Raw genomic sequence first — 143,761 nt, 5'->3', positions numbered from 1 at the left:
CACAAAGAGACAGGCCTCCTGGAGGATAGGCCCGTGCTGCACAGCTCAGGGTAAGGGAGTCGGGGGTCGCCCTGGAGTTCTGAGACGTGGAGGTTCTAAGCAAGAAACTGTTTTCTTGGAGAAGACTTCGCTAACTCACAGTGAAAACAGAAAAGAGGCACAGAGGGAATGCAGACTTGTAATCAGCCCAGGGAGATAAGACTGGACATTGGACAGAGGCCTCTAGAATTGGAAGTTCTCCAAAACGCCCACTCCCACCCCCAACTGAACTGACGTGAGCTCTCTCCAGTCCCATAAACTGGGGAGTTCCCTTCGTGGCTGCCACAGTGAGGACTTTTTGCACTCAGAGAATGGGAGCAGGAACGTATAGTTAACTACAGGTGCTCCGTCTGGGGGGGACGGAGAGACAGGAGGGAGGGCAGAAAGATCAGAGCCCCCCTCAAGCACGCAGCATCCGTGTTCCAATAAGTGACCAGCCAGGGGTTCAATCACTGAACTGCTCCGGTGAGGAGCTGTGCTCATGGTCCGCGGTGGGACAAACCTCTGTGCCACTGAATGAACGAGGGCCGTCTGTACTTGAAGGCTGAGTAGAAACTCCCAGCCTCTCCTCCTGCTCCTCTGGGCCAGGTCCCCAAGCCCTCAGGCCTGCGTGTGCTTCCAGCCAGCCCCACAGGCCCAGAGCTGCCCAACCTGCCTGCGGCAGCACAATGGTAGGGTGACAGTGGGTCACAGGCGGGTGAGACATTGATGCTTGAAGCTCTCTTGGCGCCTGGACAAGGGCTGGCCTCTGGCTGCAAGGGCTGCCCCCATTATTCCAGGGTGCCTAGCGATGTTAGCATTGCCTGTGCACCGTGATGCTAGAAGGAAGCGGGGAAGGAAAAGGTGAGGACACTCTGGAACTCTGGTTGACTCTCCTCCTTCTTCACCCACCACCAGAGGCCCCCGCCCTCCATTCATTCATTCATTATTCATTCATTCAACTAAAATACATTGGGTACCTACCACGTGACAGGCACATGCCAGGATGTCAGCTGTAAACTCTTCTGCCGGGAGAGGGGCACCCTCTTCACTAAGTAGCTATGTAACTGTGGGCCTTGCGTCTCTATCCATAAATGAGGGGGCTGAACAGAGCTGTCCAAGGTCCCTGCTGCCTCTGCCATTCTCCGTGGCAGTGGGACCTTTTATGGAGCAGCAGTACTCTTTTCCCTTCACCCCATGCTCTCCTCCCCTTTCCCTGAGCATTACCCCAGGGCAAGGACACACAAACCACGCTGGAGCCTCTCCCTGCCTGTGGAGTGTCACAGGCTTGTGTCCTTGAAGTGCTGGGAGGACCTCAGATTTGCCTACTAAATGACTGAGGGTTCAAGGACACCTCCCTCCTCTCTAAATATTTGCCAGGCTGAGAGGAAAGAAGAGGGACACCTCGGAAAGGGCTGATGGTGGGTGCAGGGGTGCCCTGGCAACAACTTAATAGATGCGTGCCTAGGGACAGTGGGATGACAACAGCTCAATGGATACCTGCCTGGGCAGTTGTGTTGGGACTAGATGGGTTGTGCCTCCCCAGACACGCACCCCTTAGCTCTACAGAACATATCAGGAGCCCAGGATGCCTAACATGAAGGGGTTACTCAAGCCCCAGGCACCTGGGAGGGGGTGGCTGGCACATCTACATTGTTCCCGCCTCAGGTGGGACTGGCTCAGAGCCTAGGGCTGTGGGTGGGATGAGGGTCCATAAGACCTTCCTAAAACGAGCTCGGGGGCGCACCGTGCCAGAAAATGCCTCCCAGGGGGAGGCTCACCGGCCAGCCAGCTGCCTGGAGAGTTCCCTCAGAGGCAGCCGAAGCCTGGAGGGACTTTGGCCTGGGTTCTATGTACAGGCCCCTCTCAACCACCCCCCAATATTCCTCACCGTAGGCCTCCCCACCCTCACCAGGCCTCACTCCTCTGGGCTCAACCCCATTTTGGCAGCCCCAATGCCAACCTCTCTACCAGCAACAGCCACGCCTGCCAACAGCCTGTCAACCCACCAGCGCAGGGTTCCCACCAGTGCCACGGCCCAGCGACCCTACCTCATCCCAGGGATGAGCCTCGTTTTCCAGATGCCCCCACTCTTGCCCTGGCTGCTCTTCCTTTCACCAACATCCCCTGCCCCTCACCACCCCAGCCCTACTTTTTTGTCCAGAGGATATCGGGGAAACCGTGTCCTGTCCGTGGAGCCGCGCCGAGCCACCCAGGGCTGCCCCATCCGTCTGTTGACCTCACTGTGTAGTTCTAACTACCTAACAACTGCCGTGTAATTACATCCCCTCTAAGCACCCGCCCTGCAGCTCCTAAGGAATTATGCACCACTTAGGGGAAAGTGTTGGTAATAGAAAACATAGATGAACAAGGGCTGTTGCAGGCACCTCGCTTCTTTCCCTTAATTTACAACAAATCTCTATTTATTGAGCCAGTAACATATTTGAACACTGACTCATAAGAGACCCTTCTTGCAGACACCATATATCTGGCAAATAACTCCCCTTCCACTGAGGTGTGTATGGAATTCAGCCCAGGCAGTTTCCAGGGCTGTGTGGGTAGGGGAGTGCAGGGAGTGCACAGAGGCGGGGGTGACCTGTCCTGTGCAGGACCCGCCCCTGCAGCATAGACGCTAAACCCCACCCCCTAGGAAGATCCACTGTCCTCCCCTTGTGCAGGAAGGCGGAGGTGCCGAGGGAGCACCCGACCTTTTTATGAGGCCATCTCCCTGCTGATACTTGGGTCCCTGCTCTCTAGTTCATTCCTCAGCTCCACGAAGAAAGCCAGGCAGGTGTGATCATGTCCGTTTTGCAGATGGGGAAACAGGCCCAGGAAGCAGAAAGAGAGAGTGGCTCAAGGTCACATCGCATTTTGTTCATCATCGTTGCAGGTCCCGGGAGGACCTACGCATCTCCTTTACTTTGACAGGGCAGAGACAAGAGAAGGGAACAGCTGTCCCCCTCCCTGTCCCTGCAGCTGGCAGGAGACTTAGCAGTGTGTGACGGCCAGTTGAGAGTGAGAACTCACTATTAACAGTGAAGGTGGGGAGACAAAAGACATCCGGTTGGCGTGAGAGTGGGTTATGACAGGCACACTCAGAAACCAGCTTCTCTCCCCAGCCTACTGCCGTCAAAGCTCTAGAAAGGCAGCTGGTAATTAAACTTCATTCCTAGGGTAGGAAGACACTCTCCTCCCCAGCCCCACCCTCTACACACATACACATACACACACGCACACATGCATACACATATAGCCACGCACACCAACGCGGGCATGCATATACACGCACATACATCCACACAGACATAAATACATTGCTCTCCAGAGGAGAAACAAAAGGCTCCCAAGGTGGCCCCATGTTTAAGTACATGACTGTGGGGGGCTGCACTCAGGACCAAGGAGATGCCTTGCTCCCAGGTATCCCCCAAAGCCAACCCCAGGCACCCAAAACCACAGCACACCAAGGAGGCAACAGAATGAAACTAGAAAGCGTGGGAGACCTGAATGCAAGTGTCACTTGCTAACTTCATTACCTGGGTGAGTTATTTAAACTCTCTGAGCTCCAGTTTCCTCAACTATTAATATAAAATGGAAATTACACCACTCATACAGATTGCTTTTTGAGGATCAGGTGAAATATTCAACATTTAGCACAGTGCCTGGCATACTGCTGGTGCTTAATAATTGTTCAGCAGTTTCTCCTTCCTCTTCCCTCTCCCTTCCTTGATAAAACAAAATAGCTCAATATCTCATTATCTCCAGAAAGTTTTCCCCCAAGGCCAAGCTCTGCAGACACAGACCCTGATATTCTGAGCCAGGATGCAGGTAGGAGTGACTTCCTAAGGAAGAGCTCCCAGGCGGACCCTGTAAGGAAGAGGGAGCTGGGGGAGGGAGGGGGGTTCCCTGGCACTTCAGAAAACAGCTCCTGGACCCCCAGGGCTATCCTCCCCAAGGGCAAAAGCTTACCTGAGCCAGGAAGGGACTCACAGAAGCATTCACAGAAAAGCGATCCAAGAGCACCCCAGTTCCTAGTCAGAATGGTGGGAGACCTGTGTTATGGAGCACACCAGGATATGCCAGAGTGATCCCTCCTAGTATTCAGAGGGGACCTTGTCAAATGCTGGTAACACACAGACACAGATTCTCTAATCCTCTCCCAGTGGCTTTTACATGACGCAGACGGGACAGTTAGCATTACTTTCCTTTACAAAGAAATTGAGGTCCGCAGAGGTAGGACGCGTCACTGCAGGTCACCAAGCTAATTAACCGCCATCCACATCCACATTCCTGGACTCCCAGGGCCGGCCGCCTTCCAAAAATAGTGTAGTGTTCACATGCACACACGCATACACACCATATGTTGATCCTCTAGATAAGATGTTGGTCGCTTTTCAGATGTGAGGTACGGGTTCATACTATGAAGGGCAGAAACCAGAATAGTCAAGGGTCCTTCTCTCCAGGACGTGCATTGGGATAACAAGCTCCCTTGTGAGATGGAAGTCATCCCGGGGAGAACTAACGTGTACCTGGGAGTTCACGTCAGTGTGAATTTTTCCATGTCTTTGCTCTCCTGTAAACGGGGGGCCTCTGTGGGAAGGGGCGGTGGGGAGTCTGCTGAGCGCCGTGGACTGTGTGCAGACGGTGCGGCCTGCATCGCTCAGCCATCACCCCTGTGGCCCTCAGCCCCTCACGGGCAGAGCTGGCTGCTCGCTCCCTGCTCTGCCCCCAGAGTGCCTTGGCACATACAGGCACTGCACCAACAACGTTCACTGAAAGAATAAACAAGCACGTGAAACTTGGGAGAGGGACTCTGTGGTGGGAACATCGGGAAACAGCGGGGCTTGTGTCTGCAAGCGTGAGAGGTACATATGGGGTCAAAGAGAGAGAAGAAACCCTAAGAGGTTGGGAGAGGGGCACAAAGCAAAACAGGAATGTTCCAAAGACATCCTGGGCTGCCTCCAAATTGTCCCTGTGGGCACCATTCTCCTCCAAATACCGTCCACCACCTTCCTGTCCACTTGTTTATCTCAGAGCCCTCTGGGCCCAGGGAAATATGAAGACTTTCCTAACAGCTCTGGTCTCTGTGGAGGTTTTCCAGACATCTCTCCCTGACCACTCCCACCTTCCTGCGCTGAATGGGTGAACATAACCAACGCCCCTCCACCACAGGGGGGGCGGGGGGGCCTGGAGAGCCAACACCAGGGCTCTGTCAGCCTGGATCTCCCCACAACCCCTAATGCTTTGGCTCTGGCATCTTGGAGAACAGGCTGTTCCTTATCCAGCCAAGAGAGAGTGAGGGAGTGGCAGGAAATGGGGCCTGAACGCCTGCAACATCTAAAGAAAAACAGTGGAGGGGGGAACAAATGTCTTTTTCCAGATGAAGTTGAAGGTTTGACACATTGTTTATTCTCTCTGGGTGCTGAGGGAACAAAGCCATACTGAGAAAAGACCTGTGAGAGGTGGTGGCTGGGGGTCAGCCCGCCTCCCTGCGTACATTCCACTGTTATTTCTGGGGACTGCAGGCCCATTGGGAGTCTCCTCTTTTGGTCTCCCTGTCACCCATTATTTGCTCTGACAAAGCAAACTAAACTGCCTGGCACTGACATGGTAGAAAGTCCAGCAAAAGCTGCTCTGTCCTTTAGGGCATGAAGTCAACAGATGCTCCCTCAGGGGGGCTTCCCTGAACCCCAAACATTTGTGGCAGAGAGGTCCCAGTACAGGGCGGGTGTCAGGCAGGAATACTACTTCCATCTAGGAAGGCCTCTGGAAACGGCCTGGAGCAGGCACCCATCCACCCATTTCACTGGGGTGTAAACTGAGGCTACAAAGAAGAAGGGGCAGCCCCCTTCTTACAACTCCTTCTCCTCCCTCCTACAGGAAGCCCAGCTGACTGCCAGGTCACCGGCAGGTGGAAAGCAGGCAAGGCAGGGTGCTGGGGAGATACGGGCACTACTCCTGTCAACACCTCCCCCCAAAACCTACCACAGCCAGGGTTGGCAGGTCTCATCTCTGGCTCACAGTTCCTCGTTATCAGTAGCCAATCAAAACCCTCAAGCTTTCCCAAGGCACGCTGTCATTAGTCCTTGGGGACCTCAGGGAGAAACAGGAAAGAAATGGACTTTTTCCTCCCAATTCCAGGAGGGGTGGGAAGGCGGAAATGAGCGGCCAGGAGATAGTGAGGCAGAAGGCCAGGGAGGACCACTGCTGTCCTCGTGGATAGCTGGCCTCCGCACTCAAAGCACAGTTCTCAGTGTCTTGTCCCTTTGTCTGTGGGCCCACAAAGAGCCCTAGCTCGGAAGCCAGAGCCCCCTGGGTCAGCCTGGCAGCACTCTCAGCAGGAGAGGGATGGAAGGGGCCAATGTTTGGCATGGGTTCTCCACAAATGTCTCCCTAACTTCTAGATAACATCTCAGAGACGGCCTCAAAACTGTCACCTGAAAACCAAGACCATGCCCATTTCCCCAGTCTCTGTACCTCCCGCATTGTCGTTATTTGGCTTCCTCCTTGCTGCTCCCCCATAAAGATTAGCAGTAAAACCCTTAAAAAGAAAAGGGCTTATGTGCCTAGCTCCAGGGTGAGCAAGGAAGGGAGGAAGCAAAGATGACCTTTCTATGGGACACACAGCCTGTGGGACACACAGCCCATGGGACAGGGAGGAGAGCTCCAGAAGGAGAGAAAGGGGAGATGGCCTGGGGCCAAGAAACACCCTAGGGTGACCCTAAGCCCACCTCTCAAGACTAGGGTCTCCTGCATTATCTCCTCTACATAAGTGGAGTGAGTGTTTCCTGGAGAAAGAGGCCAGACCAGAGGGAATCTCTTTTAAGCATCTTCCATCAGTTTTCCTTCGTGAACAAAGTTTGAGGGTGGGAGAGGGGTATCTCTGGGTGGGCGGACAGAGAATTCCATCAGCTCTCAGAATTCCCTGGGGAGCAGGGCAGGGCAATGGGTAGTTAGAAAAAAGGTATATTCAAGAGTATAACAGAGAGAGACCCAAGACGGCGCAGTACATAAACACTGTGCCTGCGTCCCTCCATGAGCACATGAAAATTACAACTGAATTATAGAACAATCAACCTGGAGAACCACCTGAAGTCTGGCTGAACAGAAGCTTTATAACTAAGGATATAAAGAAGTCACGTTGAGACTGGTCGGAGGGGTGGAGATGCAGAACGGGCTGTCCCTAAACCTCCGTGCGGTGGTTGAAACTTGGGAAGGCTATCTCAGCCATGGAGGTTCCCCCCAAAGGAGTGAGATACCCCAGCCCCACACCAGCCTCCCACAGCATCTAGCTGTGAAAAACAGTGGGGATTCCAATTATCCTGATGGGAAGAAGGCGGCAGCAAACCCAGACATCCTCTTAAACGGCCCACGCACAGACTCTCTCACTCACAGGCACTCACCTTGGGCTCCGGTGGAGGGACAGCAACTCGAGGAGCATCATAGGCTTGGAGAGAAGGGGGTGGACCCACTGAGGTGTGTAGCTCTGAAGCAAGGGCTGGAGGACGGCTGCCATTTTCCCTGGGTGGAATAATCCTCCCGTGAGGACGCAGACAGGCGCCCTCTTTCCTGTGTTGAACCCGCCCCCACAGGCCAAATCTGAATCTGATTGGTCTGGTGAACTCTGCTGCTCTGCCCTGCTGACTCACTGGGACCCCACCCCACCCAACTTGCCCAACCCCAGAGGCACTTTCGCCTGAGCAGCCAGCCTCACCCATATTGCACTCTTTCTTGAAAAGCTGTTGGAGTCCATGGACCCAGGCGCAGGTGGCAACTGGCCTCAGTGTGCTCTGAGACTTGTTGAGTAGCTCCAGGCTTGGCACCAAACCAGAGTCTACATTAACCTGGTGACAACTGTTCCCACTCTAATTACTCCCTCAGACCCTGCTTCACCCAACTCATGTACTACACAAGGCTTTATCGGGGCTCAACCTTAAGGGAACCAGCAGGTGGCAGCAGGCCTCGGGGTGTCCTGGCTTTCTGCAGAGCTACCCCAGGCCCAGTATTGGTGGCAGCCGTCCTCTCCCACGCACCTCCAGGATTAGCACAGGCAGCGAACAACCATGGATCACTTTGTAGCCCTTACCAGGTACTCTCTGGCCTGTCACAGGCAGTGGGTGAGCTGGGCCTGCACTGGAGCCCCGCACAAGAGGCCCCAGAACCAACATACTTGGAAGTTGACTTCAGACCACAGCAGAGCACCACCCATTTAGCCCCATAAGTGACACCCAAAGGGTAGTCTCAACAGGAACCAGAGCCCACTGGGGGGAATCCTGCTCCGTGTAGTAAGCACCCCACACAGCAGCCATAAACTGGGGACATGGCCAAAACCCACAGCAAATTAGCCTATGGGTCAATCCCACCTACTGATGTACCAATAGCAATCAAGACTCAACTATAACAGGAGGGCACATACAACCCCACACAAGGGACACTCCAGGTGACCAGGGAGACTGTGCCAGGTCCCCACAGTGTACCTACTACATAAGGTCACCCAGCCAAGACTAGGAGACATAGCAGATTTACCTAATACATAGAAACAAACAGAGAGGGTAGCCAAAATGAGAAAATAAAGAAACATGTCCCAAATGAAAGAACAGGAGAAAATTTCAGAAATAGAACTAATCAAAAGGGAGGCAAGCAACCTACCAGATACAGAGTTCAAAACAAAAGTTTTAAAAATGCTCAAGGAACTTAGTGAGAACTTCAACAAAGACGTAACAAGCATTAAGAAAGGACATAGAAACCATAAGAAAGAACCATTCAGAAGTGAAGAATACAATAACTGAAATGAAGAATGCACTGGAAGGAATCACCAGCATACTAAATGAAGCAGAGGTTCAAATCATGGATTTGGAAGGCAAGGTAGCAGACAACACCCAATCAGAACAGCAAAAAGAATCAAAAAAAAAAAAGAGGCTAATTTAAGAGACCTCTGGGACAACATCAAGTGTAACAACATTCACATCAAAGGGGTACCAGAAGGAGAAGAGAGAGTGCAAGGTTTTTGCAAGAAATAATTACTGAAACCTATCCTAACCTGGCAAAGGAAATAAACATACAAGTCCAGCCAGGACACGCAGAGAGTCCCAAACAAGATGAACCCAAACAGGCCCACACCAAGACACATTATAAGTAAAATGGCAAAGGTTAAAAACAAAGAGAGAATCCTAAAAGCAGCAAGAGAAAGGCAACTAGTAACTTATAAGTAAGTTCCCACAAAATTGTCAGTTGATTTCTCAACAGAAACTTTGCAGGCCAGGAGGGATTGGCACAAAATGTTCAATGTGATGAAAAGCACGGATCTACAACCAAGATTACTCTACCCAGCAAAGCTGTCATTTAGAATTGAAGGACTGATAAAGAGCTTCTCAGACAAGAAAAAGTTAAAGGAGTTCATCACCAGAAAACCAGTATTACAAGGAATATTGGAGGGACTTCTTTAAGATGAAAAAAAATATTTTTAATGAATAATAAAATGACTACATATCTATCAACAATTACTTTCTTTCTTTTTTTTTCTGCATGCATCTCTTCAGTTTTTTGGGGGGTTTTTTGTTTGTTTTTTTAATTTATTGGGGTGACAATTGTTAGTGAAATTACATAGATTTCAGGTGTACAATTCTGCATTACATCATCTATAAATCCCATTGTGTGTTCATCACCCGGAGTGTAAATGGATTAAATGCTCCAATCAAAAGACATAGGGGACTGAATGAATAAGAAAACAAAACCCTTACATATGCTGCCTACAAGAGACTCACTTCAGACTGAAAGACACACATAGACAAGAAGTAAAAGGATGGAAAAAGTTATTTCATGAAAATGGAAACAAAAACAAAAAAGCTGCGATGGCAATACTAATACCAGACAAAATAGACTTTAAAAAAAGGCTATAACAAGAGACAAAGAAGGACCTGGTAATCCCACTTCAGGGTATTTATTCAAAGAAACACAAAACACTACTTTGAGGGGACCTGTGCCTCCATATGTTCATTGCAGCATTATTTACATTGGCCAAGACATGGAGGCAGCCTGTGTGTCCATCGATGGAAGAACAGAAAAAGAGGAGGTTGTACACACATACACTGGAATATTGCTCGGCCATGGAGGAGAATGGGTTCTTGCCATCTGTGGCAGCCTGGATGGACCTGGAGGACATAGGGCTGAGTGAAGTATGTCAGACAAAGACAGATGCAGTGTGATTTTGCTTATATGTGGAATCTAAAGAAAAAAATGAACAAACAAACAAAACAGAAACAGCCTCATAGATACAGAGAACATTATAACGGTTGCCAGATAGGAGGGGGGTTGGGGATGTGGTTGAAAAAGCGGAAGGGATTAAGAAGTACAAATTGGTTGTTAAAAATAGGTATGGAGATGTAGGGTATAGCATAAGGAATATAGTCAATAATACTGTAATAACTACGTATGGTATCAGATGCATACTAGATTAGTTGGGGTGATAGATGGGAGGGGGTTGGGAGGCAGGGTGAAAACGGTAAAGGGATTAAGAAGTACAAATTGGAAGTTACAAAATAGTCATGGGGATTAAAGTAAAACATAGGTAATATAGTCAATGGTATGGTAATAAGTGTAGAGTGCCAGGTGAGTACTAGACTAGTCAGGGGGATTACGTCTTAAATTATATAATGTCCAACCACTATGCTGAACAAATGAAATTAATACACGGTAATACTGAATGTCAAAAAAATAAAATAAAAATAGTATGACACAAGGCAGCCGGTTGGCTCAGTTGGCTAGAGCGCAGTGCTCGTAACACCAAAGATCCCCACACAGGCCAGGAACCTGCACCCTCCACAACTAGATTGAAAACAATGACTTGACTTGGAGCTGATGGATCCTGGAAAAATACTCTCTTCCCCAATATTCTCCAATTAAACAAATTATTTTCTCTTTAAAAAAAAAGAGTATAACACTTTCATTCTTTAAAACAAAAATAAGTTTGTTGTTTTCATAATGCATATTGTGGAAAATAAAATCCAACATGCTTCTGGTGGCTGGAGACAGGCATTAAACCATGCAGTGATTCTATGGGGATGGGACGACAGCCCCGTGGGGGAGCAGAGTAGGAGCCCCTGGAAGGAGTGAGATTTCCATGCCCATCATTTGCACCTGGGTTTTCAGGACCTGGGTAGTGACCCCGCTTCAGGACCCAATGGGGATGGTCTCCCACAATTGGCTCCTTGTGGCCAAGGACGGGCTTCAGCCTTTTCCCACACATTCCCTTCACCAGATAATCTAGCCCGTGGAAAGACACTCATTCCTGGGGTCCAGCTCAGATAAGCGCCTGGGGTCTGCATTAATTTTAACAAGTAGCCCAAGTGATTCTTGTGATCAGGCTGGATTAGGACATACAGACTTCCCGACAAGTCAGTAAATACATTTGTATTCATCAAAAGGTAAATAAAAAAGATACACCCAGAGAAGCCTGGCTCAGGGCCTCCCCTACTCTCCACCACACATAACACTTTGATCCATAACACTTTGTTGTCTGTCTTTCCAATGTGTCTTTATGCGAATACAAGCACCAATGAATATATATCTTCTTATTTTTTCTCATCCTTTCACAAAAGACATGACATTATTTACATGATCTGTACCCAGCTTTCTTCTCTTAACAGAAGTATCCTGGAGATCTCTCTATATCTGTACATGTGGATTTTCCTCTTTCTGTCTCACCACACAAAGTTTCAGGGAGAGGTACCTGATTGATTCATCTGGCCCCCTGTTCCAGACAGCGGGTTGTGTGCCGTCTTTTGCTATCACAAACAATGCCATAATGACTAACTGTGCATGTGTGATTTCACACTTGTGCGGGTGTGTCGGTAGAACTGATTTCCAGAAGTGGACTTGCTGGTGGAAGGTAAGCGCCCTTTGATGTCGGCTTCCATAGAATTATTCCACCTCACACTCCGCCAGCAATTGCAGAGACTGCGTGCTTCCCCACAACTCTGCCAGCACTGCATTTTGTCAAGAGTATGGATTTTTGCCAAATCTGAGCAGGGAGAAATGGCTTCTCTCAGTGTTCGCATCTCTCACTGCAAACAGGTTGCTGGTCGATTCAAAAGGTGAAACAATTTGCATTTCTTTTTTGTGAACTCAATGTTCGTGTCCCTTGCGCATTTTTCTACTGGGTTATGGATCTTCTTGATTTCGAATTCTTTTTTATATTAGAGGGATCAGCTCTTTGTGACATGTGTTGCAGATCTTTTATCCCCCAGTTTCTCATTTGCCTTTTGATTCTGCTTGTGCAGAAACTTCTTTTATTTTTATATAGTCAAATTTATCTATCTTTTCTTCGACTCTTAGAATTTGAATCATAGGTAGAAAGGCCACCCCCATCCAAGGTGATCCTCGTGTTTCCTTATAGCACTTTTATGTTTGTGTTTCATATTTAAGTCTTTGCTCCACTTGGAGATTTTCCCAAATGAAATACAGAGCCAAATGTATCTTTTCCCAAAAAATGGCTGTTCTGTTGTCCCAATATCTTTTATTTAAAATTCATCTTTACCATATTGATTTGAGATGCCACCTGTACCATTCACTTCGTTACATGTGTTCTGGGCCTACATTGGGACAGTTCTGTTCCATTGGTCCATTTCCCTATTCCAGTGACACACCGTTTTAATTACTGAGGCTCTATGTATAGCGTTGTCAAATTGTCTTGTAGTCTCCCCTCAATGCTTTTTTTATTGTTGTTGCTATTTCTCAGGGGTTTTTTTGTTTTTGTTTTTGGCTTGCTTAGTTTTCCATATAAACTTTAAAATATGGGCCTAGTTCCAGGGGCAGAACAATATCCATTGGTATACGATTGGGATTGTATTAAATGTATAAATTAACCTAGGGAGAATCGACCTTTTGGTGGTATCGAATCCAAGAACCTGGGTGGGGTTGGGCGGTGGGGAGAGAGTGAGCTCCCGCTGCAGGGTCTTGAGGCAGGAACATGGGGAGACAGCATGGTGAGAATTAAGTCTGACTTCACCATGTTCCCGCAGCCATTCCTGCTACCATAGTATTTGTGGCCAACGTTCACCTCAGTTGTTCCTAGTTTCAGTCCTATTATTTGAGATTTTATGAGAGGACATGAGGGGCGTGGAGGAAGTTTATGTAACAAGACACACTCAACATGTGATCTCATTTCATAATCTCCTGAACATCCAGTTTAAGATTAGGATTGCTCAGTGTCACTGTGAGGGAGAGAAAAGAGCAGAGGAAGACAAGTATAGTGAGTGCTTCCTTTGCGCTAAGACTGGGGAAGGGGTTTCACAGGGAGGTATAGATTCCCAAATGCCCCAGAGCTTGTAGGCGGGTTCAACAGCTTGCATTGAGCTATTGAGGTAGAATCCTATGACACTGACCCACAGTGGGCATGCAAAAGTGGCTTTAAATTTTCAAGGTTAGTGAGAAAGCCATTCGTGACTAGCAGAGATGGGCCTCCGCAAGACGTTGAGATCCATGAAATGTCCCCTTATCTTTCCATTTAGGGATGTCCTTCCCTCCATCCAGATGAGTCTTCCTTCAGACATAGGAGCTTCCTATTGGCATTGGGCCCATCGTAGTCCAGCCACACCAAATATCTCACCACGCTCAGAGGTGGCCATGGCTCCCCTCTCTTTGTGTACTGGCACGTGCTGTTCCTCCCGCTAGGATGCCCTGATCCCCTTGGCTGCCTGGCAGCTCTTGCCCATTCTTCTAGACACAGCTCAAGCACCCACCACGGCCAGGAATCCCCCTGACCCTTTTCCGTGCGCCAACAGTCGCTGACACTTCAGTGCCCTCCTGGGGGCGCTCAAGTGCTGCGTGTTCTGTGCGTCCTCTGGGTGAGCACTTCCGCAGGCCACACCCACAGCGCATGCTGCAAAGGCCTCTGCATTAGATTCTGAGCTTCTCCAGGGCAAGGATTTCATCTGAATTCCAGGGCTGGATATGTAGAAAACATCCAGTATGTGTCTGTAAAAAACGGAGGAGCTAACAAAGCAATAAGCAGGAGGCCAAGGGTTCGGATCCAGCCCTCCACCACCACCACTTACTACCGTGACCATGGACACAGTCCTCAACCTCCATTAGCCTCCGTGTCAATACTTACAAAGTGGAGAGAGTAATAACGCCTCCTCACAGGATTGTTAATAGGATTAAATAAGATACCACAGGTAATATGCCTACAAGGCACTCAATTATTGTTAGTTACTCTCATGGCCACTAATGAGATTTTAGTTAATGAGGTTTGAAGCTTGAGCTATACATTTAACGAGAGGGTCCAGGACTGGGCTAAGGCTCGCGTTTCCTGCACGAGAGCTCTTCTACCACGCTCTGCCCTTTCCAACAGACGTTTCTGCCCCAGCCAAGGCCAGAGCTGGGTGTGCCTGCCAATGGACTCACAGAGTATCCCGGATTAAGGGTCCTTCTGAGCAGCTGCGTCGGTGACGGACAGCACACCCCAAAGGCTCCACAGTGGGGGTTAGCGCCCTGATGACACGTGCAACTCAGCAGGGCGGAAGCCCAGTTACAGCCCAGGGTGCTTTCTGGAGAATCCATCAGAAATGCTTCCTGCACAGCACACTCCAACTTCACATAAGGTCCCATCGGAAAAGTGCTGGCAAAGGCCTGGTTATGTAACTAAGACAGCAAATAATTAGCACAAGTGCTCCTCAACAGCAGTGGAGGAGACACCCCATAAGGCCCGAATCATTCTCTGGAAGGAGACCGCAGAGAGCTGCTTGCATTAGCCCAAGTATCAGAGAAAGGTTTTCCTCCCTAGAACAGACTTCAGTGAAAACCTTTGGAGAAGAGCCTGCTGACGCCACGGAGTTAGGCCAAGGCATGGGGATCTTCAGGGCAGATGGGGGGTCTTTTTTCACTCCATGAGAAGGTGTAGGGAAAGGGCTGAGGGGCAAGAGTTAATGGGTACCAGTCACCCCCACACAAGGAGGGAAGCCCATCATGCTGGCTGGCCAGTCCAGACGTTGTAAGGCAGTTCCTTGTTGAGATCCCCCATGGTTAAAAGCATACTGGACGCTGAATACATGGTGTTGAACGAATACATTGGTCCTGCATCTCAGGCTCTGAGCCCACAGGGATTTCCAGAGGACCAGGAGAAGTAGGTCATCAGGGCAGGGGGTGGGGGGTGGCAGGCACATCACCTTCCCCACCAGGTGCCCACCTACCTTGAGTCAGCAGCACCCCCAGGTCTCCTTTGTCTCATGGGCCCAGGAAGCTGAGCCCAGCTCCGTCCAGCGAGAGATGTGTTTTTTCTAGCTAAGGGTTAACACCCAGCTCTCAGCAAGTGGACTGAGTTACCACATAGATTATAAATCAGTGAGGGCTTCGTAAAGAGCTGCTGAATAAACAGGCTATGCGTTAAAAGCCTTTACATGTGAAATTAATTTTATATTGCGATTCACATTTGGGAAGTTGCTAAATGCCAATCGTGCGTGTGTCCAGTGGCCACTCTGAATGGAGACGTGTGAATGTACATGATACAGGTCCAGAGGCAAACTTCACAGCCCTGACTCTCCACACGAGGTCCTCCCTGTTATTCTTACTGTCTTTGGCAGTGCTGCCCGTCAGAGCTTTTCACTTTGAGCTCAGCCCCGGAGACAAGTCAGGACCCCTAGTCTCCCCCTGATGCCATCACCCTATGGAAGGACAGGCAAAGGTGACCTCACCAAAAAGCCAGGCCCTCTCAGCTCCCACAGACCAGACTGAGTGAGATTCAGGCTCTGACCTTCTTCAGAGCAAACTCAAGAGATGGTGCCAACTTGTAGACACAGCCCCTGGCAATATTCCCACCAGCACTTCCCTAGACCCCTAGAGCACTGGACCAGGGTCTCAGGCTGCAAGTTTAAACCCCTCTGGGCCACAGACCGGCTGAGAGATCCCCTCCCGTCACTAAATCTCTCTGGCCCTCAAGCTTCTCACCAAGAGTCAAGATGAAAACACCTGCAGCCTGCTCCAGGTACAAGGACGCAATGAGACTCTGGTTGTGAAATAGCACTTTGGAAACATTACACTCCATAGCTAATTACTGCGGCTTCTGGATGGTGCCCAAAGCCATGTGCTCAGAGGGCTGACGTCCTGGGCCAGGTTCTCTGTCCCCTCAAGTGTCTGTGCTAATAGCTAAGGAACAGCAATGTGACAGAGAGCCCGGGGTCCGGGCCAGCCTGGCCACTCAGCACTTCCCTACACCCCAGTTTCTCTCACTGTAAATTGGGGGTCAGACCACCTGACCTCGGGGCCCCTCTCACATCGATGTGGAGTCCATGAACCAGATTGGTATTTGCCTGGACACTCCCTCCACTGACGTTCAGAAGTTTATGCAGAGATTTGCAGAGCCAGTGTGCCCAGCATTGAGCCAGGTGTCAAGTTTAAACAAGAGGAGCATCAGGCAAGGAGCCTGGCCTCAGGGAGCTTAAAGTTGAGTTAGAACGGCAGGACATACATGGCACATCACATCACTCTGCCGGAGACTTTCTTTCACTCATCATAAACATTCTCTGAGCTCTGACTATGGGCCACGTGCCCTGTTACACACTGTACTTATGTGGTCTTGTTTGATCTTCCACTATTCTATGAGGGAAGTTTCATTACCTCCGTTTTTATAAATAAGGTAACAGAAGGTCATGGAGGCAAAGCAACATGCCCAAGTTCACACAGATGTTAAGTGACAGAGCCAGGAAGACACGTGTCCTGCTTTGTACCCAAGTCTATGTTTGTGAGCACAAAGGCACTCGCTGGCGTTGGCAAAGAAGGCCTTGGGGACGAGATATTTCGTTATTCCTTGGTTCATTTATTTATGTTTCTACCCCACATAATTCCAAAAAGCTTTCAAGTTGTGTTTATAATAAAAGGTGTGCAATAATGGTAGAAGATCAAAATATAAAAGATCAAAACTCATAGAGGAGCAAGGGAAGATGGTTATAGCTGACACCTGAACTAATATGCTTCATTTAACCATTTGTTCATTCAGTCCTCTCTCCATCCAACCAGCATTTAGTGAGTATCTTGCAAGTTCTAGACTCCAGGTATAGCGAGCGCAATACACTCCCTGGCCTCAAGAAACTTAAAGTGTGTGTGTGTGTGTGTGTGTGTGTGTGTGTGTGTGTGTACACACGTGCGTGCGTGTACACATGCCGAAAGAAAGAGAATGAGACAGTGTTCTGTGGAAGGAAAGCATGACTGCCTCTTTCCCAGACTTCGAGAGTCCGAGAAGCTTTCCTTGCAGGACGTGTAACGGAGGTGGGATAGTGTAAGTATTTCAGTCATGATAGCTCCTAAGCACAAAATATAATTGAGTTTTCTGGCAACTCAAGGCAAAACAGGGAAAGGTGATCTGTTCCATAGTGGTCTAACCTCAAGAAGACTTCATTTTTCCTGTACTAAACATCAAAGATTATCTATCTCAATATTTTCAAGGACATTGTCTGTCATGGACAGTGTCTCCAACAATGGGTTTTCAGACAGGACAAACCTCCATCAAGTGGCTGTGACTTACAGCAATCCCCCAAGAGAGCCTAAAGAAGATGCTAGAATGTCCCCAGTGCACACATGTATACAGGGAATCAAACTAATGCAGCCTCCTGGGTGGCTTTCCAATTCTCAAACGTGGTGCGGCAATGGAACGAGAAGGTTGTAGGCGTGGACAGTGCGAAAATAAGGAAATGAGAAGGGGACGTATTTTACCACGAGCCCACTATGTCCCAGGTCCTGCCCCAGGCACTTGATGCACATTAGCTCATTTAGTACTCCTAACTCTTCAAAGCAAGTGTCACTTAACTCCCTAACGGGTGACAGATTGAGACTTACAGAGGTTAAGTGGCTTCTCAAGGTCACATAACCAGAGCTTATTCTTGAAGGACCTAGAAATTGAGAGGGCCCACCCTGAGGCAGCCCATCCACTCGCGGTGAGCACCCACCGCTCTCAGCTAGTCCACTCATTGCAGATTGCCTGATCAGCTGGTCCCAACCACACATTTGACAAAAGAAGAAACTGAGTCAGACATGAGGCAAGTGACCTAGACCAAAACAGGAACCACAGCCTTGCTTTCCTGACTCCCATGCAGACAGATACTTTGTCCCTCGTGCTTTTTCCTCCAGACCCAGGAAAAGGCCTTGTGCATTCTGGTGGAGCAGCCAGCCGAGAGCTTCCACGAGCTCCTACCTATCAGTGGTGAGGAGCTTGTTAGGACCACTCTGCCCTCTGCCTGCCTTCCCTCTCAAGGACACGGCCACTTCAGTACAGCCCTGAGGGCCACGCACAGATTTCCCCAAAGGGGGAAAACATCCTGGACCCCATCCAAGGGGATGCCGTGTTCAAAGTCCCATCCATCTTTTATTATGAGTCCATGTCCACCGTGCACAGGGAAGCCAAGAAAAGTGAGAAGGGTACTCTTTCCTCCAGACCTCTCTGTGGATGCCTCTTTCTCTCTGTCCACTCTGTCTTTGATTTCTCTCTGAGTTCATGTGCAAAGAGTTAATGACATTTCCCAAAAGCCAAATGAGGGGCTTAGCGAAATTCTTCACTCGTTGCAAATTATCACTGGAAAAAATGCCATCACGGGGGCCATTGAGGGAAATGGCCCCTGGACTGACGGGCTTTCAATCAGAGTCTGAGCCAGGAAGGCAGGGAGACAGGCAGCAGGACCCACCTGCAGAGTGGGCTTCCCCCCACCCACTGCCAGGCCCAACTGTGGCCCTGTGGTCACCTGCGGTCACCTGAGACCACAAGCAGCTGGGTCAATGCAGGGCCAGACCAACGAGGCCATTTCTATGGTCATTTCTCAGTCCACTTCCCTTTGATTTGTTAGTCAGTCAGCTTCCCGCAAAGGAAGTCAGGGTTTGGTTCAGAGAATTGTGTAAGAGTAAACAATTCCACCCCCTATACGTTCTGCCAACCAGAAACTTCGTGTGTGCGTGTGCATGTGTGTGTGTGTGTGTGTACACCCACGGGTATGCACACACCCCTTAACCCCTCACTGCAGAGCAGGGCACAGGGACGAGAAATGCGTGTGGCCCTCAGCCCGGACACGGGCTGATCTGATTGATCTGTCACACTCCTGCAGGCAGCGCCATGTCCCCGGCCTCTGAGGCTGGCCCTTCCCCAGAGAGGAGATCTCAGTGACCTCACACACTACGCATTTTTTGAAATCGAAGATGGTCAGTAAACTTAGGACACCTAAGACCCAGGGCTTGTCGTTCCTGGCCCCTCCCTCCTCCCTTGTCTTTTTAAGTCCGCAGCTTTGGGGCCCGACCAGTGCCCCTCACTCTCCATCACCAATGGCAGGGGGCGATTGTCATAAGGACACTGCTCCCTCCAATGGACTTTCCATGAAGCTTGTCTGTGCACCGGGGCACAATGGAATCTCTCGATTTGATCATCCTCCTGAGATTGTATCTATTTCCTCTCCATTTCAAGAGGCAGCTGTTGCTCTTGGTTATAATGGCCTGGTGATTTCTAACAAGCTCCTCGTCCCTCTGCTGATGGCCTTTCTCAATCACATACCTGAACAAGCAAGATTTGATTTCCCCCTTTCATTATCGGCCGCTCAGCTCAGTAAATACGCCCCCCACTCCTCTTTTCCTCCCTCTCTAGCCGAGGCTCCTCTGTAACCCTTCCAAGCTCAGGCTCATGCACCGGGTAGATTTTTCCTCACGTCCCAGTTTATTGACCAGACACTTGGCCGCATTGCACAGCAAGGATGTACCACTCTTGATGCAAATTCAGAAAGACACTTGTGGATGCTTGGCTTTTCGCGCTGGAACGTCATTTTTCTCAACTAGGAGGGTGAGGCTGGGTAAACTGGGACATGCAGTTATTTGGAGGGACAGGATGGAGAAATCCAGATGACTGTCAGCTTGATTATAAGATAAGCTTCCTGCAGAGGAACTCAACTGAACTCACTCGAACAGATGTCCAAGTCTCCAGATGCTCTCCCCACAGGCTTCTCTTCAAATCCGACCAGGTCTGAATCCACCAAAAGCTCCCTTTGTTCTACCCACCAGAAGAGAGTTCGCTAAGCAAATTAATTCTTTTAAATGAGACTGCCGGGTATGTATGTAGCCACCTAGGAGAAGAAGCCATCTTCCAGGGTAGAAGAAGGAGGACTGGACTAGAGTTTTAGTCTCAGCCCTGATGGTCAGGACTGGCCATACCCAGAGCTCCACACTTGTCGCCAAAGCCCAGCACAGGCCTGCCTGAGGTGTAGTCTCGGGTTGGCATCAGCAATGAGGACGGTGTCTGCGAACACAGCCCAGGTCTGATAACAGAGTGGAGTGAGGAGAAGAGAAGGGGAGAAGCAGCTCCAGAAGAGGACATTGGAGGTCTTGCAGAGGACGAACTCCACCTGAGGAGATCCCCCTGGGAACACCCACCTTCCACTGGAAGGTGGACTTCCAATCACTCAACCAGCCAGTTATTCAGAGGCGGCAGCACCCTAAGTCCTCCCACTCTTCGGCTGTTGTCACCTTTCATGCTGAGGCCATGGCCTCCCCAGTCTACATGGAGCTGCCCAGGCTGAGCTGTCCCTGCTACGCACAGGGAAGGTGGCCCCAGGCCTGCCGTCTGAATGCATCTTTTGCCAGCGCAGACTGGGGGCAGTTGGTTGGGTTGTGTGAGGAAATCCTGCCAGCAATGCCCAAATAGGAATGTGGCCCCATAGCACCAGCTCAGCCCCGTTCCTACCCTACCCGACCCCCCATACCTCCTGCAGGGACCCAGCAGTGTGGCTGCTCACACAAACACTTGTCAGACTACCTGGGCTCTCTCTAGGCTTGTCCTCTGCACAGCTGCCCTGGGCCAGACAGTGAGACACAGGGGTGTGGGCAAGTCTGCAGGGCTGCCAGAGGGCCACCGCCATCACCTGGGGCGACAGCATCCCTGGATCATTTCCACTCACCAAGACGGTCAAGTCTCCTCCATTCAGGAGAGAAAGTTATGTCAGCAGGCCCCCAGTAGAAATGCTATAAACACCTCCCTGGAGGCCTGCATTTTAGTACAATACAGGTCCTTCCGGTCACTGGGGCCTCACAGTCACCCAGCTTTCCAACACAGTGAGAATTAAAAGTGATTTCAGGTTACCGGGGCCCCTGAAAAACAGGCCTTTCATCTTCCACTGAGGATAAAAATGAAGGATGGCCTGGGCCAGAAGTGTCATCCCACAAGGATCTGTTTGGCCAGCCAGGCTGGACTTCGGTTTTTAAATGGAGTAGGGTGAGTGCTGCGGCATTTATTTTAAATTGTCAAACTCCTGCCTATGGGTGGGCAGAGGAGAGGAGGGGCGGGCTGCTGTGCAGGCCCAGGAAAAGTCAAGGGGGAGGTTTTCCTGGAAGCCTGGATCATGCTGGCCATGCTGGTTGTACAAACTCTTCCCGGAGAGATGTTAGACAAGAATTAGTCACTCTGGGCCTGGGTGGTCTGAATGTAGGAGGCACCGTGACCTCCAGCTGCAGAGCAGCATTCAGGTCAAGGCGGTGACTCAAGACTGCCCTTCCCCAGGGAGGGAGGCCAGGACTGAGTGGGGAAGTCATTGCTCCACGTGGCCTGGCAGGTGTAGACTTTCCAGGAAACGCTGTCTTGGGAGGGAATGGTACAGAGGGTGCGGGCCACCACCGTCAGCCATACCCAGAATGAGTTCATCATACGCAGAATGAGCTCTGCAGTCCTTAACTCTGTGCAAGACTCTTGGTGAAAAATCAGAGCAACCAAGCGGGGTGGCAGTGTTTATCGAGAGAGAGAGAGAGAGAGAGAGAGAGAGAGAGAGAGAGAGGGAGAGATGAATTCCGTCTCTTTCCAAGTCAGTCTGTGCTGGGCTGGTGAGCTCAGAAATAGCCGGCAGTCATAGAAATCACAGAATCCCACTGTGGAAAGGCACCTTGGAGGGCGGCCTCTCTGACCCTCCCTTTTTCGATGAGGAGAGTGGGGCCCAGCCAGGTTACGTGACTTGCTGACAGCCACGCAGGGGCTCTCGGGGACCCCACTGACACATCCTGGGCTTCTGTGTGCATACAGCCGCCCTTCTCCCCTGCCCCCGCTTGCTCTCAGCCACAGGTCCTGCTCCAGCACATGCAAGTGTATTCATGCAGACCAGGGAGCCGAGGCCAGGGTGGGCATAGCTGAACTGCAGCCCCATTCGCCCTCCTGGCCTGAAGCCTCTATGCAGAGCACAACTTCCCCACCATACATGCAGCCTCCATACTCCAGACCATACTTATGTGTCTATGGCCCACAGGCTGCCTGGTTTCTCTCTGCACGCATCGCTGGCCCAGTGTAGGGCCTTTCCTCCCAGCTTTCTCTTTCACCAACTCATCTGCAAGTTCACCTCGCTCATCAGAATGGCGACCTGCCCTCTCTCTTCCTCCAACCTAAGGACGACTTCAGCTCCATCACCCACTGTCACTCCCAGCCACCAAAGCTCTGTATTCAGAGTGCCTGGGATTGACAGCTTGGTCTCAGAGATCATCTAGAGCAGGGGTGGCAAACTGCAAATCCAGCCTGGGCCTGTTTTTGTAAATAGGGTATTACTAGTACACAGGCAGGCCCCATCATTTACATATTGTGTATGACCGCTTTCAAGCTGCAATGGCCGAGTTGATAGCAGAGACCAAGACGGCATGGTCCACAAAGCTGATACTACTTACTACTTGGCTTTTTACAGAAAAAGTTTGCCAATCCCTGACCTAAAGCAACCTTTTCGAGGTTCAGAGAAGTTCAGCGACTTAGCTAGTTGTCAGTAGCTGACGGATGACCAAGACGAAGTTTGAATCCAGGTCCCTTGACTTCCTTCCCAGTCTACCCCAGACTTCCTGCAGAGAGAAAATGGACCAGGACACGTCATCGGACTCTCTCAGCTCATTGCCAAATTTTTCCTGTGGGGGAATCACCGGGGAGAGATGGTTCTGCTCAGAAAGCATCGCGGTGACTCTGAGCTCATTCCCAAAAGCTAAGTTTGGGAGCCTGGGGCTCCCTCCCTGCAGAAAGTCCCAGAGACCCCGTGGTCGCCACGCCGCTCTGCGCCTGCCTTGGGCTCACAGCGACCCACACCAGCCTGCCTCCCGATGGTGCTGATGTTGTCCTAGCGCCCGTGGCCAATCAATGCTCCCCGTTCTGGGTTTGGAGCTGGTGCACTCATTGCAGTGGCACGTCCTCTGCCTTCAGGGGTGGACAGTGGGTGGCCAATGAAAGGGACTCCAGAGAGCATGATATTTGGAGATTCCGTAGCCGCTGTCCTCAGCGACGAGGTGAAGTCAACCCCGATGTACAAATACAAGGGGGTTCCCTTTTTCCTCTCCCCACTCCTCCTGCCCTCCCAACGCCACTTGGCAACGCTTCCAAGAGCACAGTCCAGGGGCCTGAGGGCAGGCATGTGTCTGTCACAGGGGATCTGTGAAAGCTTCTCAGGGTGCAGAAAGAAGCTCGGAAGGTGAAACCCAGCACAGCTCCTCCCACTGCCAGGAGGAGGAGCCCTGGCCAGCCAGGCAGTTGTGGAGAATGGATGGAGGCCCAGGGTAGCTTGCCGACGGGCCACGGGAGAGGCATGGCATGGTATGCCTGGCACTTAGGGTGTCCCATTTAGTGCTGACAGTGTTTCCATGAGACAGGTACTGCCATCCCCATGTACAGCTCAGATTGGACGTGGTCCCTCAGTTGGTCAGCGGCAGATTTGTAATTCAAACCCAGGTCTTCCTGACCCCCAAATGTATCTTCTTTCCTGGTCACCATGGTGCCCCCAAGGCAGGAGCGGTTCGGAGTCCAGCGAGCAGGCGCCCCGCTGGTCAGTCTCCTTCTTGGAGAGCTCATCCTCCAGCCAAAGCCACTTTCTGACACGGTTATCATCCATCGCAAGAAAATCAGGATGACAAACCCCCGAGGTGGAGTGCTCACCCCCACCCTCCACTGCCCTGGGCGGGGGCCATGTCTGAGGCAGCATCTTCCTCGTACTTTCTTCCCTTCTCGAGTACACACCGCACTTGATTTAATGAACTAGTTTATAGAACTGCCTTGCCACGTGCCCTGCATGCTGGGGAGGGAGAGGAGAGCGTAGTAATAAAGGCCAGATTCACTGGAGCCCCCCCTCCCCGAGGGGGACGCCACAGGCCAGCTCCGATCAGGGTGACAGGCTGGTATGGCGGTTCAAGAACAGACCCACAAGCCAGCCTGCCAGGTTTGCCTCTGAGTGTTGCCACCTCCCCTCTGTACGATCTTAAGCACGACAGAAACTTCAGCCTGCTGTTCTGTAGAAGGACAATACGGCACCACTCTGACTGCCAGTGGGAAGAAAGAAGTTCATGCTCATGTGATTGGGGACAGTGCCTGGTGCAGAGTGAGAGCTCCGTGAGCGTCAGTCACATCTTACATACATATATTTTAAAGTATCTGCATTTGATTTTGGTTTGGGGTTTCAGTCGCGCTACAACAATCCTCCTAAAATGCCCAATCCCCTTTTTGCTACTCTGGAAGGTACAGCACACACACACAAAAAACAAACCAAAAACACTTCACTCTAGAAGTAGAATGTGGCAAGTAATGTTCTAGGTAGTTAATATTAATCGTCTGCACGGCCGTGATTTTGTAAACAGCACCTCTGTGAAGCCTGCAACGTCCTTTCTAGTTCCTCGTTTGTTTTAACACAGGAAGTGTATGATGAAGTGATGCAGCCGGGCTTTTAGAAAACACATCAGAACTTAGAAGTTCAAGGTGGTCAGCTGGGCAGACTGGGCTCAGTGCCATTGCTCAGAGAGGAGGCCCGGGCAGGGGACCTGTGTCACCTCTGTCCGTTTCTGTGTGTCTCTCTCTGTCCTTCTCCTCTCCCTGGCCCTCTCCTCCCCACTGGAGCTCGTTTCGAGTTGAGAAGGATCTTTACCAGCATCTAATAAACCTTTGTAGGTGAGGTAACCCAGGTTGAATAAGGTGACTAGAAACCAGCCTCTCTACCCCTGAAGCGCACCACGAAGCACGTTACCAACCCTATTTACCACTTTCAGCCCCAAATGACTGGCTGTTCCTAAAAACTTTAGTTGTAAAAGACAAATACCTACCCCCACGGAGACTTAGAAGAACGGGCAACAGGCTATGGACACCTTTCCTTGTGTCATCACAGATACGTGACCAGTTCAGCCCCCTTAGCGTCCTGGCTGACTTGGAGGAAACGCCTATGTGAAGCTCACTGCACAGATTAGAAACGGCTACAAAGAATTTCTCCAGCCAGCAGGAGACATGGGGGCTTTGCCTTTATGTGAGCAAAGGAAAGACTGTCTTATACAGACATTTGGTGATCAGGGCTGGGAACTAGACAGGCAGGTGGTGTGTGTGCACGTGCGCGAGCATGCACACACACGGCCCTTTGGCATGAAGTTCAGACATTGAAGGTGGACCATTAGAACCTGGGAACCAGCACTGGGGAGGTGAACCAGGGCTCCCAGGGGGGCATCTCAGAGAGCAGCTGAGCCATGAGCAGGAGCTAGGTAGCAGGTGAGAAGCAGCCACCCTGGCAGGCCTGGAGCTGCCTGGTCTCAGGACAGCCTGATGGAGACAGCAGCAGGGCCCAGCTAGGACCTGAGGACCAAGTCAGGGCTTGTGTCTGGGAAGGACTTGAGAGGGCAGGGTTGGGCTCAGACCTGGGAAACCTGTGTTGCCAAGCAGGTTATAAAGGCAGGGCCTGCAGTGCAGGAAACTGAGAAAACGCCCCCGTGTCTGGTGTGGGAACAAGGCAGACCACTGCGTCAGGACAGGACCTGGGCTCGCTGGATGCCGAGTTCCCTGAGCCCCTCAACCCGCCTCCTTGGATCCTCCACTGCCACGGGGCTCTGCTGGGCCTTTAGACTGGTCCGTGCGGTCCTAGCAGCACTGAGAGGAGAGCAGCAGGGGCAAGAGCCAGGGGGGAAGCTGATGTCTGGCTTCAAGGCTGAGCAAACTCACCCCAGGCTGTAAGCTTTCCCAGCGAGGGAAGAGGCATTCCTATGTGCTTCCGACTCGACGAGGTACTAGAGCCTAGAAAACGTAGGACAACACCACCTTGCAGACAATGCATGTCTCAGATCGGGAGTCTGCAGGCGGCTGGCAGCAAAGAAAGTTCGTTTCATAGACATTGCTGACTGTGGGGTAAACGCACAGTGGGCCTCCGCTGCACATCCCCAAAAGGACTCCAAAATAATTAAAGATCTCTGGCAGCCCCCACCATCCTTCTCCTGATTTCTTTCCTATTTCTTTCCCCTAATCTGTCCCCCAAGCCCAATCTTAACGTCCAGGCCCAAAAGCCTTACTGTTACTAAGACCATTCGAATCATGGAGCTAATTAACATTAAGATGGCAACATTTTATTCTTCCCAGTTTTACCGACACATTTGGGGAGGATCACAGAGAACGGGAATCATCTCAACCAAAGGAATAAATACTTAACGGAATGGTAAAATTTCAGCTTTGCGATGCCTGGAAGGGCAGAGATTATGGCAGAGTCAAGCTGCCCGGCATCCATTCCTCCTTCATCATCGCACCTCCATTTCCTCTTGGGAAGGTCCCCCGTTATGCAATCCAAGGGCTTATTTCCCATTCGGGATGCCAGGCGTGATACATCCTCACACCCGAGAATGGAAGGAAGTAGCCACAGGGCCCCAGTTCGGCCATCACAGAGGCAGCAGCGTGCTGACCCTGCAGACCCTACTGTCCAGACCGTCAGGTGTCCTCGGTGCCTACCTTAGCCTCCCCCATCCTCCCACTTCCCACCGACGCTGTGAGCCACCTCCCCCCAAAGCATTTCAGGTAGCCAGACTTCGCTGTTTGCAAAACACATGGATCCCAAAGGGCCTCCACAGTCAGGCCCATGGTGGCTGGAGAAGGGGGCTGGCTGACTCCCTGTCCCTCTACACAGAGGCCGGAACACAGTACATCAGTGGCCACCACCATGGACATGGTGAATGTGTGACCGGAAATAAGCGCCATTTGAGGGGACCCAGGATTGGGAGAGTGGAAAACGGCACCCGATCTCCCCATGGTGACAGGATGGGATCACGTGCAGTCCTGAAGGCCACACAGAAAGCGGGGACATCCCTCACCGGGCTGTCTTCCCCCTCCTTCCGGCCATGAGCACTCACACACGCACGCAAACACTCGCAAGCCTGCACGTGGCACACACATTCGGCTGGCAGGCATCTTCTGTGTCCCCTCCAGGGAGACTCTCTCCAAGGTGACATGGTAGGCCCAGCGTCTGGTGCCAGCTGGGTGGCAAATGAAGACAAAGAGAAGAGGTGGACCACAGTTGTCTTCTTTCCCCGGTGGGACCCACGAGGCCAGGTCCCTGCCTTCACACTCATATACATACCTTAAATAAACCACGAGTCCCAGCGGGAAGACACTGACCCCTAACAGTTAAGGGCCACCTAACGAGACCACTCAGGCATCCGTAACACAGAAACATACCCGAGGCATAACTTCAAGCTGTCTCTCCCTCCTCCATCCCCACGGCCACTTCCATTCCCTTCCAGTTTGGGACCAACAGGCACCGACCGGGAAGGGGGGTGGGGTGGGAGACAGGTGAGTGGCCCGGCAGGCTCAGTGTAGTGGGACCCTCAGACCCACCGAGTGTAAAACCATCTCCTAAGGGAGCTGCAGCACCCACACCGAACACAAATGATGGCTGGAGACACACGTGCGCATGCACACACACTCTTCCCCAAGGCCCACCGGGAGCCCCAGGCAAGCAGCCAAGATGCGGCACTGGGCCAGGAACCAGAGAAGGCACAGCGGAGTGAGGCAGAAGACAAGCTGTTTCCTAGGACGTTTATTAGAGCCTGGGCTCAGCGTGAGTACGATCAGAAGCCCTCTTTCACGGCCTGGCAGCCCGATAGGCCGGGACACAGCAAGTCAATCTCCTTTTATCCCATTATAGACAACGTTATAAAAAAAATAAACTTTACAATAATACATTTCGCTCATCTGTGGGGGTATTATTTTGATAGTTTTGTTTCTTAAAAAAAGGAAAGAAACGGGAACCACGCAATATATGTATATGGATGTGTATATACATATATGTTGAGAAGGAAAATGTGTGTGTACATACAGTTGGTGTACATCTCGGAAATGAGGAAACAGAAGGCGGAAGAGGGGAGAGAGAGCTGCGGAGACCAGAGAGTGGGGCAGTACACATACCACCGTGGTCTTTTCTGCCCCTCTCAGCAGCTCCTCTCTCCAAAGGGAAACCCACCAAATGGACCCACGAAAAACCAAAAGAGCCAATAAAGAATCATTTCTCTTTGATTTCAAAATTCCTGCCACCAAGGTGCAAGCAGCAGCTCAGAGCAGAGCCCGAGTTTTGCTCCCTCTGTCCCAGAGGGTCTCCTGGGTGGGCTGAGCTCCCAAGCCCCTGGAGCTGCCCAGCCCCCTTTGCTACAGTGGGAGAGGGGGGACCTGTGTCACAGACCTCCACAGGTCAGGCGCACATCTGCCCGGCCCAAGAGGGAGGGCAAAATAAACTCCACTGTTGAAGCCACGTGGAGGGGCTAAAGGTGCCCAACTGGACCACAAGAGCCCGCCTCCCTGCTCCATCACCTTTCGCCCCCTGCCAGCCCCCAGCAGGTCGCCAGAGTGGGCAGCTTGATAAGAGCAGCGGCCACTGTCCTGCCCAGACTGCATCAGGCACAGCCACAAGTCCCTTGGGCCACAGGGTCTCGTCTTGGTCTCTTCCGACAGCATGGTCCAGAGAGGAAAATACCAGAAGAAAGGGCAGGGCATGTCTAGACCCTCGTGCCCTCCTTGGCCCTGGGGTGCCCTTGCCAGGGGATCTCCACGTGGCTCTCAGGCCGCCCGCCTGCTGTCTGTTTGGTTTAGAAAAACTTCTCCAGAGAAGAAACCTGGGAGCAGACAGGTTCAGAGACAAGGTGGGAAAAATTTTTTTTGCAAGGTGTGTGCGTGTGTGCGTGCGTGCGTGCGTGCGTGTGTGTTTCCATTTCGTCAGGCGGCTGCCCTTGTCCGCATAGTTTTCGGTCATCTCCAGACGTGGTGCCCAGAGCCTACAAGGCCAGCTTCAGCATCAGGAAGGAAACAGCGGTCAAGGCGGCTGAAGGCCTGGCTCTGCAGAGGCCTGACTCCGGTTTGATCACCTTGTTACTCCCTGGGATGATGTTGGTCGTGAGCTGAGGCCATGGCAGAAGGGCAGACAGAAGCAAAGAGAATACAGAAGACCAAAAACACAAATGAGTCAGCAGTGCTGGGAGCAGGCAAAGGACGCAGGAGCGGGACTCCTCACACCCCTGTCCTCCCGCCCACCCCGACCCCCACCCCACTCCCCAGAGGCATGTGCCTTTGCACTCTGGCTTGGACATAGAGCCAGACTTCCAAGGAGCTGGGCTTCACACCTCCACCACCTCAGCCCCCAGGCTGGGGCAGACACAGCCTCGTCCCCAGGACAAGCTGGCTGACACTGCCCAGCAAGGACGAGAGTCTGCAGACGCAGGCCAAGGAGGAGTGGACGGTATAAAGACCTCAAGGAGAAGAAGTTAGCTCCAGGAGGCCACAAGGACCTGCTTCTTGAGGGGAGAGAGAAGCTCTGTTCCTCCTGTTCCTAAATTTGTTCAAATCCCTCCTCCTTCAGGAAGCTTCCCTGCATATGTTTGACGGTACTCTCCTCCTCCTGTAAATCTGATGCTGCCTTTCTAAGTTACACACGGACTATATATGTAGCCAGAGACACATCCGTGTGCCGGAGCTCCTGCTAGGAAGGGTCTGGATCTTTCTCCATCTCTATCACCTCGAGATTATAGAACCGGCACCGAACAGGTGCTCCATGCATTTGTCTTAGAGTCAGAAAGGCCTGGAAGGGCCTCTGCTCAGAACAGCCACTTCTGGCTCTCCCAGAGAGACAGCCAAGGGCCCTGGCTGCAGCCTCTGTACCCACCCCAGCACAGTGAGTGCCCACCCGGGTCCCAGCAGGCCAGGAGCTCAGCTGGCCAGGCCCGCAATGTCATCTGAGGGCTCTGAGTCCAAGGCTGGCCTGGAAACAGCCCCTGTGGCCAGTTCCCTGCACCACGTCACTCAGCCCCCACTCACCTCTGTGAAGCACATGCTTAACTCTTTAGAGCTATTGGCCTTCAGCCCCTGCTCCTGTGGGAGAGAAAGCACTAGTAAGGAAGGGGCACTGCCGCTGGGTGTCTGGCCAGGCTTTGCCCCATGACTCAGACGAGACCCGACATGCCATGGCTCTGCCATCCCCGGCTGGCCTCATGAAGCACAGGGCGCATGACCAGCCTACTGGTTCCATCTCATGCAGCACAAGAGCCTGGCCCTTCCTGACACCCTCAGCGACCAAGTCCTGTCTCCTCTGGGCTCTAACTCTGTTCTCCAACTTATAACGTAATATAGTAATAAACCATTCGCCAGTCTCTCTACTCAGAGCTCCTCTGGACACGGCAGGGACCATGTCTTCTTGTCCTTGCATTGAGCAGTGTCTGGCTCATAACAGCAGCTCAGTAAATCTTTTACTTGATGAATGAATGAATGAATGAATGAGTGAATGAATGAGTGCCACAGATCAGAACTGGTATCTGAGTGTCAGCTCCAGAAAGACCATGAGTGCTCATTTGGGCTCATGGGGAAGAGAGCTGTGATTGATTAGTGATGTCTGCCACTGGTGTGTGTGAGGCAGACATCTGGCAACAGTGCAGGCCATTCCACCTAAACAGCTGTGTGGCCGCTGGGAGCTCCGTGGTCACCTGGGAGAAAGGAAAGCTGGCGTGGCGATGACTCCAGGGTTCTCCACCCCTGGCATGATCCATCGGATGCAGGACCAGAGGACGCACATGAAGGGCAGTCTTTTGTTATCATCATCCTAACAGTGATCCCTGGGAACTGGCTGGGGGATGTGGTGTTTCTAGCCTGGCTTCAAATGCCTTGCCGCTCAAGCCACCCGTGGGGAATCTCTGGTCACCAGAAGCAACTGGGAAGCCCAAGAAACTATGCCTACATCACTGCTCCTGGCCAGAAGTAGTACTAATCCCTTGGACGTCACAGACAATCTGCCACCCAAGGCATCCGGTTAGCCAAACGAGGCACCAGGTAGCTGTCACACAGAGGCCAAGAGCAGAGTCACTACCGATGGTAGAGATGTGACCGCAGTGACGACAAGTGCAGTGGGACTGGAGCTAGGGACCACACCCAGGAGCATCCTATTCAAGACCACAGCACCAGTGTCTCCAGGTGCCAAGATCCAGCCCAGCCGAGCCACCCACCTGCATGCCTGGGAAAGGCTTTGTGCTCTAAGGTCCCTTTGGCCCCAAGGACTGGATTCTACTGCCCAGGACCAAGTGTAGCTCCAGCTAGGGCTGTGGGAGGCCACCGCTGGAATGGCCTGCATGCCCCCCCTCAGAGACTGTGCTGTCACCCCACCTTCACCAGTCCTCACTTGGTCACTTCCCTCAGCCACTCTCAGTGCCTGCTACGTCCCCACCTGTGACGTCCTATGGCCTGCCGGGTTCTGTGCCACATGGCCCAGCACCTGTTTCTACTGGCATCCTTTCCTCCTCTAACTATCCTGCTCAGCAGACGTGCAGGTGAGGAGCCAGGAGACCCCCAGTTGGCCCTGGTGCTAGCTCCAGTTCTGCTCTCCTCCACGTCCACTCCTTGCTGTGCCCTCACTGGACAGCCCTGCCCACCTGTGACTCTAGAACTTGGAGAAGGCATAGCGGGATCTGCAGAACAGTCTGTGCCCTCTGCCTCCGGCCCTGCGACACACACACACACACACACACACACCTCCTTCCCCCTGGTGCCTAGAACAGGGAATCTGCAGGAGGCAGGCCAGCCTTGTACCGTCATCCAAGGCCCTGGGTCTCTGAAGCCCAGTGAGGCTGTCCCGTGGTGCAGGCCTGAGGGCTGAGCGAGCAAGATGCTGGCCGTGCACTGTCGGTCTCTGAGCACTGTGTCCCCTTCCCCTCCCTTCCACCCCTTTTTGCCTGGATGTCACCTCTTGGAGTGGCCTCTCTGACTGTGCTCGGGCACAGCTATCTTCTACTCACTCTGGACTCCCGCTTTGCGTCATATGGGCCCCATCACCATGTGCTCTGCTCCCCGCTACCAGGCGAGCCTCCCTGGAAAACTGGCCGCAGCTCACCCTCTGTGTAGCCCCAGATAAACGAGTGCATGGTGCCTGGCACCGAGTAGGGCTCCGTACAGGGAGGGAAAGAACCCAGAGTCCCCATTTCATGTGGCCTACTAGAACTTCCGGCTCTCCAGTCCAGAAAAGGGTCTGTTTTATTGCTCGAGGGCAGCTCTTGATCACACTTTCCTTCCTCTCCCAGATGCCCTCCGTGAGTGTGAGTGCACAGGGATGAAGTCTTTCTATGGAGAACGCAGGAAGATTGGTTAGAAGGCCCTTGCAGTGGGGGGCGGGCAGCGGGGAGACTGGAAGGGGGTGAGTGCCTTTCCCGGCCCTGGTTTGTTCCCAGTTTCCTTGGCCCTCCCATGGGTTCCTCTGGGCCAGTTTGTGGGGACCCATCAGATCAGCTGGAGTCTCCCCCTTCCCAGGGCTGTGGGGTCCCCAGCAACACAATCTCCTTTGCTCTTCGTGTCTCCACCAGCCAGTTTCTGCTGTTACCCTTCATACCGCCCATCACATCTGGGGGAGTTAAAAATGCATTTGGAGGGGCTGCCACAGTCTCTCACCACATGCCTGCATGGACCCCCCTGTGTCCTCCTCGTCCTGCCTGTTCTGGGCTGGGTCTCTTGCCCAGTGCACAGGCCCACAGGCACCAGAGTGGGACTCAGAGACCGGTCATGTCTCCATATGTCTATTAGGCACACATTTCTGATTTATACAATGTTTTGTTTCAAAGCTCTGAGACACTTACATGCATTCTTCCTTTTCTGCCCTCCCTCCAGCTCTCCCTGGGAGTCATTTATTCATCCACCTGTGTATTCACGCATTGATTCAACGCACATTCTTTCTGTGTGTCACTCCAGTCCAGGCACTGAGGCTGACGAGCTTACCAGGCCAGGACCTCAGTCCCATACTGTGGGACGGACAGGCTGCGTGCTCAGACAATCATGGCAGAGGAAGTGATGAGCGCCCCCAGAGGACGGGTCCCATATTAGGGGCTCCAGAGGGAGGGCTGCTTTGGATCGGGAGTGGAAGCAAAGCACTCGTGGACAAGGTACTAGATCTGGAAGAAAAGGAGAACTGACCACGTGGAGATGTGGAAGCAGGGTGGCGTGCGTGAGGGCGTCCCAGGCAGAGGGGCAAGCAGAGCAAAGGCGGGGAGTCAGGACAGCACAGAGCAGGCTGAGGAGGGGGTGCGCGGGCCAAATCTGCCTGCGGTCTGTCTAGATAAATTAAGTTTTAGTGGGACACCGCCACACCCTGCTGTTTACACATCGTCCACAGGTACGGGCAGAGTGGAGCAATGGCAACCGACACTGCATGGCCAGCAGAGCCTAAAATAGTTACTGTCTGGCCAACCGCAGAAAACGTTTGCCTGCCACTGATCTGGAGCGGCGACGGCAGGTGGTGGGTTTGGGTGAGAGCACAGAGCGCTTATATGTGTGGGGGAGGGGCACGGGAGGCAGTAAAGCCCAAGGAGTAGGTTCAAGTGTTGAGTGCTGAGCGAGACGGGAGACCTGAGAGATCTTAGCAGGTAGTTGGGTAAGAAAGGAGGGCTTGAACTAGGGGAGTGGCGGGGAGCGGAGGGGGAGGAGGTGTGAGCTACTGGGGTGGGGGTCTGTAGGAGGGAGGTGGCCAAGGGCACTGAGATTTGGGGCTGGGGCCAGGAACAGAAGCCGGGACACAGGAGAGAGCCAGCCAGCGGCTTGCCCATAGACACGATACTGCACTTGGTTCTGGCATCTGGGCCAGACCTGCAGACAGAGGTGGGCAAGGAAGAGGAAGAAGAGGACAATTTCCTTCCAACTTCCTGTGTAAAGGGCCCTGCTGGGAGAAATTTCCAGAAGGACAAACCCTGCCTTTGCTGCTGTCCTCCCTCCGTGTCTGTGTTCCTTCCCCACTTTAGGTCCCCCACTGCCACCTGCACAGCCAGTTCTTTCACGCTTCTGGTGGCACCTATTCAGTGTGGGTCAACTATTTCCATAAGTCCCCGTGCCTGCCTCCACGCCCCCAACGGGCTGCCATCTCTGGGTCAGTGAAGGGTCCCTAGGGAAGCTCCAGGCCTGTGGATAGAAAGGACAGGGGTTGTCTGGGGTAAATGGCCTTCCCCTGCTCCCTCCCACCCTGGCCTCAGCTTCCTGTCTCTGCCCTCACTCAGGGACTCCCCTCTGAAGCCATGGCTTCTTGTCATTCCCAACAGCCCCACATTGGCTGCACGGAGCACTTCTATGGCAGGAAGTGAGGGGTGTAGGCGGGGGAAGGGACAAACCACCCACGAAGCCTCTCACTGAGCTGAGGACAGGGACCACTCCTCCACCTGTACCCCCACACCGGGATGGAGCAGTAGGGGCTCATCAGAAAGACTGTCATCAAAACAGAGTAAGGGCCCTTCCCCTTCAGCTTCTGGGAGAAGGAACCGGGGGGATGGAGGGTGGGCGGCCTCTGAGGGGATGCTTCTCTCCCTTTCCTCCTGAGATGGCTGTCCCCAGCTTTCCTGCTCAGAGTAATGGAATCAGTAGACCCCAAGTGGAGGGCCACAGGGGCCAGGCCTTGGGGCGCTCCCGTGAGGCAGCCGCCCAGCCGAGCCCCCAGGACTCATAACACCAACTGTGTACAGTGGTTCTGTTTACCAGGCACGGTAACGTACATCACCTCACAGACAGCCCACGCATGAACTCTACTGGAATCAAACGAAGGGTAAGACAAGCCCCACGAGGGGAGGCTGCAGAAAAGCAAGCTGTATCCAAAAGAAACCAGGCAACGGTTTAGCAAACGTCTAAGAGGAAATGGGGGGGGAGGGACAGTCAGAGTTACCAGGCACTGAAGGGGCTACAGTGGGGCAGGAGGCCATGGCTTTGAACTTTCCACACCTCCAGGCAATCACAGCGAGAGCCAGCTGCTGAGTCAGCATCTCCCAAGGGCTAGGGGAGGAACGGTGACACAGGGAAGCTGGTGGTGCCCAAAGGGACATGTGGACCATGCCAGAGCATGGTCACCTGATAGGTGGCACCGCCCTGACCGGCCGAGCTGCCCTCCACTCTAGCATGAAATTGAGCTGGCAACTGTCTGGCAGCAGGCCCCCGAGCCCCTGCCAGCAGTCACTCAAGCATGCTCGGTGTAATTAGGAGCAGCCCAAGGGTGACACCGGCACTTCAGCCCAAATGAGGAGGGGCAACCTAATGGAGGGGAGCAGGGCATGGAAGGGCCCACTGAGCCTGCCAAGAGAGCACGTGGAAGCCAGCTGCGACAGCGCAGGGGAGCCCCCCAGGGAGGGAAGGGGCAGCCAGCTCCCACGATGCAGTGGGTGCCCGGGGACCTGAACGCCTCCGCCGGCCCCCTCCCTGCTCAAGCCTCATCCTGGCACTGGGAATGCCCACTGGTGTTTTCCCCGCTGCTTTACGGAGGTTATAATGGACCATCAAACGTGGTATATGTTTAAGGTGTGCAACCTGATGACCCAACATACATACACACTGTGAAATATTTACCACAAGCCAACCAACACACCCATCACTTTACCACTTTCACATTTTCCTTTTTTCTTTCTTTTCTGTGGTGAGCACACCTAAGGTCTGAGGTCCACTCTCTTAGCAAATTTCAAGTACACAGTAGAATACCGCCAACGACAGTCCCACTGCTGTACGCCCCCAGTTCCCTGGGACTTACCCATCCTGCGTGACGGAAGCTTTGGAGGGCATGCCTGCCCACTGTTGGTCCACCAGCCCACCGTCCCATCCAGGCTGGGGTCTTCGCTGCCTCACACACCCAGGCCTTGTTCCCCCTGCCCCCGCACCTAACCTCAGGCAGTGCCCCCCACTACACTTCACACCCCACTCACCGTCTTGGCCATTCCAGTCCCAACTCCTGCCCGAAACATGTCCCCGTGCCACACCACCCACCATATGAGGTCCTACTTTAAATTCTTTGTTCTAGGGTGTGTGTGTGTGTGTGTGTGTGTGTGTGTGTGTGTGTGTGTGTTCGTGAGAGAGAGAGAGAGAGAGAGAGAGAGAGAAGAGACTGTGTGTGAGACAGAAAGGTGTGTGCGTGTATGTTCTGTGGCCTCCTACACGAAGCATCTACGGTAGCACCTGGTGTGATGGCATGAGGGGAACTCAGCAGAAAGGCCGAGTGGGGAGCATTATGAGGTACCTCCACGGGGCCACCTGTCTCCTGTTGTGGCACTGACCACAGTCCACGCCTGATGCTTGTTGAACGCTCTGACCCTGGACAAGACCATAAGGACTGTCCAAACCCTGTTGGACTCATTCACCAGTGATCCCTGGCATCTCACATAAGACCTGGCATGTACCACACACATAACATGCATCGGATGGATGGACGGGTGGATGGACGATGGACAGACAGACCAATGGACATCGTAGGCTTTGGAGTCCGGGGCAGGTGAAATCTTATTCCACCTCTAACCAGCTGCGACCCCGTGGGCATCATCGCCTGACCTCTCTGAGTCAGTGTCCTGTGTGTGAAACACGAGCGCTTGCACCTCGCCGTGTGAGGATTCAATGAAGCAGCTCGAGTCTACGCGCACATACCCAGGAAGCGGCAGATGGTTAACACCTGGAAACCAGTCCATGTCTCCTGTTCCCCATGCCATCGACTACTATCCTGTGATCAAACAGGTGTTTGATACTTGCAAGGTGAATGAATACGTGGGTAACTAGCCCCCACCAGCTCTTCCCCGCTTCCTGGGTCCCTTATCCAAAGGGAGGAACGTGTGCACCCCACGCCTGGCCCCCAGTTTTCTCATTTCCCACACCCACCTCTGACATCATGGTGCTTGTCAAGGGTCTTAGCTCGCCCGGGCTCCATTCCCCAGCGACAGAGCCGCATCTCCTCACCTGGACAGACGTGCAGGTGGTAATGACGCTGGTCCCCAGGCTGGTGCTATCACTGAGGTCATCTGGCAAAGAAGGCGTCTTTTCTGCCCGCGGGGCCTGCGTGGCCTGGAGTGAGGGGTTCTTAGGGGAGAGGTTCACATCTGTGCCATTGCCGAAGGCCTCGATGGCGTTCCCTAGGAGGCGGAGAGAGCAGGTGGACGCAGAGGGATCAAGGCCACTTGCACCACTTCTGCCTCTCACCATCCCAGCCGCTACCTCCCCGTAACAGCCCAGAGCTGGGGACGGTGTGTAGCTTGTCCAGACTTAACGGTGCCGCAGCTCCCCTTCATACACCAGGGCCCATGAATAGAGAAGAAAACAGCAAGATAGAGGTCGAAAAAGACAAGAGACCAAAATAGAAAGAAATGTATGTGATGAGGAATGTAGAGAAGGAAAGGAGAAGAGCTGGGAACGTGGGAAGCCTGGAAGGGAGGAGCGGGCCGTGCCCAGGGCACCCCCTCTTCTCAGTGGCATTCAGTGCTGCAGACCACGCCCTCTTCAGAAGCTACCCCACCCCCAGGCCCCTAGGCACAGGTTCCCCTGGCTCCTTATCCACCTCAGATGCTTCTAGGTCCTCACCGCTGGCAATCCAGGTACCCCCGACTCAGCCCTCCTCCCTGGGTAGCTTCACCCACTCCGGCACCATCAGCACTAATTCACTCAGGGATAAATAATGGGACCTCTTGGACAAAATTCCGTCCCCAAGGCCTAACCCTATGACCAAAAGCCTAAATAAATTCTCACCTCCACGCCCTAGAGGTGCCTCGAACTCATCGCGTCACCTGAACTGAGCACCGCCCCCTCCCGCTGTGACACCGCTTTCCCATGTTTCCAGTTTGGAAGGTGTCACCTGTCCCCACCCAAGTCCCCCAGCATGCCTCCCTAACCATCCACTTGCCACCACTGGAGCCCACCTCCTGAAGACCGCTCCACCCCACCTCCCCCTCCACCCTTCCTGCCACTGCCCTGGTTCGGTCGTCACTGTCCTCTCCCATCACAGCTACTACACGCTCTGAGGGGGATCACCCTCTGTGGGTCCCGTCAGAGCCACATCCCTACCCCCGACGCCCTCAACTCCAGAAGCAGAGAGTGAGCCTTCTGAAACGCAGATCTGACCACAGCACCGCGCCCTGACCCGCTGCAGGGGCCCACACCACCCCTGGACACCAGCAGGACTGGAAGAGCCTGAGCCTTCAGGTCTGCAAAGGCCTTTGGGAAGGAGACTGTCTCCACCTGTCCAGACACCTCCCGGTGTCCTCATGCTTTGTAGCAAGGCTCAGCGGTCTGCGGTTCCCCAAACCCCCTCTGCCCAAGGCGGAAGGGCATGCCCTCCCTGCCTCTCCAGCTCACCAATGCCCCTGTGCCTCAATGGGTCAGCCTCTGAGAAGTTCTCAGGGCCTCGCTCCTCCCGGCTGACGGAGGCATCCCCACCCTGGGCTCCTGAAGGGCCCTGTTCAGATCCCCACCCCAGCATGTTCACCATGGACTGTGACCACAGGTACCTCCGTCAGACGGCAAGCTGTCCATGACAGACACAGGACTTGAATCTCTGAATCCCCAGGGCCGTACAGAAAGGGAGCATGGACAGATGGACAAAAAGAAGAATGCAGGGAAGGGAAGGGGGAGGAGAGCTTCAGGGGGGTGTGGGTAGCAAGGGTGTCGACTGGAGAGATCAGGCACACAGAGCGTGTGGCTCACCTCGCTCTCCAGCCTTTACATTAGGAGTTTGGTGACTTGAAAAGAAAGTCACCAAGTCCAAGGACATCCTTCAAAATCTCTCCTTAAAGGAGAAGTGATAGGCAGCTGAGCTGTCACCATAGGGCTGTCCCCAAAGGAAGCTGGCAGGATAACAGAGCAGAAACCTTCGGCCTTGGCGTGACAGGGGCCCAGGGCCTCCAGTGGTAAATGGAGGCTGGCCTACTGGCAGCTCTGCTGTGACTCTCCACAAGCACACAATCAAGGTCTCCATAGGCAACATCCACACTGGAGAAGCCCACACAGACCACTGGCCATTCCGACAGAGAACGAAGGGACTGGCTCGGGCAGCCCTCTGGGGCCCCTCTGGGATATGAGGGGTGAGAGGTCCCCTGGAGCGGCAAGGGCACTGCAGGACTTACGAAGGCAGGGGTTCTCAGTGAAGTCCCTGAGGAACTTCTCACACTCTTCCTCCATGTTCCCACTACCACGACAGCTGCACCAGGGGGACACCACAATGCCAGTGAGGCTGGAGTCCACGTAGTTGGGCGTCATGTCAAACCCTGGGCAGGGAGAAAAGGGGGGCAAAGGAGAGGGAAGCAGTGAGGCCTCCTTTTGAGGCCCCCACGCCTCAGGCACCACAGAGAAGGGGCTTGGGACTCTCCTTCCCTCCCACCTGCCCCCAAATCGACATCATCGCAACTCACAATCCAAACTCAGAGCATTTCTATCCCAGCAACCACAGGGATCAAAGCGGGCAGAGGGGTGTGGGCACAGAGGACAGGCCAGGACACCCGAGAAGACACCTCAGCATGGACCTTGCCTTCTCCTTGACCACCAAGCAGAGTGTGTTCTGGACTCAGGGCAGCTAGGCTCACATCCTGGGCTTGGATCCCAGTGCCCATATGTACTAATTAGGTGAACCTGTGCAAGTTACTGCACTTCTCTAAGCCTCAGTTGCCCCATCTGTAAAATGGAAATCCCAACACCTCCCTACTAAGTGCTGTTGTGAGAATTAAATAAGACAGTCCCTGTAAACTAACTGATTCGTGCAGCACTTGGAATATCAAAACCATGCAATAAATGTTACTTTTTCTTATTTCAAAAGCTTTTAAGGTCCCTGGAGCCTTCTCCTCACCTGATAAAGAGCCCCACCTCCGGTTTCCCATGGCATCTCTGGCTGAAACGCCGCAGAGAAGGGCGAGCTCAGGCTGTCTACCCACTGGCCCAGAGCTTGGCCTGGGCCCCTGCCTGCTGAGACTGGGGCAGCCTGGAGCCTACTGTGAGCCTAGACGCACAGGCGATGGCTTACCAATCATGCCAGCATAGGAGCCCAGACACGCCTGGTAATTGTCAGCAGGGCATCTGGTGAGCATCTGGTAGGAGGCGCGACAATTGGCATGGAAGTCCGCCAGCCGAGACCTGGTATCAGGAGAAGACCCATGGAGAGAAGTTTAGTGTGGCTGCTTTCCCGCCTCCTGTGTGGTACAAGGGCTGCTCCACAGCTTCCTGGGGTGGAGGAAGCCAAAAAGACGGAGAGGAGGACTAGGGGGAGGCACCAAGCCATGGGGGCTCGAGGTTGGGAGCTCCTGAAGGAAGGGACTCCCCAAGAGCTGGGCACACGGGTTAGACATGGTAAGCTCTGGATGGATCTTTGAGTCAAAGGAACAAAGAGACCCCATACCCATAGCAGGTATGTGAGAGTGCCTGGGACCAAGTCAGGGAAGCTGAGCTCTGCTTTCTGCTCAACCACACTCCTGGTGACCTTGCCCAAGTCCTGTCACACGTCAGTCTTCCCACCTGAAGAATGGGTACAATAACCCAGCCCCAGCTACCTCATACGATGTATCAGAGGTCCAAGGAGCACACACCAAGGAGGTATGAGAATCCCCCGAGGTGACACATCCCGAGGGTGTTCTTGACCTGTCTTCCACATCAAACTAAAGCAAAGCCTCCTGGTTCCCCCTCCACCAGCTTCCTGATCCCACTAAGCAGAATCAGCCTTTCTTCCCCTGGGAACATAACCTGCCATCACCCAATCCTCTGTGTCAGCACCAGTGACGCTGCTTCAGAACTGTATGCGCACAGCCCTGGGCTCCCCCCTCAGCTATGAGCTGCCTAGAGGCAGGTGCTGTCAGACTGAGTCTGTCCCCAGCTCCCAGCACTGGATGTGGAGGGTCACGTGGTGCCCGGGGAACCATATTTAACCTACACGGCAATTCCTGCTCCTTCTTCCTCCTGCCCTGGCCACTAGCACCCTGGCCTCAGGTTGTCACCATCAGCCTGGGCTGGGGCACCACCTCCACTCTCCATCACTGCCTCCTATAGGTTAAGTTCCCTTTGCCATGGGGTCCTCAAGTGTCATATCCCTTGTGTCTCACAGCAGCTGCAAGCGGTGGATAATAAGGTCTTCTCATGTTGGGATTTTCCCAATAATGGTATATGAGGTCTGACAATTAGGTTCGCGAACTCATCCTAGAAAAAGTGCTACATACCTCATTGCTGAATATCACTACGGTCACCTTCGAAGTACTCCCCTTGGGAAGCTATGCACCGACGCCAGCACCTAGTCCACATTTCAAAGCAATTTTGGAACTCTTTTTCTGGAAACTCTTTTTCTGGCCAGAAGAGCTGTCATCATATTACCCTTGATGTCCTGAATGTCATCAAAATGTCTTCCTTTCAGTATTTCCTTCACCTTCAGGTAAAGAAAGAAGTCACTGGGGGCCAGATCAGGTGAGTAGGGAGGGTATTCCAAAACAGTTGTTTGTTTACTGGCTAAAATCTCCCTCACAGACAGCGCCAGCATGAGCTGGTGCATTGTCGTGATGCAAGAGCCATAAATTGTTGGCGAAAAGTTCAGGTTGTCTTAACTTTTTCATGCAGCCTTTTCAGCACTTGCAAATAGTAAACTTGGTTAACTGTTTGCCCAGTTGGTAAAACTTCATAATGAATAATCCCTCTGATAGCAAAAAAAAAAGATTAGCAACATCTTGTTGCAACAAGTTCGCGAACTTAATTGTCAGACCTCGTATAGTAGGACCTCAACAAATACGTGTTCAGTGAGAACACTACAGACAGACCAGAACCCAGCTGTTGACGCCTTGTGCCTGCTCTTTCCACATCATAAGGTACCTCACAAAACTACCCCAAAGGTCATCCTGAATTCAGCTCCCCTGGACTCTGTCCCATTTGAGCAGGTAGAGAGAGAGAGAGACAGCAGGCAGACTGAGAGGACAACCGCCTGCAAAGCAGGCAGCTGTCTGGGTTCCACCACAGGACACATTCTGGTTAGCGTGGAGGTCCCCTGATCCTGGAGCACGGGGTTTGGGAGAGGGAAGAAGCTCTCCAGAGGGATTCGACACCAACCAGGCCTCGTGTGCCCCAACCCCTGCAGCCCACAGAGGCAGCAAGGTGGGGGACGTGGGAAATGACGAGGGTCAAAGGGCCGGGGTTCTCACATCAGCCGTGCCCTTAACTCAAAGGTGACCTTAGGTGAGTCCTGGCTTCTCGGGGACTTGGTTTCCTCACTTAGCAAATAGATAAAAAGTGATCTTAGTATATAGTTTAAAAGGTATTTTTACTGTTTGAGAAGATGAAAAAGTTCTGGAGATGGATGGTGGTGATGGTTGCACAACCATGTGAATGTACTTACTGCCACTGAACTGGACTCTTGCAAATGGTTCACAGGGTAACTTTGATGACATGTATCATTGACCACAATAAAAACAATGATTTAAGAAAAGGTACTTGTACGTCCATCTTTTACCATGGAATCCTCACAAAAAGGTTGCCACACAGTACTTAGGATTATCCCCGTTTACCGAGGAGTAAGCCAAGCCTCAGAGAATCTAAATTACTTGCCCAAGACCCCAGAGCTACTGAGCTGTGGAGCCAGGACCCCGTCCCAGACCTCCCACACAAGGTGGATGTCCATTCTGGCAGGTCCCACTGCTCCCGTGCAAAAGCCTTTAAGGTCCTTCCAGAGCCCATATTCTATGTTTCTGTAAACCTATCTTGTCTTTTACAGGAAATGAGACAAGAATCTGCAGTTATCTCCACCCTCTCTCCTGCCCATAAGTACACCCTCTAGCTCCTCACCACTGAGCCCCAAGATAGCAAAAAGCAGTATTTCTAACCAAGCCTCCCCCCTCCAACCCCCGCAGAATAAGACGTGGTCTTGAATGTCCCCACTCCACAACCCAGCACATGAGAGAAGGTGCTATGAAGGGATGAGAGGGGGTGGTCTCTGCCCACACCCTAAATCTCCAGAGACCTGAGGGAGGAAAGAGACTTTTTAACAGAGGGAATTTAGAGGCCAATGAAACCTCTAAGCACCTGTTGTGGGCTGAACCGTGTCACCCAAATAAGCTATGTTGTTGTCCTAATCCCTGGGACCTGTGAATGTGACCCTATTTGGAAATAAGCTCTTTGCAGTTGTAACCAAGATGAGGTCACAGTGGAACAGGATGGGCCCTCATTCCAATGACCTGTGTCCTTATAAGAGGACGAAAAGAGACACAGACACACAGTGAGAACGCACGTGAAGACGGAGGCAGAGGTTGGAATGATGCACCGAAAGCTCAGGAGCGTCAAGGATTGCCGGCAACAGGAAGCGAGAAGAAAAGCGTGGAACAGAGTCTCCCTTCAAGCCTTCAGAGGGAGCACGGCCCTGCTGACACCTTGATTTCAGACTTCTGGGCTCCAGAATTATGAGAGAATAAATTTTTGTTTTAAGCACCCACTTTGTGGCACTTTGTTACAGCAGCCACAGGACACTCACAGCACTGCATTGTTTGCTTTGGCCAAATGTCTCCCCCCAGAAGGAGGAATGCGGTCTGGCCCCTGCACTGAGGAGGGCGTTAGGTGGGCAGCATCGAGCCAGAACTGAGCTCCTGCAGGATATGGGGCTGCTAGCTAGATCACAAGCAGGGCCAATAGTTATCATCACCTCCCGGCCCAAGAGGGTCCAAATACCATCTCCCAGCTGAAATACAGGAGTACATTCTAATGCCATTTGATCACACAGAAGGCCTGGCTCCCTCCGGCCACAGGACCCACCTGCAGCCCTTCCCGTGAAGCCCTTTCTGACCACTCACCTCTGTATTCCAGCTACACACATCATCTGGACTAGGCCATTCCATACTTAATTGCATAGAGACTTACTGATGTCGTCTTGTTTGGTCTCTGGAACAGAAACACACATTCCCAGGGGGCAGACTCTACTGATTTCTTCATCCGTCTCCTCCAAACCCCTTGGGGCAGGATGAGGAGGTAGCTAGCCACTCATCCTTTCTCCAAACATGTACTGAGCTCCTGCCACGTGGCTGAGAGACTGGGGATGGGAAGGACACACATGTCGGGAAGGAAATCCTAGCCAATCGGGACGAGGCAGCACACCCATCAGGCCAGGCTCCTGCGGGAGCACACTGCCCACTACACACCGCTGAGGGCCCCCTCTGCAGGTGTGGGAGCCTCCCAGACAGCTCCACTCACGCCTGGCACACAGGTTCACATCCATTGTGCAAGGGGAGGGCTCCAGGCACTGGCTTTGGGAACCCTGCGAGTGCTGCCTGGCCTCACCATCCACGAGGCCTCTCAAAATGTCCCCGGGCCCCACAGGCTGGAGGAGTGAAACCGTGAACAAGGAAGACAGGACAGCCCACAAAGAGAGACAAGGCCATGATCAGAGGAAAGAGGGGGTGTAAAGGAAGCAAGCCTTCCAGAATTGGAGGTGAAAGAGTCGTGGCACCAGGGGGACGTGCCGGTGGGACCCACCCCCTCCGTGAGGGGAGGGCAGGTACTGATGGTGGGAGGGGAGAGGGTCTTTCGTGCAGCTGTGCTCTGTCCATCTCTTGCCCCCTGTGTGCCCTTGGGCAAGCCTGTCATGTCTCTTTGCTCAATGTCCCCGGTTATCAAGTGGCGTGAGCTGCGTCTTCCTCCCTCCCTCACAGGGTGACATTAAAGAGCCGGGGCGCAGAGAGGAGGCGCTGAGTATCCTTCTCCTCCCCGTTTCTCGGTGTGCTGTCCCCAGCACTGCGCCTGCCACTGGCAAGTGCAAACAGGAAATAGCTTTCCCGATGTCTGACCGAAGGAAAAAACTACCTGTTCCCCCTGCCAAGGTGGCTCTGGGTCCCATGAAAGGTGATGTGAACACACCAGGGAAAGATGGCTCCTTCTCCCCACCCCACCTCACCACCAGGCTCCCGAGTCACGTTGCTGGACCCCAGGGGAATGATGTCCTCCCTACTCCAACGTCACTCTTCACGCCACGCTGAGGACACAGGAGGAGCAGCACAGGCCCCCGAAGACGGCCCACAGGCACGAGGTCCCTTTGCCAGAGCCCAGGGTGACCACGGGGAAGTGCTGTCTTGTTCCTCTGAGGTTGTGGCCTATTTCCTTTCCAGCAGGCCCACGGTTCTATTCAGAGCCCGAGAAAGGGATGAAGCAGGCCCAAGACCAGCAGACGGCAGAGGGGAAGGGTGGGTGAGGTGAAGCAGCTAGGCCTTCTGTTCCTCCATTTCTCCATTCCCACGTGTCACGGCAGCCTGGGCAGGCGAGAGGGACAAATGGGGCCATTTAGGAGGATGCCCTGTCCAAGTCTCCAGGAGGCTTTTGATTGCTCAGGTTCTCTCTGCCCCTCAAGACACGCTGAAGTCCATGGCAGCCGGAGCCCTCTGTCAGCATCGGAAACCACATGGTGTCCATTTCCTTCAAGCCCGTGACACTCTCAACTCCAACCACGATGCACACCAGCCGAGTGACCCCTCCCGGTCCAGCCCTGGTAGGTACAACTCCAAGGCAAATGTTATCCTTTTGACAGTGCACTGCGAGCCAGCTGGGAATCTCGGAGCCATCTCCGGGCCAGATGCCACTCTTCCCTACAGACGCCCTGAGGTCACCCGTCTTGTGGACTCCTCTCTACCTGCCAGGAACAGACTTTCCTGGATCAGCCCCATCACTTCGCAGATTTCTTCCTTTCAGAGCCCATAAGACAGAGGGCATAAAAAAAAGCACAAGAGAGAGACAGACAGACAGAAAAAGAAGAAAACAGAGATCCAGCAAGAGAACCAGTATGAACACAAGCCAAGTCCATCTCAGCGAGGTCAAGTGAAAAGTGCCAAATGAGCTCAGGGCAGCCAGTGGGTCCGTACAAAAAAACACAAACCCTCTTTGGGTTTGTTTCATCAGCAGCTGTAGCCTATTCAATCACAGGAAAGCAGCGGGAGAGACCAAGAGAGACACTTGACCCCCAATTTGATTAAACAGTTGCCAGATTAAATGCAGGACGTCCATTTAATTTGAATTTCAGATAAGCAATAATCCTTTTTTTTTTTTTAGTATAAGTATGTGCCATATCTGAGCCTATCTTATACGGACCAGTTTTCCATTGTTTATCTGGAATTCAAATTTCACTGGGTATTCTGTATCCTGTATTCTTATTTGTTAGGTCAGGCAATGCTGTTTGATGGAAGATGTGTTCCTGCAAAAAGAAAAAGAGGCATGCTGGATGTGTGAAGACCAACCCCCACAAGCAGAAATCATCCAGACTGGGCGGGGGGGTGGGGGCGTAAGGGGGGCTTCCTATAGGTCAATGGTCCTCAAAGGGTGGTCTGCAGACGAAAACATTATCAACTGGGAACTTGATAGAAACGAGAATTCTCCAGCCCCAGCCCAGACCTAAGCAGATCTGACATGCCAGGGTAGGGCCCAGCAATCTGTGCTTTTAACAAGTCCTCTCGGTGATTTGGAGACAGGCTACAGTTTGGAGATATAGCAATCTGCAGAGGCTCCAGAGCTGGGCTGTGGGGATCCTCCAAACGCCACGCCCTGGTCTCAGCTTTCACTTTCCCACTTCATAGCCCAGCCAAGGAAGAAAGTAATGCTTCCGGCCATAGGCCAAAGGCTCAGTTTACATGGTAAAAGAGCATGCGTGTTTGTACACACACACACACACACACGCTTGTACACACACACACACATGCTGGCGCACGCACCCCGATCCCCACAGACACACAGTTACATACAGTTACACCTGGACACATATCTCTCAGTTCCATGCTTTGGCCTCAGCCAAGAGAGTGTACAGGTAACTCTTATCAGTGAGACACTACCTTGATCCATGCTGTAAACACCTTCCCGAACACATGTACTTTCTCACCTCTCTCTCTCTGGCCTCATCTAATTCTGGGGTGAACTGCTCCCACAGAACCCCAAAACATTCCAACGCTAACCAATACACGGCTTTTTGGTCTGAAGTTCTCAGCAACTTCCCAAAGCTCCCCCGCTACTTTTTTTTTTCTTTTTTTTTTGCAAACCAATGGTTATAAACCAAAGGAAGATAATTGGTTTTTCTGGAAACCAATTATCTCCCTTTCCTCTTTTTCCACTTCTCATTCCTACTGTTCCTGCTGGTATGAGAACTGGAAAAAAAGGAAAGGGAGATCATGATTATTGAGGACCTACTATGTGCCAGACACTGTTATCTTAATTGAATTTTCTGCACAACCCCACACAGTAGACATATTTCCCAGCAAGGACAGGATAGCTCCGAGAGGCAGGTCGCACAGATACACAGCTTACGTGCAGCCAGCACACCTGGGCCAGGCACGTGCCAGTGAGGACAAGGTCCTTCCTCTGGCTCTGCTGCCACAAGGCTCTGCTCATCACTGTTCACAAGGCTTCCAGGGCAGCCACCAGTACCGCCTCCCGCAAACTAACAGGGCACTGGAATAGTTCACGGAGGCGAAAAAGGGCTCCCAAGAAGGGCAAATTACTCATACTGGGCTTTCCAGGCAATTTATGGAAACGCAGAGAGAATGGTTTTAATAGACCCATGTGCTCCGGAACGGCTTTCTGAGGTCCCCTCCAAGCAGCGTAGGACCCCATTAAGTGGGTTCAATGTTATGTGACACTGAGGAAAGGGGAAAGTGCGTTTCACCCACGTGGCCGCTTTCTGACACCTCTGGGCTCACTGTGGATAGCTTGGTCCTCCATCCTTTCCCCGCCTCCTCCCTGAAACTGCCACTACTTGTTCTGTGACATTAGGTACCAACTGGGCTTCCTTCTCCCCTGTTTATTCTGTAAGTGTACGCTAGATACTTATTCTTTCTGCCCAGATGAGCCTCTCCCCTAGGGGCAGGCTGGGGCCTTCCTCCTCCAGACAAGCTGCCCACCACGGCACTCCACCCTCCTGGGCCGCAGGTGGACACATGACCCAGGCAGGGCCAACCACACAACTCTTTTCCTGGCCACACTGACTGGTCCAGGGAGAAGGAAGTAACACAAGCTAGGCCAAACAGAGCCTTTCCCTGAGGTTTTCCTAATGGAGCAGGCACAGGAGAACATTCTTTTCCTTCTGGTTATGGGACACCATGGATGTGAGCCCAGAGACCCTAGCTCTAGCCCCATGGTCCTAATAAGAATCAACATGCAGCTAACCTGCAGACAGAAGCAGAAACAGACAAGAAGACACAAAGAGAGAGAAAGACAGATAGACAGTGACACAGAGACCTGTTTGTATTTGAGTCCTGGATACTCTCTTGCCCTTTCAGTATTTTATTGGAAACCAATAAATTCCTCTTTAATTTTTCTTAAGCTAATTGGGTCTCTGTCACTTAAAACAGAAAAACTATTGACTACTATTTAGCTTCACTCTCTTATTTGATATGATCTTCTCTGTCCAAGTTCAAAGCAACCAGAAAAGGCACACAGTGAAAAGGACACCGACCAAAAACCAAACCCACAAAGCATCAGACTAACCTACGCGGAAGAGCCAGGCGTGCAGGAGCATTTCAGTGAGAGCAACTTGGAACATGGATGATGGTAAAATTCAGGAAGGAACACGTGCTTGGCTTTGGGTTCTCTCCCCAGCTCATCTAGGGAGGAATGGCTCAGACAGATAAGCTACAGAAAACTACGTCGATACTAAAAATGACAAGGATGCAGATTATGCCAATATATGAAAATTCAAACATGAAATCACGTTAAGAGATAAAAAGCAGGCAACACAAAGCAAGAGTCTATGTCCCCTGGTTACAAACAGGGAAATACGGTTAAGTGTAGGAACTGACAAGATCCAGATGTAAATTTCACAGGATGCTAATACACTCTTCGTTATGTTCTCTTTTAATAAAGTTGCTTTAAGACTGTTGTTATTTCTTTAAGTTTAACTGAACAGGGCCTATTATAAATCATGATTGTTTAAAGCCTTTGGTTAGAGAAACCATTATGGGTTCCAGAAGCATTAACAAGTATAACGGACTCACTGTCCCAAGACAAAGAGGCTGAGAGAGAAAAGCTACCAGCTCAGAGAACGGGCTACTCACTCCGGGGTCCTGATCGCTAGGCTCTAGCAGACTGCAGACAGAGCCGGACAATCAGCTCTAATGAGTCTTTTGGAGCAAGAGCAGGTCATTAAACCTTTCCAGGCCTCCGTTGCCTCATCTGCAAATCGGAGGTAATAGCAGTACTTACCTCATAGGGCGGTGGCGAGGACTGAATGAGATGTCCAATGAGCAAACGCAGGTAAGTGCCCGGACAGCGCCTGGCACGTAGCGGGTGCCCCGTCAATACTTGCTGACAGTGTCAGGGGGATTCCGCTAACCAGTCCTGAACACGGAACACTGTGGAGAAGGCATGAGCTCTTTCTCTTCAGGCCAAAGGGACATACTATCTCTAATCTATTAACAAGCACCTTCTGCATTTACAGTGTCACATAAAGCGCTTCCACTGACATCACCACGTTTTACTCTGACCACGAGTCTCTGAAGTTGGCATTATTACCGTTTTACAGATAAGGCAACAGAGGCCTAGAGAGGTTAATTACCTCACTTAACATCACAGCAGCAAGGCCAGGAGACTTTGTTTCAAATCTTAGCTCCAGGGCCAATGGGTTTTCCCTGCCACCACTCTGTCCCTGTCCTTAGCTTTCCCAGCCACTCTTTTCCAGCCCCCTCTACGCTCCCCGTCTCCCAGCATTTTACAGCCACAGAACCAGGGAGGTTTACGTCTCTTCTGATGGCATCCAAGGGAATTAGTGGGGTACCACCTTCCTCGTTGGCCCCCTTTTCTATCCAGCATCCCCTCTGTCTTCTAGATGAGCCATGAGGGCATCCACAGGAAACAACCTGAAGAGGACGGTGGTTGGAGCCACTGGACCCCAGCTGACCAGAAATAATCAATCATACCCAGGCCACCATCAAGAGATGGACGCACCCATCACGGTGGCCAACCCAAGCCCGCTTTGGGAGAGATCAGGAGGTTCTGGATGGGAGAGAAGTCATGGATCTCCCACCCAGGGCCCAGGGGTGGGAGCCAAGACCACTTGCTTCTTCTGGAGACCACGATTGGTTACACTCCTTCGTGTCCTCTGAAAATACAGGCAGGTGGGCAGGTACCCTTTTCTCCATTTTTCCCCAATCCCTTCACCTATGTTCCAAACCTATTATTACCTGGTAAGAAAAGAAAAGAATTAAACGTATGCATCATTTGATTTTAATTGAAGGACTGTTCTATTTCATTGAACTGCTAAGTAAGCTGAACAAGAGATTGTGTTTACATAAGCAAACCCCAAGTCACTATAGACTTGCTGTCACATTAAGTCAATACTTATGAAGGCTCTCTATTTAATTATTCAGTAAGGATTGACTTATTATTGTGTTAAGAGTGTGGTTAGCCTTGAGCTAGGTAGCCAGCCAGCTGAAAGATTTCTTTCAACTTTCTCTGAATGCTGATATGGTTTTTGCTGGTGGAAGGAGGTTAGGTTTTGTCCCTCCCTCCCTATCACCACCCTCTCCCCTGCTGCAGAGCAAAAAGCTCCAGTCCGCCTCCCTGAAGCCAGAGGTACCAGGTGATTCCGTGGTAGCCGAGGAGCGGGCAAGGTCCCAGGCGCCAGTGGTCCGCCTCTCACAAGGTCTTCCTAACCCTGGTAATTAGTCCCGAGACTCTGACACCTGGGCTCTCATTAGCTTAGTTTTTCTGTTCTTAGGTCTAGCTGTTCTGACCTTATTCTCCCTGTTCCCGATGCTGAGGACATCCGACTTGACGACCCAGCTCCCTCCCCACATTTGTTATTCCCGGCACTTCCCCTTCCTTCAATCTCCACGGAATGTGTTGCTCAGCCTTCACAATCCATCCAAACCCTATTATTCTATGGCATACTATTACAGAGATTCAGATAGGTTTTTACATCAAATCACATTTCTTGAAACATCACATTCGGGGGGGAAAAAAACACATGAATGCATAGCCGAACCTGTAGACCAACAAGAGCAGCACCGTGATTACGGGCCACAACCCAGCCACCAAAACCCCGATTCTGCAATTACAGGGCTATAGCCCTGGGCAAGTTACTCATCCTCTGTGAAGGCCCTCATCCATAAAGAAGGTCTGGTTTCTGGTAGGAATAGCCCAGGTTTCACGTACAGCACCTAGGCCCATGCCTGGTACGGCACTCTGGTGACTGCAGCCCCACTAACGCGTCCCCTCCCGCCCAGGGAGGGCTCCCTGGGCTTGGACAGCTCATCGGCTACCACCCTGATCCCCACCTGTCATTGGCTCCTCCTCCCCTCTACCATCTCATCTGTGTTTTTACTCATTCTCCTCTCTCCTGTCCCAAACCCTCGCAGCAATATCAAACGATACAGGTTCCCCAACTAGGATGTGTCGCAGATCCTTATCCCGTGGTGCTTCTCCTGCCAGGCATGCCTTCCCCCAACCAGGTCCTCCTTGAAGCCTCTTCCAGTTCACCCTTCCAAACCCAGTTCCAGTGCCAGCTCTTCCAGAACACCTTCTGTGAATGCCTTGTCCCAACTCGGAATGCGTTTCACCACCTCCAACAGCTGTGCTTCCACTACCCACCGTATCATAAATCTACCTTTTTCCTATCTGTTTCTCCCATTAAACTATGAGTTCTTTCAGAAAAGAAACCGGATTATTCACGTTTGACTCTTCAGTTCCCAGAGTAGTGCTTGACACCAAATAGGGACTCAGTAGCCACTGGATAGAAGGAGAAAGGGAGAGGAGGCAAGGGTACATGGCTGGATAGATAGATGTTGGATGGACGGGGACTGTATCTGAAGGAACTGTATCTAAGCAGGAAGAGAGCCAAGTACTGTCCTAACATCTCCCCTTGAAAAATAAAATCGCAAGCAATTTCCAGTTGGCAGCACAGCAAAATGCATCAACGTTGCATTAACTTGGGCACCAAGATAGCTCAGCACCCCCACAATGCCCTTTGGTGGGTCTGTCTTCCTCCCCTCCTCAGGTCCTGCATGGTGTTTGTTGGGAACTTGGAAAAACATCTTTGCTATCTCTGGTAATAGCCATTCTCTAAAGGAGGCCCCAGGGGCCTGCGAAAATTAACACACATCTTTAAGCACCACTCTTAACATGAAGAAGTGCCTTGAGGACCTACAGAGAAAATCCAATGGGCCCCGGTGGAGAAAGGCTGGGTAAACTGTCCATTCTCATACAGGCAGAGCCGAGAGGGAATCAGGTGTAGGGCCGACAGAGTGGTTAGGTCAAAACGCCTGCAGCTTACAAGTCAGGAACCCTGAGAACGTCACCACACCTCTCAGTGTCTGGCTCGGACACCTCCATAGAAGAGTGTTTGGAATAAAACCATAGATGCCAAAGTGAACGGTGAAACCATACACACAGAAATACTTTTGGAAAATAGAGTTCACTATCTACATGTTTATTCTCTTTCTTGTTGGGAATAATAAAAAAGAGAATGAGGCAAGACTATCGTACCCAGATTCTCCTCTTCAGCTCACTCGAGGGACCAGCTCCCAGCACAGGGAGCCGGAGCAGGGACAGGAGTTGATGTGGCAGACAGATGAGAAGCCTGCACAGCACAGCCTGCACCCACCGGGAAGCAGGAAGGACCAGGTGTGGCGGGGGTCTGCTCTCAGAGAGCGCCAGGAGAACACACGCTGGGGACCCTCAGCCTCCTCCCGACCGTCCTCCATTCCAGGCCTTCTAGCGTGAACTGCACAGGCAAATATTCCTTCCGTCAGGCAAATATCTGGGCAGCTATGCCATCACTTGGAGTCTTTCTCATTATATAGACTAATGAGAATACTGTGCTTCTCTGAAGCAATTCATCAAGGAAGCATCCATAATACATGACATTTTCCCTGAACTAACAAAGAATGTGAGGCTGGGGAAACTGGTTAAAAAGAAATGTTTAGCGGATTCCAGAAACCATGCTGAAATGAATGGCCCACCCGCTTGTGGGTCAACGCTCCCTCTGTGCTCTGCCTCCCACATGGACCCCCTTCCCGGGCCACAGGGCCTCCTGAGCTGCAGGTTGGGAAGGGGAGGGGTGCTGGCTCCCCAGAATATACTGCCTTAGGAGGAGAGCGAAGTCGTGAGCGGCAGTTATCACTGAAGCATGTAAGACCAGATTATTTGTGGTCCCAACTTGCTGAGGCAAGATGAAAAACACAGCAAACTACAGCTGCTGAACTCAGCTTTTTTTCTCTTTCTTCCTTCTTTCTCCTTCGCTGAGGTTAGTGTTTTACAAAAAAAGGGCTTTAAAAAAATAAAATCTATAAACTAGGGGTTCCAACCTGTCAGCTAAGGTCAAGCACACAGAAGCAGCATCCAGGGAGGAGAACACAGGCCGTCTGTCTCACCTGTAAAGAGGGTGCTCACTCAAGTGCATTCCCACACTCACGCCGTGTGAGGGCTCTGCCACCCTGACAGACACGAGGCCATACTGCCCCTCAGGTAAAGAGTCCTCGTTCCTCCCCAATCACAAGCCCTTCCCCTAAGCCCTGAATCAGCATGGGCCCTCCAACTCCAAACCAAGCAACAACTTTAGGTCTCCCTTTGAAATCAAAGGGCCAGGAGCCATGTCCCCCACCGCCCACCTGGGCAGTACTGTACCAGCACTGAGTACACGGAGCTGCAGTCCTGCAATGAGTCAGCTTCTACCAGTGCCTCTCAGAGGGGAAATCAGAGGGGACACGGCAAACCACTCAGGGAGAGCAAGTGGTCACTGGGTCCCACTGGATGAGTCACTAGCCCTCTGAAAACTGCTACTATAAGTCAATGAGACATCAGGACCTGGAGCTCCTAAGGGTTTGAACTGGAGCCTCTAGCTTCTTCTGAGGAGAAGATAAAGAGGGCCGGGAGACCATTCCCAGATGGCAGGAAAAAGATGGTGACTACCATGTGAAGACATACTGCCAGCAGAGGAGTGAGAAGACTCTTAGCTCATCAAGTGTTTGAATGCATTTATCTTAGATCACGCCGATTCTGAGGCCCGGTAAAGTTCCTCCCTGCTTCTACTGAGTCTCTCACACAACCCCTACAGGGCTCTGCTGAGGAGTACAAGGTACAGAGGGGAAATTGAGATAGAAGCAGGAGAAGACCCAGGGAATGAGAGAAAGCCATGATGGCCAAAGGTGCATCGGAGAGCAGAAAGGGGATCCAGCCATGGGAGAAAGCATGAATGATTGGGTTACTGAGGCAGAATCTAGAGCAATGTCCCAGAGTCTGCAAAGAACAGAAGCCTTTCCAGGGCACCGGTGCTCCAACTGGAACCAAAGGAAGCCCCTGAGGTGTCTGCTATGGACTGAATGTTGGTTCTCAGCCCCCCAAATTCATATGTTGAAACTTGGTCCCCAATGTATAGGTATCAGAAGGTGAAGCCTTAGGGAAGTGACTAGGTCTCGAGGATGGAGCCCTCATGATGGGATGAGCTCCCTTCTCAAAGAGACCACAGAGAGCTCCCTTCCTCCTTCTACCATGTGAGAACCCAACAGAAAGACGGCCCTCTATGAATCAGGAAGTGAACTCTCATCAAACACCAAATGTGCCTGCACCTTGACCTTAAGACTTCCCAGCCTCCGAACTGTAAGAAATAAATTGGTGTTATGTATAAGGCACCCAGTCTGTGGTATTTCTGTCATGGGAGCCCAAATGGACTAACACAAGGCCCACCACCAACCTCCTTTCTCTCCGGTGGATGTAAGGGGCAGGGTAGCCCAGATCCACTTAGAAAGCTTTAAGCTTCCCAAGGGAATTTGAAGTGGAAGGTAGGTCCCCAAGACTGCTCGCTCACTCGGTCCTAGTAGGCCAGAAAGTAGGCTGTCCACAACACCATCGGATATCCAGCATGTCCGGTAAAACAAACTCTAGTTCCTTAATCCCATACCGCTGTGGTACAAGGTAGGAGGCAGCATCTCAGTGTGTCAGCCAAGATGGAACCACACCACAGCTGGCAGAAGGCCCAGCTCACTCACTAGACAAGGCCCCAGGGCAGGGAGTCAAACAGGGCAGAAGAAAGAATGACGGTGGTGGGGCAGCGTGGATAGAAAGCTGCCAACCACGGCCCAGACCCACCAGGAAACAAGAGGGACCTTGGGCAGTCAGGGTCTACTCAAAGAGATCCACAAGAGGACGACACCCCAAGTGGCACAGAGCTTGAAGGGTGCAAAGCCAATCAGGCGGATGATGTCTAATCGAAGGGCACAAGGAGCAGTCCTACCCGCACAGGACGGTAACCCAGTGGATGGTCTAACACGGGGGCCTGGTGTTTCATGGTATTCCTTCCTGCTGTCCCTTGGCCGACTGGTTGTGTGCTGGCTATCTTCACGAGCAACCTGAATTTCATCTGGGTATCACTGGTGGCAGAGACGCTGGTGTTCAAAGGAAAGAGAAAGTAGAATCTACTTTTGCACTGGAATGGGATACACGGAGCTTTGATACATGTGAATTTGTGGCAGTGAAGAAGGCAGACCCATGGTATAGCTGATGGAAGGGCTATCCTTTGAATACCCAGTTGATATGTTCCTCTGCAACAGTAGGTCTGCAAATCGTGGAAAGAGCAACACGATGTTGGAAGGCTTTAAAACAGAGCCCTCCCAAACCAGGAGGCGAACCGGGAATGGCAAGTTGAGATCTGGTGATTGGTGATCTGCGGGCAAAGCATCTGCCAGGGGCGAAGGCTGACATTTTAACGAAGGTGCCCAAAACACCGAGACAATGGAAGTCTATGTGCATAGAACTGAACATAAATGAAATAAAAAAATAATTTACCCCAGGGAGCATTCAGGAGTTGGTAAAGGATACAATAGTCTCCTTGGCCCTCCGACCCACCCTGGGCTCAAACACAGATAGCCACACGTAATGGCACCACACAGAGTGGGACACAGTCAATGTCGGAACTAGGCTGCAATGGGCAGAGTCATGACCCAGGCTCACTCTCTGGGCACTGGCCTTCCAGGCTAGGACTCGCTCCCCCTCACCTTCACGTAGCAGACCTTCTCAAAACCTACCCGTTTGGAGCCCCCCCTGCTCTGAAAGGGAGCAGACGGGACAGCAACACATACACGAGAGAACAGGGTGCCACCCAAGCCTGCATCTTCAGAACAGAGCTAGCCAGCTTGGAGAGGCTGAGGAGTCAAACACTGACACCAGTTAGTTCATCCCAAGTGACATTTTTGAGTTCCTCCCAAAAGAGACCTCAGAGCTAGGTCGTTCAAATACAGCTCCTGCCAAAAATCAAGACCCGTAGCCCTGCTCCCACTACAAGGAAATGGGCTGCTGCTGCCAGTGACATGAAGCTGGAAAGACTGAGGCTCCCAGGACAGGGGCGAGGGCGGAAGCCCTTCAAGGAAGCCTACGGCCCAGCCCACAGCCCCGCGCTGGGCGGAGAGAGCCGCGAGGATGCTGAGCCAGCCCAGACACTCAGGATGTGAAACCTGTACCATGGAAACCAGTATTGTATGCTGTTTATATTTCTGTGATTATTTCCTGTCAGAGCTGCCTTTGAGTTTACTGAGACCTACCAAACTAATACTAAATGACGAGAACTATCAGTTTTTGAGTGTTTACTGCATGTCCGCCAAGCACCTCTGAAAGCATTAACGCGTTTAATCCGCACAAACACCCTGAGACAGGAGTAACACAAAGTTCCCCATTTTACAGAGAAGGGAACTTAGGCTTGGAGAGAAGCTGTGACTGTGGCCCAGCTGGGAAGGGCTGGGGCTGGGACTTGAGGCCAGGGCTGTGGTACAGGCCAAAAGCCACCAGTCCTCTCAGAAGTGGACAAGTTTGGGCCACTGTTCCTTTGTGGGACAGACATCACCCTCTGGGGTTTGACTGTGGCAGCAGAATCCAAGAGAGGCTCCGAGGTGGCATGCCAGTCACGAGGGCAGAGCCAGTGCTGCCTGCCCTTCGACACGCTCTGCCCCTTTCCCCTTGAGACTCAAATCCAAGCTCCACCCAGGGTGCTGGGCTTTGCTGCCCTGAGGAAGGCTGGCCCCTCTCAGGCCTATTGCCCAGCTTGGTGTCTGCCCTCCAAATCGTGGTCTTTCTCCAGCTCTTCTGTCTGCTGGGAAACCACAGTACTCCCTCACTTCAGAATACACCCCAGACCATCTTTTCCTAAATAAGAACCCTGGCACCACCCCCATCCCTCACCTTCTCTTTTTCCTCACAAGGCTCCACAGCATTTCCCAGCCCTTCTTGAGGAGCACTCACCCATTTGAGCCTCCCCCTACTCTCCTCTCATGGAATAGTACCTGTCATGAACTCTGTAGCGCCTGCCAACCTCCGGGCCACAGTGACAACAGCAAGACCACCCTTCTCTTGCTGGTGACCCCCCGGGGAAGTGTAGGGACCTCCTCCGTGTATTAGTGTCCTAGAGCTATCACAACAAAAAACAACAGAAATTAATTCTCTCCCATTCCGGAGGCTTAGAAGTCTGAGATCAAGGTTTCAGCTGGGCCGTGCTCCCTCTGAAGGCACCAGGAGAGAAAACTTCCCATCTCTTCCCAGCTGCTGGTGGCTCCCAGCAATCCCCGGCCTTCCTGGACATGGGGCTCTGCCTCCGTCTTCACACGGCCTTCTCCCTATGTGTCTCCGGGTTTGCTCTCCCCGTGTTAAAAGGACACTGGTCACTGGATTCAGGGGCCCTCCCTAATCCAGCATGACTTCATTTTAACCGATTACATCTGCAAAGACCTTATTCAAATGAGGCCACATTTCAAGGTTCCAGATGGACATGAATTTTTGGAGGGACACTGTTCAACCCACTCACACTCATCCGTCACCCTCCCCTTGCAGCAGGCACTTGATCTCACCTCCTCTCCGCACATCCTAACCTGGATTCAGATGCGGGCTGAGACCCGCTGTGTGTCCAGCTGGGGTAGCCACTCCTCCAAGGACAGGCTTTCCCTCCCCAGGATCTCTGCCTCTGCTGCCCCCCCAGAGCTGGGTCCAGCGCCCCACGAGAGACAGGCAGGGCCTCCTGTGCCCCTGCTGGGGGCCTCCTCTGGGTCGGCCCTTGGGGGCTGCCCTGGGGGGAGAGTAGGACCCGCCGCCCCCCAGCACCAGGTCCCCAGCGGGAGCCATTCACACTGTGCTCTCTCCCGTCCCTGTGTCCTGTCAGAGGGGACAGCTGTGGGGCCTTGGCCTCCCTTCCTCAGGGTCCCAGACACCAATGCTGTGTCCCCCAAGGCGAGGTGTGCCCCAGCAGGGGTTACAGATGCCCGACGGGATGGCATGGGGTGGTCGGCTGGCTGCAATGGGGTCAGCCGGGCCCATGTAGGAGTGCTGCCTCTCCATCTGACCACATACTGGTCTCCAGGCTGAGTTTAAGTCCATCTTGGAGGAGGAGCAGGCCCATCCGTCTGTTCCGTTCATGCCACAGTGGTCTCTGTGTGCTGACATCCCATTTTCAATGACTGTCTGGATTCACGGCAAATACTCTGATTATTTTCCAAAGGATAAACAAGCAGAGGTCACTTTAATGGTACACATGCCAGCTGGATATTAAAACAAAAGTGTTTGGATGTTCCACACAAGTAAACGGCAGATAAATCTGGGCCACTCTCCAGCCCCGGCACACTCCGTCTCCCATCGGAAGAATTCTAGAGAATACAGAGAGGGTAAAGATACCAGCAAAGTCCTCCTTGCAAGGGGATGTAGGATGCAGATGAGTTTGTCAGGCTGCATGTTCCAGGACCTTCTCCCATCCAAGTACTAACAGGCCCGACCCTGCTTAGCTTCCGAGATCAGACGAGACTGGGCGTGTTCAGGGTGGCCAGCACCTTCTCTACTGGGCCCTGTTCCAAGCTGAGGCACAGACCCCAGCACCAGGCGGGGTTTTCAGCCCTCGCTGTGCTCGCCCAGGGAGCTGGGGAAAACTGGATCCCTGGGCCCCAGACCCAGGGTGTCTGTTTCAATCTGTTTTCGGAGGGCCCTGGAATCACAGTATGCATAAGCACCGCAGTTGATGGAGCCACATCTGGAGGGACGATGCAGACTAACGCTGAGAATGCAGCCTGTGGAGCAAGCCCCGCTCCACCTTATAAGCTGTGTGGCCTTGGGCAAGTCACTTAGTGTCCTTATCTGAACATGGAGAAATAATAACAGTGCCTGCCTCAAAAGGTTGTCAAGACCATGAGAAGCCAGGCATGAAAATTCCTAACGGTGACAGGGTGCCTAACTCAGGAGAGCTCCATCAATGTCACCTGCTTTGATAGGCCACATCCTTTGGGGCAAGCCTGCCTCCTGAGGGGGTAGTGTCAACTACAGGGGGAAGGGGCAGGTTGCATCTGCCAGCCCTGCTCTGGGGTCTGGGCAGCAAAGGTCTGTGCCCAGTAAATTCCAAGGGGCACATACCATGCGGGACAGACCAAGACCAGGGCAGGATGAGGCAGGGGAGCCCCAGACAGCATACCAGGCCTGGGGAAAAACAGATCACCCGGGGGCAGCTTACTCCTTGTGTTTATCTCCTTTCGTCTCCTGTGAGCCTTTATTCAGTGTCGATAAAGATAAAGAACTCAGTCTGCTCCCAGCTGAGTTGTTAGGAGGAGCCTGCAGGTGGCATGGCGGTGCCAGTCTCTGCTGCCCACCCCACCCCACCGCCTGCTCTGGCATGCAGACAGGAGCTGGGCTGGCTGTGGGTAAGCTGCTCCCCTCTGGGCAAGCATCTTCATTTCTGGAGTGGGCTCACTGGCCTCAAGGGGTGGGGGGACAAGAAAGAGGAGAGGCATTCCCACTGGAGCTGAGCGTTACAAGAGAGCAGGGCTGTGCCGCTCCTTTAGGCCCATGCGGTGGGGGCGGAGGGGGTCACCATGAAATATCCCCAAGGGAGACGGTCCCAGGATACAAGGCTGGGGTCCAGGATGCCCGTCTGCCTTTCCTTCCACTTGGAGGTTTCCCCTTTTACAATTGCGCAGAGCCTGAGCTTGTTACTATTAAAGAGGAAGGCAATTTCTTTATAGAAGCAGCACCTACAGTTCAGCAGCACTGTGGGGGGCATGCTGACAAAATCCGCAGACAACACACTCACGTAGAGAATCTCTCTTACCAGCTACACACACATGCACTCACTCCTGCACCTTCACAGGAATGCACACTCATCCTCCGAAGAACACACAGGCTGAGTCCCCCTCCCCCCACACCCTCAAAGGGCTCGGTGACCTGGGTGCACCCAGGGAATGGCTCTCCTTTCTGCTCCTCGGACCACAAGAATGAAGAGGCCACATCCCACCCTGGCATGCCAGCCGGGAGACCCACAGACCTGAAATCTAGAATCTAGGCAGACCTGGGAAATCTAGAATTGGAGACACTGGCCCAGGATACGCTGAAGAGAACAGCTGTCATTGGACAACCCAGAGAATCGAGGGAGGGGTGTCCTCTCTGGGCCAGAGGAGGAGCAATTATAAAGGTGTCGCCAGGGCTCTCAGTATTGTGGCCCAAGAAGCAACCTTGAGGCCAGTGAGCCCACTCCAGAAATGAAGATGCTTGCCCAGAGGGGAGCAGCTTACCCACAGCCAGCCCAGCTCCTGTCTGCATGCCAGAGCAGGCGGTGGGGTGGGGTGGGCAGCAGAGACTGGCACCGCCATGCCACCTGCAGGCTCCTCCTAACAACTCAGTCACTCAGCACCGCCCATATGCCGTGGCTCCTCCCATATGCCATGGCTCCTCCCACATGCCATGGCTCCTCCCATATGCTGTGGCTCCTCCCATATGCCGTGTCTCCTCCGCATCTGTCCCCCATACCTCAGCCACTCACATGCGTGTGGCATCCACAAACACGCAAACCTGTGTCTTCTCATGCAAACTTACTGAATCACAAGACAAAGAGAAAAGCCCTCTGCTTTTCGACCTCCTTGGGTGGTAGGAAATTTAGTAATGCCCTGAGCCCACAGTTTTCCTCATATATCCTCCCTCCTCCCCTGCCCCCAATTTCAAAAATAAGGCAAGTCACAGTTTATGAAATACAGAAGTTGGGATAAGTATCGTTTCATCCAGCCCATTTGTTTTCAGATAAAGAGCTAACCCCCAGAGGTGATAGCACGCCTGAGGTGTCCAGGGAGAGGGTGTCGACTTGGGGGTAGGACCCCGGAATCCTGGCCCAGCATGTGTCCCTTCCATCAAGCTGCTGACGCTGTCTCAGCTCGCACTTCCCTCATACTCAAAGACAAGCTCTCACTGTGCGTTATTTCTCCTTGGTCTGCACAGCAACCTGCTAAGGGAGGGCATTCCTTCCCCCTCACCGACCGGGCGCTCGGTGTCACACGGTGACCAAGCGACAGCTCCAAGATGAGACAACCCCAGCCCCTGAGACCCAAACTGCCTTCATCCCAATCCCTGGGCCCGCGGTCAGTGACAAAAAGCTAGGGTAGAACTGCGTTATAACCCAAAGTTATTACCCCCAGGGAAACTGAGGACGGTGAGGATTTGGTCATATTCCTTGGCGTAGAAAACAGCGTTCGCATATCCTTATCCATTTCAATAGCCAACTCTAATTCCAAGAGGCCTTAATATGCTCTCTTGTCTCTTTTCCAAAGTCATCTTAAAATATATATTTTTAATCGAAAAGAGCTCCAGCCTAACAGCACTTTTGTAGGTCACTCATCTGGCAGCCTGCCAAGAGCGAGGCAGCCACCTGCACAGACTATAAAGTTTGTATGCTCAAACAGATATTTTACTCCAAAGAAAATCTCTTATCGCCTCACTTTAGTGGTTCCCGGTGCATACCTAGCTCTAACCCCTAGGGACTTTGGTTCTCTGTTCCACGGAAAACCAGCCAATGAGAAAGAGTGACAGAAGGAAACTCCCAGGGGCAGACAGAACCTTCAGCAAGCAGTGACAGCAAACACAGTGGAGGAGACAGAAGTTTTAAAAGAGCAAACCACAGTGACTCCAAACTCACAGTCTCTGGGGCTAATTAGTGTGGAGCAAACAGCTCTCTCTGAGTCGGTCCCTCCAGAAGGCACTGCCAATGCCATCTGTGTGGCTTCACTGGTAGTCAAGGATAGAACTGTGTCATCAAGAAAAGGGTAAGTTACCTTTTACAATCTCTGTAGAAGACAAAGAGCATTCAGGAACTCCACAAGTATTTATTACACCCTGCATTGTGTCAGGCCTGGGCTCGAGCCATGGTGTAACCGTGAGAGATGCATAGGGCGTATTATGGGCAGGCTAACCTGGAGAGAAGGCAGCTGTGTCTCACCTTCCTCGAGGTGCAGCAGAACGAGAAAGAACTAAGATGGTGAACGGTGTTTTTCCTCCCTGCCACACACACCCACATGTCCTTTCTACAAGGCGAGCAGGATCTTGAGGCCAAGAGGCCAGGGGTTACTGCCGCTAAGAGGAGGCCTGATTTTCAGAAGCGTCATGAAGGCAGGCTAAGAGCTGGAGACACCCGGGGGCCTGGCGATGGAGAGGGCAGAGAAGGCCATCAGGTGAAGAGAAGGCCACTTCCCGGGCCAGAGGAAACCTGGGCTCTCTGCCCGGGGCCCAGACGAGAGACCCTGGGAGCTGCTGAACAGCAAGCCCAGTCGCCTGTAGGGTCTATCTGGGCAAGCCTGGGGTCAGTGGAGTTTACAACTGTGGGGGCACAGGAGTGCCCAGCACATGCTCAAGGCCTAGCCCCGCTGTGCTGCGAGGCTGGCTGAAAAGCAACACCACAGGCTGAAGGTCAGCCGCCCCACCCCTGCTGGGAGCCTGGATCCTGCAGCCCACACACAGGGGAAGCTCAATCCACGAGGATCTCATTTCCTGCTGGCCAGGGCGGGCAGGGAAACTTGCAGCCAGTTTAGAAAAATCAGGAAATGTGATCTGACCCCAGAGTACTGTGGAGGAAAGTCCACATATTTCACAAGGGCAGTCATCCTAAGAATAGCTCTGACAGGGGCTGGGACGTGGGGCTGGAGAACAGGGCGCAGGGCACAGCTTCCTGGAAGGCAGACGCGCTTAGGAGAGGTGCTGACCGCGAAGGGTCTTCTCAGATGAACGGGCACTTGCCATTTGGTTAGGAAGACGCTCTGGGCAGGGGCCCTGTCCCTGCAGAATCCCAGAGGCAGAAAAAGCAGAGGCAAGTTACACATCCACACAGGCACCTGAGAAGGGTGCCAGGGAAGGGGGCTGTAGTGGGGTGGTGGGGGGATAGGGCTCAGACCACAGATTCTTCTGGAACCAGAGGCAGGAGGGCCCTGGGGTCTAAGTGCTTTGAAAACTTCATTCTGAGGACTTATCTAAGGGCTGCTCACTGCCAGGCTATTTGATTGCAAAATCCATTCCCAAATGGCCCGCTCCTCTGGGAGAAGGTACAGGGACTGTATATCAAGAGCGGCTACCCTTCCAACACTCCGTATCCGTCTCCCAGCTTCCTCACCATGCAGCCAGCAGGCCCTGATGCCTCTGGAATCCCTGGGCACCAACCCCGGGGCGCAGCCCATGGCCTGCCTGCAATCCCAACTTCATGGAGTGGGGTCCTCTCTAATTAGAATGAGCAGATTACAACCTTAGCATTTATCCGCAGTATCTGGTTAGAACGAAGGGTCCAAGCCCACAGTCCCACCACCAGGCCTCTGCCCAGCACCCCCCACCTGAGGATGTGCCCTTTCAGTGCTCGGAAGAGAGAGGAGACAAAGGAAGAGAAAGCCCTGGCCCCTCCTCCATGTTAACCACCTGTCAGGTGACCCCAGGCCCAGCAAGGCCCACGGCTGAGCTGGGGCCACTGGAAACCCTGATCTAGTTAAAATACATCTATCTGCAGCATTCAGAAAATAGCTATCTACAGTATTGCTTTCAGCTATAATGGAAAACTGATGGCTTTTATCTCCCCAACTTTATGACTATTGATGGGATAGAGGCTGAGGTTTGATGACCATTTAATAGCCGACCCTGTGCAGTTATAGGAGCATCAGAAAGCAGTGAAAGCGCCGAGATGATTGTCTGGCAGAGAATTCTCCGCTGAGGTCCAGGAAGCAAAACAACCACCCTCCCCAGGCTCCAGCAGAAGAAACCATCAAAGTCATTATCATTTCTGGTGCTTCCCCCTGCTTTCTGCCACTGACCTCTGGGAGGTTGATCCAACGTGGAGGGAGGTGGGGGGGACCAGAGCAATGCAGGCATGAGCCCTACGGAGAAAGAAGGGGCGAGGGAGAGGGCTGTGGACTGGGGACCCCCGTGGGCACGGGCCCCCCCACCCCTTCCCGCCCACGGACTGGCTGGCTCTCGGCAGGACCACAGGGACTCGGGACTGTCTGGGCTCCAGGGAAAGAGCTGGAAGGAAAGGGAAGGAAGCCGAGGTCTGGTCTAGCCTGTGATCCAACTGGGCTTCGACCTCCTGCCCACGGCCGGAAGCCAAAAAGCTGTCTCCAGGGCTCCACAGGTACTCAAGCACCAAGCCTCCCCTGCCCTTCTGCCCCTCCCACTTTGGGGGCTCTACCCACTGCTGCCCCAGCTGCCTTCTCAGATCCACCGGCCAGCGCTCTGTGCTGGAGACATCACACTTCTAAACAAGGGGGGATGGGGGGGCCAGGGGCAGACTCTCGGCAGCATTGCAAGGACCTTCACCGACCTCTCATTTTCTACCACAGCCTCATGAGTGGACAAGACCGATTGGATTCTGTCCATTATTTTAAACTTAAAAAAAACTGAGGAGTAAGGGGGGAGGGGAGTGGGAGGTGAGGGTAAGGGGGATCAAATATATGGTGATGGAAGGAGAACTGACTCTGGGGGGCGAACACACAATGGGATTTATAGATGATGTAATACAGAATTGTACACCTGAAATCTATGTAACTTTAGTAACAATTGTCACCCCAATAAACTTTAATTTAAAAAAAAAAAAAAAAACAGGCTCAGAAATGTTCCATGTCCCAAGTCTGGGACCCCCAGTTTTGATTCCCTGTTCAGTTACCCTCCGCCATGCCACGCTGCCTCACAGCACAGGACACTGCCCAGGGCATCAGGGCCTTTGGCCCGGGTCCTGCCACTCCCTAGCTGTGTGACTTTGGGCAGATAACTTCACCTCTCTGGGCCTCAGCTTCCTCATCTCTAAAGCGAAATGTCGGGATGAGCTTCAAGCTCTCCTCCAGCTCTCTTTGGGGCTCCATCCAGACACATTCTCAGGCACAGTGATGTCTTGCTCTGCCCACAGCCGCCACCTTTCCAGATAGCACATCTTTCTCCCGTCATAAAACTGAGCCACACTAGAGACATAGAAAACAGAGCTCCATCACACCAGGGACTCTCCTTCAGGCCATGCCGGGGAAGTGGGGTGTTCAGGCAAGTGGGCAGAGCTCTCCAAGGCTCTCCTTTGCCCCACCTTCAGGCCCAATGCAGGCGCTCTGGTTGGTTCTCTCTCTGAGACCCTCTCTACAGGGTCCCCCAGACCTGTTCACCTGCCCAGTTTCCTCCCTACAGCCTTCAGAGATAAGAACCCACCTGGTCTCCAAACACAGCTCTATGACCCAACCCGTCCACAAGCAGCTGATTAACTCTGCTGCCACAGCCCCAAGCCTTCTGAGCTCACTGGGTACCACTTGATTTCATAGGGATCTCCAGCTGTCCCTGCTGGATGATCCAGGCTGGGTTTACTTAAAACTCCCCCAGAGAAACAAAGCACTTAGGAAAACCGCCTTGAGGGAATAGGCCACTGCCCTTGCCTTCCAGGCTGAGCCCCCCAGCACTCTCCAACGTGCCCCACTCTCAACGTTACCAGCCAGCTTGGCTTGTAATGAGGCCAACACACGTACCAATTCCTAAAATCTTCCAGTTTAGGGCACCATCTTTCCTTGTCTTTGCATGGCTGCTAAAGAGGCCCCCCATATTCCATTCTACAAGTCACTGGCTGCACTGCAGCCCTCACCTGGGCGCTGCCACAAGGCACAAGAGGAAACAGACCACACTTTCCTAATCACCCAGCCCAGCGGAGAACAGCCCAAACCCACAAGGGGAAACTACCCAGAAACACTCCCACCCACTGTGAAGACGCTGCTCCATTCCAGCCCCCCACCCCCTACCCCCCACTTCACCTCAAGGAAGTTCAGAGGAGGGAGCGAAGAGCTCTCTGAGGACCTTCTTGCCCGAGTCATCCCTTCCCTCGAGGGCTTAGAAGGTGCTGTTGCCACCATCAGTCAGTCTTCGGTCCGAACATGAGTTTCTCACATGGTAAGAATGAACAGACACGTGTATGAAGACAAGCTGTGCGTGCCACCCACAGGGATGCAAAGCCACAGGGAAAACTAAACCGCCATGAAAAACCAGTAAACCTGTATGCGTGGAGCTGTTACCCAAGACTGAAATGTGAACAGTATGTTGAGAGTAGGAAAAAAAATAGCTTACAAAACAGCATGTACTGCATGACATCGTTTTTGTTAAAAATCTGTGTAACCATATTTGAAAAGTCTGAAAGTACACATTTTCCAGAATGTTCACTGTGGCTTATTTCAGGGTGTGAGGATCGCAGGTGATTTCTACTTTCTTTAGTATACCATCCTGCCTTGCCTGAGTTATGTTTTAGAGTGAGAGCATACAGCTTTTATAATCAGTACAGGGAATTTCATTTTGACAATTAGGAAAAAAAGAAAAAGAGAGAGTAAAGGGGGAAGAGAGGGGAAGGGTAAGGGAGACTCCTGGATCACTAATCCATTCCCTCCATTTGATCCTGAAATAGGACGTCCACATTGCACCTGCTCTAAAGGGACCTAAAAAGGTCACTCACCTGACACTCATCTGAGGCCTACCCAGGGGTCTCCAGCCTCTGGCTCTGTACCTCTGAGGATGGGGACCTCACTACCTAACAAGGCAACTCATTCCAGTTTCCAGCGAGATCAGAGAGTGAGTTACAGGCAGAAGCAACACCAGGACTGCACCAGTGTTAGGAGTTAGTACAACTTCTAACCCAGGACTCTTTCCACCTGACTCTATTTCTTCCTCTTATTAAGCAACAAGTTTGGAGAACCCTGAGCCTCCTGGAGTTGGGGATCGACAGGCAGGAGACTGGAAGGGACTGGGGGAGACCCTCTCTGCTCAGCGTCTCCCCAAGGAATCTCAAAGTTCTTCTCTCTCTGTCTCTCTGTCTCTCTCTGTCTCTGTCTCTCTGTCTCTGTCTCTCTCTCTCTCTCTCTCTCACACACACACACACACACACACACACACACACACACACTTGCCTCCTTGCACATTCTGCCCCAAGCTTCCCTCTCTTGTCTGGAAGGCTCTGCCACTAGGGTGCTCTAACCTCCTTCCCACCCCAGCTACAGGACCCTGCCTCCCTGGCACCTTCCAGGGCTCTTCCGGCCACACGCTCTCCTTCCCTGAATGCCCACAGCAAGCAGTTTAATCCTTACAACACTTAATGACACAGGACCTCCTCCTTGTAGTTAGTGTTTACACAGGGGTGAGACTTGTCTCCCCAAATGAGCTTATAAGCGCTTTGAAGGAAGTAATGTTGACCATGTGCCTGTGTGCCAGGGCCTAGGCTCACTGCTTTTCCTGCGGTATTTCACTTAATCCCATAATCTCGATCTCAAGCCCCAGCCTCTCTCCAGAACTCCCAAATATACAAATACGTTGCGAACACTTCCGCTTGTATGTTCCAAAGGCTTTCAAACAACAGGTTCAAAACCCAAACATCTTCCCTCTATGCTCAGACCTCCTCCTCCTCCTCCCCTGTCTTCTCTCACATGATGGCTTCAGCCAGCCAGATGGCCACCAGGCCAGAGACCTCAGCATCACCCGGGACTTCTCCCCTCCCTCACAGCCCACATCAGTAAGTCCCCAGGAACGCACCTCTGCAGCATGTCTCCATTCAGGGCCCTCCCCACTCACCCCCGGCCTTGGCCCAATCACAGTGGGTCCCCAGCAGGACTCTCCATCCCCAGACTCCCTCTCCTCTGACTACTGTGTACACAGTGGCCAAAGGGATCTTTCTAAACCACCAACTGGATCGGGTCACTCTCTTGCTTAAAATACTTCATGGCTTTCTATTGTCTTCCTAGAAAATCAAACCCATCAGCAAACTATATAAGGGTTTTATAAGCTGGTTCCCCCTGCTGCCCTCAGGCCCCCTTTTTTAATACACATATTCCTTCTGTAAGGACCAGAAGGGCCATTCCCAGTATAGGCCCGCTCCTCTCCCAAACTGGGCCCAGATATCTCCTCTGAGCCGCCTGCCCCACCATCCCCACCAGCCTCGTGGGGCCAGCCTGCACCTCACAGCCAGCACCAGCCTGCAGGCTACTCAGGGCAGGCTGTGATTCACCTCAGCCTCCGAGGTGCTGAGTAAGTGAAAATGGAGCTGCAACACAGTCCCACAGAATGGGGTACCAGGCTTCAGTGTAGTGCCCCTACTTTGACACAGAGCACGGAGTTTCCTCCATGTTAAAGAACCTGCCCAAGCTCACGCAAGTGCGGAGGCAAGGATCTGAACTCCAGGACTGGGACTCCAGTCTCTTCATGCACCTTCTAAAGACCACACGGCAGGGGGAAGGGTCTTTCCTTGGGTATATCACACTGCTCAGAGAGTATGCCCAGGGGTCCTATGGGTGGAGAAATCACACACTCAGGGGGATCCTTGCCAGATTCAAGCAATGATCTCAGGCCACACCGGGTGTGAGCAGCTGTCCAAAAATTTCTCACCTGCTCTATACAAGGAGCAAATAACTTACTGTTCTTTTTGCATAAGTCAACATCCTGGTTCTGCTCTAAGTGGGAAAGCACCCATGGTAGTCTAATAGGTTTGCCCAGCTCAGAGACCAGGAATAACAGAGCTACCTGCTAAGTCTTACAAGACAGCCTCTGAAAGGGCCCTGAGGTGGACAGCTGGCTCCAGGACACCAGGCTAAAGCTACGTAAGAATCAGGGAGCAGGACTGCCTCACGTCTGTGGACAATGCCCAGGAAGACAAAGAACATACCCTAGCCCGCCTTGGGAAAAAGCCACATCTCACCCCTGAAACACCACGGAGAGGAAGCCCAGGGCAGGTCCACCCCCAGGAGGACACCCTCAGGTGTCCTCGGTGCTGTTCTAAGTGCCTCCTCTACGAAGAAGGCAAACAAGCAAGTTCTCCCTGGGCATCCCAAGCTGTCTCTTCTGGGAGGGTGGGCCATCTAGGTTGCTCAGAAGAGCATGAGGTTTAGAGAAAGGTCTCTTCCCACAGTCTAAGGTCTCTTTTGGCCATGACTGGAGAAGCTGAGTCAGCGGCAATTATACGATGGCTTCTCAGAGCCCAGAGACATGGGAGGTAGGGATGTTTGGGGTCCTAATCACACCACCAAACACTTATCAAGGACTTCCGGGATGCAGGCACGTTCCCATACCTCCTCTTATGCTAGCCTTTTCCTGGGAGATCCCACCCCTCCCCCGAGCCTTAAACACCATAAATATGCCAACGACACCCAGAATGTATAACCCCAGTCAAGCTCCAGCTAGGGATGTGTCGAAGGCATCGCAAAATTAACATGCCTACAATGGAACTCTGATTTCTCTCCGCCACCAAGCCTTTGCTATCTCAGAAAATGGCACCATCACCCACCAAGTTGCTTAAGCCAGTAGCCGTACGTGATCCTTGAGTGTCTCCATCTCCCTCACTCCCGCATCAAGCCACATCATTTCTATCTCCCAAATACCTCAAATTTACCCACTTATCTCTCTCCACAGGGCCGCCCCCCAGGGTGAGCTGCCATCATCTCTGATCCAGTGAACTAAAATAACCTCCTCCCCATGTCTTTTGGGTCATTCTTGCCTCCTCCCGTAATTGTCCACGCAGTAGCCAGAGTAGTCTTTTATACCCCAGTTTTAATAATGTTACTAGGTCGCTTCCGAGGCTTCCTTCTAACTGCACTCAGAATAAATGCAAACTCCTTGCCATGGCCTGTAAGGCCCTATGTGACCTCTCCCTGCCTGCCCCAAAACCTCCTCCTGTACCCCTCTCCCGAGTCCCCTCTGCTCCCGCCACACCGGCCTCCTGTCGCTTCCCCAGCAATGCCAACTTCCTTCCTTCCTCCAAACTTCTGCACGTGCTATTCCCTCATGAAATGTTCTTTCTCCCCTCTGTCCTACTTCTGGCTCCTCATTCTTCAGGTCTGTTTAAATGTCATACTCAGATAAACTTCTCCTGACCCCCTCTTTCTAAGTAGGACCACCCTCCTTCCCCACTTACTCTCTATTTCTACATCCTGCTCAGTTTGAAAATATTAATTATACACTTGCCTCTTTACTTGATTATTGTCTAGTTCCTCCGTAAGACTGACTATAAGCTCCAAGGGGGCAGGGACCATCTCTATTTTGTTCTCCAGTAAACATATACTGTCTATACAGTGCCTGGCACCCAATAAGTTTTAAATAAATTAATTAACATGGTAGTAATACAAAAATAAAATAAAAAAATCAAAGACCTAATTGCAAAGATAAAGTATTAAAGGAAAGCCACATGATCCATGCCACATGAAGGACACAGACAAGTTCTAGAAAGCATCAGTGGAAGGAGTGGCTAAAAGAGGGCTCAGGGAGATGAGGACCAAACAGGCTTCGAATGAGGCATAAGTCTAGATTTATAGACTGAATGCTTGTGTCCTCCCCCCGACCCCAAATTGACATCTTGAAACCCTCCTGTCCAATGTGATGACATTTGGAGATGGAGTCATTGAGAGGTGATTCGGTCATGAGGGTACATCCCCCATGATAGGATTAGCACCCTTATAGAAAGAGGAAGAAACACCAGATCTCTCTCTTCATGCACACACCGAGGAAAGCCATCTGAGGAGACATGACCCCAAACAGGGCCAGTCCTCACCAAGAACCCAACCGTGCTGGTACCCTGATCTTGGGCTTCCAGCAGCCAGGACTGTGAGACAGAAATGTCTGTTATTTAAGCCCCACAGTCTATGGTATTTTGTTATAGCAGCCGAGCAGACTTAAGCACTAACTAGCAAGGAAAGAGCCCATGGCAATGAATGGAAGCAGAAATAATTAAGGAACCAGTGAACACTGCAAGCTCAGGGTAGCTGAATGTGTGCCCTGCCCCTTTGTAAGCAAACACACACTGTAGGTGATGCCTCAGGTCTAAACAAACCTCACTGACTTGTATTCTGACTCTTTCTACATAGTAGCATCTCCCCAAATGGGTCATTCCTCCTACCGCTCACCCAGTAGAGTGGGTTCTCATGCGGAGCTCCACAAGTGGGAGCCTTAGCTACACAAGGGATGCACCTCATCTCTCTGGGGCGTGAGCTTTGTGGAACCCAGATGCCCAGAGAACAGCCTGGACAGCCAAGGTTAAAGGCATTCTCTGTCCAGCTGGACTGATATCCCTGTAGGAGCCAGAGCAGGAAGACACAGAAACCAGATCTTGTCAACTAGACATCTCGGTTGGAGCTTCTCTGTGTTTATGTTCCCAGAGCCTTTAGTAAAGTAATGGTCAACATTCCAGCCTTATCTCAACTTGCCACAGGAAATTTCAAGAGGAGTCCTTTGGGCACCCTTCACCTAGAGTTCAAGGGTGAGAGAGGCTCCTACCCTGGGAGGCCAGCAGCAGGAAGCTGCACGGGTCTCAGCGTCTCTGGCAGGCGTGAGAATCCAAGGCCCCTCCCTCAGAGAGAGTCTCCTTCTACTGGCAACCTTCCTGGTTAGGTTTTCTTCAGGAAGATGGTGACTTCTTTACCCCTTGGCACTTCTGGGGCACAGTGTTGCTCTGAGGATGGATAGGGCTGTGGGCTCCAAGTTCTGCACACGTCCAGGTAGACCCCTGAGCAAGGTTCTCATCTGTGTGTCTCATCTCCTTCAAGAAGAGGCGACACTCCTGTGCCACTGGAGTGGCCCAGGGAAGACCTGGTAGGTAGCCGAGTAGAACTGGGATGTCAAGAGGCCCTGAGTGGAAATACCATCATCTCGCTTCCTGTCTGGCTCTATTCCCATCGCAGAGACAATAAACACAGTGTCCCGTCACTAGGCTGGAAGCACCCTGTGGGCCAGGACCACTTACTTCATTCACTCTCCAATCCCAACACAAGGCCTGTCCCAGAGTAGAAGATCAATAAACAGTTGTCAAATAAAGGAATGGCTCCAAAGGCCCCCGTCCTCCTGCTACAGGTGACCCACTGGCCCCAGGAACAAGGGGCTGGAGTCCAAGGGCCCCCATTCTGCCCCTCCGATGCCCAGGGCGCGCATCACAAATCGATCACAGCCCTCTCTGCTCCTGGGCCCAGGGGAAGCCAGTCCGAGCTGTCCATCCAGAGAAGGCAGAGGTTCTTAAGTTTTGGGAGGTCACGGGACCCTTGGAGAATCTAATGAAAGCAGTGAGTTTTCTCCGGAACATACACACAAAACCTTGCGTGTGATTTCAAGATATTCAAGACGCTTCCTTTCAAAAAAGTGAAGGTTTGGAAGCTCCACAGCCCACCTATCCCTATGCAAATAGTTATTTGCTGCCATTTAGAGATAACCTGCTAAAAGCATCAGCCAACAGATTCTATGGAGAGTCCAAAAGAAGCTAAGGGACAGCCCCAAAGAGCCAAAAATCAAACCCAAACTTGTCCATCCACACCACCTATAGACACCGGACATGCCCCAAGCCAGGTAAGAGAGGGCTTGCTAAAAGTACTGCTTCCCACTCTTTGTAGACAGTCTTAAAGGAGGGGAGGGACCCCACGCCCTCTGCCTTCCCAGCAATCCTCTCAGACAAGGACAGTGTCCACTGCACAGAGGGGCCCCGGCAGCCAGGGCAGCCCCAGGCTGGAATCTATTTATACACATCCTCAGCACCCAGAGGTTAACTTACAGCCCAGGATATGGCACAGGGCCAGCACTGAATTATTTTTATCTTCTTGGCAGACCAAGAAGAACAGGACATTATAGGGGGCCTCTTCCAAACAGGCCTAGAAGGGACACAGTTTACAGGACAACAGAATCCTCCTTCCCATAGCCCCCCAATACACACACACACACGCACGCGCACACACACACACACACACACACCAAAAAAAAAAAAAAAAAAAACTGGACCTCTACGCTCATCCTTGAACGAATGTAAACTCTAAGAGTAGAAACCAAAAAAAAAAAAAAAAAAGTAGGTCATAGGCGCTTGGGGGCTGGGGTGAGAGAATTCAGCCAAATTCCATGGATTCATTCTAAAAGATTCTCCAGACTCCATGTCAGAAACTTTTAAAGGAAAAGCCGCTCCTGGTCTTAAGTCCACAGCCTGGAAGCCTCATGGGCTGGAAACCAGACAGAGGTGCACGGCAGAGCACGGGCTCCCAGGCTGCACCTTCGGAACCAGGTGGCTAGAGCAGGAAACATCCACTCGCACCCCAAAGTGATCCTGGTCCAAAGAGCAGGGAGAGGGGGGAGGGGAGAAGGATTTGGAAGAGCTTCCAATAATCCTGGGACCCCAGCAAGGGGACACCCTTGTGTAACCAAAGGCTTCTTCAACCCCCAACACTTTGTTGTTAGTGAGATCTCCTAAGACAACACAAGGGGGTCTGTTACTATCCCACGGGGGTGTACGAGGCTCCCACTGGGGGTGCCACACAGCATGTGCAAGGACTTGCTTTGATGTAGTGCCAGCTGAGGTGGGCCCTGGCCACGCTGCCCTCCACCCCTCCAACAATCCTGAGCCAAGATTCCCTCAGGGAGGAGCCTGGGTGGGCATAGCCGTGCCGACTCCCCAAACAGAAGGGCGAAGGGGCCAGGCAGGCCTGGCTAAACTGAGGACTGGCTGCTATGGCACTGAAGCAGGCAGATGCCCACGGACGAGGGTGTCATTCCCAAAGGGTCAGCCCCGAGAGGCTCTGCCAAGACCCCCATCAAGGCCAGCTTTGTCACTCAAGTATCCAGGAAAGGAAGGCTGGGGGGGTCCCCAGTTCTTGTTCCGAACAACAAGGCACTGGACTCTCCCATTTTCACAGTAAAGGTTTCCACCTGGGGTACCCACTCTGGGGAGAGGGGAGAAACCTGGAGGAAGCCACGGCCAGGAAGGGAAGGGAGGGCGCTCCTTTCCGGGCATAGCAGAGGACTGCCTGTTCCCCGGATGGCCCTCTCCAGCCTCCTGTCACCTCCCAGGCTCCTCCTTACATCCCCCAGGGTCCACAGGTCAGTAAGTCAGGCCTGCACGCACATCACAAGAGGTCAGCTCCTCTCCTTAGAACCCACCTTCCCACTCCATCTACCCTGAGGAGGTAGGTGTCTCTGGTCATTTTCTCTTGTACCAAGAGCTAATCTCGCCAGAGTTTAATCTCAGGTGGAGGCACAGAGGGAGAAGGCAGACCGGAAAGCTGTTTTGACATACTCAGGTCCATAGACCTGGACAGGTCCTTAGAGACACGTGAGCATCCTTGTGTGATCAATGAAGAGATCAAGGCCACCACGAGGCGGGAAATGGTCCATCCAGAACCACGCAGGAGATCGGGGCACAGTGAGCACAGAAGGCAGGTCTCCTGGCTCCAGAGCCACCATAGCAACCCCCCGACCCCACGACCCACCAGCCTCTGCTTCTCCCCAATGCACCCCTCTCACCCCACCTCAAGCCTCAAATCTAGAGGTGGAGGCAAAACTCCCTAAAGGACACTTGGCCATGCTGTAACAACCCCCCACGTCCTGCCAGCCTCGTTCTAGATGCAGGCTCTGCCCTCATCCCTGCCCCACTGCTTGCAGGACCATGGGGATGGGAAACAGGTTAGAGAAATACCCTGGTTCTAGAGCGGGAGCTCACCTGGCCACAGCCAGGAACACCTGGAACTTCCTACACAAGACCCAGTTCAAAACTCTGGAGACCACACTGTTCAAGGGTCCTGCAGTAGCTGTTGTTTAAATTTACATGCCAGTGTGTGTCCCCTTAATCTCTAGGCTGAGTCTCTCAGACACTGCCTGCCTTGAACTCCTGGGAGGCCTCTCCTAACCCTCCCAGTATTGAGTCTTATTTAAATACCTTTTCTCATGGTAAGTTTTGAAGTTTATCCCCCAATACTCCTGTCCCTGGCTCCCCCACCTCCAGACAAACAAACAAACCAGAAACCCCTCTGGCTGTTTAAACAGATACAGATGTTTTACAAGCCTACAAGCCACCAAAATCAGCCTGCTCCAAGCTCTCCCGTCTCTGTCTCGCTGGGAGCCGCAGACCCCTCAGGAGCCACACATATTGTCCCTCCTTGAAATAACACTAATAAAGGGGGTGCTGGTGTCCATGCTGTTCCTGTGCTCAGAACTCCTCAGTGACATCTGCATGAACTTGGCTCCAGGCCCCTGCAGTCCACGGGCCTTGGGGGGGGATGTACCTGGCCCACAGGTGTGCACTGCGCCTGCAGGTCACTGGGCCTGGCCTCAGGCTGACCCTCCAGCTCCCTTCCAGGCTCTCATCCATCCTGTCATTCCACATATGCTGTGTGTGAGACATCCTGACAGGGTCATGTCAGCAGTTAGAACAAGGACAGAGAATGATCGTGCTCCTTTCCATCAAGTTGGGGAGTCGTGCTCCCTACCCATCAAGTCTTGGTAATTTCTCAGCTACCAGGAAAGCTCGGAGCTCCCGCCAGATCGCACACGTCAGCATGTGCTCCCCAGGCCTCTTTAGGCTCCAAGTTTCTACTTCTAACCACCCTCTTGTTTATGCAGAGACTAAGTCGCCTCAATCCAGGGGTTTGGTGGATTATAACGTGTATTTTTTTAAGTAAGCAAGAGAGAAGAGCCCCCCTTCTTCCTGGCTTTCCCGAGCACTGCGGCCAGCTCGGCCAGCTCGGGGGATCCGCCCCATCTCTCAATTCCAGCAGCACTTATTCCAAAACAACGTAGTGCTTCCCTGCGGTGTACATGCCGCCCAGCGTTCCTGTGGGACAAAGGAGACCTCCCCTCCCCTCTACGTACTGCACCTGCCCCCCCCACCCTGTCCTTCTCAACACGGTGGTGCTCCCTCGGCCTCCACTTCCTCCTCCCCATCAGAACTCACAGGCTCCACTTCCGCTGCCCCTCCCTTCAGACCTGCCGTTTCCAGCAGAGCTCTGCCTCACTGTCCACACGCAACACAGTCTCTGTCACCTGAACACTGAGGATGCCCAAATCGGTGGGCATCTCCTGCCTAGACTCTCTCTCGGGCTCTACCAACTCCTCTGTACCCTCTCATTCACTACGGTGGCTTTAAACACCAGCGAGGCACCCAGCAGCTCCCAACCCACTTCTCCATTCTGTCCCCTTCACTGAGCTCCAGGCCCACATGGGCAGACACCTCCAGACACTGCCACGGGGATGGCATGGTCCCCCAGGCACCTCAAACACTGCACGTCCAACATCACCCCACTGCATGGCTCCACTGCCCCATAGTTATTCAGCCAGCAACATGGCAGGTACCATCCACTTATCCATTCAAGGAATGTTGGTGGAGCACTGACCACGGGCCAGCCTCTAAGTGCAGGATGAGATGTGGAGGAACAACAGAAACAACAGCTTTTGCCTCCAGGGAACTCTCAACCAGTCACCCGGTCCTGTCAAGTCTACTTACCAGTCATCTCTGACACACGTATCTCCATCCCACAGCCACTATCTCAGTCCAGTCCAGTTATGCTATACAGGGATGAAAGCAGTATAGACCGAATCCCGGCTCTGAAACACATGAGCTGTATGACCTCAGGCAGGTTACTTTCTATCGCTCTGTTTCCTCGTTTAGCAGAGAGAGATGGTAACAGTACCTATCTCGTAGCTTGTTGCAAGGATTAAATGAGATAAACCACATAGCAGACCGGTGTCTTGCACATAGTAGGCACTCTGGCGATCTAAACTATTGTGAGCTCTGTGTGTACAGCAGCCTTACCTCTGGCCTCCCCACCTCGTGGCCCACACTCCATATGCACCCGCCACCTGCCCAGGCTCTCTCCTACCCTCCGGCCTTTGCCTATGCGTTCCCAGCTGACTTATTCCCTGGCTTTCCCCCTTTCATTTTCTGAGGTTCAGCTCAAGCCCCTCATCTGGACCCCCAAGCTGAGGCAAATGTCCCTCCTCAGGAAGCCTTCAGCCCTTGATCCACTGCACTGGGACCAATGCTATCCTAGCTGTCTCCCTTCTGCACTGGATGCTCCTTAGAGAGCATGCCCAGGCCTTGGAAGCCAGCACTGGATGCAGGAGGGACTTGATAAATGCTTAGCGACAAACGGGGAAAACATAAGAATTATAAAGAGGCGAATTTCAACTTGCTGTGACAACAACAAAAACCTTCCTACTAATTAGGACACACTTATTAAGCATTTACTATACGCCAGCCTCCGTGCTTAGCTTTGGACACACAGGATGTAATCAGTCCGCAAATAACCCTGGGATGCGGGTATTTTTATTCCTGTTTTGCTGATGAAGGGATGGAGACCGGAGACATTTTTCAAACTTGCCCCACATCACATAGCTAGTAAGTGGAAAAGTCTGGATTCAAACCCAGGACTGTCAGACTCCAGACCCGTGATCCACCCCAGCACTGGATGGGCTCAGTTCTCAGTATGGAAGGAGCTGCCTCTGTGACTTAACGAGAGCCCTGACCTAATGGCCACATGACCTCATATATTAGGAGGGGGGGCTTCCTTTAGAGGTGGGGACTGAATTCACAGAAGGACCCTTCCTATTCCCGGCTCTAGGGGGTGTGTGATTTAAATGATGAGCTCCTAGAGTTGTTCATCTTGGTTTCTCCAGGGTGCTTAGCATGAGGCTGGGCACAGAGAAGGCAAACAATAAACCTGTGCTGAATGAATGAATGAATGAATGAATGAATGAATGAATGAATGAACCGTTCATTCTTCACAAGTCCAAGTCACCCTCTTTGCTGGGCGCAGAGTCATCACCCAGCAGACCTGAGGGACGCCGGTAAGGGAGGGCTCCCCGGGGGCCTGCGCTCTTACCGGCACAGGTGGTCGGTGCGGCACACGCTGCGCAGGTCCAGGCAATTGGGCTTATCCTTGTCCTCGTAGGAGCAGCTGGGCAGGATGGTCTGCCGACGGCGCTCGGCACAGCCCGGGTCCTGGCAGGAGCAGAAGAGCATGCGGTAGGTGTACTCGCTGGGCACCCGGTCGAAGAACTGACGCAGGGCCTTGTGGCACTTGCGGCGGTTACAGATCTCGCGGTTGCAGATGGAGATGTAAGAGGAGCGCAGCTTCTTGCAGTTTTCATTCAGGTTGCAGGCCTTGGCAGCATCCAGGCAGTGGTTGCTCTTGGCGCTGACCGCCGGGTCCGCCCCTGTCCCTGGAGGGAGGGAGAGGGAGGTTCAGAGGCCTGCACACGCACCTCCCAATGTGCAGTAGCATTGGCCTCAGCTTCCTAGTCTGTGAAATGGGATCGCTTCCCAGGCTCCACCTACTCAGGTGGTGGCAAGGATTACCTGAGTGCGCGTACAGGTCTCCACGGTGCCCAGGATAGTGCCTGGGGCAGAGGACGCATGTGTGGTGAGCTGTTATGATGGTGCCTGTTACGCCAATGTCTTATTTAAGACGTATCACAAGCTGAAAAGGAGAGCACCCAGGTGTTCTCGTGGCTCTGTTCACAAATGCAGGAAATGGGGAAATAAGATGCTGCCTTAAGATCAGACAGCTGGGGGCCAGCCGGTTTGCTCAGTTGGTTAGAGCGCGGTGCTCTGAACAACAAGGTTGCCGGTTCGATCCCCACATGGGCCACTGTGAGCTGCGCCCTCCACAACTTGATTGAAACAACTATTTGACTTGGAGTAATGGGTCCTCGAAAAATACACTTAAGCAAATAAAGTTTACAAAAAAAAAGATCAGACAGCAGCGTGGCAGGGGAGCCCAGACGAGTTCGGGGCCCCTGAGTGCCAGCGGCAGCACACTGCAGCAGGGCTTCTGGCAGTGACACTACTGGCATTTACGGAGGGACAACTATCATACAGGAGCTTCAGCAGTCAGGGCTCACACAGCACCGCTGCCACCATCCTCGCCCTCTACCCCTGTGACCACCGTGACTGCCCCTGCTACCACACGAGTCAGTGTCATAACCCATGAAAGAGGACACTCCTGACAGGGAGCCTGGCAGTGTGAGATGCAGGCTGAAGTCCAGCCCCGGACGCCACTGAGCTGAGTGCACCACCAGCCACAGGGCAGAAGTGCGGGACGCTGGGACTTTGGTGTCAGTGCCGCAGCTTTGAGTCCTATGCCACTGCCCACAGAGTAGATTGTCTGGGCACAAAGCAGGACTCCCAGGAATCGTTAGGTGCCCCTGGAGAGGCTGCCCCACCTCACAAGTCTCAGCTATTCCAAGGGGAACATACAGCACAGGGACCACCCCACCCTCCACTGCCAGCCCACTCCCACCTCTAGAGCGCCTCTTGTCGGTCCTGATGACAGACAGAGAGGGGAGGTGGGAATCCAGTCTGCACATGCCCCCAGAGACATTCTGATGACGGCAGATGGGCGCTCGTTGAACTCTAACTCTTCATTTTACAGATGAGGAGACTGAGGTGCTAAGGAAAAAAGGTGCTTGTCCAAGGTCACCCAGCACACGGAGAGCAAAGCAGGCCAGGGACCCAGACCTCACCAGCACTGTGGTACGCCAAGGAGAACCACTGGCTTAGGTTTTAGGATGAGCCATACCTTTTCATTTATTCTTCATCCACCCAACCAATGCTTTTCTTCTATGTGATCAATTTGCCCTGTCTACTAGAATATCCCCTTCGGCTATGACTTCGCCCATCTTTAAGGATAAAAAAGACCTCCCCCTGCCCATACGCCCACCACTAAGCTACCACCCTATTTTTCTGCTCCCCTTTAAAACAAAGCCCCTCAAACAAGTCACATACACCAGCGGTCTCTTTCTCCCTTTCCGTTCTCTCCTGGACCCACGGCAACCTGGCACTGGTCCCCTGCCTCATCAGCGGTCAGGGACCCTCAGTTCTTCATCCTCAGCCCCTCTCCTCATGGCCGTCTGCTCTCGGCAGGTCCTCCTGCTGCCTCCCTGTGCTCTCCTCAGCCTGCTTCATTGGTTCCATCTTTTCCACCAAGCCCCCCTTCTCTATATGCACCCGTGCCCCACGGCCTTAAACACCATCAGTACGCTATTGATTCCGAAATATATATCCCCAAGCAGACCTCCTCCTGAACCCCAGATTCATACGTCCACCTGCCTGCTCACTAGCTCCACCTAAAAAGCTGACACCCGCATCCCAAACTTATGCCCCCCACAAAACCCCACATGTTCCCCCAGGGCTGCCCCCAGCCCTGGTCTTGCTCATCCCTCTGAAAATAGCTGCACCCTTCCAGCGCTTAGGCCAAAACTCCTGTTGCTTCGCGGATCCCTCTCGCATTCACACAGCATGACAGAAAAGCCTGGCAGTTCTACCTTGAAACTACCTCCAGAATCCAACCACTTCTCACCACAACCACTGCTACCACGTTAGTCCAAGCCACTGCCACTCCGTGCTGGTAAGGACCTCCTGCCCAGGCTCCCCGCTACACAAACACACACACACACACACACACACACACACACACACACACAGGCCAGCCTTCCCCAAAACAATCCTCTCATCACAACTGGAGCAAACCTTCTAGAACCCAAGGCAGAGAGATAAGGCTCCCGGGCCCCCCAAGCTTCCAGTGACTTCCCATCTCATTCAGAGGCCTTGGTATAGCCTACGGCGCTCCCTATCTGTGCAGTCCAATATGGTATAACCACTAGCCACACGTGGCCACTGAGCCTGAAATGCGGCAAGCCTGAAATGAGCTGCCCCACTGGATTTTGAAAATACACACCAGATTTTGAATACTTAGTAAGAGAAAAAAAAAAGTAAAGCACTTCAGTGATATTTTATTCTGAGTATATGTCGAAGGGATAATATTTTGGAAACTGTGTTGAACAAATGTCTTATTAAAATTAATTTCACTTGCTTCTTTTTACTTTTTGAATGTAACTGCTAGAAAATTCAGAATTACACCTGTGACTCCTATTATACTGCAATTAGCCAGCACTGTTTCCTACAACCTCACCGCCTTCTCTTTCCCCGGTCCCTTACTCCCTTCCACCACACTGGCCTCCTTGCTCTTCCTGAAACAGGCCCCACCTCAAGGCCGTTGCACCCCCTGCTTCCTCTGCCTGGAAAGCGCCCCCTCACCCCCACGCCCCCACAGCTACTTTCCTCACTTCTTTCAGGTCTCTGCTCCAATGTTACCTGATCTGTGAGTCCTTCCTGGCCTCCCTATACATAGTAACAAGTCACCCTCCCTATACATAGTACCAAGTCAGGCTGCCTTTCCCCTCTGCTCTGCTCTCTTTTCCCCACAGAACCCATTACCATCTGCCATCGTATATATTTACTGACTCATCTTTGTTTGTATCATGTTTGTTTGTATCAAATATAAGCTCTGTGAAGGCAAGGGCTTTGTCTGCTGTGCTCATTGTGCTGTATCCGCATGTCCCAGTGTCTGGTACACGGTGTACTGACGGCAAGTTTGGGGAGTAAAAGAATAAATGTACTTAGAATACCTAGTTCATATTAAGTGCTCAAAAGGTGTTGGTTAACATGGTTAAGGAAGCCCAGCTGACGCACAGTTGGCAATGGTGGTCAAAACGAGACCATGTCTGATTCGGTATTAGTGTGACGCCCAGCCCAGAAGTGCTCAGAAGTGGAATTCAGGGACAGTCGACAAAGACTGAGCCATCACCCAACACCCTGCCTCTCTAACAATAGCCCTACAAAGGCAGAAAGAGCAAACTCCCGCTCTTCTTATAAAAATAAAAGGAGAATTAAGGCAGAAAGGGCATTAAGGTTGGTTTTCCTATTCATTCGGTTAACAAATCTATTGAAGGCCTACTATGTGCAGGCACTTCCCCAGAGACACAGCTGGGGACAAAGGTACAGTGCATTGGGGAAGTTGGGCTGTTGAGGCAGCAAAGGAAAGCATCCTGCCCAGACCCTGGATCACAGAAGCAGTGACATCTCTGCTGAAACCTACAGGGTGATTAGTCCCAGGGACAAAAGGGAGTGGAAAGGGGTGTCCAGGGAGAGGAAACTAACGGCAAGGGAAAAGGCTGGGAGGTGCTGACAGTACTCGGTGCACCTGGAGATGGATACTGAGAGACTGAAAGAGGGACTGAGCAGCGATGACGCTGGAGAGCCAAGCTGGGGCTTGCCAGCCACGGCTGACTATCGTAGCAGCTCCGTGAGCTGCTGCCAAGCCATTCTGCCTGGGCCCGGCAAGGACCCAAGGATGCCGGTCCACACAACAGCTATTCTGGAAGCTTGGCCTCTAAGGGAGGGTTCTCCCCGGCCATTCAGGTGGTTTTTTCCCATTCAGTGCACCTGTCAGGACACTGGCTGGCAGAAGGGAAGAGCGAAGCAGCCTGGGCAGGGGTGGAGAAGAGCAAAGATGGAGAGGGACCCCAGAGAGGGGCAGGGCGGCAACCACGAACAGAACAGCAGCTAATTTAGGCCTGTGGCTGCTTTTAGGTTCCCCAGGTGCTCCGTTCCCGCTCCTCTCAGCATGTTCCTGAGCTAATGCCGGTGTAATTATAGCCTCAGTGGCTTCCATTTGGAGCTTGAATAGTGAAAGCTTTTGCTAGGGGGTGGCAGATGTAAACCCCTGCGCCAAAACTTGGTAAATTTCATAGAAGAAAAATACAAGAAACAAAAAAATGTGGTAACAGTAACAGTAATTGCCTAGTTACCAGGAAGATGTCCCTTCTGGTCCTCCAAGTGGGTACGGGGGGGCAAGTGGGCCCGATGCCACGGCCCCACGACGGGGCCTCCACTCCACAATGGAGAAAGGTCCATTGGGAGCTGGGCTTGGCCCTGGCTCTCCTTGTCGGTGAGGAAACATGGAGGGGCGGGGGGGGGGGGGGGGACCGACAGGCAGACTACACAGCCCCTTCCCAGCCCATCACTGCCTCTCCGTCCACACTAAGGCACCCTCCCCTCTGTTCCAGAAGGCCGTGTTTTCCGCTTCAAGAGTCCCCACTGGGAAGCAAGGAGGAGGTGCTGGGTTGCAAACACCAGACTCAGCCAGTGGAGGAAGCAGCCCCGGAACTGAAATGTCCAGAGAACAGCAGAGAGGCCCCTGCTAGCACCGCCCCCAGCTCCACACCCCTACACCCCGCCCCATCCCTGCACAGATTGCTGAGACCACCCAGGAAACTGCCAGGGACTCAGGAACTAGAAATTTATCCCAGGCCTGGGCCAACCCACTCTCCAGACTCACTCCCGCTCCTCCCAGGCCTGCTGAGAGGAGTCAGATGGGCCGCCTCAGCCAAGGAGTAAATGGTAACAGCTGTCCCAAGGAGAGTAAGGCAGGATTTAACCACACCTGGCGCTTTCCAAAACCTCCCAGCTCCAGCCTCTGGGGACATGCTCTGGCTTCTTCATCCCATTCACCTTCCTCTCCCTGGTGAGGGCAAAGGTGGAGGGAGTCGGGGAGGAACTCTGAGGACAACTGTAGAGGGGCTGCCTCAGCCCAGCCAAGCCTCAGCCACCCCCCCTTCCCTCCTGGGGGGCTGCCCTGAGCCAATGACCAACTGTCCCTAAATCTTCAAATTGATAGCCCCCAAATATTTGCTTGACACGTATATAGAGCTTCAATCACCCAGGTACCGCCTGTGTCATTTTGGCCATGTTTCCAGTACCACCTGTAATAATACTGAATTATTTTGTTCTTTAAATCCTTTACTTCTTCAATTAAATGAAATGTTTAAATTTCTTCAATTGACTCACTTTTGTTAAATGTTTCAATGCCTACCTAGATTTGTTCTAAATGATAACAATTATGTTAGTTCTGGATTTTTCTAGTATGTGTTCAAAAGCACTGCTATTAAAACAAAAATATTTATTCTCATGCCCATCACCCATTCCAGCAGGGGTGTGTGTGCACTCAAAGGGAACTGATTTTTAACAGTCGTGCGTTGCGACCCACTAGAACTGCCTGTGACACACAGATGCACTGCCCCACTCCAGACCCTCCAAATTGGAAGCTCCATGGCTGGCACCCAGGAATCTGGATTTTCCAAGCTCCCTGTGATTCTGAGACTGTCTTTCCAAAGTTGGAGAACCAATGACCGAGGAGAGGCTGAACTGCCCGTGAACCTGCTTCCCAAATATGTACGCGCCCGACCCAGCACACAATTTACCAGACTCCCTCTCAGCAGAAGATAAGTTTGTGGCCTTGTGTTGTCACCAGAGCATGCTCCTCGGGACTTCACCTCCCCACCCAACCGAGAGAGTCATCAAGATAGATTTTGCAACTACAAGCAGGCCTCTCCCTGCAAGAGGAGAACTAAGATGCTCACCATCCTGTGATACTTCCGAGTACTTCAGCTCCCCTTCTGGCCTTCCAGGAACCTGCCAGTCTGGTTGCTGGCCACTAATCCCATTTCCAGCTGCAGTGTCCATCCCCGAGCCCACCGAGCTCCTGGGCTATGGTCTGCAGCTCTGCCACTAAAGTGAGAGTGAGAGACCTGGGCCCTAATTCTGTCTCTGTGTCTCCCAGTCGTGTGAAACCCCAGACAAAGCCTGACCCAATCTGGGTCTCGTTTCTTCACCTGAAACTATATGGTCTCCTACATTTTGCATGCACTTCCCGTTGTGCATGCACGCACACGAACACACACACACGAGACTCTGCAGGCTACAGGGAGTGAGGAAGCTCCCTGTCCCACCCCATTCCTTTGAGCAGGCTAAAAGGAGTCCAGCTGACCCTGTGCAAACACTACAGGTATGCAAACAGCAGCACACATCTACACGCAGGCACCTATATCCTTCACGCACGGCACCTAGATCCCTGTTGGTTAACCATCAGTCAGGTGGCTGTCAGCAAATGTTTTCATGTACTGACTATATGCCTTAGAAATCTAGCTGTGAGCTGGAAAGGCAGCGTCCCTGCTCTCCAGGGCCATTTATTCTCATGACAGGAAAATTGGTAATAAACACATAACAAAGAAATAAAGTAATCTAAAGTACTGATAAGTGCTATGAAGAAAATAAAATAAGGGAATGTAGAAAAGAATGACTGGGACATGAGGGAGGGTCTCTCCTAGGAGGGGACATCCAAGTTGAGACAGAAGGACAGGCAGGAGTGAAACATGCAAAACATCCAAGGTAGGAAAATCCCAAGCAACAGGGAAAGTAGGTGCAAAGGTCCTGAGACAGACCTGAGCCTGGCGTGTTCACAGGCAGAAGGAAGGGTAAGGTGGCTGGAGCTTCTCGAATGAATCAGAAGTAGGAGGGGGAAGAAGCCGGAGGGACAGTCCAGGGACATCATATGGGACCTTGCAGGGCAGCGTAAGAACTTCAGATTTTATTCTAAGACGCAAAGTGCCTGGAGGGTTTTAAGGAGGAGAATCCACTGACCTCATTTACTTTGCCTGAAGCACGGAAGACAGAGGACACATGGTCGGGTCTAAAGAGCAGGCCAGCTACATGCAGGCTGTTGCAGTAGCAGGTGAAAGACGGTGGCAACTTGGTGCAGTGGTGACTGCAGCAATGGTGAAAAATGAGCCCATTCTGCATATAATTTAGAGATAAACCAATGGGATGGGTTGGATGCGGAATGGGGGAAAAAAGAAAGAAATCAAGGAAAAGTCCCTGGTTTTGGGCCTGCGTACCAGGTGGACGGTGGAATCGGTTTGTGAAACAGGAAGACTTGGAGGGAAGAACGAGGGGCTAAACTACATGGATAATTCTGTTTGGACATAAGGTTAAGGTGCCCCTTCGATGTCCAAGTGGAGACGTTCAAGAGGCAGAAGGATAAATGAGTCTGGAGTTCAGGAGAGAGATCTGTGCTACTGACATAAAGTGAGCCTAACTGCCTGGAAGCTATTCAAAGCCACATAACTAAGTGAGGTGGCCGAGGGTGAGAAAGAGGGAAAGGGTCACGACAGAGCTCCAGGGACCATCGCTTAGTGAGTGGGAAGGAGTGAACCATGAGGTGGAGGAAATCAGGAGACACGGGTACACGGAAGCCAAGACAAGAGTTCAAAAAGGAGGACAGTCAACTGCGTCCAAATAGTAAGGAGCATAGGGTGAGCAGAGGAGCAAGCAACAATGAGGTGTGTGTAGACTCAACAAACTCTAACAGGACCGAATGGAGCTTACATGGCAGTGCAGTATAATCAAGCAACAAACAGAAACTCTCTCCTTAGCCTGAGGTTCGCTCTCTGGGCTTCACAAGTGTCCCTGCCACCCAGCTCAGGGCTGGGCTGGTAATGAAGAGCAGGTCCTCTGGCCCAGCAGAGGCCTGGGAGGCAGGGGACCTGGCTGGGCCACCGATTAGCAGCGCGCAGGTTAGGCAACCTCTTTGAGCCTCATTTTCCTCATCTGCAAAATGGGGCTCCATCACCCACCCTGCCTATACACAGGACCACGCTAAAGGTTAGATGGGGAAATGTAGATGCGACTGCCTCACGCTCTTCCCAGCCCATAGCACACACACAACATAAGCTTGTTTGAGACCATGGTCCCCGGCTGGAAAAAGCCTCCCCTCTATCACTTGGTTTGTTTTTTTTTGTTTGTTTGTTTGTTTTTGGTTTTTTTTTTAATTCTCATTATATTTCCTTTTTTTTATTTATTTGTTTTTTTAATTTATTGGGGTGACAATTGTTAGTAAAATTACATAGATTTCAGGTGTGCAATTCTGTATCACATCATCTATAAATCCCATTGTGTGTTCACCACCCAGAGTCCGTTCTCCTTCCATCACCATATATTTGATCCCCCTTACCCTGATCTCACTTATATGTGGAATCTAAAGAAAAGAATAAGTGAATGAACTAATCAGAAACAGTTTTGGAGACAAAGAGGAAAAACTGAGGGTTGCTAGATGGGCGGGAGGGGTGGGGGTAAGGGGGAAGGTGAGGGGATTAGAAAACAGTCAGTAACCACAAGATGGCCACAGGGTTTGAAAATTAATCTGGGGAACGTAATTTAGTGGTTACCACTTGGTTTTCACACGGCCCTGCTGGCAGAGGCCCGTCTCATGCGTCTCGTCCTCCAGCCTCACACACCGCACCCCGAAAGGTAAAAGGGTCCCTGGTCTTCCTATTGGTGAGCAAGAAGCAACCTCCAGAGCTCCCGCTGCTCATCTAAGAAGCTTAAGAAAGCAGGGCCTCGGGGACCTTCCTCACCTTGGGCCCCACCAGAAGTGGGCAGTGGTGGCCAGGAGCCCCAAACCATCCGGCATGAAGCGGTGCCTCAGTTTCCCCAAGAAGCAACCATCCTGCCCCAGCATGCCTCGCCTGCTAGTCCTCTCCAGGCCCAGGGATCCGGCGGGACCCCAACCCTCATCCCCTGCTGCTCTGTACGGCCTGAGTGCTATCCTCCCCAAACTGGCCAGGCGCCCTTATACCCTTGACTTCCTCTCGAACTTTCCCTTCCCCTCCAGTCCCCCACAACACGTGGCCACCCCAGCACCGTCAGGGCCACCTGCATTTTGGAAGCAGGCCAAAAGTCAATCTGATGAATGGCAAATTCACTGAAAAACAGTTCGAAAAAAACCAATTGCTTTTGCGTATCATTTGGTATCTTGTCAAATTTCAACCACTGTCAGAACCTTTTCTCCAAATCTACGAAAAGTATATTAGACTTAATTTTGTGTTTCTAGAGATTAAAACCTTTGATTTCATTATTTCACATTTGAAGGGACTTTTTCAGGCACTTTTGAGCCACTTTTATCCTTTTAAAACTAGTTTGGGTAGGTGTTTTTTTTGTTTTAATATTTAGGATTTTTACCATTCTCACACCAATTCCCACAATGGTAGATAAACTTTAATTTTGTCTGTATGACAATTCAAAACCAAAATTGAAGCATTTCACATTGACGTGACTCACCTAAATCTTTTCTCAGCATTTTTCATTTGTGCTGAATAAATGGAGGAATGGGGGGGCCTTAGTCATAAACTACATTTTGTTTACTGATTATGAATCTACTTTTCTCACCATAAGAAGCATACGTCAACCGTGACCGTTAGATTCCAAAAACTCAATGAATATACCTTAAAATACAGCTAAGAAAACCATTTCCAAAAATCTTCAGAAGAAATGAAAACCAGTCAGTGTGAATTTCTACACGTTTTTAAAATAACGAAAAGAAACAAGTTTTGATAAATCAATAAATTTGGTAAACTTGGCAATTTGGTCATTCAGTGCACTGAGTTTGAAAACAGTGACCCCGAGGCAGCTCATGGACAGCTGACCTCTGGGCCCAGGATCAATGGGAGGCCTTTCTCCTCATGCTACCTCTGCCATTTCTTCTCCTGTGTGTCTCCTGTCACCAGGCTACCACCCTGCTCCTCCTTGAGGTTGGCACTGCCAACCCCACTACCCCCATTGCCCGCCATCAGGGACGACCTCACCCCTGGCTCACTAGCCTCCCTTCTTCCCCTTCCCATTGGCTCCCACTCAACACTCAGCCTTCCTGCCTACGGAGACCTCTGCCCGTCCTCTCTCCCTACTGTCATGTCACTCCCTCCCTCTGGACTTCCTCAGCAGCTGTAGCACTCCTGAAGCAGTGCCCTCAAACACACCATCTCCTCACCATCCCTCCCTCCTTACTACCCCACTCCCACACCCTAACCCACTAACCCCTCCACTTGCTCTTCCTTAGCCATCCCCCCACACACACACTGTCCTCATTTTCCTCCCCACCCAGCAAACACCCGGACCTCCTCAGCCCGCTCCTCCTCAATCATGCTCACTACCCAATCCTGGTTAAACCCATGCCCCCCCCATGCCCCCATGGTGCCTCGGAGCCAAATGTCTGTAGCTGGAGAAATACACACAACCAGGCTGACTGGTCTCACTTTAAATTCCTGAATGCCACACCTCAAATGCCATTGTGGCCAAGTTTCACATCTTCTCCTGCTTCAATCTTCCTACACTGTCTCCTCCCCCTGTTCTTGCCTCAGACTTGCATAGAAAACAGAAGGTGTGGACAAAAACTCCCTCACCTTCCCTCCGCGGCAAGGCCAACCTCTGCCACCTGTACTATGCCCCAGCTCTGCCTCTTCTATTCTGAGGGAGGAAAGTCCCATCCCTCCTCCCCCTCAAGGATATCACTCCTGAAATGACCCCTTCCTCTCTGCTTCAATGTCTCTCTCCAATGAGTCATTTCCAGCAGCGTCTGACCGACCGCCTACCTCAAAACACGACCAGAACAATGCACAGGCTTCCCGTCACCCAAGTCCACATCCTCTATTTCATTGTGTGCTTCACAGAGAAATGCCAAAGAGCCACCTATGGTGAGCCGCCTTCTCCCCTCACCTTTGCACCTCCATCCTACCCAAAACACGCCTCCAACCCACCACCCCACTAAGGATATTCCAGTTAAGGTCCTCTGTGACCTCCATGCTGCCGAACCCGAAGCTCACTTCTCTAAACTTCTCCTACTTGACCTCTGGAGCTGCACTGGCACAGCTGACCACCTCTTGTCCTGAGACCCATGCTTCTCTTGGCCCCCTCCCCCCGGCATCCCTGACTTGATTTCCCCTTCCTCATTGGCCCTCCTTTGTGTGGAGAGTCCCAGCCTCCCTCTCTCTCTCCACACTCTCCAGTGACCACTTTCCCTGGTTCTAAACACCATCTATATGCTAATGACTCTCAATCTATACATCAATCCTCACCTCTCCTCAGAACTCCAGGCTTACAGCCAGCTACCTACTTGGCATTTCCAGGCGGATGTCTAACTACCATGTTTCCCCACCCATAAGACCTAACTGGAAAATAAGCCCTACCATGATCTGTCAGGATGACGTCCCCTGAGCAGAAGCCCTCCTGTGTCTTTTGAAGCAAAAAGGAATATAAGACCTGGTCTTATTTTCAGGGTAGCATTTCAACCCTAACGGGGCCAAAAGAGAATTCTGGTTTTCTGCTCCCCTCCCCAAAACTGTTCCTTCCCTCATTTGCTCCATCATGACATATGGCAGTGTCACTGTGGTTCCATCCTAAATTATCAGCATTATCTTAAACTCCCGCCCACATCCACTCAACTCTGCCCACAATGGACCCCAGAGCCACGCATCCTCTCCATCTCTTCTGCTGTCTTGGGACGTGGCCACTGCAGCAGCCTCTCACTGCTCTCCTACTACCACTCTTATCCAAGCCTCTCCTCACCACATGATCCAGTCTCCCACGACACCGAGTAACATATTTTGCCATGTATAATGAGCACTTTTTGGCCCAAATTTGTGAGGGAAAAAATAAGGAGGTTCGTTATCCATGGGTAGTACTAATTCCATATCTATATAAATGTTTTTAATGCTTTTATGCTTATGAATTAAAAGTATAACTCTAGAAATCAATAACGGTATCTGTACGCAAAATCATACCCTAGAATATGATAATCAGTTTTGTTGAACTTACGATGAACTTGCAACAACGAAGAGTTCTTGGCTTTCTATGGTGTGTAAATATCCCAAATTTGTTACCGGTACATAAAATTTCTTGTACCATAATATGTTAAAAAATAAAGGATAACAATCCTTTATAATACAAAAAAAAAAGTACCTAAATGTAAACAAATAAGAATTCGAATTAAAAAATTAAAATGAAAGATTTTTTTTTCCCCTGAAAGTTTGGGCCAAAACATGGGTGTACATTATACACAGGAGCGCATTATACACAGCAAAACATGGTAATCTTTTCAAAAGCATAAAGTGTACTGTGTTACTCAAGTGTCTAAATTCTCCAAGGGTCCCTCATCACTCTTAAGAGTGAAATCCAAACTCCACTTGCCTGTAGCAATCCGGCTCCTGCCTGGCTCTGTGCCACCTCCCAAACCACGTCCTCCGCCTCATTCCCTGGGCCCCAGCCACACGGCCTGCCTTAGGTCCCGCCTTCCACCATGCGTGTCCCCACCTGGGGCCTTTCCCCAGTTGTTCCCTCTGCCATTCCCCAGACTTTCCCATGGCTGGATCCTTCTCGGGAACCATATTTTGGCATTCCCAATCTAAAGTAGCACCTGTCAATCTCCATCCTGTCCTCCAATTTTAATTCTTTGCCTAGCATTCATCACTATTTTACTATGTTTTTGTTAATTTGTTTGTTGGCTTATCTTTCTCTGTTTTTCTCTGTCTCGGGCTAATTGAACATAAGCTCCATGAGAGCAAGAGACTCCTCTGTCTTGTTCATGGACATACCCTCAGTGTATGGCACGCAAGAGGTGGTCGGTGAGTATTTAGGTATGAGTTCATACACTGTGCTTCTGCAGAGAAGGTAACTAACTAAGGTCCAGAGTTCAATGTCATCACCTCCAGACTGGAAAGCCCCAAAATACACACACCGAAGTTCAGTCCACTCATTGTTTTGTTGACCAGGCGAAGATTACCTTCCCATCTTCTAATGCTCCTCTATATTCATCCCTGATCACCGTGCCCAGGGCTTTCCTCAGAAATACGAGAGCTGAGGGCAGCAGTTGTTGCCCTGAGGGAAGGGCCATATCTCCACTCGCCATTTTCCCACTCAGCCTTCTCCGACCAGCCTCCCTTCCTTCCCTATTCACATGCAGAGGAGGCCACGGACAAACACTGGTAACCACACACACACACACACACACACACACACACACACACGTCACCCCACACAAACACACGTCACCCCACATACACACGCCCACACACACACCACCCCACACATACCCACACATACACTAACTACCCCCACCATACACACACACACACACACAACACCCCACACATACACACGTCACCCCACATACACACGCCCACACACACACCACCCCACACACATACCCACACATACACTACCCCCACCACACACACACACACACACCACCCCACACATACACACGTCACCCCACATTCACACGACACACTTACTATGCATGCTTTACATCCCCCACCTACACACTACACGCATGTGCACACATTCTGATCTCTCTCAGACACATTCCCTGCTCTACCTACCCCTGGGGTTATGGTGACAGATATGGTGGGGAGGGCATTCCCAGGGCAGATGTCCAGTAAATACGGTGACTACAGCTCATGGCTAAGCCAGGAGTATGCTCAGGGGGCACAAAATCCTGCAGAGCTAAGAGCAGGGAGACCCAGCTCAGAACACCACACATCCCACTGCTGGCACAGCCTGTCTTATGTTCCCATGAGGAAGCCAGGAGGTGAACCCCAGAAGGTGTTATTTGAAGGGCACCAGAGAACACCTTCACCCCAAAAAACTTCACCCCAACCATGGTACCTGAAATTCTACCATGAAAACGCCTTGTTTAGGGTTAAATTTTGTTCTCTCTCTGTTATTTTTTTTTTCATAGCAATTTTTCCCTTGGACACAAAGGCAACCAAACATGACGTCAACACCCTGCTCACACTTTAATGTGAGCAAATCCTTCTAGCCAGTGACAGGAGCCTGAGGTCCCCGGGCATTGATGAGAGAGGGGGCAGAAATGGCACGGAAAGGGTAGGGGGGATGCAGATTTCTCCCGTTTCCCCCAGACGCCTCGGCACCGTGTGATGGGAAAGCCGGCCTCCTCCCAGTTGTTCCCAGCTGCTGTTCAGCAGGAGTCACTGGTCCCCTGGCCCCCTCCACCCAGACGCCTCAATTCTCCCTGTCCCCTCTACCCCACAAGCCTCTCCTTGGCCATCTGACGAATTCTCCCTAAAAGGGGAGGGGTAAAGGTAACAGAGCGGCAGCAAAAGCCCAATTTTCATTGATACTCAGAGTCTCTGACAGCTGTTAGAAGAAGAATGTGATTTTGAAATTTAAATGGCACGCTTCTGCACTGGCTCAGGGAGACAACCTGAGGATAAGCAGTTTACCGCCTGAGCCACCATGCGAGTGGGGGCAGGGACAGAGCTTGCTTGTTCCTTCAGTTCCTCCCCTGCCCTCCATCCCCACACCCACCACCTCCTCACGGGGGCTGCCTCAGAATGGGGTCTCCGTGAGGCACCCACCAACGAGAGGAATGGATAAAGCCCAAAGGGAGAAGGGGTTCGGGGCACAAAGGCTCAGGCACACCCTCAGTGCCCCTTAGGCATCCAGCAGAACTGAGCCAGATCCGATTCCTCTCCCACGCCCGCTAGAGCCGCTGAGGCAACCTTCATGGGGGACTGAAGCCCTCCACCACCAAGGGCAGCTCGGTCCCTCCCCAGGGACCTGGGACCCCTCGCCAAGCAGTTAACCCTGAGTTCGTCCTGGAAAAGTCCTGGGCAGGAGTCAGGGAGGAGACCCCAGAGAGACCAATCTCCCATCTGTCAGAAGGGTCTCTATTCAGTGTCCTCTAAGCCTCCCAGGCTCAGAAGATGAGTGGTTCCTTCAACACCCCGAGCTTGGCCAGGACTCCGAGCCATGACGCTGCCAGGGCCGTCATTCCCAGATCCACTCTCTCCTCTCCCAAGACTTCCCGGATTTCCCCAGACACTGCCAGCTGCAGCCTCCCCTGGACTCCTGGGCAGCACTCTGTCTACACCACCACCAATACACCGCTTACTGGGTGTCTAAGGGGGTGCCTGTTAGCCCCACTGGACAGTGAGGACATGGGTTTATTCACTTCAAAGCCGCGTCTACGTGGAAACCACTGAGCACTCCACGTTTACTGAGCAACACGTGCTCCTCCAGACACAGCCCCAGCCCCACCTCTGCCAGAGGCACTTCTGAGCACCCAGCCAGGATCCGCCTCACTCAGCTTCAGGGACTGCTATGCATAACACACACGGGACACCTCACTCAGACTTGCTTGGACCTCCTAGTCACCTTTCCTTGTGCAGGCCTAACACCCTCCAGCCGGTGACAGTGCCACCCGCGGCCACCATCCCAGTGCTCCGTGCTCCAGCATTGTGTTAGGGAGCTGTGCACGCGTCATTGCCAATCCTTGCAGGGTAGGTCAAACTGTTCCTTTTTTTTTTATTGGGGAATATTGGGGAACAGTGTGTTTCTCCAGGGCCCATCAGCTCCAAGTTGCTGTCCTTCAATCTAGTTGTGGAGGGTGCAGCTCAGCTCCAAGTCCACTCACCATTTTCAATCTTAGTTGCAGGGGGCGCAGCCCACCATCCCGTGTGGGAATTGAACCAGCAACCTTGTTGTTGAGAGCCCGCACTCTAAGCAACTGAGCCATCCGGCTGCCCTTCCAGCAACTCAGTGGCAGCTCGTTGTCTTCAATCTAGTTGTGGAGGGCACGGTTCACTGGCCCAGTGGGAATCGAACTGGCAATCCTGTTGTTCAGAGCTCGCACTCTAACCACTGAGCCATCTGGCCGCCCTGAACTGTTCCATTTTATAGATGGTAAAAATGAGGTTCAGAGGTGTCAAGTGACCTACCTGTCGTCACCCAGCTAGCTGGTGGATCAAGGCCAGGATTCAAAACTAGGACCAGCAGGCCTCAGAATCCACGTTCCACCCCCTATTCCAGGACCCTCCCTGGAGCTGTATTAGGAGCACAGCACTGACACAGAGACCAACACCCACAGTCCTACATGAGCCCCAACACATGACAGTGAGTGCCATGCTAAAGGACAACGTGCTATGGCAAAAGGGGGCAGAGTGGTGTTCACCTCTCAGGGGCCATCTGCAGGGCTTCTTGACAGAGGTAGGGTTCCCTCCTCTCCTGAGCCCCCTAAAAGGGGACCACCTGAGCCTCCAGCAAGAACATCTCGGGCCTGTCCTGGCTCCATCCAAGCAAGATGGCCCACCTAGAGGCTTCCTTGCCAACTAAGGTGGACACCACCATCTCTTCTTCCTTCTACCCACAAAAGGCCCCAAGCCCAGCCTCTCGCCAGCCTCCGTGTGTCGCTACCCAGTCATAGTGGAGCAACCAAGGCCATAGCAGCTCAGCAGGAGCCCTGGGTCCCCCTGTCCCCTGAAAACCACCCAGTCACCTCCCACTCCAGCCCCTACCCAGCACGCTCATGGGTTGGAGGCAGCCTCACATCACCAAAGGCGTGTGTTGCCTAAATGCCGGCTTCCAGGCCGGCCCTGCCATGGCCTGCCATTCGACCTGGAGAAATTACTCCACAAGAAGTTTTAGTAGCTACATGTTTTAGTGCAATGTACCAGGTACCAGGTCAGGCACTTCTCTGCTGTATCTCACTCAGTCCTTCCAAAACCCTGGGAGGTAGGGGTTTCTATCGGCCCCATGTTATACCAGAGGAAACGGGCTTAGAGGTGAGGCACCCACTGGGCGGGAGCGGAACCAGGATTCAAACCTTGGTCTCTGTCTGTACCTTCTCTCTGGGCCTCAGTTTCTTTTCCTATCAGGAAATGATCTCAAAGTTCCCTTAGATGATCTCAAAGTTCTCTTCCAGCTGCAGAAAAGACATGTTTGCGTAAATATGTTTCCTACCCGGGCATCTGGCAACACTTGCACTGGATGCCAGAGGCCCTGAGGCCCTGCCTCTCACCAAGACTGCCAAGGCAGTGCCTGCTGACAGCCCAGCCGAGGACATCTGCCTGTCTCTTCTGCCTTCAGCGTGGCCCGTGGTTGTAAGGAAAACCGCTGCCTCGCCTACCAGGGCCTTTCATCCTCACTTTGATGGCCTCCCTCCAGGTGGAGGGGGCATTTCTGCTGCCCTCACTCTCCACATCATCCCTTCACAACGTCTCTCCGCCTGCGATCTTTCTTTTTCCCTGAGAAGCTTTTCTCTCTTCTCTCCACCTCGTTCCATCCTCTCCTGCCTCCCCAGACAGGACCAGCTGGGAATCAGTGTTCACACGACACCTGGAGATGGAAGAACGCTCACCTTTAGCTCCTCCTCCCCTGCACCCCCTCTAGAAGGTACGCTGCCACGACTGAACGCCCTCGGTAGACAGAGGATGACTCACTGTCACTCTGCCTATATCTACTCTCGTTGAATTCTCCTTATCAACCCTACGGGCAGGTATCACACTCCCATCTGACAAACATGGGCACCACAGCTCCAAAAGGCCACCATGAGGCCCAAAATCACACAGCCGTAAGTGGATGAGTCAGGATTCAAACTCAAAACTGGATGGCTCAAGGCCCACACGCGTCCCATGTACCAGGTGGGACTGGTGCCCTGAACACTCCATTTCGTGTTTTCAAGGGCAGTTTGAATTGCTCCAAACAGGACAAACGTCACTTATCCATGAAGTCTCCTTTCCCGTCTATAAGGCTGGGGCAGGCCATTGGATGCCTCCAACATCACTGTCGCCGTGGTTCAGGGCACACCCAGACTGCTCTCCTCCTGGTCTTGGACTTGGGACTAACTGGACACCAGGAATCCCAGAACCAGTCACTGAGCCAGGGCCTGTGTCTGAACTGGGCAGAGAGGAGGGGAGGACTTGCCCTTCCCCCATGGTATCCAGCGTCGGAGTGTTGGGGGAATCCTGGCAGCTTTCTTTGTCAACAGAATCCCAGTAGGACTTTCCAAGAACCCCAGCAGAAAGAGAAGGCCAGAGATAAAGAAGAACACACATTCCCAGGGGCCCTGCACCAGGGCTCCAAATTCTCAGACAGTAGATGGTAAAGAGAAAGTAGCAACTGAGCCCCCAGATACAATAGTCCCAATTGGGGGCAGTGTGGCCTAGAGGAGGGCCACCAAGACTCCTGGAGATACCCCCCGACCCCACCGTTGTTCCACACAGAGGTGGGGGTGGGGCAGCATACAGCCAAATATGGGTGTGTGGAAATGAGAATGTCTCCACACCACCCTACAGGGCAGCAGCCTTGTATGCACCCAAGGCTTTGGTGCAGGCCAGGCCTCCCCAGCCAGCAAGCTACAGGCAGTAACACACATGCCCAGTACTGACCCCTTGGCCCACAGGGCAGCCAAGCGAGGGCCTGAGATCACCTGCGCTCCAAGCTGCTCTGCTCACCCTAGTATACTAAAGCACAATGATGCTGTCTGGACAGCCTGATGGGAAAAGGTTGAGGAGTCCTGCTGTACACCCATGTGTTCCTTCTTCAGAAAGGAAATGTAAAGCCTGGAGCAGGTAGTGACCTGCCCAAGCCTCTCGGCTGATTTGTGGCAGAGAAGGCACTGGAATCCGGGCCTCCCAGCTCCCCATGCAGCCTTCTCTCTGCTGAGCCCACCACGGCCCGCTTGGTTTCTTGGTAGCAAACCCCACCCAGCTATGCACCCAAGTTTCCCCAGACAGAGCCGCCCACACACGAATTCTAGGGCGTGTTACCAGGAGCAAGGAGGAGGAATCCGTCACAGACCCCAAAGCCTTGCCCTCACTGTGGGGAGCGGTCTCCAGACACAGGGACCCAGGGTTGTGTGCGCCCAATTATATCTGGGCAGCAGGTCAAGGAAGTTGATTCAGTGAGCGGCAGACAGTCATTTCCTCATTTGTCTTATCAAGGTTCTTGTCCCACAGGGTGTCAAGTCCATTCCGTAAAGATTTTCTGCTAAGGAGACACTTAATGTGAGTCTGGGAAGCAGCACAGGCCTGGCTAAGACGAGGACCTCTGACCTGCAACCTTCAGGGAGCAAGTTAAAGGTATTTCTTCACTGGAGGGAAACCCAATGGCTCCCGCCTATGCAGCAGTACTCAAGTGGTACCTGAGCCACTGGTAGGGTGGGAAATGGGTCATCGGAGCCACGAAGTCATCCCCACCATCGCATCCACAGGTCCACCATCTCTTCCACCTGCATCTGTGCCCCTGGGCACTGTCTCAAAGCAGGGGTCCAAGGCGAGTTTCCATCCAAAAATAACACCTCTGCTATTATCCCACCGAGGGCCTATGACGGTGAGAGCCCAGGCCAGGGGGCCCAACACACAAAGCATCTCTGAAGTCTCCATTCCATTCACCACCGCCACCAAGGCCCAAGGGCATGTCCAAATGGTCCCCCTTTAACCAGTGCCTCCTTTCTCCTGAGGGTCCAGGATTTCTCCCACCAGGTGTATGTGTGTCATCTCATCTCAATCCATTAGACATGCATTCTCAACAGGAGAGGAGGGTGTCACCCCCAAGGGAACAAAATTGGATTCAGCACAAAGTAGATATGACAATGCTTTGTGGCCCTCCAAAACTCAATCTTGCCTGAGAAAATTGTATTCCTTGGCATTTGCTAGGGGCTGAATTGTGCGCCGCAGAGTTATTTGTATGTGACAGTATTTGGAGAGAGGGCTTTTGGGAGGTAAACTTAAATGAGGCCGTAAGGGTGGGGCCCTGATCCAATAGGGCTGTGGCCTCATAAGAAGAGGAACAGATCACTTTCTCAGTCTCTCTCTCTGTCTCTCTCTCCCCCGCTTCTCCTCCCCACCTCCACCAAGTCTCCTGTCCCACTCAGCCCTATGTGGACACAGTGAGAAGTGGAGAGAGACTTCTCACTCTACAAGTCAGAGTGACAGCTCTCACCAGAAACCAAACTCTGCTGGACCTTGATCTTGAACTTCCAGCCTCCAAAACGTGAGATAATAAATTAATGTTGTATAAGCCACTCAGTCTCTGACATTTTATTATGGCAGCCCAAGCCAACTAAGACAGACTTTCTCTCGTTAGAGAGAATTAAGTTTTCTCCTTAGGGGGATAATGGCCGGGGGGAGGGTGGGCAGCATTGTCTTAAAGAAGTCTTCGTTTGAAAGGGCTTGGGTTTCACTGGAGAATCTTCTGTGTCACCTTTTAGAGTACCACTTCTCACCTGGCAGTGATTGCGCCCCCAGGCAATGTCTGGAGACATTTTGGGTCATCACAACTTGGGGAGGGGGTGCTACTGGCACCCGTGGGCAGAGGCCAGGGTTGCTGCCAAACATCCTATGAGGCACGATCCTATGGATGGCTCCTCCCACAGAAATCACCCAGCTCAAACTGTCAATAGTGGTGCTGTGGAGAAACCCTGGTTTACAGCATATGGAACGTCAGAAGGCTTCAAATCCTGCCCCAAACCATCTGGAAACACAGGGATCCCAGGGAAGAAGCCCACCCCGCCACCTTGGGGCACCAGTGATTACTCCAGGAAGAGCTCACCCTCAGCCCCTACAGGGCCCTCCTAAAGATCAGAAGCCCCTCTCCAGTGCCCGAGCAGGGGCTGGCTGCCCACTGGTCCCCCAAACGACAGAGGGAACAAGGCCAAGAAGAAGAACCAAAAATACTCATTGGGCTCCCACATGTGGACTATGGGTGGCAAGCAAAACTGGAGCTCCACCTGAGCCTTCTCACTCCGCGGGCAGGCAGGATGGGAGTGGCCGGGGATCAGAGCTCTCCCTCAGAGAACCCCTCAGTGGGGTGCAAGGAGTGGAGCCCTCAGGGGCGTCGGGAACCCAGAGCACCACGAATGGCAGTGACACTGATGCCAACAAACCCAGATGACGCTTCCTGAACGCTCACGCAGCAGCATGCCGACCCCTTTACCACCACTCGCTCATTCAGAGCTCACGACAATCCACAAGGTAGGCACTCGCTCCACTGCACAGCTGAGGAAACTGAGGCCCCAAGAGCTTGCGCGACTCAACCAAAGTAAAAGGGCCCCACGGTGGAGGAGCTGGGGAACTGGAAAGAAGGACTCAGGAAGGCAAAAACCGGTGACAGAATAGGAGAGTGACGTCAAGTTTCAGATTCAAGACCTGCTGCGTGGCCGGCCAACGCTAGCAATTCCCATAAACGCTTTACGCCACAGACAGCTTGGGGGTAAGTGTCATGTCGCCTTGTTTACGGATGGGGATATGAGGCTCAGAAACGTAAAGCTGCTTGCAGGATGCCCGAGCCAAGCCCCGGGCTCTACCTGCCATGCCGAGGAGAACCAGGGAGGCCCCAGCACAAAGCCACTTACCTGAGAAGATTGAAGCAAGCCTGAAGATGTCCGAGAGGCGTGAGGTCACCGGCTCATAGGGCGAGGCCTCGTAAAACTCCTCACCTGGAAGAGAGAACAGCGTCACGCACAAGTGCCCCCTTCCCAAAGTGAGTGGGCAAGTTATGAATGAAATGTTAGACATGTCACATGGGCGAGTTATTTCCTCCAGCTAGAATAGTAGAAAGTCCCCCAAAGCAGGTCAGACTGCCTAATCCACTCTCTCCTGACCTACCAGCATGACTAGCCCTCTTCCAAGGACTTCCAAATGCTTCTGGAAAGAAGGCATGGGGGAGGTAGAACCATGATAGCCTGTGGAAGGCCAGTTCCGATCCGTCAATACAACACCCTCATTTCACCAGAGAAGGTGCAAAGGTGGCCCAGAGAGGTGAAGCAACCTGCCTGAGATCGCACAGCGACTCATGGCAGCACTGGAGCTAGACTCTGGTCTCCTCGCCCTCACACTGGCATTCTCTCCCAGCACACCAGGCTGGCTCTGCTCAGGCCACTTGAGAGCACAGAATGTCCTCTTTGCTTCCCGTCATGACACCAGAATCACACAGGGCTAAAGGTCAGCTGAGCAGAAGCCTGGTCCCAGGCTCCTGGCAGCCTGACCCCCTCCTGCACTCCCTACCTGTCTTCACCACCACCTGCTGGCTCCTCAGACTTCTCCTGGGGGCTTTGAGTGTGTCCGAGGCTTGGCGACAGGAAAAGCAAGGGAGCGACAGGAGATAAATGACACAGGGCTGCCCTAGAGACTTGCCACCACCTCCCTGGACTCCCGCCCACTCAGCCAACACCTCACAGGAAAGGAACTATCCTCTCGAGACATTACTGTGAGAAGAAATCAATGAAGAATCACTCAGGCTGTGCGTGTGTGTGGAGGGGCAGGGGAGACACGGAAGACCCACCTCACGCACCGATCTCCCACCCACCCAGGGCCCGGGGCCACGGCAGGCGGCCCCTGCCTGGGGGAGCCCAATGGGCAGCATCCACGGGGACCACCTGCAGGAAAGTGCCTGCCACCCAGAAGCAGGCCTGGGAATCCGCCTGTGGGAGTGGGGGGCTCAGTCAGCCAGGCCCTTGAGGTCACCCGGAGGCCAGGACTGGAGGCCTTACCAGCCTTCAGCAGTGCACACAGCAAGGCATCTCTCTACTATATTGACAGGCCCCCCCCCCGAAAAAGGCATAGACCCCCAGATAACACGGCAAGCACACTCCCCCTGGAGAAATGGCCCCACTCTTCACTTGACCTCATAGCAGCACAGCACCTTATGCCCTACGACACCCAACACACAGCCGGAGGCACAGGGGGTGCCCAACTAGCATTTGGCGATCGACCTGATTCAAACATTCCTCCTTCCATCAGACCCGACTCCAATCTTCCCCATGGGGCCTGTATGCTCTCTACCCACTAGCCCTGGAGAAACTCCCTGTGGTGGGATCACCAGCCAGCGCTAGTCGTTGGGGCCAAATAACATAAGTGCTTAGGAAGCACTTTTATAATAAAAACGATGTTACACTGTTTTCCACGTGCCAGCCCTATTGAAAGTGTTTTAGATGTACTAACTCATTCAATCCTAATTTCTCTATGAGGTAGGGATCTTTAGTCTCCCTATTTTACCAATAGGGAACTGGGGCACAGAGACACTAAGTAACTTGCCCAAAGTCACACAGGTGTAAAGTGACAGAGCCAGGCTTCAGACCCAGGCAGTTGGCTACCGAGTCTAAGTACTTAATCACTATGACTGCTGTCTCCAAATATAAAGTGTTATTCAAACCACACATTCTTAAACAAGTACTGCTGTGGTTTAACTCTTCACAGGACGGGTCTTCCCCCAGCTGGACTGCTGGCCCTGCGCAGGGCCTGTCCTTCCTTATTGCATCTGGTACAGGTCTGCACCTAGGTACAGGTCAGCCAGTATGATTGGCTAGGGGATCTCTGGGGGAAAACAGCCTCTCACAGCACTGGCTGGAAGGGGCCCATCCTATTTAAGTCAACAGAATCCACCAGTGGGAAATCCGAAGCCTGGCCACTCGGGCATCCCCGGCAGCCAGACTGAAACCAAATCAGGACATCAGGTTCCTGGGCCATGACCTGGGAGAGGACATGTGGGAGGCATTGGCTTTTCACATCTGAAGGACCAGAGTGGCCCGGAACTTCAGCGTCACCTTTGGAGAAGGCAAGAAGGTGGTCTCGAGTTCCCCATGCAGCCAACAGCAAGCAACAGCCCCACCTTGTAAATACCGGTGGTGATGGTGGTGGTGATGATGAAAAGGGAAGACAGGCCCAAGGCCACAGGATCTCCCCCACGTCAGGGTAAAGGGGCCAGATAAAAAGTCAGCTTGCTATGTGCTTGCTTGCTGTGTGCCCTGGCATACCACCTCACCTTCCTGCACATCAGCTTCCCCATCAAAATGGGGGTGGGACCAAATAACTCCAGGTTCTTTGCAGTCGGGACCATGTAGGAGCTCGGTAGAGGCCACATTCCTGCCAGCATCAGCTCTTTCCATTGGCTTCAGCCTCAGCCTCAGGCAGAGGGAGACGTGTGGGGCCAAGTCTCCAGGGGACTTTCACCCACCAGCAGGGGCCAAGGAGAAGCCAAGAATCAAAGCCCAGACCCACACAGGTCTCCCCCGATTCTCCCTACCCCACCCAGGCCCAAGCCAGGTTATTAGGTTTATTAAGGAATAGGGAGGAAGTGCTCGGTGGACCATTTCCCCCGTGCCATAAATAACTAAGTCTCAGACAGATCCTGTCACTCACAGGAACATTACCTGCTATTAAAAGGCCTGTTGGCTTCCCTTGGTCAGCCCTGGGCAGAAGCTACCTCTGGTCCCCAAGACTCAGGGAGGGGCAGGGTTCTGAGGAATGAGAAAAACTGGGGGTCTGCTTTTCTAGAATGGGTCCAGGGGAAGGGCCTCCCAACCTGTATGAGGGCTGGTACAGGGACCATGGCTTCTTCATGCTGTTATCTTCTGAAGCACACAATAGGTGCTTAACAGATGTTTGTTGAGTCACTGAGCCAACAAACCATCTCAGGATTTAGAACCGAGCCATCTCCAGCCAGGCATTCCTGGGTCGAAAGGGCCTTCAAGACCACAGGGCAATCCACAGCATAAATGTATATTATGCTTGCTATCATCCAAGCGCCTCATTGTCCCCGTATAATCAGAAGGTCCTCTGTGCTCTGATGCGGTGATGTCAGAGGGAGCCCATCAAATGGGAAGGTTCTCAGGTGGCCCACCCAGCCCTTCTGGCTGGCAGTTCTGTTCCCTCCCCTCTGCATTCCGCAGCACATAGGACACCCACCCCAACTTACTGCCCAGTCTCCCTTGGGTTGAAACAGAAGACTGCAGGAAAGAAAACAAGAAACTAGACAACCCAGCTCCCTGAATTAGGGACCTTCATTTTCTGTGCAATACAGTCCGCCTGGGGCGCAGACAGCTCCACACACGGAGACCAAAGTGTGTGGGCCCCTCTCTTGACTCATTTCCAGTTCTAGGACTGGAAGTTGCCAGAAATGGGACGAGTGACCACCTGATTCATAAGGAATCACTGCTATGAATGGTGGTGACACTATTAATAATTATATGCATGGCTTATTTCCATATTCAGGGCATAGTTGAACTACCTTGGCCACTGGTCAGGAACCCCTCGCTATCTGCCCTCCACACCTGGTCCATTTCCACCTTCCTTCCAGCACCTGGAGGCGGGGTTGCTCCTCTGACCGAAGGCTAACCCCCCCACTGAACCCACCTCGTCCCCTCCCCCAGGCACTATCCACAGAGCACCCCTCTTTCCTTCACCTCAGTAACTCCATCACTACTGTAGTGCCTTAGAATTTCAACTGCTCAACCTTCTCACATCTTAAAAAAAAAAAACAGTCATCCCTTGTTCTCTCCTCTTCACACATAAAGTTCTACAAGTTGCTGTCCACATTCATCATCCCCAGCTCCCCAACTACCTGCCATTCACTCCCTAGCCAGGCTTCTGCTCCCAGCCACCTAAGAAGCTCACACCCAAGGCATCAGGGACACTTTTCCACCTTCTCTCCTGCTGAACCTCAAGTACTGGAGGCTGAGCCACGCCTTCCTTCTAAGTGAGCTCCTCCCTGGTTTCCTGCTGCCCCCCACCTCTCTCTGAGCCTCCTCAGTCACCCTTGCAGTCCCCCCTTCCTCCCCTACCCATCTGTAAATGTTGGGGGTTCTGGGGGCTCTGTCCCTACCATCCTCCCAGGGTGATTGCACCCACTCCCTTGGCCCTGGTTCCTACCTACAAGCTGATGGCAACTTCTACATCTCTATTATGTCACCTGAGCTGCAGCCCTGCATCCCCAGCTGTCTGCAGGGCATGGCCAACGAGAGGCACATGACCACAAATGAACTCATCATGTCCCTGCCCTCCCCCCTCTCAAAACCTTTGCTGCTCTTGTGACTGGCCCCACCCCCCACCCAGTCTCCCGAGACAGAAACAGGGTCCCTCCGTGACTCTTCACTCCCTTCACCAAGATCTGCGGGTTCCACCTCCTGCCTAGCTCTTGGATCCTCCTCCTTTCCGGACACATCCTTGTTCAGCCACCGTGATTCCCGGCCTGTGGCACACAGCACCTCCGAGTCTCTCCGGTCTGCTCTCTTCATGGAACGACACGAGCATCGTCCTGTAGCAGAGCTCAAGGATGATCTCACAACCATCCAGGGTGCCCTGCTGTCCACCAGATCCCAGGCACCCCACCTCTCCTCACCCCACCCCACGTCCTCCCTCCACGTACAGAGTCACCTGCAGGTGTGTACGCGAGTTCAGCTCTCTCCCATGCAGGCCTTTACCCAGCCCTCCCTGCACCTCCCACACTCTTCCCATAGCCCTTCACCATGTAACTGCACCACACTCTTTAGTCTCAGCTGGGAGGCTGCCTCTTCCAGGAAGGCTCTCTGTGTTCTGTAACAAGGGGTTAGATGCCCTTCAGTGCTACCACAGCCTCCAGTGCTTCCGACAGCACTCTCACCACCAAATGACAGAAAGCTTATCTGCACCCCCAGACTATGAACTCCAGCAAGGCGGAGGCAGCCCCAGCTTGTTCACGACTGTTCCCACAATGCCTAGCAGACAGTAAACTCTCAAACAGTTGTTGAATTAATAAATGAACGTCTGACCCAGGTGGCCAACCCTCCTACAGAATATGCAAATCCTCTACACTCCAGTCTGCAGGGGAAGTAAACGGGGGAATTGGTTTTGTGTGGGGAGTGATACAGGTTCCGCCTTGGGACTTGGGGACAGGATTGCCGCATGATATGGACGTGCTGCCCTCACACTGCTCCAAGCTCTGTAAAAGGTGCCTAGGCCCAGTCCTGGGATCAGGAAGCCACCTGAAGAGCAGGCCTCCTGGGAGCTGGAAGAGCGGGAAGGGGCCAGCCCTCACTTCGGTGGGTAAGCAATGGGAATGGCAGGGGCTGGCGGGCTGGCCGTTCAGCTCTGCAGGTCCACCCTTCTCTCTCTTCTGTTCTCACTTCTCCATCTTCCTGGGACTCTTCCTCACCTCCTGTGACCACTTCACATAGTCATAGGTCCTTCTGTCCCCAGCTTACTTCCTCTCCCCACAACCCCTGCTCCCTGCTCCTTTCTCCAGCAGTGTTCACCTGACCCTCTCTCTTCCTCAGCTGCCCTCCTAGGTTGGGTAACTACTTCCTGGGGATCTAGTTTCCCCCCAGCAGAGAGGAATAGAAAGCTAGCCAGTTCACTCCATCACCTAGCCCTTCCTCTGAACCGCAACGCTCCCCACCCCCACCACACACACACACACACACACACACACACACACACACACACACACACACATCTGGCCATCTCCCCCACCCAGCCAGGCTTACCCTCCGTCAGCCCCAGGTGGATGCTCCAGTAGATCTGCAGGCACTGCAGCTCCTTCTTCATACCCCGCTTGCAGCGGCAGTCGTACAGCGGGCTCTCCTGCAGGACCTCCAGGGCCGCCTGGCACTCCTTGTTGGCCAGCATGGTGTTGCGGTCCCGGCCCGCCAGGCACTGCCGCAGCGTGCGGTAGCGGGAGCTGCAGTTAGATTCGGCGGCACACAGCTCATTGGCCCGGACACAATCCACTGGGGGGCGCCAGCCGTGCAGCTCGGGGCCCTGCAGGGAGGAAGGGCTGGCCAAAGAGCGGAGGGTCTCCTCTGGGTGGTGGGGAGGGAAGACAAGCATGAGTGAGGACCGCCACAGTCTCCCACCCAAGATGCAGGGCTGGGGGTCAGGCCCTTCTGGAACCTCACCCCCATTTACTCCAAAGCACATCAAGGCCCACTCAGTGCCACCTTTCCCAACAGAGCAGGTCTCAGGAAGGGCTGCTGGTGCCAAGGCACCAACTTCCCTCCTCAAAACCCAAGGAGAACTCAAGCTGCCATTCTTCCCAGACTCTATCAGAGTCACTTCCAGTTCCAACCACACACCCCTCAGCATGTGCCCTGGACCTGGAAGCAAAGCTCTACAAAGCCAGAAGCTCGGGCAAGATCACAGACAGTCCAAGATGCCAGGAAGCCAGAGAAGACCGTGACAGCCTCAGCAGAGAACTTCAGGGTGCAGGGCCTGCTGGCGTGTGCAGAGGTGGGAGCACATTCATAGCTCCTACGCCTCCTGTCAACTTCAGTTCCAGCCAGAGGGCCACCAAAGCACTGGTTAAACGGTGAAAGGGGCAGAAAGTAATTAACTTTCATAGCCTTTAGGACCTTACACACCACAGAGTCCGGGCCCGATTTTACCCTAAGGAAACTGAGGCCCAAAGAAGGGAGATGACAACTCAAGTCACACACAGGCTGCAAAGGCTCCTCGAACCCCTAGCCTATTTATTCTGAGTTCCTAGACTGTAAGAGAAGACCCAGAGACCAGCCTGACCCCATGCTCTGAGGTGTACCACAGTCCCGCCCAGCCCCGCCACACCTCCCAGTCCAACTTCACAGCAGCCAACGCCTGAAACCAGGACTTCCACAGACAATCTCCGCCCCAGTCCCCACCAAGGAAAATCCAGTAGGTTCGCCTGAGAGCAACTCCATTTTCTTTCCGTTTTCTCTCTCTCCACCTTTTTCCTGTTTCTCTATCTCACTTTTCCTAGTTCTCTATCACCATTTCTCTTTGAATAATCTTGTTCTCTGTCTCTCCCTATCCGGCTCTCAATCGCTCTCTCTCCGTCGCCTCCTATTTCTTTTTCTCGTTCTTTCCTCGCTTCCCACCCTCCCCTGAAACCCTCTTGCCCCCTGTCTCTCCCTTTTCTCTTCTCTCCAAAAGGCAAATATGAAGTCAATTACAAAAGGGAAAGAGCATCGCTCCTCAGCTGGTCTCATACATGAAACCTGGCTTCTCCAAAAGTGAAGGTCCCCCCTTCTCATCGTTCACCCCCAGTGTCCAAACCCACAGTCCTCAGGAGGGAGGGAGATCAGGGAACAAGATTCAGAGGTGAAGGGCAGGGAGAGGTCCACTCGATCTTTTCAAAATCAAGCTCCCAAAATGCTTTCCCCTCCCATAGACATCTTCCCGGTCTCCCTGTCCTCTCCGAGCCTCTCACTCCAGATACTGCCCTAGATAAAGGCCGTACCATAGCCTATAGCCAAGACTGCCTTTTCCAAGACCCAAGGAGTGATTTGAAAAGCTTCCTCCACTCCATCCTACCCCAAAACATATTATGATCCTAGGCCAGAAGTCTCCGCCTCAGAATTCCCCCATGTCTACCCAGAAAGGCCACTTTTCACTCCCCCCCTCACCCGCCTCCGCGCTCCGGGGGGAGCTACCGCAGGGAGACAGCGACACCTAGAGGTAAAGCTCTGCACTGTGAACTCGTCTCCCAAAAGAGCCGAGAGCACCGGAGGGAAAGAGCCAAGGAGGGAAAGGAATCGGCTCCTCGGGGGAGGAGGCCTACTGAAGGGCAGAGAGTAGGCCTGGAGAAAGCCTCGGGGGCCAGCGCAACAGACATTTCCTTCCCCCACCAACCATACCTCTGCCTCAGGACAGGAAAAGCTAAAGGCTAAGACGAAACCAGAGAAGGAACCAGCATGGAGTGCCAGCATGGACAGTGGGACATCTGCCCAGACCCTGTCCACCACCCAAGCCAAGGCAGCAGCTTTATTTCCTGAATTCAGCAAATTCTTAGATCCCTGAGCAGAACTTGGAGCACCTGGGCCACCAGGAGCAGCGGAGCTGACCCAGCCTCATTTGCACCTGCTGTGTCCACCTAACCAGCTAGCCAGCCGGCTGGAGCCTTAAGACCAACCCAGTCTTTGGCTTTCCACTGACTTCACTCATCCCAGCATCCCAGCAGGCTTCTCACCTCCCATATTGACTGTGCCTGAGGTGCACTGAGAAAGGGGCACCCTCAGCAGGCTTGCCGATCAGGATATCAGCCCAGGGGGGTGGAACAATAAGAACACTTACCCTGCCTACCCTACAGGTGGGGTCTAGAGCCCTAGAGACGATCCTCACAGAATCCCGGCTCCTGAGCCAAAAGCAAGGGCTTCCCCCATCCTGCCAGCTGACACATGTGACTGGGGCTGGAGATGCTGGTGCATCCTTTCACCAAACTGCCTGACTGCCACCTGTCCCAGACTCTTCTAGTTGATGTCATGACCCCTGGAAGCATTCAAGCCCAGCCAGCGAAAGAAATCATGGCAACTCAGGGCCAAGAATTCTGAGAAAGTGAAGGTCAGAATGTATCCTGGTGATGTTTCCAAGTTCTAGATTGGGAGAAAACTCAGATCCATCAAGAAAGACACCTGGAAGAGCTTCTAGGGACACTGGAGACTGAGCGACTACACAGAGCTACAGCCACCCTCCTGCACTGAGTGTCCCCAGAAGAGCTGGGATGCCAGTGGAAAGTGGGCCCTCTGACCAGACCCTCCCACCCCACCCAAATAGCTTTCCCCATCTCAGTGTCTCCCTGGGCATGTCAACACTGGAGATCAGAAGGGCTGGGCCGGAAAGGCCTCTGCACCCCCAGACCACCCTCAGAACCTTGAGAGGGGCACACTAACGGCCCTGCTCCTGGGAACGTGCTTCCCTATGCCCCCCACCCAAGTCCAGGAAAACCTCTCCCCAAATGGAATCGCCAACCAACTCCCAACTGTGCGCTTCTTGCTGGGAAAGGGGCCCTAGGGCTGGAGTTTCCTTATCGCCAACCTATCCCTTCCTTCTTGGCTGGCCTAACCCAGAGCCTTTCAATATCCTGTGGTCACTTGGTTAACCACTCATCTAGTTTTGGAAAGGGACTTCTCAAGGGACAGGAACTGAAGGGCTCTGACCAAAGGGGCTGCTGACCCCACTCCTCTACTGCTCTCACCCCCTTCTCTCACCCCTCAGCCCCCAGGGTCGCATACACCAGGGTGAGCATCTCTGACCAGCACACGCTCTCACACACACCCCTACACATGCACCATAAGAACAGAGTGGACTCCTCAGCCCTCTCAGCTGGGAAAAGCCTGCCTGCAACATGAGGGTCTGGGCTGGACATAACTGAGGGAACCATCCGGCTCGCCTCCACTCTGGGTCCTCATTAGACACTGATGCCCGGCAGTCCTGCAGGCCTGGGGTGTGTGTGCAGCTCAGCAGCGTGCAAGCTGACTGCCTTTCCAGGAAATATAATTTTATTTTCTACTTGGTCCCAGAAAGCTGGGTTTTCAAACCAGTGGGAGAAAAGGTCAGGGTTTATAGCAGCCCCTTCTGACTGAGAGTCCACTTGCAGAGGGTTGCCGGGAAGGGCTGCAGGATCTCAGTGGGCCCAGAACACCTACCCACCTTCCTCCCTCAGCCCCTCCCACCTGAGAAGCTGCCTCTGGCTTAGGACAGCAGAACAGTGGAGACCACACCCTAGAGCAAGGCTAAGCGCCCTGGGGAACTCATGCCTAAGAGAGGGGGAAGAGGGGGTGGATAAAGGGCCCAGGGCCCAACCAACAGTGACTGGAATCCCCTGTCCTAGTCAGGAGGGCACTTAGACCACCCACATCTTTCTGAGACCAGCACCCACCTCCCCAGGCCTCCCCCTCTCCCCTCCTTCAGGAGGAACAAGGTCTACTCATGACCCAGCTAGGCAGCCTGGCTCACCACTGGCCACACAGCAGGCCAGGGTGGTAGGAATAGCACCCACACTAAAGCAAATATGTGCTCCTTTGAGACACACACACACACACACACACACACACACACACACACACGTCACCCAGCTCCCTGGACAGCACCTGCTCCTGGAAGCAGCCTTGCCTGGGACTCTCAGTCCGCATACAGCCTTGCAAACACCCTCTTTTCCTCACCTCCACTCCCAGAATGCTCCCTCTCTACCAACTTCCCAAGCAGCTGAGATTTCATAGACCATAAAAGAGAGGACCAGGGTTGGGAATTCTGGGTGGGAAAGAGACTGCCCAGGGTCCCCGGCACCAGGCAGCCCTCCTTCCTGCCTTTGGGGTCTTACAGAATCAGCAGTAATTCCGATCTAGTTTTTTCATTACCCCTCCTACATCGCCCAAACTTTGGCCTCCCTCCTTATTCTTCGCACCAGCTACAGGGTCCCCCGGTCTCCAGAGGTAAGAAAGGGAAAGAAGTGAACACAGCTCACAACCCTCCACCCCCCGCCCACCGTGTGGCTGGGCCTGGGCATCGGGGAGGGTAAAGAGTAGGAGAAACTTGAAAAGTGTACCAGGGAGGAGAGCCGAAGGAAGAGGTTCAGGGAGTTGGAAACGGGGTGCATTTTCCAGAGGTTGATTGCTAGGTGGAGGATGGCTGCCAGCCCTCCCCACACAGAGATGTCCAACCAGGAGCTACTGGTGAAACACCCATGCCCTCCACCACGATCCACTGAGGAGCCGGGAAAGGAGGGATTGGCAGGATTTTTCTCATTGGCAGGATTTTTCTCTCCCGACACTGAGTCTCTTCCCTCCCTCCTCTCTTCCAGATCAAGAGTTGGATTTTTTTTTCTTAAGTTGCCCATTATTTTGAGAGAAATGAGTGCTATCATTGTGTGTGAATGACGAGTGTGTGTGTGTGTGTGTGTGTGTGTGCGCGCGCGCGCGCCTGTGCGCGCGCGGGAATGGCTTGGGTGTGCTAAGTCTCCTTCCAGATCTCCTCGTGTAACCAGCCAACCCCGGCGCCTGCCCTCTGCCCGCAGCCTCGCGCACGGCCCTGCTCGGCTGGCAGCGCCCGGGCCGGCTCGCTCCCCGGCGCCCCGCTCGCCGCACCCCCATCCCCAAGTCCCCGGCTGCTCGCAGGCGCCCGTACGCGCAGCCCCGCGCGGCACCCCAGGCTCCAGCCGACCTGCTGCCCCCGTCGCCTGCAGGTACTCACCTAGAAAGAAGAAGAGGCAGAAGGCGTTTGCCAAGATCATGTTAAATAAATCCCACAGGTTTTTTGTGGTTGGTTGTTTGGTGTTTTTGTTTCTTTTTGTCTTTCTCCCTTGGGTAAAATAAAAATAACAACAGTAATAATACCCAAGCAGTGATAATCAGCCCCAAATCCAATGCGGAGATCCCAGCGAGTCCACCCGATAAATATCCTGAGTCCTGCGATGTTCGCCTCTGGCTGGAGGGGCTGGCTGGAGGGGGTGGGGAAAGGAGGGCGGTGGGCGCCTCTCGAAGCCCCCTCGCCCACTAAAATCAAATACACAGGTACATCTGTGGATGTCTGCTTCCCACCGACAGCGATCCCGAGGTCTGCGTCCCTCCGCTGGTCCGGGAGGCGCGGGGCCCCGTGGGTCCGATCCCCTGTGCTCCTCTGGAGGGGCTGGAGGAGGTGGGAGGAGAGGTGACGGGACAGTGAAGGGCTGGAAAGAATCGGCGAGGGTGGGGGTCAGCAAAAAAAAAAAAAAAAACGCAAATAGAAAGCAATCCACCGATGGGGGAAGCGCCAGGGAACAATCCAGCGAGAGCTTGGAGGACGAGAGACTGGAGTCGCTTCTTTCTCTCCAAGACGAAGGAAAGATTCAAAAACACCTTCTTTCGCTACCCCTTGGCCGGCTCACTTTTTTCTAATGGAATTCTGGTGCCCGAGTCTCGGCGTGCGAGTGTCTTCCTCCCTCTCCCTCCCGCTTCTCTCCGGGCTCTCGCTCTTTGCTCGCTCTCCCCAGCTCTCCCTGGCTCGCCTCTCTCCCTCCCCTCTCCCTCGCTCCCGCTCCTCCCTCCGCCCGCCCCCTTCCCCCTTCGCGGCTCCCTCGCTTCGGCTCTCGGCTCTCGCGCCCGCGCCCCTCTCCTCCGCCGGGGGCTCGGCGCTGGGGCTCCCAGGCGACTGGCGGCGCGGGGCGCGGGCGCGGCGGAGCAGCGACACTCTGCAGCGGTGGCCGCGGCAGCACGGCGGTGTCGCCGGGGAACGCTGGCTGAAAGAGCTCGGCCGCCCGCTGTTCCCTGGACTGACCTGCTGCCTGGACCGAAAACTGACGGGCTCCCCCGGCTGCCGCGCAAAACCCCCAAATCCTCCGCGCTCCTGCCACCCCACCCCCACCTCCAGCCGCGCGCTGGCTGCGCTCTCCCACCGCCACCCCACCCCACCCCTGCCCCGCCCCCTCGGCCACCGAGTTGTGGACGCCGGAGGAGGGTCAGCGGAAGCTCAAGGCCGCGGAGTCCAAGACCCCCAGTCATCCCGGGGGTTGGAGGAGGGGCAATAGAAAAGAAAAACCCCGTTTGGCAGCTGGGGTCTGGGGAGGGAGCTACACCCTCCTCCGGCGGCTACGTCCAAGGATGGGGAACCGGAGCCGAGAGTCTCCCCGGAGGCGCCAGGGAAAAGAAGGACCCCTCGGACGCCAGCCGCCAGCGTCTCGGTGCAGCCCGTTGGCCCGGGTCTAGCCCCTTGCACACATACACGTGTGCATTCCACGCGAAGCTCGAGAACTTTCCTCGCACGCCCGTGGCGCACTCGCCTCCCGCACGCCTAGCGTCGCAGCCCTTCGAGATTCCCTTTCCCTACTCTCTCCTCCCTGGCGCTGGCATTAGGCTGCCGAGCCGGCCGCCCTGACCGCCACCTCCGGGGCAGCCAAAGCTGCCCGAACCACGCCGAATGGGTCAGGCGGGGGCTTGCTCCGTACGCCGGCGGGAGCGCCCAGAAATCACCCAGCTAGGGCTCAGCGCTAGGCTTGCGACCCCGCGCTCGGCAGTGGGGTGGGCACCGGGAAGCTCTCCTGGGCAGTGGGCAGCTCCTCGCCTCCTAGGCTTCGGGGGGAGTCCCCCTCCCCCAGCCGGGAAGGGGGTGATTGATCCATCTGTCGAAGGGCCAGGCTTACTGGTGTGTTTTAGTCACAGAATTTACAATAAACGCCCAGGAACACCAAAAAGGAAGCGTCTAGCTGGGAAAGGGCTGAAGGAGAGGTGAGGTTGCTGACACGTTCTCGCAAGAAGGGCGTGGCGGCGGGACTGGGGACACGCGGGGGTACACACCCACGCATGCACGCCAGGCACCCCCATTTCACGCTCCCTCCTGACGCGTCCTCAATACGTTAGCGCTGCCTGCACCCCTCGGCTCTGGCGCACACATTTCTGCATGCAGCTCCGCGCTCACCCCGTGTGCTGGGGTGGGGTACACTGAGTGCCTCAAAAACTTTCCGCTCTACCCCAAACCGTATCTGAGCTCCATCTAAGGCGTAGTCGGTGGTGCCTTTTAAGATGCATTTTTAAATGTACAAGACTCTGGAAAAGAGTAAATGCTAGATAGAAATCGACCTGGGCGCGAAGGGAGGGATCACTCACAAAACCAGCAGCCTTCGCCCGTGGGAAAGCTAGAGGGAGCAACTTCCATTTTGCGGATTTAGGCGGGAACGTGGCTTTTCCTGCCTTGGGAGCGCAGAGCTCTGAACGAACGCCTCTCTCATTTGGCGCATCTCGGGGCGTTGGCCCTCCCTCCACCCTGTCGCGGCGGTGGAATGGTGTCTAATGAGGCACGGCCCTAGGTTAGTGGAGGACCTGGGCCAAGAGAGCTGGGGGGTTGGAGCTGGGGTGAGCCCCTGGGGGGCTTCCCTCCTGTCATACCTCTCCAGTTCTAGGGAATCAGTTAAGATCAGACAAGGTCTCCTGGCTTCTTCCCCAAAATTGGAACGCTTCGGGAACGGGCTTCGGAAAATTCAGAAAAGTGTAGGTTAGAGGATGAAAACCCAACAGGAATTACACTGCTGGGTAGTCCCCGACCAGACGCTGGGAGCCTGGCGTGTATAAACTTTCTACCTCTCCCCCTACTGCCAGGGTCTTCCAGTGGCCCAGATACCTGCCATCACTTCCACATTTTTGTATCCCACTCAGCTTATCCCTCTTCCAAGAGCTCTACTCCAGGCTCCAAAAGTACTGCTCAGTATATCCCTTGCCCTCCTCCAAAACTGTTTTTAAATGTCTTTTAACCCTCGCTGGACATAAGGAGGAAAACTCTGTATATGGGAGCTTTGCCCTGCCCTCTTTTCAGTGAAGGGGCTAAGAAAGCAGCAGTGGATACCCAGGGGTTGGCTTCCACTGATTTCCTGTGGTGGAGGGAGAGGAATCTAGAAGCAGGAGGTGAGTGGTTGAGGCTTTTCAGGGACTCAGGGGTCACCCGCCTTCATAAGGACAGTGGGAAACACCAGCCAGACTAACATTCAGCCTGTTTTGGCTCTGGGCTCTCTGCCCTTGGGTCCTCTCTTTCCTCCTGTCTATGTGAGCCTCTTCTATTACACCCCACCCACTTTCTGCCAACTCCAACCTTCAACCTGCGCTGTCCTTAGATATGGTAGAGTCCAAGTGTCACACCGTTATTTCCTGAGCATCAGCTACGTGTGAGGGGCCCCTCCGCCAGGATCTGCAGAGGAAACACAGATGAACACCTACTAGTCATAAGCAATTTAATGTTGCTGGACCTCAGTTATCTATAAAATGGGAATTAAAAAAAAAACAACCTTGTAGAGATTAGATGAGATACTATACACAGAGCAGCTAGTGAAACATGGGGTTCACAGATAATTGTTCATAAAACGCCACCCCTTTCCTCTGGGATCCAGAAGAAGAATTGGGAACCCATGACAAGACATAAAACCTAAGTGACAAACAAGAGGCAGAGAGAAAAGGCTATGGGTTTCAAGGGAAATAGAGACTACTTGTGGAGTATCAGGGCTAGAAGATCGTGCAAGAGGAAGTCATGAGAGGAGAGTTAGCAGATGCAAACGAAAGCCCTCTGTTCCCTGATCCGCTTTCACAGGCCCGCAGGTACTGCATCCTTCGGACCACCTGCAAGGGCCCACTCCAGCGGCAGCTGAGCTCACCAGCATATGAGCCTCCTGCCCACCCAAGACGGGCCCTCCCCGTCACAGATCCAGGAGTTGTCATGTGCAGGGGCAGGAAAGAGGACAGCTGGTTTAGGCCTTTAGTTTCTTCCTTTTCCCTTCCCTCTCTAGGCCTGTTGGTCGTATGGGATGGGTTCTCTGGAGGGCAAGAGCAGTAAAGAAGCAGAGATAGGGCAGAAGGACTAGTGGAAGGGGAGAGGGTTGCAGCCTCACCCCAGGATACACACATGTACATGCACACACGCACACGCACGCATTCGCTGCATCTGCTGCAAGTCATCTGACCGGACTTGTGCCACTCCCAGCAAAAGCTCATCCCTTCCCTTCCTTTGGGAAGAAGGCTGAGGGTTTTCCCTTGCCCCAGAGATCAAAACCAACCAGGAATAAAAGGAAGAAGGTGCCCACTAAGACGTGTCAGGAGCCACAGAGCTGGCAAGCGGAGGTGCCATGGGACAGCCGTTGACCCAGGGCCTCCCACAATCAATCAACCAGCATGAACTTATTACATCCTTCTCTGTCCTTAGCACAGTGCCAGGGTCATGGGGAATACGCCCCGAGCAGGCCAACCCTTGCCATGGGAGCATGTATAGATAGACTCAGGTCAGGTACCGATGAAAAGAGTGCACAACCCCAGGGCACACTGGGGCCAGGGAGAGGAAGGAGGAGTTAGCACCCCTGGATGTCAGGAGGACTGGCCCAAGAGGCAGGATCTGTGCTGGACCCCAAAGGAGGGTGGAATGGTGCTGAGCACCGAGGTGGGCGGTCTGAGAAGCAGGCAGCAGAGGCCAAAGCGCAGTGGTAAGACACATTTGAGGAACAGCCTAAGAGTTGGGAGGAAGCAAGGGCACCGGTGGGAGGGCCTGGGAGGAGAAGATCTGGAAGATCCACCTGGGGAGAGCAGTGGAGGAAAGCACTGATGGCTTCAGGCTTGCACCCCTAGGAGCCACTGACGCTTTCGGAGCAGGCGAGTGACATGACAGAGAATGGTGTTCTAGGAAGATTGATCTGACAACTCTGTGAAGGATGGAGACGAGGGACCCGTTAGAAGGCAATCGTAACAGTCTCAGCCCACGGCAAGGAGGGCCCAAAACAGGAGACGGGGGGCCTGGATGAAGGTGGTGGCTGTCAGAGGCCCTGTGAAGATGAATCAGCAAGATGTTGACGACAAGGGCAACACAGGCGACAGGGAGGAGGGAAATGGCCCTCCACTGAGACGGTGGCCAGGCCAGGACAAAGTGACCAGCCCAGATTTCCGAGGCTTTGTCATTGGAAAAAGTACACTAGCCACCTTTATGGCAAGATATGTGTTGGTGTTCCTTTAATTCTTACAATAACTCTGTGGGGTAAGTACTATTAATAGCCCCCCTCCGAATGAGAAAACTGAAGCAAGAAAAGTGATTTAAGTTGCCTGAGGTTATATTTTAAGTGGCAGAGCCAGGATTTGAACTCTAGCAGTTAGGATCCACGGTCCTACCTTGGTAGCGTCTGTGAGCTAAATAAATAACTTAAGTGATGGCTCTCCCAGGCTGTAAATTTTCATGTCCCAATTCAGGACACCTTCAATACTCCCTGTCTCCCTCCCCTGTAAAACAGCAGTGTGGAGACATCAAGAGAACTGAAATTTCTCTTTATCTGCCCTGTGGCCCTTGTCTGGCCTAAAGCCTAGAAAGGATCCTGTCCAGCAAGTGCCCAGCTCATCCATGGGCTTTCCAAGCTCCATGCCAGCCTCTGTCTCCTTCTTAATGCCAGGCTGACCCCCTCACCAACATTCCCTCCCCCACTTGGCCGCTCCAGATCCGGAAGGCCCAGCCTGGCTGGAATAGAGACCAGCAGGGATTTAACAAAACCATCTGATTCCCAAAGAGAGAGCAGGGCTGCCGGGCAGAGTGGGTGGGACGGGCCTGGGAGGAGGGAAGAAAAGCATAGCACTGCCTTCAGGGGCATTGATTTCTCTAATTGATTTCAGTCAATGTTCTCCTGCTTCATCATTCTCTTTAGAGGTAGGCACCGAAGAAGGTGGGAATCTGGCTTTACTTAGCCTCTCCTCAGGGCCTCAGAGACCTCTCTGCATCCCCACCCAGGCCTGGGAGCCCCCAGCCCCAGGGTAGCCCATTAGAGGGGGAGGAGGCAGGAATGCAGACGGAAGTGACTGGCTAGAAGCTATCAGCATCACGGTACTGGATCTAGCACCTCACAGTTTCACAACTTCCTCTCTGGTCTGGAGACCTCCCAACATACCTGGGAGGAAGGCGGGGCACAGTTACCTTCCTTTCCAACTGAACAAACTCAGGCTTGAAGACAGCTGATGACGTGGCCAAGGTCCCAACACAGCCAGCAAGTGGCACAGCCAGGGCTCAAAAGCAGATCCTCCTACACCCTGGCCTAGTGAGCGTTTCCCTCTAACACAGAAACCTAGGATTCATCCGTCCGCACGGCTTTCTCCCTCCTAGAAGATCATGGACGAGGCGGAAAAGGCATCCAACAATTTTTGGCACTGCCTTTTTTCCATCCAGGAGGGGCCTGGGAAGGGCTGTTTCTCGAAACTCCTCTTTCACCAGAAGTCACAGACGTCCTGAGAAAACTGTGAAGCCCCACTCCTCCCCTGTCCCCTTTACAATTCCCCATTGGCCGCAGGAGCCGGGCTGGCAAGGACCCTTCTGGTGAGCTACTGTCAGCTTAAAATATCCCAGCTGACTGTCAAGCCTCCTCCCCACGGGCCCTGACTTCACTGCACTCCGCGTGTGTTGGCACCTGCCAGGCCACGCCTTGGCGTTGTCCGAGGGCCAGCACTATGCTTGGCAAACCCCAGCTGCCAGAAACATCCCCACAGCCTCTCTCCTGAGCACCCACGTCCACCCCAGCTCTTAGGCACTAGCAATCTGCCAGGTTACCCAAGGTCAGAGGTAGTAGAATCCAGGGAGGGGTCAGTGATTGTCTCTGCCAAGCTGTGGGGAGCCAGCTCCTGCTGCCTGGAGCCCCCCAGAAAAGCTCTCAGCCCCAGTCGCCCCCGACAGGGGTTGTGTCTTTATTTAGCTAAGCCTGACAAGGTAGGTGGCGCATCGGAGCTAGGTCTGAGATGGACTGTCATTTGAAGGGCTCAGCTCAGTCTCCAGGGTCTAGAAGGCAGCTCGCAGGGGGCTCTGGACAGAAAATGGGGACCAAATTGTCGCGCTCTGAACAGACATGCTTTCCCAGAGTTTGGCCACATAAGCACATTTACCTGCATGCTCACCTCCCTCACTCCGACTTCATGTCCTGGGAACTTCTTTTGCATCATTCGGAACGTTCTCTCCTTACTCTCACTGGCCCCGGCACTAGTGCTCCCCCACTATCCTGTGGCTCTCGCCTAAGGAGGAAATTATGCTGGTCCCAGTGGGAGGGGTGATGTATAACCCAAAGGAATGAATTGCTAATGGCAGAATTTCAATCATCTTGGGCCCTCAGGCTCTTCAGGTTGGAAGGAACCTTCCAGGACAACGATAATAAACAGCCAACAGGGGTAGAGTACGCAACAGCTTACAAAGCTTTTTCTATAAATCCGTCTTGCTTAGGCCTCCCACACAGCCTCTGAGATGCGCAGATGAGCAAACAAAGTCCAGGCATCAAGCGACTTGTCCATGATGCATGGTCCGGGAATTGCTGATTGATTTAGGACTTGAACCCAGGTGTGCTGATTCCAAATTCCCTATTTGTGAGGTGACCTTGGCTTCAATACTTCAGAAAAATAAAATTAAAATTAAATACTTTTTCTTTGTAAAAACGGAAACAATCTCACAGAAACACTACCCAGGACAAGGTGTTTATTTCTCCTGGGGCCCGCATGCCACGGCCTTGGACAGCTGCGATAATTGAGTTCTTCCTTAGGCCAAGATGGAATTTGCCTCCCATGCCTCCCATGTCCACAGGGATGGGAAATATGGGGTGTCCCAGGAGTCCCTCAGATTGCACATGCCGATGGCCAGCCCGCTGCCATCAGCCTCCCAGGTCACAGGCCTGTTCTTTCAGCAGAGCAGACAGAGGCTGCTCCTAACAAAGCCATCAGGTGCCCTGCCCACCTACTACTCTGCCGCCCCAGTCACCCTGGGGAAGAAGTCATCACCTCTACAAAGCCCACTCCAGGAGGGGCCATTCCCAGGGGTCCAGGCCCCTGCAGTCTCCCTTCTCCACAATGGGTGAGCCCCTGCTCCCTGGAAGGGAGGGGCTGGCTGCACTAGGGGGTCTGCAGTGTTGACAGCAATGGGAGCTCCAGGATTCTGCAGTGTTCCCGGCCCTGGGCAGTCCCATCTCTTGACATTCTTGCTACCTGGCTCCCAGGCAACACCCCAACTGCAAGTGTGGCATTGCAGAAAGAGGCCGGGATAGGGTTCGGGTTATCGCTTTGATGGGGGCTCTAACACCCAGCTCTTTCCCCAGCCACGTATGTCACCTCAGCTCCTCTGGGATAAGAATCCCCACCCTGCCTGCCTCACACAGGACAAGAAAGACCAATGAGACATGGAAGGGGACAGTGCCTTGAAATGTCTGACACACTGCAGATGCAAGAAGGAGTCATGGCATTTGGGGGGCAGCCCACACTCCATGGGGACCCTCGGCCACCTTCCCACCTGCTTCAGGAATAGGCAGCCCCCACCCAGTGCCCGGCTTGGGACAGCTCTTGCTGCTCTAGTGACTCAAGCTCCATGGTAACGAGGAACATTTCCTTTCCATGGGAGAACTTGAGGCCTCCAGAGCTCAGCGCTCTTCATACTCGACTGGAAATGCCCGTTTTCTTGTCTGCACACCTCACTCAGGACCTCATAGACAGGACCTATGTCATCTCCATCCCTGTGTCATCAGTGGCTGGCACATCAAAAGTGCTCAGTAAGTGCTTGTGGGAAGGAAGGAGGGAGGGAGGGAAGGAGGAAGGGAGGAAGAAATGATGACTCTTACCTCATAGGTATAACCTTAGCAAAGGGACTTGAGCCAGAATCGCTGACCTGATTCAAAGCACGTACCCTTTTACTGGACTCACTAGGGTGTCACTGACCCACACATAAATGCTTTCCCTTCCATTCTTTTCTCCTTAGAACAAAACTGATAAATCTGACCAGAGGATTTTTTTTTTTTGCCATTTAAGTCCTTTTAATTCAAATTAGATTGGCTTATGCTCTTCACTTTAAAGTCTAATTCTATAAAGATTTAGTACACGTTAAAATTCTCCACCGACACAACAAATTGCCTCGCTCCTACTTGTTAGCCTGTGATCCCCACGCCCCACACTCTATCCAAGCCAGTGACCCTAATACGTTTTTGGTCTAAAGAAACGAAGCAGCTGCAACGTGGGTTGTCCCCCAGCTGGACGCCCCTGAAGTAGGTGCCGGGGGCACAGTCCCCAGAGAACGGGTGCCAGGGCCTAGAGCACAAGTTCCTCCAGGAGTTTCTGAACAAAGGAGCAGAACTGGTCTGGCGCCTCCCACAAGTGGTCAGCGCCTCCTACCTCCGGCCCCTTGTGTCCCCACTGCAAGGTGCACCTTGTGCTGGAAGTGGGGGGGGGGGGAACCTCTGGTTTCCAGCCTCGCCTTGCACCAAACTGACCTACTCTCTCGTTTCCTCTCTGCCAGCTGCCACTTTGGAGGGCAGTCCGATAAACCGATCCCAAGCCAAGTGATAATCTATGTGTTTTAAGAGTTGCCAATGTGTTGCATTTTCCAGAACTAGCAAAATTGATAATGGTCTCTTCTTTTGCAATCAATCATTGAATTCTTCAATATCTTCTTGGGACTCCTCTCTAACCACTGCACATTTTAAAGAAATATGGACCAACAAAGCCTTAATGCAAGTAATGACCCTCTACTCATAGAAATCAGGCACAGGAGAAAGGGATTCAGATGAGAACCCAGATGGAGAATTTGCAGCATCCATGTGCCTCTCCCTCTTCTAACCATGGCAGACATTGTTAATTGATGGCAGCTAAGCCTTCTCAATGCAGCGCCCCAGGCAGCCACAACCAGTCACTTGCGGTGCGCACACAGCTCCATCTAATCCATTTGCAGGTGCTGGCTGGGTGAATTCTGAATGTCCTCAAGTTCTAAGAACTGGGGTTCTGGGAGGTGACTGGGAGGCTGGTCCCTCCCCCCTTCATGTCACATTATGGACTGACCTGAGCTGCCCAGCCTAGCCAGGAGTGTCCAGTAGGGGTGTCCAAAAGGCTTTTCAAAAGACAGAGAACTCCCACTCCCCAAAGGAGGACAGAGAAGGGGTCTGTTGGAGGAAACCTATTGTGCCAAGAAAAAGGATCAGCCCTGTTGGAATCGGATGACCAATTAGAACAAATCTCTGCTACAGAAGGGCTTCTACCTCCCATCGGCCCTCAAGGAGGGGCACTTCTTCCCGAGGTGCTGCTCATAGCCCCTGCTGGACCACTACCCTGGATGCTGCATCCATCTGCTCCTGGATGGGTCCCAGGCCACCAGAGGATGAGAAAGAACCTCCCCTCAGGTTCCCCCCCGATGAGGAACCAGCTATAACAATGAGCCAGCCACACACAATATCACAATGGCAGCCAACCCAGCCCTGGCATTTCCACAGGAGCAGGAGACAGACACCATGGGGGCCCCAGGGGATGCAGCCTGAGGGCAGGAGGGAAGGGAGCCTGAGGATGGTCCCCATATCACACAGACCCGCGCCTTCAGAATTCATGTTAGAACTTCCTTTCGTGCCTCCTTTACCTAGTTTCCTCCTTCCCATTTGTTCAAGAGGCCACTGTATTGAGACTTACTACGTTCCTGCGGTTGAGGGTATGGCGGACAAGGCCCTCCCCCCGGGAAGCGTCCCTCCCAGTCCTCTCTTCAACATACCACCACAGTCCAGCCAGGCCCTTCTCCACTATGACACGACCGTGGGGGCTCCTTACTGGCCTTTGGACGTAGGAAATGAAAATGTAACCAGAAGGCCTTACACAGCGTCCTGGCAATACAGTCTCAGTTGATCCTCAACACCACCTGTGCAGCCACAGGCCGGGGTATTGGTCATGAAGATGGGGCTCACTCCTGGTCCTGCCACTTACTAGCTGTGCAGCCTTGGACAGGTCCTTTAACCTTGAAGCACCTCAAAATGGGGCCCGTAGACCTGCCCTGCCCACCTCACACAATTGGTGTCTCATTCAGCCATCATTAAAGCTCCTGCTGCAATGGACACAAACACAAAATCAACAAACACTGCATCTATCTTGAATAAAACGGTATTGAGGAACTTCCAGCCTGGTTGGGGCAGATGTATTAAACAAATAAATGCAACCAAGTTTGGAAGCTACAGTGGAAGAATTAGGATCTAGGGGGGAGAAGGATTAATTGAAAAACGGACATGGGTAGAAATGGGGATTTTAGAGAAGTCATTACATGAAGAAGGAATACTGAGCTCTTAGCAGCAGGCATTCCCATATAGGTAATTGTTCCAAGGATCAAAAAAGATGATAGGTGTGAACCTGCTCTATAATAAACTGTGGAAAGCTGTACAGTGCAAGGTAATTGTTTTACTATTAATGTAACATGTCAGTTGTATTTGTTAAGCGAGGCTCTACTGCAGCAAAAAACAACCGCCGGGTCGGAGGATTACACTGCAGACGTTTATTTCTCCTGCTCCACTCAGTCACTCAGGACCCAGGCTGACTGGTGCACGACCACCTTCCATCTCCTGGAACACACGCCTCCTTAGTCACTGAGGCAAGAGGAAAGGGAGCTTGCCAGAGTGAGATGTGTCACTTTTGCCTACAACCCGTTGACCAGAACCAATTACGTGGTCCTGTCTCACGGCTCTGGGACTGGTAGATGCAGGGAAAGAGATGGCAGTTTCGATGGACATCAGAGGCCAAGAAAAACACTCTGCATTCTGCGAAACCTGGGTGTTTGGTTAATCCGAGAGTTCTTTAGGGAATTCTGCATCTGGCCCCTCAGGGTCAAGCGATCTATGACGCACAGGACTGGACCCACATTCTTCCTAACTCCAAAGTGACTGGTCATGGTGGAGAACTAGGAACAACCACAAGATTCAGCTCATGTCCGTGACTCAGATGAACAAGAGTTAAAACAATAATAACCATAGCTAACATTTATTGAGCACTTACTATGTGCTAAGTCAATGTCATCTGTACTTCCTTTAAGCCTCTTGATAACCCAAGGAGGTAAATGGTACTGTCAGCCCCAGTTGAAGATAATGAAGATAATAAAGAAGTCCAAAGTTCTTAATACTCTTCAGTGAGGAAAATAACAGAGCAGGAAATTGAATGCGGAACTACCCTGTCTCCAAATACCATTTAGTTTACCACCAAGCTATACTACCTTCCATAGCAGAACTAATTACACAGACACACACACACACACACACACAGTCACACAGACACACACACATAGACACATACACTCTCACACACACACACATACACACACATACACACAGACACACACACACACACTTTACAGTCCCAAGATCTGGATTCTCAGTCTGGTCCTGTGACGGGCTCAGATGGCTTTGGCTAAGTCACTTTACCTCTCTGAACACCCCTTTCCTCAAATTGTAAAACAGGAGGGATACAATACCCATCTCATGGGATTGTTGAAAAACTCGAAAGATTATCTCTTAATTATAGAAAAGAGTTTTTCCAACTATCAATTTCTCTGCTATTACATGGCAAATACACACACACACACACACACACAGAGGGTGTATACACATTTTAAAAAAGGAAAAACTGTATTAAAATTATGCTGATGGTAACCACTTTGAGCACCTCTTGTAATTGCAGAAGTCAAACGTAACTTGTATTCATCTTTTGTTATCGGTCTATATCGAGTATTACTATTTTAATACAGTTTTTTCCTTTCTTAAAACGTGTATACATTTTTTGGACCGTGTGTGTGTGTGTGTGTGTGTGTGTGTGTGTGTGTGTGGATTAGACATCACCTAGGGACAAGGCATGGGTCTGAAAGGAGATCACACCTGCTGAACAGGTCCCTTCTCCCCTGAGAAGTCTTGCTGACACACCTGAAACAGCCCCAGCCAATGACAACTAGATACAGGCCTTCCTGCACTCTTCCTCTGGTCGCATACTCCCTTTGGCAACTCTGCCACAGCCTTTTTTTTTTTTCCTGCAGAGGTTTTTGTAATATTTCTCCTAAGTGCGACAGCCACATCAATAAGTTCCATTGCATCACGAGTATGATTGAAGAGCAGAGTGTCTGGCTTGCTGGCTGGGGCTTTTGGTCCAATGCACAAAGCACTATCACACACACACACACACACACACACACACACACACACACTCCCCTCCACCATGACAGTCTGGCCCCTTCTGCCCTCTCCAGCCCTTTCCCGTCCTCTAGCATCCAGTTGCATTCTGCTCCAGGACTCCTGCTCCGCTGGTCCAGTCCACATGTTCCCCTCCCCGCCAAGGCACTCACCGCAGGTCCTACCCTTCCCCAACCCACAGCTTTCACTCTAGACATTTCTTCCACCTTGAATATCCTCCCACCACCTCTGCCTGTCAAGAATCCTCCCAGATACACACAAAAATGTCAAAACAGTTATCTCTGGCTGATGAGATTACAGATGATCTCCTTTCCACTTTTCGCTATTTGGAGATTGGGGGGGATAAGCATATGTTATATTTATGATCAGAAAAATACAATGAAGTCATGCTTCAAGCCCCTGCCCTCCTGCCAGGCCCCCCTCACCTCAGCTTACAGTTATCTTTCTCCTCTGAAATTGTATAGCTCTCGGCCCTACCGCAAATTGCTTTGTACTCTAGTTAGTTTGCTGTGTGTGAAGGTCTGATATCCACAACCAACTTGCAAGCACCGTAAGAGCAGGCACACATTACACACACCCCTCTACCATACCTAGCCCTTTGTATATATTAGGGCTCCAGGCACATAGGAAGTTATGAGTAAGCTGACTGATTAGAGGGTTCTGGGGATGGCCCTAAAATACCTCGGATTGCCCTGGGGAGATGGAACCACAGGAAGTTAGAATGAAGAGGCCTTCGAGTTTCTATAACCCAATGCCCTGCATTTATATACATTGTTTCTGACATTTAATTTGCCCACTTAATAGGGTTTTATCACTCCCACCCCATGAGCAGCCAAAATAAGGCCTAGACAGGTAAAGCGATTTGGCCCAAGAGTCCAAGACCCATGTCTTTTGTTGCCCAGCCCATGCATTCAACACTAAACCACAGCTGCCACTCCAAGACCTTAATAATTGCCATTTCTCCCTCCAGTCAGTGGCTGGACACGGCTTGCCAGGTTAATAATTTGTTCATTAGGTGCCTAATGAATTACTTGTTAATTGCTAACTTGACGAACAGCCAGCAGTCCCCATCTGCCTGGAGAAATGGCAGTAAATAACCACAGAAGGGCGAGCCACTGGCAAGCTGGAGCTTTTGGCTTGAGAAGGAGGTGGCAGTGGCTTCCAGCAGAGAAGCCTGTCTTGGCCAGTCACCCAGTACAGCCTGAGAAGTCCCCAGGGAGTGGAACCTACCAGGTAAGCCAGCACTGATAGGGCACCTCTTGCTGGACCTGTAAGTTCCCCAGAAATGTCCATGGCCTCCAGATCTGCATGCCCCCAATCTTTTAAGCCCTCAATCCACAAAACCTCCCCTATAGACTTTCTTTCACTTTTATGTTTGCTGAGCGTCCATGACTGGACGTCAATTTAAGCTTCACATATACACATATAATTATCTGTCGTCATCTTATCTCTGAGCACTGGTCTTGCCGTCCCATCTTGAAGGCAGTTACAGTATTCCTATTGGACTATAAGCTTCCTGAGAGTAGAAACCACATCTTTCTAGTTCATCCTTATATCTCCTGTACCACAATGTGCCCAACTCAATAAGTAGTTATTAAAGGTGTGAACAAGTCGTACTGTCCTGTATAAATCTGCATTAGTCTGCTCGTGCTGCCAGAACCAATTAGCACGGACTGGGTGATTTCAACAACACAGGCATCGTCACACAGTTCTGGAGGCTGGAAGTCCAAGACCAAGGTGTCAGCAGGTTTGGTTTCTCCTGAGACCTCTCTCCTTGGCTTGCAGAGAGCTGCTCTGTCACTATGTCCTCAGATGCCCATTCCTCTGCGTGTGCACGCCTGGTGCTTCTACGTGTCCAGATTTCCTCTTCTTATGAGGACACTCTTAGGAGCCTGGACCACACCCACCCCAATGACCTCATTTAATATAATCACCTGTTTAAACACCTTGTCTCCAAATACGGTCACAAATACTGGGGGTTAGGAGCTCGATGTAGGAATTTGGGGGGAAAACAATTTAGACTGTAACAACTTTTCACCATAATGTCTACCTCAGTGCTGGGCACGTATGAAATATTTAATGCATGTGCCGGAGTTGACAGATATTCTGTTTTCTCCAGGAGGAGGGCTCATGTATGTGGCCTGGGCTCCCAGTCCCGCACAGATACGTGGAAAATTCCAGGGTAGAGTGTTTAAGGCAAACCCTCTTGGTCAGATCGGCTCCCAAATCCTAATAGCTCTGTTATTTCTGAAATCACTTTAGAGCAGCACGGAATAGAGATGATGATTTTCTTCATTTGCATAGCAATTTTTCTTATCAGAGCACAGTTCTCGGGTTTCTCCTTCTAGCATTGCTGTGAGGGAGGAAGTGGAGGGTTACAATGTCCAGCTGATGGATGAAGAATTGAAAGAAGGAGTTAGTCAACTTTCTCAAGTCAAGCTAAGCCTCGTATGTGGCTTTCAAATCCCAGGTCCCTTCCTTGTGAGTCCCTGTAGGATGGGACTCAGTCATTTTCTTCTCTGTGTCTGAGCACCCAGCCCAAGCCAGGCACGGAAGTGAGGCTTGGGGAGGTTTGGCATTAATGATAATGGAGCTGGCGCTTCAGTCTTGACCCAGAGCAGCGAGAGGCTGAAGAATCAGAACTGACCACCACCAGTGCCGCCACCTACCCGAAGCAAAACCAGCCCAAGGGCCAAGTAGATGTTCCCACGCCAGCCTGCTTTTCAGTTAAAGCCCTGAAGGCCAAGGTTAAATTGAAAATGAGTCTGGGAAATAATATATCTATTATCACTTTCACACTGTTCCCAGTGACGATAAGGAAAATGTGTTTACAGTACAATTGCAAAATGATTTCACATATTATTTATTTTTATCCCTTTATATCTCAGGTATTTTTAGATGTTGCCTTGAATCCATTTGGATTGAAGCAGAGTATGAATTTTAAAAAATACACCATCTCATTTTACTCTCAGAACAATGCTTCATTAGATAAGATGGGTAAGGATGTTATACCCATTTGGCAGATGAGTAAAGCAAGGCAGAGACAAGTCAAGTATTTGTTCAAAGTCATACAAGGAGTGGGTTAATGAATGGGTTGACTCACACCCACGGGCTTTCCTCGAAGTCACTGGATTGGTGTGGGAGGAACCCTGAAGAACTGCACCAGGAGAGGTCCCTTCTGAGGGCAGGAGGAAAAGAGAAAATTCTGTATCAGCAATTGCCGAATTCTATCTGCAGGTGGGCCTTCTCTGGCAGATACAGAGTTTTTGAACAATTTGTATCTGAATTATTTCAGTTGAGGTACAGATTCCCCAGGGCCCCCAAGGCCCTGCCACGCCCTCCTGCACAGTGCTCCACTGCTATCTGGATGCTAAAGGCTTTTCAGTTTGCAACCCCCATTTGGTCTTGGAACATCAGTCTAATGGATGTCAAGGACCAGAGAGGTCTTTAGGTACAAGACACGGCTCAAAAGGGGAGTCGGGGGAACACCAAATGCAAATTGCACACCCTTCTCACCCAGCGACGTGATTCTGCTGAGGGCAGACAGACTCTGCAGCAGATGATGAGGTCCTGGTGCCTTGAACCCCAGGTGCTGCTTCTCGACAGTCCTGGGCATAGGTGGACCACATTTTAATCCTCCCTGATCATCCTCCAACACATGCTGCAAAATGGGCACAGAATGAACGAGCCATGGTCTCTCCCCAGCCCAGTTCAACAAGGAGAACTTGTGAGCCCAACAGGCTCCATAAAGGCCAAATACAAAAGGCACATAGCAGATGATACTGCTGCCACCGCCCTGCCAGTTTTCTTCTCTGATGCACATAGGTGCCCCACATCCAAGCAGGCCCCTGCTGCAGTCCGTCACCCTGGACTCTGGGAATGGAAATGACCCAACCCGCAATACACAGTCCTTCTCTGGCCCTCCTCACCAGGATGTCTGTCTCCAGCTGCGGTGTGGTCAGCCTCTCACCCTCTCCTCGCTCTGGTCTGGAACCTGTCGTTCCGCCTCTGTCTCACAGTGATATCCCTAATCTCTTCAAGTCCTTCCTCTCCCAGGACAGAGTCCTTCCTGCAGCATGGATCAAAATCTACAACCAGGGGATGCCAGCTACTTGGCACCCTGAGGATACAAAAGGAATGGGCTCCAGGGGAGCAGAAGCACGACATGTCACATAGGCTTTCCTAACAGCTAGTGGTCTCCAGAAATGGATGGAGATCTACCCCTCCACGCCCACCCTTAGGTCTGGCTTAGCTTTATTTTGTTTTCTTAAACTTAAAAAAAAAATTAAAAATTACAGGACAGGAACTAGGAGATCCAAGATGGCAGAGTAAATAAACACTGTGCCTGCATCGTTCCATGAACACATGGAAATTACAACTGAATTATAGAACAATCAACCTGGAGAACAATCTGAAGTCTAGCTGAACACAAGGTTAACAACTACGAATATAGAGAAGCCACGTCGAGCCTGGTAGGAGGGACGGAGATATGGAATGGGTCCCAAACCTCTGTGTGGTGGTTGAGAATCAGGAGGAATATCTCAGCTGCAGAGGTTCCCCACAGAGGAGTGAGGGACCCCAGCCCCCCCCCCCCACCGGCCTCCCCAACCCAGAGTACTGGTGTCAGGAAGAAGAGCCCCACAACATCTGGCTGTGAAAAACAGTGGGGATTCCAATAATCCAGGTGGGACTGAAGGCTACAGGAAACCCAGACATCCTCTTAAAGGGCCTGTGCACAGACTCACTCACAGGAACTCACCTTGGGCTCTGCCAGAGGGACAGTGACTCAGGTGGGCATCAGAGGCATGTGGGGGGCAGACTGGGGTTTGTGGCCTTGAGGTGAGGGCTGGAGGACAGTCACTGTTTTCCCTGTGTGGAATCCTGCTCCCATGGAGCCAGCAGGTGGCCGCCAATCTTTCCTGTGTTTAGCCCCCTTCCATAGACCAAATCTGAATCTGATTGGTCTGGTGAGCTCCACTGCTCCACTCTGCTGACTCAGCTGTGACCCTGCCCCATTCAATGCATGCACTGTCCAAGGTACTTTCTCGTCAGCAGCCAGCCCACCCGCATTGCACCCTTTCTTGGAAAACTATCAGAGTCTGTGGACCCCAGGCTGGCAGCAACTAGCCTCAGTGTGCTCTGAGACTTTTGCTGCGTAGCTCCAGGCTCAGCACTGGCACCAAACCAGAGTCTACATTAACCTGGTGACCACAACTCTTCCACTCTAGTGACTCCCTGAGGCCCTGCCTCACCCAACTTGCATACTGCATGACGCTATATCAACAGCTGAACCTTAAGGGAGCCAACAGTTGTCAGCAGGCCTCAGAGTGTCCTGGCTTTATTCAGAGCTACCCTAGGCCCAGTACTGGTGATAGACATCCTTGTTTCACAGTGTGGTCTCTCCCACATGCCTCCAACTTTAACACAGGAAGTGAACAACCACAGAACTTTTAGCGCCAGCCACAGCCAGTGGGTGACCTGGGCCTGCACCGGAGCCCCTCCCAAGAGGCCCCAGAACCAACATAGTTGAAGGTCTACTTCAGACCACAGCAGAGAACTGCCCAATTAGCCCCACAAGTGGCACACACAAAGGGAGGTCTTAACAGGTACCAGAGCCCACTAGGGTGAATTCCACTCAGTCTGGTAAGCCCCCTGCACCTGTAAGCTGTGGACATGGCCAAACCTCACAGCCTGTCAGAGTGAGGGTCAATCCCACCCACTGACATGTCAATAACAATCAAGACTCAAATATAACAGGATGGCACACAAAACCCACACAAGAAACACTCTTGGAACAACTGGTGCAGGTGACAAGGAACATTGTTCCAGGGCCCCACAGGACACCTACTACATAAGAGCACGCAGCCAAATGTGGAAAATGTAGCAGCTTTACCCAATACGTAGAAAAAAACACAGAGAGGCAGCCAAAATGAGGAAACAAAAAAATGCATCCGAAATGAAAGAGCAGGAGAAAAATCCAGAAAACGAACTGAAAGAAATGGAGGCAAGCAACTTTCCAGAGACAGAGTTCAAAAAGTGGTTATAAGGATGCTCAAGGAATTTAGTGAGAACTTCAAAAGAGAGATGGAAAGCATAAAAAAAGGACATAGAAACCATAAAAAAGAACCATTCTGAAGTGAAGACTACAATAACTGAAATGAAGAATGCACTAGAAGGAATCACCAGCAGAGTAGATGAAGCAGAGGATCAAATCCGTGATTTGGAAGACAAGGTAGCAGAAAACACCCAATTGGAACAGCAAAAAGAAACAAGAATCCAAAAAAGGAGGATAGATTAAGAGGCCTCTGGGACATCAAACATAACAACATTCAAATTGGAAGGAGAAGAGAGAGAGCAAGAGATTGAGAACCTATTGGAAGAAATAATGACTGAAAACTTTCCTGACCTGGTGAAGGAAATAAACATACAAGTCCAGAAAGCAGAGTCCCAAATAAGATGAACCCAAACAGGCCCACACCAAGACACATTATAAGTAAAATGGCAAACGTTAAAGACAAAGAGAGAATCCTAAAAGCAGCAAGAGAAAGGCAACTAATAACTTATAAAGGAGCTCCCATAAGATTGTCAGCTGATTTCTCAACAGAAACTTTGCAGGCCAGAAAGGATTGGCACGAAATATTCAAAGTGATGAACACCAAGAACCTGCAACCAAGATTGATTATTCTACCCAGCAAAGCTATCATTTAGAATCAAAGGACAGATAAAGAGCTTCCCAGACAAGAAAAACCTAAAGGAGATCATCACCACTAAACCAGTATTATAAGAAAGGTTAGAGGGACTTCTTTAAAATGGAAAAAAATCAAAATTATAAATAATAAAATGGCAATCGCTACATATCTATCAATAATTACTTTTAAAGTAAATAGATTAAATGTTCCAATCAAAAAACACAGGAGGGCTAAATGGATAGGAAAACAAAACCCTTACATATGTTGCCTACAAGAGACTAATTTCAGATTGAAAGACACACACATACAGAAACTAAAAGGATGGAAAAAGACACTTCATAAAAATGCAAATGAAAAAAAAAGCTGTGGTAGCAATACTTACACCAGACAAAATAGACTTTAAAACAAAGGCAGGACAAAGAAGGACCCAGTAATCCCACTTCAAGGTATTTATCCAAAGAAACCCAAAATGCTACTTGGAGGAGATGTGTGCGTCCATATGTTCATTACAGCATTGTTTACAAGGCCAAAATGTGGAGGCAGCCTGGGTGTCCTACAATAGATGTATATGTACACATATACAATGGAATATTTCTTGGCCATGGAAAGGAATGGGCTCTTGCTATTTATGGCAGCATGGATGGACCTGGAACATACTGTGCTGAGTGGAGTGTCAAACAGAGAAAGACAGATGCAATGTAATTTTGCTTCTATGTGGAATCTAAATAACAAAACAAACAAACAAAACAGAAACAAATTCATAGATACAGAGAACACTTTGATGGTTGCCAGATGGAAAGGGGGTTGGGGGTGTGGGCGAAAAAAGGAGAAGGGATTAAGAAGTACAAATTGGTTGTTACAAAGTAGTCACGAGGATGTAAGATATAGTATAAATAATATAGTCAGGGGGAATCACTTCGTAAATTACATAAACGTCTAACCACTAAGCTGTACACCTGGAATTAATATAAAATAATATTGAATGTCGAGTGTAATTGAAGAATTGAAAAAGGTGGGGGAAAGAGGTTCAAACTTCCAGGTATAAAACAAATAAGTCACGAGTGTGTAATGTACAGCATACGAAGATAGTCAATAATATTGTGACAGCATAGCACGGTTGCTAGACTTATCATGTGATCCCTTGAATAACTATAGTGCACTTCTGAAACTAATATAATATTGTATGTTAGCTACATTTTTAATTAAAATCTTAAAAATAAATTCCTAAAATGACAGGAAAAAAATAATTACAGATTCACAGGAAGTTGTAAAAAATAGTAAGGATTGGTCTCTTAGACCCTTTGTGCATTTTCCCAAACGGCTGCAAATTACATAACTATACTACAATATGAGAACCAGGAAGTTGACAAGGTACAGTGCATGTATATAGTTCTGTGCCGTTTTCTCACAGGAGTAACTGCCACGGCAATCAAGATATAGAAGTGCTCCATCATCCCAAAGTTCCCCTCATCCTACTCCTCCCCCTCAAACACGCCTCCCCTCCCTCTCTTTTGCCCCACCCCACACTATCACTAATCTGTTTTCCATCTCTAGAAGTGTGACATGTCCAATCTTTGCCCCCACTGACTTAGTGGCCATTAAAAAGCACCTCAGAAGCTGGGCGGACCCCAGCTGAGAAGAGCACTGACGTTGCAGAGCAGGCAGGCCTGGGACAGAAGTGGCCCAAGGCATAAAGAGCCCAGCCTCCCTTGGATTCAGACAGCCCAAATACCTGGAACCTGTGTGCCACAAACCAGCCCTCACCTGCCCGTGTAGGGCCTGCATGATCACTCCTGTCCCATTCCGCCTCCATTCCTCGTGCAGCCCTGGACAGGGTCCCTCACCTGCGTGGTCCACGCCCCTGTTGAGTGCTGGAAAGCAGCTGCTCTCTGCTGCCCCCATCAGGCAGTCTGCTGCTCAACGTGCCCTGGCCATAGGATTTTAATTTGAAACTCTCCCAAGTCGGGCTTCCCGTACTGTACCTACATAATTCATTTTCATTACCTAAATATAGGACTCAATATTTGCTCCTGTTAAATTTCATCTTGTTTGTTTCAGGCATCATTTCAGCTTATCAGGATGTTTTCAAACCCTCAGCTATCTCTCTGGACCTCAATTATCCCTTCTAACTGTCATCTAACAATTTAATAATCCTGCTCTCTGTGTCTTCACCCACGTCATAGATGAAATCGTTGAACTGAGAAGGATTTAGGACCGAATTCTATGGCCTAATACTAGGACCCCGCAGCCCTTTCTAGATGGAAATTTGAGATTTAAACAATACCCTTTCGGGACAATTGTTCAGCAGCACACCCACGTGCGCTATCCACTGGGCTCCGTTTCTGTTGTTGTTGTTTTCACTTCTTCACAAGGCTGCTATGAGTGCTTACACTGCCAGCTCAAGGAGTGACCAACCCCAGCAGCTAGGTCTCACCATCCTTTAAGTATAAAAGGCGGTCCCATCTCCCTTCATACCCAAATTACAATGGCTTTGAGTCCCCGCCCACTTAACCCAGGATCTGATTCCCAAATATTCTCAAGAATACCCAGAGTTGTGTACATTTGTCTGTAAGTCAGCCCTTCTCGAGGCTGCCTGGCTGTGATCCCCAAAGAAAGTGGGATCTCTGAGGCCAGCTCTGCTCACTGACCTGGCCATAAACTCTACCTGATTTGCTGGACCCTGATGGCTCCCTGAGGTGGGAGGGAGCACACAACACCTGCCCAGGGCCCACGTTGTGTACCGGTAATTGGAAGTATGCAGCTTTTCCCGATGCCCGCCAGAGTTCTGCATTAGCCCTAGTCCACTATGGGCTCCAGAGCGGGCCCCCACCCTCCACCTTGTACTGAGGGTCGTGGAGGCCTGGTGCCCTTTCTCTGCAGATGAGTTCCCACCCATAGAACCATGCTGTTCTTTCCTGCCAGCTAGCCTTGGTTGCAGCCACCAATACAGCAGTGTGGGCGTGGGGGTCCATTCTCAGTCTCTGTGGAGACCCCTCTGCTGCTGTATACATCCAGGATAAAAATACAGACATAAAAGAGGGACAGGCCACAAGGCCACAACACCTACATCCCATGTGTACTTGAGCAAAGGACAACTCCTCACCCCTACCATACCCAGCCCCCACCAGCCACACTATCTGTCTAATAGCTGCCAAAAGGGGAACAGAAGGTGGGTTGATGGGCTTTGTTCTAAGTGAACTCATGCTGGCTTCTAGCAGTCACCTTTCTTTTCTAAGAACTCACAAATCCTCAGTTTCAGTCATCTGTTTTGGAGTTTTGCCAAGAATCACCATTGAAATTACTGAATAATCACTGCCAGAATCAGGACAGGTTCCAGGTTATTTGTGTCTGATGAATGTGTTAAGATCCTTAGGTGGAAACCAGGCTGCTCCAAGCCAGACCCCGCTAAGTGTTTCTTCCGCTCTTGCTCACCATCATGATAACACACATGTACATGTATACACACTCGTGCATGCATGCACATGCACACATACATACATGCACATGCATACATGCGTGCACAGGCACACACAAGGCACCCCCTCCAGACTACTCAGAGGACCCCTCAACCCTCTAACATGGACAGGCCGTCTAGCACAAAGACAGTCTAAGTCAGCGTCCCTACTTCTTTCCCCTTTTCTTCTTTTCGACCCATTAAGAATTGCTCTGTCCTCTGTCTCCACCGCCGTGCCTCTCCCCCAGAGGTAACAGACGTCTTCATATCTCTGTAATTGTGCCTGTGGCTGAGTCGCCCTGTGATCCCAGGGAGAGAGCCAGGCACCTGGGAAGGCGTTCAGTGGGCTCTGACCCACGCCTCAAACACACCTCCATCTGTCAGCCCAGCCCTCCTTGCGTGGGGAGTTGATGGCACGTTGACTGCCAGTTTGCTAACGTCCTTGTCGGTGGCCGCTGCAAAGACAGTGTTTTCTGCAGAGAAATTCTAGGGCTTAGGCTCCAGTCTTCTCAGAATTATAGTAAATAAACTTGAGAAGAGCAGCATGTCAGAACCCCTTCACCTGTCACTTCTGGGCTGACAACAGGGCTCCAACTCCAAGTTCACTCTGCCCTCCTCCCAGGAGCCCGCCCTCTTTCTTTACTGCCCCTTCCCTCCTCTTCATCCAGTTCCCACACAGCCAAGGGCCCACTCTTCCTCAATCACAAATGAAAAGCCAACCAAGTCCACTGCCAAGGCAAGCACCTTCGAAATGCAGCTGTTGGGAGCCAGCTGAGTCCTACTGGGCTGGTTCATCCAGGCCTTGTGAGATCTGGGGCCTGGTTCAGAGTCAATATCAGAACTGAGAGAAACCTCGAATACCACTTAGACCTGCTAATTCCACAAAAGAGGAAACTGAGGCTCCGAAGAGAGGAGGAACTTGCTCAAGTTCAGCCGAACAGTCAGAGAGCCAGGATGAGGACTCGCATCTCCTGACTCCTGGTTTATTCCACTACCTCAGGGCCATTTAGTGAAGCCAGGCACGGTGCCAGTGCTTTACATAAATTACACGTAATTTTCACAGCAACTTTTTCAGGTATCATTATCCCCCATTGATGGGTGGAGAAAATGGAATGATTTGCCCAATGGCTCACAGAGAGAAAGGGGTGGATGAAGGGGGTGGAGCTCATTGCACCATTTTCGCTCATAAATGTCCATCATGGGCAGACAGAAGCAAGCCTAAGTGGGTTTGTGAACACATGAGAGTGTCCCAGCGGGAACAGTCCTGGAAGCTGCCTACTGGAATGTGCCAGCTAGGGTCTCCATTGATGACATCAACTCAACACGCCCTTCACAGTAAGAACCCCATGTGGCCAAATGTCAGCAAACATGGTGCCAAGAAAGAAAGATACACCTGGGGGCAAGAGACAGAGACAAGGTTCATGGAGAATGTGTGACTGGAAGTTGACCTTCAAGGGGGAGGATCAGGAAAAGCAGATGAAAGCAGGGAGGATGCTGGAGTGGATAGAATCTCAAGGAGGACCTAGAAAAACCCAGCAGCCTCCCTTGGGTATTGGTGGATATTTGAATGGCAGAGAGAAGTGATGCGTTTTCCCAACCTAGCTTCCACATGCCCACCCAGCCCCTTCCCATTCTCCACTGCACCCTGGATTAACAGGAGGATTGGCCAGACATCAGAGAAAGTGACAGCACTGTTTTGCTTCTGGAGCAGTAGCTCCATACACCACACTCCTACCGAAGGTCTAGGAAAGTGAAGAGGCTTTGCAGAGAGAAATCAAGGGAGAGGGAGTGGGCAAAGGAGCAGAAAATGGCTATGTGTGGGAATAGACAGCTTGGGAATGGGTGGAGGGGGTGACCAGTCCCTTAATGCCTGGCCTCTGTGGACTCGGGCACAGCACAGCTGACACATTTGTGGGTGAAGGGCGCTGATTTCGTAGCTCTCTTCAAGAAGCAGAACAATTGTCGTGTTATCATCAGTTGAGTTACACCAACTTTCTCATCATTTTTCTTTGCAAAATGAGGGTGGTAATTGTATGCACCACACAGGTGGGTTGTGAGAATTAAATGAGATGCAAAGGACCTGGAGTAGTTGCTGGCACATAATCAGCACATAATAAATGTTCGATTTTTATTATTGTTTTTATTTCTATCTTGATGAAAAATGTATTATTTTTACAGTGTTATAAAACTAAGAGAACCACGGGTTAGGTCCCACAAATTTCATTGCCAAAATCATGTACTTTGGACAGTTCTATTACATTTGTGTTATTTAAACAAAAAATTCTCCTTCTCAGGCAAGTTGGGAGGAAAGTGCTTTGTCTACAACCCCAAAGTGGTGCTTATGATCATAAAACACTTTTTCATTTCAAGGTGATTTCTACTGCTCCTCATCATATGTTCACAATATAATTCCGAGGTCAGTGGAGCACGCGTTGTTATAGTTCCTTTATTAGATCCTGAAACTCATGGTACAGAAAGTTTGTTGTCTGGATCTACAGCCAGCTCCCCAATGCCTCTCTCCGCCCTCAGTCTAACAACACAGTCCAGACAGCTCAGTAGGTTGCCTACATGTCCATCCCAGCGTGTGTAGGGGTTCCTACCTGTAATCTGCTCCTGACCTTCGCTGAGTCCTGCATCTCTCCCAGGCTTCAGCCAGACAGGATCATCACCGGGGAATGAGATGCTAAGAATATTGAGGAGTTTGGAGTCTCATGCTACAATAAGACTGCTCTTTGAAAAGAAGCACGATGCAGAGATGTTTATCCATCCCACTGGGGCTTCTGGTACCCAACCCTGCCGTTCTTAGCTCCACCCCCACCCCACCCCTGTTCACAGCTAACCCTTTCCCTAGCCAATCCTTCTTCCAGAAAGATGTCAGGCTTACTCTAGTACTATTTGCTCAAGGGGTGCATGTGGGAGATCACCGCTGGTGCCTGTTCTGATTGGCCAAAATCTATGTTCTTCCAGGTGTCAGAGCTGTTCCAGGTATTAGTTATTTTGAATATCACCTCTGCCTGTTTCCATATTCCTATCACCCTTCTCTGCCTACTCCACTGCAGTTGGGCAACCACCACTCACCAAACATCTAGGCTTATCCTCTACAGCCTTGCTCAGTCTTCTCTCCCAGAATGACTTTCCTTTCCTGGTCCTCCAGGACCCTGGTCAAAGGCCATTTCCTACAGGAAGCCCTCCCAAACTTAGCCCACAATGTTTACACCATTTTCTAGCTCACTAAAATATTGTGCAGACCTACTTTTTTCAACTGCAGTTTGTGAGGATGAGAGGGTCATGGAAACTGATTCAGTGGGTCACAGTGTGTATTCTTTAACAAAATTGGATAGAATAAAAAATAGCAGACTGTATTGCCAGTGGTAAGTATTGACTCTGGCATCCTCATGCACATATACATGTACATGTGTTGCATACTTGTGTATGTAAGATATATTTCTCACTGTGAGTTGCAGTCAAAACTTTTTGAAAAACATCAGCCGTTAGTGCCTTCCATCCTCAATAGTACCACGAATGCATAACCTGCCTAACTTCACCAAAGAGGCCAGGAGTGAGGCTGAGGAGAAGAAGAATTGGGAGCCAAGAGGGAGCCACTCCCACCTGGAAGAGAAAGCGTGAGCTGGCAAAACACTGTCAGACTTGCCCAGCACCTGACACGAGTGACGAGACGAGACGCTCACGAGGGCTGGGATGTGGCCTCTCTACTTACCTCTCTCTCCAGCCGCTAGAACCCAATGGCAGGAGTTCAAAAGTAAGTGTTGGAAGGGCTGGTCCGGTGGCTCAGGCGGTTGGAGCTCTGTGCTCCTAACTACAAAGGCTGCAGGTTGGATCCCCACGTGGGCCAGTGGGCTCTCAACCACAAGGTTGCCGATTTGACTCCTCGACTCCCGCAAGGGATGGTGGGCTCTGCCCCCTGCAACTAAGATTGAACACGGCACCTTGAGCTGAGCTGCTGCTGAGCTCCCGGATGGCTCAGTTGGTTGGAGCGTGTCCTCTCAACCACAAGGTTGCCGGTTCGACTCCCACACAACTAGCAACGGCAACTGGACCTGGAGCTGAGCTGCGCCCTCCACAACTAAGACTGAAAGGACAGCAACTTGAGTTGGAAAAAGTCCTGGAAGTACACACTGTTCCCCAATAAAGTTCTGTTCCCCTTCCCCAATAAAATCTTTAAAGAAAAAGTAAATGTTGGTGAATAGTGGCACAGGCTAGGTTAAATAACAAAAAAGAAAGTCTCCATGGCTTAACATGGTTTATTTCTCACTCACACAAAGGCCACCCTGGACCAGCTGTCCTCATAGCAGAAGCTCAGAGCTGCTTGCCTCATGTCACCCTGCCTGCTACATCAACACATGGATTCCAGGTAACTGTGGCAGCAAAGAGAGTTAGAGGGCTGCACACGATGCCACGCGTCACTTCCCCTCCCAGCCATTGGCCAAGGCTTGTCACGAGGCTTGGCACGTGGCCTCCACCTAACTGCCAGGAGGATGGGCAATACAGAGAAGCACATGGAAATTTGGGGAGAAGTGAATGTCTCTACCACCACAGTGCATGAGCCATTTTGCCTCCTTCCTCAACTATGCATGATTCTGTGCTCCTCAGCTACCCAGTTACTTATTGCACAAAACTTCTGGGGTCTGCCCTGTGGAAACACAGGGATGATGAGACCTAATTTGGATCACCTCGGAAGCAGATGCCGAGCCGAGCACCAGAGCACATGGGGCCAACTTGGGAGGTGCAGGGAACACCAGCAGAATGGAGGGAGGTGATCCAGGAGACAAGTGTTTTTAAATAGCGACCTCAGTGGGTGTCTGACGCTCAGGCCATGGTGAAGCTCTGGGTAACAGTGTGCGGCACACCTCAGAATGAACCCCACTGAAGGACTGAGGGAACTGAGGTCATTACCAACCCATCCCATAGCCCGTCATGAAATCCTCACCCCACTCACCAGATTCTGTCTTTCCAGCCTCTGTTTTTACAGAGCAGTGGTCACCTAGCTTGGTTCTGACCAGTGAGAAGGGAAAGGAAATCTGCTGGGGAGGGTTCTGGGGCAGCATGTGCTTTCCTGACCAAGAGAACAGATGGGTTTGTTGCTGTCCCTTCCTTTCCTCTTGCCCTGAATGTAAATGTGACGCTGAAAGCCACTACGGCCATCCTGAGGCCATCAGGGCTGAGCAGGAGGACGAAACGCCAGTCAGCTAAGGATGGCAGAGTGCAAAGGGACAAGAAACTTGGAATTCTGACAGCATCGCTGAACAAGTTCTGGCAACTGTCTGTCTTCTTGTCGTGTGAGAAATATAAGGTCCACAGACTTCAGCCCCGTCCACTCCACTGTCCTCTAATTGCAGCCCAACACCATCCTAACCAGCCCAAGTGGGCGAGTTCAGAGAGAGGGACCTTTGTGCCGTAAGTCCTGCCCGGGGCTGTGAGAGGTTTGGTAGGACTGCAGGACGGAGTGTGCATTAGAGACTGGAGGGAAAGCGGCTGCCGGGGCAGGTGAGGAGTAGAATATAAAAGGCCCACCTTGCCATGCAAAGGAGGTCAAAGGAGAGCTTTCCAGAGCTTCAAATGAGGGAGGAAGAGGATCATATTTGTGTTTCAGAAAATAACTGCATGGGTCATATAAAGGAAGGTCATCACCCCTTTAAAGGCACAATCTCTGAGTCATGTCCAGTATGACTGTATCATCTGCAACCACTGATACAGTCACCGTTTAATACTTGTTGAATCAAATTGAAATAAAGTTACCCCCAGCTATTTTCATGTGACACACACTGACTGCTTCAATCAACTGCGAAAGCGATTCAGAAAGACTGTGGGTGTATTTCTGGCTCTGCCACCAAGGTTGATGACCATGTCACTTTCCTCTTTGGGCTTCAGCATCTTCATCTGCACAAGGAAAGTGTAGAACTCAGTGTCACTTTCGGCAGTAATCCTGGGGACCGACTGACTGCAGTTGGCAACCAGGAGAGGTGTCCGGGCTTCCTCCTCTTTCCTCCCATACGATGAGCAGAGAAGCTGATGGGACAGCTTTATCAAGGCCCTCGGCCGCCAAGCTCTGAGCAGAGAAAATGCTTCAAAGCTATGCCCCCCAGCCTGATTTGGGAAAGAAAAACTGCTCATCAAATATACATATTTCCGTAAGTTTCAAATTACCCAGATCCCAATCTTGTTCTTTCTCTCTATACGTATTACATTTATGCAAGGTTTTCTCTTTTGTTTTGTTTTACTCTTCCAACTATGTATTATTTCAAAACCAAGGACAAGGGGAGAGGGGAAATCGACGGTTTTCTCCTGTGACATTCAAATAAAGAGTGATCAATTAACTCTCCACGTTAGGTACGTACCAAGGAGACCCACAAAACTGAGGCTTTGGTCCTCATGCTGAGACACCCATCAACACTCCAGTCCTAAATTATATTTGACATTTAATTAAAACCCCAAGGCAGTGAAGTCAAGAGCTGAACTGCTACATTTCTAGAAAAGGAGACGCTCTTTAGGATGGATTCATTTATCTCCTGCCACCAAAGGCATCAACACCCACCCCCTACCACCACTCCCTGCACCCCAGCCCAGCTCCACTCACCACCCAGAGAAATACAACAGAGGCAGTGATTGGAGAAAAGAACACTTCCTGCCCTCCCTTCCCCCCACACACTCCTTCAGATGCTATCACTGCCAGAGAGGAGCTGGTCCTTCCATGCCATGTAGAGCCAATGTCCCTCCTGGCTGTCCACCCATGCCGCATCCCCAATTCCCCACTTATTTCCTTTCCTAGAAACAGCACTTTTGTCTGTCCAAAGACATAAAGGGTTTTAGCATTGAGCATTTTTTCCTTCCATTTCCACCCTCCCTTCCTTCCTCCCTTCTTCTCTCTTTCTGTCCTTCCCTCCCTCCCTGGCTGCCTCCCTCTTTCCCCCCTCGCTCCCTCCTTCACTCCTTCCTTCTTTCCGGGCCACCTGCAGGAAACCCACTGAGCAGCCCTCACATTCTAAGTCTATGCTAAATATGGTGGGGACTCAAAGACTCAGCTCTCGCCCTTGTGATCTTTTGGTGGAAACAGGAACTCATGAAATACTGAGTATCTGCACTAGGCCTAATGAGACAATGTAGAGATAGTGCCAGCAAGGGCTCCAGACAATAGGAGCATTGGAGTCAGACGAAGGAGAAACGGGTGGGCAGGAAGGGCTTCACGGAGGAACCAGGGTTTGTGCTTGGCCTCAAATTCTGATGCAATCTAGAAAGACGGGAGGAAGAGGAGAGGTGTTCCAAGCATATGCAAGGGTCAGTAAAGGGGGGTAGAGAAGAGGGGGGGGTGGCAAAGCCTGCTGGTAAGAGATGGAGTCTGGACTTCCTCTGGAATCTGGAATCCTGTAGGACCTGCAGGGGTTCTACGTGTGCTGGCAAATGTGGACCATACAACAGACTGGGATTGCATTTCTCCCTGACTTCCCTGAGAATGAATGGCTGCATAGCCTTGGGTGGGCTGCCTCCTCTCTGAGCCAGATTTTCTTCCGTCTATGACGTGGAGAGGGTCCCCCTTGTGCCTGCTCCCCCCAACCTACCTTTCAGGACCAGATCACTGCTAAATGGTACCATGGGCCAGGTTTGGAGTACAGGGAGTGTCCCTGGGCCCTAGATCCTGCTCTCTTCTCCCACAGCTTTGAGATATTAGAACCAATGATGCCTCCCAAACACAGATCACAAACCCAGCCCAGGATCAAAATACGTGAGCAATGATTCAAACGCACACAAATCTCGCACTGCTCACAGCAGAGCATTTCATAACCTCTTGACTCACGTTGCTCACAATTCCATCCCCAAAAGGTTTAGAAGGTAACGGAGGCAGCAGACCCCTCCCGCCTGATTCTGCTCCACCAGCAAGAAATGACTGAGCACTGGATATGACAGAAACCGTGGACAGAAGGAATAGGAGCTTAGAAGGGAGTGTTAGAGTTCAGAGCAGCCCAGAACGAGAACCGTGGTCCAGAGGGATGTGGGCAAAGACTTTGGGAAGCCTCATTTCCAGGCATTTAGAGAAAAGGTAGCTACTGTCCTATAAGCAGAGATTCTAAAGGGGAAGACAGCTTGAGAAAGATGGGCAGCAATTTCTGGAGACAAGATTCTCACTGTGTGATTGCTAAATGATCTGTCAGGGAAGAGGGGAGAGAGAAATCTAAAGAACACAATCACAATTGCGGCTGCACCAGTAGCTCTCTGGCTTCAGCAGGAAAGCAGAATTGGTGAGCTCCTAAAGATCAAGGACAATGATCTTTGCCCTGAAAATCCAATCTGAGTCACGTGGCTCCCTCTCTCACTGTGAATGGCTTGCCCAACATGCCTAGCTTAGCCTCCCAGCCTCAGTGCCACCCCACCCCTGCCACATCCGGTGCCCCACCTAGGGGTCGGCAGGCTACTGCCCACAGACCAGCGTGGCTCGCCACCTATTTTTACCCAACCCACAAGCTAAGAATAGGTCTCACATTTTTTTTAATGGTAGGGGGGAAAAAAATCAAAAGACTAATATTTTGTGACACAGGAAAATAATCCAAAATTCAAATTTCAATGTTTATAAATAAAGTTTTATTGGCACACAGCCACACTCATTTGTTTACACGCAGCCTATATCAGTTTACGGGAGCTGCCATAACAAAGTATCACAGACTGGGCAGCTTAAACAACAGACATTTATTCCCTCACAGTTCTGGAGGCTGGAAGTCCAAGATCAAGGGGTCAGTAGGTTTGGTTGCTCCTGAGGTCTCTCTCCTTGGTTTGTAAACGGCCGTCTTCTCTCTGTGTCCTCTCCTGTGTGTCTGTGTCCTAATCTCCTCTTCTGTCATTTTGGATTAGGGCCCGACCTAGTGACCTCATTTGACCTTAATTACCTCGTTGTAGGCCCTGTCTCCAATAGTCACACTCTGAGGTCCTGAGGGTCAGGACTTCAACACATGGATTTGGGGACACAATTGAGCTCATAACATTACCTACGTCTGCAGCTGCAATAGAGACCATCTGGTCCACAATGACTATTAAACATAGACTTTTATTATCTGTAGACTATTTACTTCCCAGCCCTTTCGAGAAAATGTTTGCCAAGCCCTGCACCAGACAAGCTGGACTTGCTACAGATCCCCCCCAAACACCATGTTCCCTTGCCCGTTGCTGGCCCTGAGCTCATGCTGAAACTGACACACCCTCTCCTTTCACTGATAAAGCCCTTCCCACCCAAGGCTCCAACACTGGCAATGGCTTCGTGTGCGACCACTCCCAGGGACACTGACATTTAAGCCAAAGAAATGGGTCTTTCGTGAGAAAGTTCCAGGTCATCAGACACACCGAGCGGAAGTACAGTGGCTAGTCTCACATTCTACACATCCTCCCGGAGGGCATGTGGGGGCGCCTGGAGGTGCCAGCACCGAAGTCAGCACAGA

The 143,761-nt window shown here is 52.1% G+C and overlaps 1 protein-coding gene across 2 annotated transcripts; it reads right to left on the bottom strand.

Annotated features, from left to right (window-relative positions):
- Positions 1-27,798: 27,798 nt before the first annotated feature.
- On the bottom strand, positions 27,799-111,720 carry GFRA2 (GDNF family receptor alpha 2). Of its 2 annotated transcripts, none has more exons than XM_033135327.1 (9): positions 110,957-111,720; positions 105,502-105,816; positions 99,616-99,699; positions 77,836-78,175; positions 40,017-40,126; positions 39,127-39,267; positions 36,971-37,143; positions 30,071-30,124; positions 27,799-29,157 (listed from the first exon to the last, which is right to left on the bottom strand). In XM_033135327.1, exons 1-9 carry the CDS (start codon positions 110,994-110,996, stop codon positions 29,035-29,037), a joined length of 1,380 nt encoding a protein of 459 aa, XP_032991218.1. In that variant the 5' UTR covers positions 110,997-111,720; the 3' UTR covers positions 27,799-29,034. The 2 variants fall into 2 exon arrangements, with proteins under 2 accessions (XP_032991218.1, XP_032991219.1); XM_033135328.1 differs by having other exon boundaries at positions 105,502-105,775.
- Between the last annotated feature and the right edge of the window lie 32,041 nt (positions 111,721-143,761).

This window comes from Rhinolophus ferrumequinum, chromosome 18 (genome assembly GCF_004115265.2).
Source record: "Rhinolophus ferrumequinum isolate MPI-CBG mRhiFer1 chromosome 18, mRhiFer1_v1.p, whole genome shotgun sequence".
Classification (NCBI taxonomy): Eukaryota; Metazoa; Chordata; class Mammalia; order Chiroptera; family Rhinolophidae; genus Rhinolophus; species Rhinolophus ferrumequinum.
The sequence above is the reverse complement of the archived record's forward strand: the minus strand, read 5'-3'. Positions and strand labels throughout refer to the sequence as shown.

Bases quoted from the DNA above. Each gene is read 5' to 3' on its own strand.
- GFRA2 (XM_033135327.1), bottom strand. From the start codon at position 110,996: ATGATCTTGGCAAACGCCTTCTGCCTCTTCTTCTTTCTAG. The intron at 78,176-99,615 runs GTAAGTGGCTTT...CCCTCCCTCCAG, and splicing joins GCTTGCTTCAATCTTCTCAG to GGACAGGGGCGGACCCGGCG. The intron at 39,268-40,016 runs GTAAGCCATCGC...CTCCCTGCCCAG, and splicing joins CTCCTATGCTGGCATGATTG to GGTTTGACATGACGCCCAAC.